This window comes from Balaenoptera physalus, assembly GCF_965194825.1.
Source record: "Balaenoptera physalus genome assembly, chromosome: 19".
Classification (NCBI taxonomy): domain Eukaryota; kingdom Metazoa; phylum Chordata; class Mammalia; order Artiodactyla; family Balaenopteridae; genus Balaenoptera; species Balaenoptera physalus.
Window position 1 is genome coordinate 67,221,915 of NC_138900.1, and position 112,244 is coordinate 67,334,158.

A 112,244-nucleotide genomic window follows, 5' to 3' on the forward strand; every position below is an offset into this window, starting at 1 on the left:
TCTAAGTTCACGGGGTCCAGTGGATCTCCCAGTGGAGAAGCACCTCACACGACATCAAACACAGACACAGCACTCCGTCCCGTCACCACCAATTTCGTCAGCAAAGTCCAACCCTGTGAAGCTGTCAAGCTGTGCAAAATTCTGATCTTCACGCGAGAGCCCGAGCTCTGTCACCAGCACAGGCTCTGAGCTGGTCTCCCGGGCGCACCCTGGAGGAGACTCGGCCCCGTGGTGCACCTCGGCTCACGGCCACACCTGCTCCTCCCGTTTCATTACCAGAACCATTAAGAAGACAAAACTCAAGCGCTGAGATTCAGTACGATTAGTATCTTGCTGCTGCCTCATCAAGGACAGCCTCAGCGTCAGCTGTGGGGACACACAGGCCGAGGCCCGCTCCAAGGCCATCAGAGCAGAGGTCACCTTGTGCCAAAGGCAAGTGGCGTCTGAGTGGCTTTGACGTCACAGACCTTGAGGGTTCCACGGACCACACTTTGAGAACTGCGAGACTAACCATTCACCACCCCTCCACCCGGCTCAGCTCCGTTTCCTGAAGAAGAAACTGGAGGCTCGGTGATGTCAGTGCGGGGCCCCTCCAGCCCTGCCACTTCCGTCTCTAGCAGGACAGGAATCTGTGCGTGGCCCCTGCTCCCACCCCACGCAGCCCAGCTCTCTGCCCCCCCCCCCAGCCTCTATTAAGGCCCCCTCCCCTTCGCTGGGGCCCTCAGATGGCCAAGCCCCCAGGCAACACCCCCTCCACCCGGCCCCCCCTGCAGCCCAGCGATGACCCAGGTGTCCGTCGAGCCCCCACAACAAGAACACTTCACCACCGACAAAACACAATTCACACTATTTCACCCTCAGGACCAGCGTGAGGATTGTTCCAAGTGGCCGGTGAGAGGCGGGGGCCTCGTCTCCTAGGCTCTGGGGCTGTTCCCACCAGAGCATGGCTCTCCTAACCCTCACGCCCCCTGCCCACCTGCCGGCTCCCCAACTTGTCCCCGGCCCTGCCGCCCAAGCTCAAAGTCAGCAGCCACCTCGGGGAGTCAGGAGAGAGCTGGGGGGCTCACGTGGGCCATGGACACCTCTCCCCGTGCCTGCTGGCCCCAGGCCCTCCTCTGCTGGGAGCAGCCCTCCACCCCAGGCTCCGCGGTCCCCAACCGGCACACTCCACCCCCGCTCAACCGCAGGGCAGGTTAGAGGTTGGGCAAGGCCCCAGGCCCGCCTCTGAGGACCACCCTGGCGGCGTCAGTCGCCCCTGCCAGTGCCAGGTGGCAGGTGCCACGCCTCCCGGACAATTCCTTCTCAGTCACCAAATCCCTTCTGAGCCAGGGTCCTGACACGGGCATTCTCACTTGGCTGGACTGAGCACCTGGAACCCCGGGCCCAGGCCACGCAGAGCAACCCTGCCCAGAGCCAACCACTCCCCCTGGCACCCTTCTTCCCACCGAGCCAGCAGGCGCCTGTGGTCTGGGCCGGGGTCCCCAGCTCCTCAGTCAGGCGGGGGTGGGAGAGCCTGAGAGGGCCCCTGGCCTCGCAAGGAGGAGGACAAGGGACATGCGGGCTTGGGGGACCCGAGCCTCCCGAAGATGCACGACCCTGAAGGACCAGAGGCAGCGCCAAGCGCCCTGGGCGGCAGCCCTGAAGCCTCCTGGGGTCGGAGGAAGACAAAGTGCCGTGCATCTGTGTGGTGCTGACACCAGGCACCTACTGCCTGAGAACATGCCAGAACCCAGCAGGGGAGTGGGCGTCCCATCGCCCCAGGCCAGCCCCGCCCCGCCTGCAGTTAAAGGAGCACAAAGGCACCTGCGTCCATACACATCTGCACGTCCTTACTCAGTCTCTCTGGTGAACCTTCTTCCCTGGTGTTTTTCTCTGCAATTTCTTTAATGCATGATTCTCAGTCCCCTCTTGATCCTCCAGAACCAGCTCAGACCATGAGCTCGGCCTGAGACACCAGAGCCCTGAGGGAGGGGCTCTCCGGGGTCACCCAGCCTTGCGCAGCGCGCGAGGCGAGGCCTGTCGCACCTGGATGGCCTGACCAGCCAGCCACTGGACTCATGCCACTAGCCCAGGAGCTCTGGAGACTAGAATTCAAAACCGCGTGCAATGCACTCACTACCCTCGGGGCCCATAAATCAACGCTGAGCACCTAGGGAAAAGTGTTAGGGTCTCGGGAGTTTTAAGGAGAGGAAGGAGTGGTGGGGAGGATGGGAGGGAGGAGTGGAGAGGGAGGGGGAGGGGAGGGAGGCGTGGGATGTGGGAGGGCTGGGGGTGCCACCAGCTGGGGGCTGCCCCAGGGCTTCCTGGAGGGGGAGGGTCCTGGTGAAGGTAGCAGCTAAAGAGACACTGCCCCAGGCACAAACCCCGACTGACTGGCTGTAATGACACGATGCCCCCAAACAGTGAACCGCCCGTTCGGGCTCCACATGAAGCCGAGCACAGCGTCTCAGCTACACGGTGGTCACTCTCCTGGGACGGCCAGTGCGGCTTCAAAAAGTGCAAAGAGCCCTTCGTGTCCACGCACAAAGCTCAAGAAACTGCAAACAAGCATCTTACCTCCACGATGGTGACTTCAGGCACCCCCTGGACCGTCCACTAAGTGCCGCTGGGTCCATCCAGCCCTGTGACAACCAAAAAACCGCCATGCAGGCCGATGAGGTGGGTGAGACCAGCGCCGGAGGAGACCAGCACCGGGCAAATCGAGGGAAAACAAGCTCTGGGCCCGGTGCCTGCTGGGATATCGGGATGAGGCAGCAAACACGTGAGCAATTGAGTGGATACTAACTCAGCCCACCTGTGCCCCCGCGGCGTGCGGCCTTCACAAGAAACACGTGGGCCGCCGTGGGGCCGCTCAGCCCGCAGTGACAGCCAAACCGCAGACCCAGAGCAAGGGGGAGGGCTCCCCGGGGCCGAAGACCAGATGTCCCGGCAGGTGGCCCTGCCCTGGGCTCCTGTGGGGGGGAGGAGAGGTGTGACGGGGGTGGCCTGCGGGTGACAGGGCGGTGGTCTCCAGCTGGGCTTGTTTGGCAATCAGGGGAATCTCGGTCAGCTGAACTGGAAATGGTTTTCTCTGTAGCTAGTTTCAGGGGAACAAGCGGCTCTAATCTCAGCTAATCAACCACGAGATGAAGATCGGGGAGCTGGAGGGTCAGGGTCTGGCCTAGTCGCAGGTAACCCAGGGGGCCCTGAGGAAGAGTGAATCAACTCCACTTCATTCGGGGAAGTCTCTGCAGTAAGCCGTCTCCCAGGGCGCTTCGAAAAACAAGGGGTTTCTGAGGCTTCTTACTTGCCCCTCTTTTCTGGGAGCACAGACTCAGAGGGGACCCCGCCCAGACACCCTGGCTGCTCCAGCATTTCCCAGGGGAGCCCACTGCCCCCAGGGCCCAGCGCTGAGCTAGGGAGTGTGGCGATGTCCCTGCACCCACGGCGGCCCCTGCTGGAGGTGGGGGAAGTGGGTGACCCACACAGGCTCCCGAGAGGGGGCAGCAGGATTCGCTGGCTCCGCCCGAGCTGGGCCAGCACCGGGCCCCACGCCCTCGGCAGCCCTTTGGCACTCACCCCGAGGGCCACACACACTCATCAGAGAGCAGAGCCTCGGGGGAGCTCCGAATGGCACCGACTAAGCCAGCACCAGACACGGTGTCCCGATGGCCCAAGGGCGCTGCACGGCACACCCCGCCCGGGGCCCTGGCACCGTCCCTTTTCCGAGCACTGTTTTCTGGGCCTGTTCCCAGGCAGCACCCACTCTAACCTCTAACTGCTGCATCTACTCCCACGTGGCGACGGTTCCTCTGCATCGTCCAGGGCAGGTTGAGTTCTGAGCCGCAGCAAGTCAGGCTTCACACACGTCCCCACGGGCCTCCCAGCCCAGCTGGGAGTGAACCACTGGCGTCCCCCTCCACACACCAAAGCTTCCTCGCCTTTAGCCCCTCGGGGTGGGAAATCCATCCAGAGCACAGTGCTGGTCTTGGTCCCCTTAAACTGGGGGCGCTGCCTGTCACAGGCGCTGTCACAGTTAAGGGCTGGGGCGCCCAGCTGGGGGGCTGGGGCTGTCCGCCTGTCCCGGCGCGTCCCTTAGCGTGGAGCGGGTTGTCGCGGATTTGTTTCCCACCCAGGGCAGTGCGCCCGCCGCGTAGCTCTGGCCCCTCTACTGCAGGCGCCCAGAACTCTGGGCCCAGGCCCAGCACTGGTATTTTTGAGGCTCCCCAGGGGGTGGGACGTGGGAACGGCTATTGTGAGAACCAGGAAATAGAAATCGGAGCGACTGAGCGAGGGGCTTCAGGGGGAAGGCCTGACGCACACCAGGTCTGGGGAGCCCTGGACCACCCAACAGGGTTCCTGGGAGCTGTGTGTAAAGCGAAGCCGGAGCACAGGCTCACTCCTGGGCATCAGGGCAGCAGTTTGGGGTCCTCTCCGACTTTCAGAAGTTCCCTTCTTTCATTTGCAGTGGAGTGGGGTGCCCAAATTAACTTATTTCCTGATTTGCATCTATGTCCTGGGTAAGGGACAATAAAGCAGTCAACCTCCCTGTCAATGACGTGTCCCTGTGCCGAACAAAAAGAGAAGAGGAGCAGTTCAGACAGCAGGACCGGCACAGAGGTGAGGCCAGAACTCCCGTGACAAGTACCCTCCCTCGGCCCGGTCTTAACTGGGGGCAGGGGCACCCGAGCCCAGGTGTGTGACGGGGTGACGGGAAGGGTATCAAGAAAGGCCAGGAGGAGACCCGAAGCCTCACAGCAGGGTCTCGGTTTGGTTGGAGAGGTAACCTCAGCGTCAGGAGACCGTCCAGAAGGTACCAGACACAAAGCTTGAAGCCAGGAACAGAGTAAGCAGGAAAAGCTGTCCCAGCTGTGCTGCGTCCGTCGGCGCCCACGCAGGAAGGCCTGCAGAGCTCGCCTCCATTTCACAGATGAAGGAAGAAGGGGCCACGGCTCAGGGCTCAGGACATTAAGTGACGCGGCCAGGGCTGGCGTCTTAACGCCAGTGCCCAGACCTGGGCCCCGCACACCCTCAGAGGCCACAGGAGATGCTCACGCCCGGGCAGCCTCCATCCCCTTGGCTCAGCCACAAGGTCAAGGTGAGGGCGCCCTCCCTCCAGCGAGGCCCCGTCTTCTCATCGTCCCCCATCTGTCCCTCGGCTCTCTCTGGGCACAGACCCCCACCACGGCCCCAGCTTTTCAGGACGCCCTTCCTCCCTGACCGAAGTACTTCCTCGTTCCCACCTCCTTCCATCCTGGAAGTCACATTTGGGCGACCTCTGGACACACAGACCTTCTTCCAAACAAGTGTCCACGGAAAATCTGCTTTAATGAGCATCACAGGGGCCCAAGAGGAAAATAATTTCGGAGAGAATGGGGATGGGGTCAGGGTCCCGTGCCTTTGGCCTAACGAGCTTTGCGGTCAGGAGTTCAGCAGCTCACCCACAGTGGACAGGTGACGGCCTGAAGGTCTCCCGGCCTCAGCTTCCTCATCAGTAAAACCGGGAGAACTGGAGGTCTCCCTTGACAGGGTCGTTGCTGGGTTAGAAGGGCTGCTTGTAGCGGGCTGGCCCGGAGCCCCTGACCATCAGTAAGGACCACCAGGAGGACGGTCTGGCGTGGACAGGCGGCGGGCAAAGGGCCAGCGGGGCCCACTGTCTGCGGCTGTCACGTGACCACGGCCACACCCACTCACACCCACGCTCACGATCAGCAGGATGGACAGCCGCGAGCACCAATGGAAGGCCGGGCATCAGTTCTCGCGCTTGGCCGACACCATACGGCACCTGTAAACAGGCCGCGTCCTGCCCTGGGGCCCGGACCGCTCAACACATAGCAGGCCGCCTGCCGGGCCCTTGACCTAGCTTTGGGGTCCCAGGTCCTGGCCGCCCGCATGTGGCCCTCGGCCCAGCCTCCGCTGGCGCTTGGAGTCACAGCAGAGGTGACAACGGCTGATCTGTGTCCCCGCCCGCGATTTTTTTTTTAATATTTATTTATTTATTTATTTATAGCTGTGTTGGGTCTTAGTTTCTGTGCGAGGGCTTTCTCTAGTTGCGGCGAGCGGGGACCACTCTTCATCGCGGTGCGCAGGCCTCTCACTGTCGCGGCCTCTCTTGTTGCGGAGCACAGGCTCCAGACGCGCAGGCTTAGTAATTGTGGCTCACGGGCCCAGCTGCTCCGCGGCATGTGGGATCTTCCCAGACCAGGGCTCGAACCCGTGTTCCCTGCATCGGCAGGCAGATTCTCAAGCACTGCGCCACCAGGGAAGCCCCCCCACCCGTGATTTTGAAAGCACTTTCCATACAGAGTCTCGCCTGGGAAGTGGCAAGAGGAAACTGAGGCCTGCGGTTCTGAGAGCTGGGCCAGGCAATGGTGCCACGCACCAGCTGGCCCAGAGACACATCTGGCTCCCCCACGGAGGGCTTCTTCTGCCACCTGACGCCTGAATTGTCAACGCCTTTGGCTGCAGTGTTCCACCCAGAAAAGAGATGGGGCCCGAGAGCAAGAAGCCTGGGGCCTGGCCGTCCCATGCCCCGACCTCCCCCTCCAGTGCTGGGTGTAGAGGGCAGTGGTCAGCAAAGCGGGCCCCACAAGAGCAGAGCTTGAACGCTTCGGGCGAGGGGCTCAGGAAGGCTTCCTGTTTCTGGCTGAGGGGCCCGAAGAGACACAGCGCTCTGCTCTGTTTATGAGCCGAGGCAGCACCCCTCAGGGCTTGTGGTCCAGGGACAGAGCTCAAAGGGGAGGAGGCCGGAGGCCGGGGTACCGGCCAGCCTCAGCACACGTGAGTGGCGAGTCTGCCAGCGGTGTCTCTGGGTGTCAGCGGTAGAGCTGGGTACCCTTTCTATGTGGCACCAGGTGGCACCGTCCCACTTGGAAAACATCGCACACGGGCTCTGCCCACAGCCAGACTGACACATGCGATCACCAGAGACTGGAAATGCATTCCTGTAATACCCATCAGGACTTTTCCCCTGGAAAACAGAGTGCTTAAACGAATGAATAATAACAGATGGAGGGTCCTAATTTTACACCAGTGAAGGCTGGGACCCTCCCAGCTTCCTCCTGCTCCTAACCTCCCCCCCTTCCAGAGGAGGGGAGAGCGCTACCCAAATGGAGTCCAACCACCGGGCCAGAACTAGGACACGTGACCAGTCCTCGTTCATGGGGAGGGAAGGCACCAGGGACCCAGAAGAGCCGTTGGCAAAGGGGCATCTCCCCTCTCCTGGCCCTGCCAGCCACCAGCGGACAGGACCCAGCACAGGAGCAAACCGAGGGAAGCGAGAGGGGCTGGGCAGGGGGACGGCAGCCCTCAGATGGTGCTGAAACCAGGCCCCTGCTGCTGGAGTGGGGGCCCAGCTGCCTGAGGGCCCGTGACCTCACTCCCGCCGGTCCGCGTCTTCTGGGGTCCACGCTGTAGCTGGTGGAGCTGAGGCCAGCCGTGCACGTCTGTGGCTCCTCCACCCCACCCCCGCACAGCCGCTGGAAGGCAGCCGGAACTTCGGGGACACGAGGCTGTAGATGATGGGGTTGATGGCGCTGTTGGTGTAGACACAGGTGCGGCAGAAGAGGAGCCCCCAGGGGTCCAGGAACGGCTGGGCCACAGAGGAGTTGAGCAGCACCGGTGTGCGGTAGGGCATCCGCAGGACGGCAGAGAGCAGCACGACTACCGCCAGCACCGTGGTGACCTGCAGGGCGGGAGGGCAGCGGCGGGAAGCCCCTGGCACCCGGCACACCTCGTGACCGAGTGACACGGCTCCTGCCTCAGGGCATGTTTGCTGAGTAAGTGATGAGGACGTGACTGCAATAATCACTTAAACTAGCACTGCGTATGGCTCTGCGCTAAACGTTTCCTGTGCAGGAGCCCACGGCCGGCATTCAGAGCTGTGCTGGTCGATGCGCTCATAAAATAGCCCCACTTCAGGTGGTAAATACTCACTGCCCTGAGCCCCCTGGCGCACCCTATCCCCCAGACCTCTCAGACGCCCAGCAAGTAAAGACCGGATACCTGGAGCGGGGCCTCGGGCCCGGGATAACACAGGAAGGCCCCAGGTGGATGCTGTGGCTGCTGGCGCTTAGGTTACGTCCCCTGCACCGGGCCCTCCCAGTGGTTCTGTTATCATCTCCACACGAAGGACGAGGAAGCAGGGAATTCCCTGGTGGTCCAGTGGTTAGGACTCGGCACTTTCACTGCCAGGACCCAGGTTCAATCCCTGGTCTGGGAACTAAGATCCCACAAGCCACGCAGACAAAAAAAAAAAAGAGGAGGAAGCAGAGGCTCAGAGTGAAGGACAACACAGCACACGCACCATGAACCGGCTTCTCCTGCAGCCCGCCTGTGCTTGCCAGTGTCCTGAGTGGCCCAGCCAGCCGTGGTCATATCCCCATTCTACGCCCCAATCTGTTCTTTCAGCCCAGGAGTGAATCGCCAGGCCCAGGAGACAGTCCTGTCAGGAGGGGGGCCGAGGACAGGGATACTCTGTGCTCTTCCACCTAACTTCCAGCTGCCAACCCAGGGTCCCGGCTTCTCTGCAAGGGAGGAGGGTCAATGGGAGGGGAAGGGGCACGTGTCCTGGCCACCTCCGAGGGCAGCCTCCACTGACCCATGCAAGGAGCTTCCTGTGGGCCCCAGAACTGAGGGGAGGTCTCGGGGGGCCTGCCATCTGCTCTAGTCTTGGGCCCTCCCTGCTGCCGCCTTCAGGATGCAGGGGCAGTGGGTGGGAGCATGGGTGCTGGAGCCGGCAGGCCTAAGCTATGTGACCACGTCCCAGCTCTGTGACCTTGGGCAGCCCACTTAACCTCTCTGAGCCTCCCTCTCCCACTTGTGGCATCAGGAGAATAGCAGTGTCCTTCATGAATTGGTCTGTGGAGGGGTAGTGGGGTGAGGAGTCCCCATGAAGCCATCACTCTTTTGCCCCAGGAAGTTTGACATCTCTGTGTCCATAGCTTTGTGCTGGGGCCATGCTACGCCCTGAGTGCCAGCAGGCCTTGGCCGCTCTGTGCTTCTGCCTCTCCCTCTGTCTCTCCATCTCTCTCTCTGCCTCTGTCTCTCCTTCTCTCTCCGTCTCTCTCTCTGTCTCTCTCCCTGTCTCTCTCCCTCTGTCTCTCCATCTCTCCCTCTCACTGCCTCTCTCTCTCTCTGTCTCTGTTTCTGTCTCTGTCTCTGTGTCTCCCTCTCTGTCTCTCCCCCTCCACTCACATCTCTGCTGCTCACCCACAGGGGCCCTCTCTGCTCAGCCTTCCCCCTGCCTCAGCCTCTCCAAGTGCCTGTCGTGGTTACATGTGGGACCTGTGCACACCTGTCTGGGGCTCCAAACGTATGGGGATCCCCCTGAAACTGGAGGGAGGTGCAGCCCCTCCGCTCAGAACCCCTGCTACCTCCAGTCAGAGCCAACTGCTTCCCGGGCCCCCGGGGCGCCCACCCCGCTCCCCCATCCTTGCTGACCCTCGGTGCGCCAGGCCCTCCCCCTGCCCCCCTCCCCCGCCGCCTGGACCACTTCCTGGGTGTCTGCTTGGTCACCTCAGATCTTTATTCAGTCATCACCTCAGCAAAGTCTTCCGAACTTTCGCCTAAACTCCCACTCCTCCGGGCTCCATTTCTTCCTCTGACAGGGTCCATGTTTACTTGTCCTGCCATGAGCCCCGGGGGCAGGATGTTTATCTTGTTCTGTTCTCCCCCGTGTCCCCGCACCTAGAAACTCGCCTGGCACACAGTCGGTGCCCAGGGGACACCTGCTGAGTGAGTGGGTGGACGAACGTGGAGCCGGCACCCCCTCTCTGTCCATTCACGCCTCTGCCGCATCTCCCTGCCTCTCTGCAAACCGACCCCGCCCACCCCTGCTCCCCACCGGCCACCCCCGCCCACCTGCTTCCTGGAAGAAGGGAAGCCTTTGGCCCGCGGGGCTGCCTCCCCTGGCTTCCGGGCTCTGGCCGGTCCTCACCACCCCCATGCTGGCCCCCAAGCTGGTCCCCGAGCTGTGGCAGGTGGGCCGGGGAGCTCTGGATCAAGACCCTCCCTATGAGACTGTAGAGGACAGTGGCCTCCAGCAGGGCGTAACAAAGAAGACGGTGAAGTCCAGCAGGCAGATGGACAGGTACAGGCTGCGGCCCCCGGTGCCCGCCAGCGTCCAAGTCCACCAGGAAGAACCAGAGCAGGCAGTAGACGGACGTGGTCCCCCAGACGCCGGCCACGATGCACTTGGCCCGCGCCGCGATGCACACGGCCTGTGCCCGCATTGCATGGCAGATGGCGAGGTACCTGCAAGCTACAGGGCAGTCACGTGACCCACCTGCTGATCCGTGGGATTGGGCCACGGAGGGTGGTCCACTCAGCTAATCAGATTCCCGGATGGGGAACCGAATGTGGGTGCAGTGGTGGCACTGGCCCTTTCATAGGGGACCTGGGAGGCCATGTTGAGGCAGCCTCGGGGGCTGGCAGAGCAAAGGTGCCAGTCTTGAGGGGAGGGCAGGGCCAAGTCGGAAGGTGCAGCCCCTCAAGGTCCGGCCAGGCCCACAAGGTTCAGAGTGCCCTTGCGAAGACCTTGACCTTTGTGCAAGTCCCAGGGTGGGTTTTCTACCGTCCACCGCCAAAGGTCACAGGCTGAGGGGTCAAGGACATTGCGACCCTAGATGGGCACAGCAGGGGAGAGCCAGGACCGGGCCAGCGTATGGATGTCAGAAGGCCTCGGTTATGTCCCCGTTCTGTGTAGCCCTGGACGAGACATCCTAATCCTCTGGACCAATGTGCTGAAGGCCGCGCAGCTGGGAAGAGGCAGAGCTGGGCTTGAACCCGGTCAGTGGGTTTCAGCGTCCACATGCTTAGAGGCTAGATGGCCTCTCAGGCATTAATTTCATAGCTGGAAGAGGCCCAAGAGACTGTCCAGCCCCAGTGCCCACGTTCCCGGTGGGGACGCCAAGCCCAGAGAAGTGCAGGGTTGCCCTGCCATCCCGCAGCAAGTCAGTAGCAGAGGTGAGATGAGAAGCCCGCTTCCCGGCGCCTGCCCCCGCCCTTGCCGGGTTCCTCCAGGGTCCCACACAGTGCCCCCTCCATAAATGGGGAGCAGACTCAGTTTACCAAGGATCGTGGCCAGGAAGTTCTGGCCTGCAACAGGGGTCGGGGTGTACCTCCCTCTCCACGGTGAACGCCAGGATGAAGCAAGAGGAGGCACGGATGCCCAGGTACTGCAAGTAGGTGATGCCCAGGCAGCTGGCGTGGCCACAGACCCACTGCCCAGCCAAGCTTTTGGAGACGTTGGGCAGCCTGGCCGCCACCAGCACAGTAAGGTCCGCCAGGGCCAGGCTGACCAGGTAGCGGTTGGTGGGCGTGTGCATGTTCCGTGTGTTCAGCACCACCAGGACCACCGTGGCGTTGCCCACGACGCCCACCACGCACACGAGGAGCACCGGGAGGACCGAGGCCATCTTGTCCTCAGGCTGGGGACGGCATCACCGGGAACCAGGGACACGGTGCTGGGGCTGCCCGGCCCGCTCCCGCTCTCCATGGTGGCGGCGCAGGCGCTGGCGGGGGAGGGCGCTCTGGGAGGCGTCCACACCAGCGGCCGGGCCTCACGCCGCTGGATGAACACCTGCCTCTCCGAGAGCCCGGCCCCAGGGACACGCAGGGACCCGGCGCTCGGGACGTGACTGCCTGGCCAGGCGAGGGACAGAACAGGGATGCTCCTTCTGGTCTGTGCCGTAAATACAGTCAGCGAGCCACTTGCTCTGCCAGCCTCAGTGCCCCGGTACGCAAATGCAGACGGCCGTCATCCCGAAGATGTGAGGCCGAGCGGAGGTTAAATCTGGGAGGATGCACGTCAAGCCCCAGCCCAGCACCTCCTGAGCTCTCAGCGGCCAGCTGCTCCGTCACTAGGAAGCCACACAGCGTGTCCAAGCCCCAGCCAGCTCGTCTGTGAAACTGGGGGAATCAAGACACCTGCTTCTCAGGGACACGGTGAGAGTCCCACAAAACGACGAGGCACGGAAATTTCTGGGCCCGGAGCCTGGCACCTGTCGCATGTCCGTTACTTATGTTAAAATTGAGGCTTTAATCACCCTGGGCCTCAGTCTCCCCATCCTTCAGGGGATCCTAGCTCAATCCTGGGTGGGCTGTGAGGAGTGGATGAGACGGGAGCGCCCAGGGCGTCCGCAGGGCCCCAGCCGCGGCTACACGGGCTCTGCTCCCTCTTGCTCTGGAAACGCCAGGGTCACCCAGCCCCCCTCCACCCGTCGAGGTTCATAGGCGCCCCTCTCTCCCTTCTCAGCTCCTGGAGTGATGGCAAAAGGATTTGTATCATGAGTTGATCGAGGAGTGAAGTCACAGCTGGGACTCGGGCAAACAGGTGAAGGCCCAGGGCGCACACAACACTGATGCCACGCGATACACAGCACACCTACACACGCACACCACGCGCCACCCACCTCCACCCTTTAACCCCGTAGGTGTCACCGGCCAGCAGTGCCGCCTGCCTGCTCCCGCAGAGCCCAGCCTCGCCCCTGGCAGCCCCGCCTCCCCGTTGGACAGGCGCCCCAGGACCAGAGCGGAGCCGGAGCTCTGCTGAGCAGCGGGAGCCAAGGCTGACGCCACCAGAGCTTCACAGGGCGGCCCCCGCTGTGGCCCACGGGGCAGGGACCAGGGTGCAGAGTTAGGGCAGGGCTGCGAGAGAGCTGGTGGCCCCAGGACGCCGACCACATGCCTGCGCACACACGCAGCACACACACAACACACAACATACCCACAGCACACCTGCACCGCACACACATGCAACACAGAGTCACATGGTGTTCACACACGTGCACACACATGCTGCCCACACACACAGCCCAACTCCCCCTGTGCGCGGCAACACGCAGAAATGCGGACACACAAGCACACAGACACACACATGAACCAAGCCCCCCTGCACAGCATACCCGCCACACACAACGACACACACACACACATGCACCCACCTCTGCAGGCACACACTTAACTCACCCCACGCACACCTGTACCCACAACACAGGGACCCAAAAGCACACACAAGTACACAAATGCACATCACAACCCAGGCATCTGTGCTGTAGCTAAAGACACACACCATCCACGCTTACACACCCAGGTGCACAAGCACGCAGAACACGCCACACACCTGTGCCCACAAGGCGTCTGCTGACGCGGATCCACACGGCCTGAGGCCCCTCGCTCCCCTGGAAAAGAGCCTCTCTCCCGTTTAGCTGGAGGAGACGATGGCCTCAGGGTCACGGCAGCCGCCGCGACCCCAAAGGCTCCACTTCCCTCCAGCCGGCGGCCCAGGGTCAGGACAGACCCAGAGCTCTCCCAGCAGCCGCCCACCCCCGTGTGCAAGGCCCCCCGCGGCCCGGCGCTCACCCGGCGGCCCCTGCCGCCTCGGTGTCTCGGGGGCCCCCCTCCTCCTCACCGCCATCTCCCCCTCCTGCCTGCACGCGAGCCTGTCTGAACAAAGCCTTCCGCCAGGCGGGCAGCCAGGACCACCGTCTCCCAGCTGAGAGCTTACCCAGCGAAGAGCCTCGGCACCTTCCTCCTCCCAGAGGGGGACAGGGGGAGGGGAGAGCCGATCCCACAGCAAGGCGTCTGGTTCTGCAGGCTGCAGTGCCGCCCACAGACGTGCTGGGTGTTCACACGCACGCGCCCCGCCACCTTCTCCCCGCCCCCACCGGCCACCCTGGCGGGGCTGAAGGCAGCGCATGCAGCTTCCCCCGCAGGGACACCGGTGAGAAGAAAGCCCAAGCCCCCTGCCTTCCCCAGGCCGCGGGTTCGCCAGGCTGCGAAGGACCCCGCTAGCCCGCTGAGCCCCTAGAGCCCGACAGGAAGAGGCGGAGACCCAGGGAGGAGGTGGGGAGGGCGTGGACTGGTCCCCTTACCCGGGGGGCTGGGATTACTGGGGCGGGGGGCGGGGGGCTCCGATGTCTGGAATCTGAAGGTGAGTCTGGTGCGGGGACCGCCCCCCGAGGGCCTTCCACTGTGATCTGGAGAGGAGGGGACCCTGAGCTGAGCCTGTGCTGGCTGGGAGACTGAGGCCCGGGCAGGGGTGTGAGTGGTCCAGGTGGAGGAGCGGGACTGGGGCCCTGGCCTGGGGGCTCCAGGGAGCAGGGGTGCCCCACCCTTCCTGCTGGGCTGGGACTGCCGCTGTGCACCCCACGGCTGGCACACCTTCTCTCGGCTAGCCTTTGGGAACAGAGCCCGAAGGGGCCCCTCAGCTGGCTCAGAAAGCAGGAATCCCAGCTGTCACCCCCAAGTGGCCAGCGGCCTGGCTCTTCCAAGGCATTTAAAGTGCAGATTCCAGTCCCAGGCCCGGAGGCCTCAGGCTGGAGGGACCTGGGTAGCGTGCAGATCCCTGGCCACCAAATCGAGCATCCAGGCGAAGTGCCCTTGAATACATGTCTTCCAGAAAGACCAACAACACCTAGCGTCTTCTCTTGTTTCTTTATGTTTTGATCTTGGAACATAATATACTCAGAGAAAGGTGCACGGAACATGAAACAACGGTTGAATGAATAAAGCGAGCACATGGGTGCCATTGCCCGCCCCCACCCCGGGGGTGCCCTATCGCTGTCTTCTGTTCTGCCCGCCTCGGAGCTTTCTATAACCAGAGCCACTGCAGCTGTGTCCTGCTTATTCCAGTGACACCGGCGGGTGGGGACTCACCTGGCTGTGTGTAACCAGCTCGTCCATTTCCCCTGCTGTGTGATTCTCCGCCGTAGGGCTGGGCTGCAATATGCCCACGCGTGATGGACTCTCAGTGGACTTCTGGGTTGTTTCCAGTTTGGGGGAATCAGGCGCCACTGTTGTGAACACTCGCGTACATGAATCCTGGCTGAGTGCATTTTCATCTGCTTGGTCCCTAAGATGTGATTCCCAGGACCTGGCCGGACACAGAGGTGAGTGGAGGTGGGGGAGGGCTGCTGAGGAGGAGAAAGGGCGGCAGAAGAGACAGCATGCCTGGCAGGCTGTGGTCCCACTGCCCCAAACATGGCAGCCCAGCCCCCCACTGGGGCTGCCTGGAACCCTGGGAGGGCCACACGGAGGGCTCCGCAGCACCCGGGGGGCAGGGGTCTCCCTGGCTCTCCCTGCCGCCCCTAACCCACCTCCTGCACCTCCCCCCTCTCCTCCAGGATGGCCCTCCCCTGGGAATTCCGCTCCCAGGGTGGTTCTGGTGCTGAAATCACCACGCTGGACTAGGATCTGTCTTCAGCCTCACGCTGGGCCCTCGCTCTACACCCCTCGCCTTGCTCTTGGGCGCGGGGCTCCTCCTTCTCTCTCTCGGACAGGAAAAAGGTGCCAGAGGGGCAGGGGCGTCGCCGCCCAGCACCTACGTACAGAATGCCTCACCCGCCCTGAGTTCTCACCCACTAGCTCACCTGTGCACAGACCACAGCCCGCAGACTTTCCCGCGTCTCCACCCTCCGGGTGCCCGTGGAGTCCTGCAGCCAGCAACACCCCGCCCAAGCAGCACAGGAACCCTCGGTGGCTTCTCCCAGGTATGATGCAGTTACGGAGCTCTTGTTCACAGTAAGACAACTCGCTGACAACTTAGATGTCCACTCAGAGTGGTAAGGACTTGATGCTATGTCCCCACAGCTGGATGTCTGGCAGTTAAAACAGATGTGGCTGAGAAAAACTGATTGGCATGCAATCCACTGAGTTAAAGGGCGGGCTGCAAACGGTAGGTGAGCGCTCTCACCTGTTTGCAAAATGTATTCGTGTCTAATAGCAGCCATCCGCCAGGAGCTTGGCATGTGCCAGGCATGGGGCCCGGCCCTGGGCATCTTGTGTGGCCATCACAACTATCCCCTCATGGTGGCAAATGTTATTGTCGCCGTTTTTCAGAAGAGAAAGCAGAGCCTCACAGATGCAAGTTGGTTAGCTCAAAGCCACAGAGCTAGTCAATGGTAAAGCTGGTATCTGAACCCAAATCTCTCCTTCTACAAAGTTGGTGTCCTCGGCCATAGGCTCCAGAAATGTCTGGAGAAAAGGGACACCCAGCGCCTGGGTCACCTTGTTTCTCTGTCTGCATCGATAAATGTGGGTTGATTCTGTAGTTAGGAAAAGAGACGAGGGACTTCCCTGATGGCGTAGTGGATAAGACTCTGAGCTACCAATGCGGGGGGCCTGGGTTCGATCCCTGGTCAGGGAACTAGATCCCACATGCATACCACAACTAAGAGTTCACATGCTGCAACTAAGGAGCCAGTGAGCTGCAACTAAGGAGCCAGCCTGCCGAAACTAAGACCAGGTGCAACCAAATAAATAAATAAATATTTTTAAAATATATTGTAGAAAGAAAGAAAGAAAAGGAGATGAAATACCCCACTGAAAGGCTGCCTGTCTCATGGGATCCTTCCTGTATTTGGTCCCAAGGCCCTCCACCCTGCCGCCCTGACACTCCCTGACACTCCCTAGACGTCTCCACAGCCCAGGATCCAAAGCGTAAATGTCTGGTCCTATGTCGGAGGCCCTTCTGGCTGGTTGGTGGCCACACTGTCTGGTTATGAATGAATATCTGAGCAGCACGCCTGGGTATTTGGCCATGGGTTCTGCTGGAATCTGGGCAGAGAGGAGTGATGAGGCCAGGCCAGGTGAGGAAGGGGTGGGGTGGGAGGTGCTCCTGGAGAGTGAGGTGATGTCTGTGTAAAAGAGGACGGAGGCAGAGACAGAAGATTGTAGGCGTAAAGAGACTCGGCAGGCTGGTGCTTGAAAGGGGAGAAGTCACACTCAGGCAGTGAGCTCACACAGGGACGGGGCACCTGTGGGTGGGGCGCCTGGTCCCCGCCATGGCAGTGCCCCTGCCGCTTTGGTCCTCTGGTGCCGGGTGACTGGCCACCCCCAGCGCAGGACTGACACTGCAGCCTCCTCGTTATCCTGCCTTTCTGTCGGCGGCTCTTCTGCACGTGATGACGGCTGGGACGGTGTCCGCTGCCTGGCTGGCGCCCACAGGGAGGATGGGCCGGCTGGACGGGGCCTCTGCCTCTCCCTGCGGCCAGACCAGCAGAGAACCGGGCTCCCTACACGGCAGCTCAGCACGCTGTCCCCTGCGTCGCCAAGGCCCAGCCTGATTGAGGGGCTGCTGGGGAGCTCCGTCCCCGCAGGCAGGCAGGCAGGCAGGACCCCTTGGGGCCGTCCTGGAGCCCGGCCACCACAGTCTACTTGTCTTCAGCATAGGAGGCTGCCGGCTGGACCACAGCATGGCCTGCGGGTTCACGTGGGCTCTGTTGGTGGCCAAAGTGGAGGAGGGCGTTGGGGTGTGAAACTGCTGCCCCCAGGTTGTCCACCATGGGAGGGAACCCAGGGTCCTCGATAAAGGCCGCGAGGTGGGAACTGAACTGACCTTCATCCCTTAGCTCAGTATTCGCTCATCAGGACCTCCCTGGCGGCCCAGCGGTTAAGATGCCGCGCTTTCACTGCTGAGAGCGTCAGTTCGACCCCTGGTGGGGGAACTAAGATCCCACAAGCCATGCGGCGAGGCCAAAAAAAAAAAAATCATTCATTCACCAGAACGAGCCTGCCCAGGCCCTGCCGTGCGAGGGGCCCTGGGGCCACATAAACAACACAGCTTCAGGCGAGGAGGTCCCAGGAGCCCTTTCCCCCAACCTCCCCGGGGCCTGTGAACCTCATGAGACAGGGGCAGGCAGCCACCTGTTGGCTGGGTTTCAGGGTCGCCCCTGGATGTCTCCAGGGAGGGAAGGAGGCCAGGTGGGGTCAGTGTCGGGAACCCCATGAGGCCAGGATGGAGCCTGGAGGGACCAGGGGCCACACGGGGGTCAGCACCCCTGACGGTGGAGCCCATCCTTTCCTGAGTGGAGCCCTCTCACTGCGTCTGCGTAGGGGCTGCGATGTGAGTGGGGTCTGGATGAAGATGGGGGAGTGTGCACGTGTGTGCGTGTCAGGACCCGCACGTGAGCCTGCGCCCACCTGGGCCCCTCACCACATGACCGTGAGCTAGTGCAGGGGAAGGACAGCATTTGAACGTCCAGGAGCCTGAGGCCCTCCCAGCATGGGACCCCAAATGCCCGGACTGGCGCGCCCTCTGGTGACAGCCCGAGGCAGCGCGGAGGCTGGCGAGAACTCCTGGTTCCCTCCTCCCGGTGGATCCGTCCAGCAGATTCATTTTCGCAAATGTGGCTTTCAGACAGAAGCCCTTGTGCGGGGCTCACCCTCGCCCCTGGACAAACTCATAAAGACACACACGCATACGTTGAGGCATTTGGGGCGGGGTCGAGGGGATGAGCCCTGAGCGAAGGCAGAGGGCAAAGTGAGCCTTGGGGAAAACTTCAGGAACCAGCAGAAAGCACCTGGGAGGGGAGGTCCGCTGCACGGAGCCAGCAGTGTGCGGCACTGGGAGAGACAGGCTGCAGATGCGGGAGGTGGGCGTAGAAAGCCCCCTCCCCGGGAGCACAGACCGGCCCTGCTGACGCCTAGAAGCAAATCTTAACAGGGCCCAGTGATCTGCTAAAACCACCTGCAGGGAAGAATAAAGCCTCGCCTTCTTTGGGAGTAGATAATTCATCCACAATGTCCCACAGCAAATTGAAAATACAAGTCGTGCGATGAAAAAGGGCCAGATCGCTGAAAACCAGAGGAAACGCGGCAGACCCCCGGGTGATCCAGATGCAAGAGCTGTCAGACGGGGGTTTTAAAATAATCACCTGCCGCGCCCTTCTTGTCACTGCCCTGCTCAGGAGCCTCCCATGGCCCCATGGCTCCTCAGCAGGGCACCCAGCGCCCCCTCCCACCTTGGAAGCAGCTTCGCTTCACCCCTGTATAGATTTATGTAGATTCGTACACAGAAGCTTGGGATCCATATGTTACAATGCTAAACAATTACAATCTTGTAAGTATTGTGCGATATTACAATCACCTGTAAACATTTGGGCCATTTCTCATTTTTGCCTTTGTTCTTTCGGTTATTACGAAGGGACCCATGAACATCCTTGCTGGGATGGGCAAGAGAGTCCCAGGCCAGTGGTTCTTACTCTTCCCCGGGGCCTGTTAACCTGCAGGCTGCTGGCCCACAGCCAGCGGTCCTCAAGCAGCAGGAGTGGGGCGGGGCCTGAGAATGTGCATTCCTAACAAATCCTCAGGTGCTGCTGCTGTTGGTAATCCAGGGACCCCGCTGTCTAGGGTGGAGCTGCTGATCCCAGGCACTGCTCTCACTAACACCACGCTGTTTCCCAAGGTGGTCGTGGCCCAATGCAGATTACCACACCGTTAAGTTCCCATCCAGCGTTCCACGATTACGGCCGTGCAGAGGTCTGTCACAGCCCATGGCCACAGCTATTTTATACGATAAGTAATGTTAATGCAGGCCCTCGACTGACCCAAAGGCCCTTGCCTGATGGAACCACACCTATTGTCCCACAGAACGTGGGGGGATGTGCCAGTTAATGTCACAGTGGCTGCCGGTGACAGTGACCCCAAATGACCAGGGCTGGATGAAACAGGTGTTTACGTTTCTCTTACGTAACAGCCACAGCCAGAGTACCTTAATCTGGAGACAGCCTCATTCGCTAGGCCACTTGGGTTTTTTGTTTTTTGTTTTTTTTAATTTTGATTTTAGAGTATTTTATATTTTTATTTATTTATTTATTTGGATGGACATAGTGGTTCTTTTTTATTTATTTATTTTTGGCTGTGTTGGGTCTTCGTTTCTGTGCGAGGGCTTTCTCTAGTTGTGGCAAGTGGGGGCCACTCTTCATCGCGGTGCGCGGGCCTCTCACTATCGCGGCCTCTCTTGTTGCAGAGCACAGGCTCCAGACGCGCAGGCTCAGGAGTTGTGGCTCACGGGCCTAGTTGCTCCGCGGCATGTGGGATCTTCCCAGACCAGGGCTCGAACCCGTGTCCCCTGTATTAGCAGGCAGATTCTCAATCACTGCGCCACCAGGGAAGCCCAGCCACTTGGGTTTTGTGGTCCGACTGCCTGGGGTGGAATCCCAGCTCTTAGATGTTACAGTTTCTATTTCCCTGACTATAAAACGGAGAGAATGGTGGGGCTGCCTCCCAGGATTCCACAAGATCGCTGGGCACCAGGCCTGCTGGGAGTCCATATAAGGACAGATGTTTGTGCCTGTCACCTCCTGTCTCTTCCTTCCCTCCTGAGAGGGAGGCAGCAGGGGTGAATAGCCCCACTTCGCAGAGCCGGAACACTGAGGCCTAGAGAACACTGCCTGCATCCTTACACCTGGGGACTCAGTGGCTCAAGGTCGAGGATTTAGATTCAGAGACCTGGGTTCTAATCCCACCTTGACCATTTTCTGTCTTTCTAAATGCACCTCCCCACCCCACCCCCCCATACACACACACACACACACACACTCCGGATGTTGAAAACACTGTGATTAGTAACGCCGGGCGGGAGGGGCGGAGGGGCCAGCAGCGGCCCGGGGGTACAGAGTGGGGGGCAGCGTGCTCAGGGGTGGGTTTTATCTGGGGGCAGAGGGAGCTGCTGGAAGGGTCTCAGGCCGGAGTGATGAGATTGGAACCAACCTGAGATTTAGACACGTGGCTCTGAGTGCCCGGAGAGGGTAGGGCTCGGGGCAGTGATGGAGCGGGAAACGGGGGGGAGGGGTTGGAGCTGTGGCCTTAATCCTGGCAGGTGGTGATGTGGCTGGATCCAGAGGCAAGGGGAGGGAGAAACGGGAGGACACTCAGAGATTCACCTATGAGGAGTCCCCTCCCCCAAGCCTCTCCCACCGCCTCTCAGCTCCCACCCTCCTCCTCTCCTCTACCATCTCCCTTCATTTCTTTCCTTTTATTTTTTAATTTTAATTTATTTATTGATTGATTTTTGGCTGCGTTGGGTCTTCATTGCTGCACGCAGGCTTTCTCTAGTTGCGGCGAGCAGGGGCTCCTCTTCGTTGCGGTGCGCAGGCTTCTCATTGCGGTGGCTTCTCTTGTTGCGGAGCACAGGCTCTAGTAGGGCAGGCTTCAGTAGTTGTAGTATGCGGGCTCGGTAGTTGTGGCTCGTGGGCTCTAGAGTGCAAGCTCAGTAGTTGTGGTGCACAAGCTTAGTTGCTCTTTTCTTTTTTCAAAAAAAAGAATAGCTTTATTGAAGTATAATTCATATGCCATAAAGTCTACCATTTTTTTAAATTAATTTTTATTGTAGTATAGTTGCTTTACAATGTTGTGTTAGTTTCTACTGTACAGCAAAATGAATCAGCTATACATATACATATATCCCCTCATTTTTGGATTTCCTTCCCATTTAGGTCACCACAGTGCATTAAGTAGAGTTCCCTGTGCTATACAGTATGTTCTCGATAGTTGTCTATTTTATACCTACTTGTCAATAGTGTATATGTGTCAAACCTAATCTCCCAATTCCCCCCACCCCCAAAAAACTACCCTTTTAAAGGGCACAGTTCAGTGGTTTTTAGTATATTCACAAAGTTGTACAACCATCACAACTGCCTGACTCTGGAACATTTTCATCACCCCTAAAAGAACTTTTGTCCCCATTAAGTGGTCATTCCCCATCCCACCTCCCCCAGCCCCTGGTAACCTCTCACCTACTTTCTGACTCTGTGGATTTGCCTCTTCTGGATATCTCACGTAAATAGAATGTATTTGTCAGCTCAGACGACCATAACAGATACCGCAGACTGGGGGGCTTCAACTACAGACATTTATTTCTCAGAGTTCTTGAACCTGGAAGTCCAGGATCCGGGCTCTGGCGAAAGCCCCCTTCCACCTTCTTGTGTCCTCTTACGGTTGGACCACGGCATCTCTTCTTAGACAGAGTTCAATCTTCTGTATGGCTGAGTAGTACTCTACCGTATGGATGGGCCACATTTTTTTTTGGCCGTGCCACACGGCTTGTAGGATCTTTGTTTCTGGACCAGGGATCGAACCTGGGTCTTTGTCAGTGAAAGGGCCAAGTCCTAACCACCGGACCCCCAGGGAATTCCCTGGACCACATTTTACTGAGCCATCATCAGTTGATGGACACCTAGGTTGTTTCCACTCTGGGGCTGTTGTGAATAACACTGCTGGAACATTCGTGTACAGGTTTTTGTGCGCACGTTTCATTTCTCTGGGAGTGACATCGCCGGGTCAAATGGTAGCTCCATGTCAATGCCCTCAATTTCTTCTCTTGCTCATTCATTCACACAGGGTCCACTGCAAAGTGAAAACGTGGGCCCCTTGTTCAAAAATGATTAAGAATCTTAAGGCAAGGACAGCAGAGCATTCAACCAAGCCTAGGGTCCCTCTAAGTGCAGGTTCCTATTGTAACATGGACCGTTTGATGTTCTGCAGGAGGCTCTGTGTGGCTCCACCCTGAGGGCTGTGAAGGCAGTTGGTAAGCTGTAAAAATACTCCCAATGCCACATGATGTCCTTCTGATCAAGGACGTTAAGCTGACTGCATTTAGTAAGATACACAGCTGTTTATCCACATGGAAAGAGTGTAAAATTTTAAGCTCTGATATTTAAACGCAGTATCTTTAAAAAATGATTAACTTTTGTGTTGAGCTGATTATTATTTGGTTTTTGTTTCTGTTTTTTTGAGCTGATTATTTTAAAGAAATCAGTGTTAAAAATTCAACTGAGTAATCTTGAAGATCTAATTAGCTTTATTCAACAATTTATGAATCAGGCTGCATCCCATGTAGCAAGAAGAAAGGCTTCTAAAAGCTGTACAAAATGGAGGTTGTTACAGGTACAGGAGGGTGAGACAAGGAAGTTAAAAGGGTGGGTTACTTCCAGCAAGGGCACCTTCCCTTAGGGGATGCAGGGGTCTTAGGCAGATCACCTCCCTAGTGCTGACTGATGGGTTTAAATTTCCACTCTAGGGAGAGGCTAAAACTTCAATTAAATTAGGTATTAAGTCTTGATAGGCTTAGCATAAGTGACTCCATTTTGGACCTGTTGCTACTTTTTAACAACATTGGCAACAGTTTTAAATGCTTAAGCTTTCAGTGGTCTATGTCCTTTTGCCAGCCGGGACTCCTATTTTTATTTCCTATGGGGAAAATCCCACCCTGGACCTCTCATTCTAAGACAGCACACACAAAAAATTTGCTTTTCAATTTAAAAGCTAATTAAGGTTGATTTTTTACTACTGAGAACTTTATGGTGCTTCCAGCAAATAGGTTACAAGCCACAGTGTGGCAAAATCCACCAGGACTCTATGAAATTTTCTTTTTAGTTGATCCTGTTTCTTAACCCAAAGATAACACCACAAAATGATGAAGCAAACTTTTCAACACTGGATTGCTTACAAAAAAAAAATAATAATAATAAAAATAATAATTAAATGTTTAAGCTTTGACATTTAAACTCAGTATCTCAAAAAAATGATTAAATTTTGTGTTGGACTGATTATACTTGATAAAGCAGGAGCTATTTAGTCGCACAGAAATAGTCTTTAAAAATGTTTAGGCTTCATTCTTTTAAAGATTTCCTAATTGAATCACCTGGATACATCATGCTTAAGATTCAGTCAGAAATACACCAGAGATGCTCTCTAAAATAATCGATGGGAGGTTGGATGAAACAAAATGATTAATCATCAATAGCATTACATACTTATTTGTGTCTCGACATCACATCAACTCTGTTAATTTTATTATGTCATCATTTCTTAGAATATTTGTTATACAAATAAAACTATTTTCTTTGTAAAAAAAATGTTTAGTCTTTGACATTAAAACTCAGTTTCTCGAAAATGATTAATTTTGCGTTGCACTGATTATATTTAACAGAGAGGGAGCTATTTAGTCCCCGGGAAGAAGTTTAAAATGTTTAAGATTTGCTATTTAAACTCATTTCCCGCAAAGGATTAACTTTGGCTGGGACCTCTCCAGCCGCATGGCAGCACGTAAGTTCCGAGCCCCGACGTCGCAGGACCCACCTCCGCGGGTCCGGTACCGCCCGCGGAGAGCACTGCCAGGCGCGAACCGGCGCTCGCGGGTCACGAGACCGCGCGGCGCGGGAAGCCCACCCTGCGGCTAGGCGGGCGGTGCGCCGGATCGGAGACCCGCCCCAGGGGCGGTGCCCCGGCCGCGCCTGCGCCGTGCTGGCTCGGGCGGGCGCGCGCCGCGGGGGCGGGGCCGCACGGAGGCGGCCGCGCGGAGGCCGGAAGGAAGCGGACGGAGGGCGTGGCGAGCGAGGGAAGCCCGCCGGCCCGCAGACAACCGTCGCGGGCTGATGACGTCGCACAATGGCCGGCCCCCGCGGGTAGTGGAGCCCGTTTGTTCCGCCCGCGTCGCGCCTCAAGCCGGAGCCTGTGAGGAGCGGAAGGGCTGAGGGACGTCTTCCCCGCGCCGCCCCGACTCCTGCGAAGCCGTGGCCCCCTCTCTGCCCTTGCGCTGAGGTAAGTGGTGGCGACGGCGGGAGGCCGGGCCGGCGGGAGGAGGAGGCCGAGGCGGCCGGGCGGGGAGCGTGGCGGCTGCGCGGAGCCGAGGCCCGGGAGCCCCGCCGCCTCCGCCTCCGCCTCCGCCTCCGGGGAGCGCTCCAGGCTGCCCCCCGCCGAAACGTGGCTCTCGGGCCCCGGGAAGGGGAAGCTGAGCTAGGCACGATCCCACGTTCCGTTCGGGCGAGCCGGCCTGGGGGTCCTGGACCCCCTCAGCTCGAGCGCCCGACAGCTGCTTCCGCTCCCTGCAGTGGCGTTGATCTCCCGAAGCTGTCATTTCTCTTCCGGGATATTCGCGTGGCACTGCTTTCCGCCCACAAAGATGGGGTGGGGGGCGGAAGGAGGCACACAGGTTCGCCCTCCGGATTGGGGATAGGCTCTTCGGGAGCTTTGAGCTCCCCGGAGCCTCCTGGGACTTGCTCCCTCGGCTTCCCGGAGGCACAGGTAGGACCTATTGGCTGTGTCCCAAGACGCGCGCCACTCTTTGGAATAAAATTCCTTGTGCCCCTTTGGTTAAGAGCCCAAAGGATGCCGGCTCATTTCTGGGAGAACCTAAGACTTAAAGACTTTCAGCCTTACTCTTGCTAAAACTTCAGTTTTACTGACTACTTCATGACAGCTGAGTTTGCCGGCTAGAGTGGTTGATCGTCTTAAATGAGCTGTTCAGTTCTGTATCTGTGAGAGCAGGTCAGTTCTTCAGATCAATTTGGGGAGAATGGACGAAGAGGGCATTTAGAGGCATAGCAGTGCTGTCATCTTTCCTCCTTTGATTCTCATCTCCTTCGTGTTGCCTGTGGAGTGGTCCTGTCCCAGAGCAGAGGTTGGGATTCTCGGGGTGAGCCTGGACCCAGGCTGATTCCCGCTTCCCAGGCAGGGGAGTCTTTGCCTGATGATTTTACAATCTGAGCACATGTGTGGAGCCCAGCCAGCTCTGGAAACCAATCACGTGTGTCCCAGAGGCTGGAACTTGTCTCCGGTTCTGGGTGGGAAACGATCAAACACTGAAGAGGTTTTTTCCTTTTTCACAGATCATCGCAAGGTGAGTGCTTCCTCCCTGAGGAGTCGTTTGATGTCAAGTTTAGTCACTTTGGGGATGGTGTCTATCACCAACCTTGACATCCTTCCTTTGGATGTTGTAAATCCATGAAGTTATGAGTCTGAATTTTAACCAGATGTAGCAGAACTTGGGCATTCAGATAGGGACTGCTCTGTTAAAAATTATTAACCTGGAAGGTTAGGCTTGTATTTCTTTGGTGTTCCTTTGCCAAAACCTCTTTGGAACTCCTGTTTTGGTAGTAAATATACAAGCCATAGTAAATATACAAGCCATAGGAGGAAAATCAATCTCATTCAATAGTCACACCCCACGTTTGACCAAAAACCATCTTACCTGGCTTGGGAACTCACCTCACTTACCAGACCAGGCCCTGAACAGCTTCCTGCGGTTTGTCAAAGTGACCCACCGTGAGAGAGGGAAGATTTGCTGCCACTGAGAGTGCCAGGGGAGTGTCCTGCAGGTTCTAAAGGTTGCTGGGAAAGAAAAGTTCCCACATGTTGTATACTGTAGCAGTGTCCTTGCAGTCAGGGCACAGCCTTCCAGAATGACCGCTGGGAAACGAGGCAGCACCCACTCTGTCTCTCAGTTCTAGAATAGTCTTCTAAAAAGTAGGCACTTACTTCAAGTTTCTTTCTGGCGTGCAACAGGTAGTTCATCAAGTAATGAGACCTTGTGATTTATTCAACGAGCGTCTCTCCGTCCCCGTCTGCCAGTGTAGTGTGCTGTGGAGACACAGTGATGGACACTGCTATTCTGTTCTCCAGGCAAGTTCACTGTCTTGTGGGTCCAAGGACTAAAGAGTTCTAAACTTTGCCAGGAACGCTCGATGACAGGGTGATGGTGTGAGAAGAACAGACTGAGTAAGAATAGTGAGCCTGGGGGTTGTGAAGACGTGACCAGAGGACCCTCCACTTCGTTGTGTGCATTTAATAGACCACATGGTTTTCTTGGCTCCTGACACAGAGCACGTACTCAGATATTTGCCGAATTGAACTAATCTCAAAACAGGACTCTGATGCCCAGAGAGCCAGTTAACTCGCCCAGAGTGGGGCCTGGAACACACACCGTCTTCTGACCCCCAGCGACACACCCCTTCTGTGCAGCAAGGTGTGACTCAGGTTGCTTCTGATAAGCAGGAAGATTCTTTGGCATGTTTTCCTCTGCAAGCTGTTCACCTGTGTGTAGCCTCAGATTGGAAAATCCCAGGAGGTTCCACAGGGAAAGAAGAGATGGGACCCCTTTGCTCAGGAGATTGTCAGGGCCTCCTAAGGGTGACTGTGTGTCCCAGTGTGCCTAGGACAGCCAGGCTTATGCCTGCTGTAATGGTTAACAGTGCCCCCTTTCAGTCTCAGACACGCCCCCAAGTTCAGACAATAAGTTATATGGTAGCTCTGCTACCAAGTGCCAGCCATTTGCTGCGCTCGGGGAACCCAGGTGATTCTGAGCCCTTCCACGCAGGCCCTTCTTGGGGCTGGGGCGGGGGGTCTCCCAACAGACTTTGCAAACAGATAGTTGCGGTACACGGTGTGGCGAGTTTGGGCATGTAGTAGAATAATGTACCGCATACTTAGGGCAGGAGTTCTCAGTGGGTGGACCTCAGGAGGTTTTGAACTCCGAAAGTGGGGGATAAATTGTGTATGTCCAGGTTTTTCTAGGGAGAGGAGCCATCCCCTTCCTCGGATTCTCGGAGCAATCCGTGCTGCCCAGAAGGCTGCCAGCGGCAGTCCTCCCCGATAGGAGCAGGTGCACACAGGGCCTTGCACTCTACCGCCTTCTGGTCAGCACTGAAAACTGCCCGTGAGAGGAGGGAAGTTAGCTTTGTGCTTGGCCGGCTGAAGTGAGTTCCATAATACAAACTTCGTGGGGCATGCAGGCTCTGCAAGTACTTCTTTTTTACACACAGTACAGCAGCCTCAGGATTTTAATTTGAGGCAGCATTTCCTGTGGTGTCGGTGTAGAAGTGTGCACCTTTGTGAGGGCTTCTTTTACGAGATTCACCTTTAGTGTAAGTGCCTAAGGTTCAAACTTTAGACACATTTAAAATAAAAAAATAAGTGACTGGTGTCGCAAGTTTGATTCCCATATGGTCATCACTGTTCTTTAATAGTCTCTGTGAAAATGTGTCTTTTTGGTTCTAGAAGGGCTAAGATAGCAACCTAGCTGGATCAGCACAAAACTTTAGAAGGGAGAAAAGAGCAACAGGCAAAATCTCCTGGTTCAGTCCAAGTCCCCGATTTATGTGACGGCTCTGTTCCAAACAAGCACGTGTGAAGTCAGTTAGAGCTCAGGTCCCACTTTCCTGTCGAAACAGTGGCGGTAAGTGGGGATTAGTCCCTGGGCAGGTAGCAGGAGCTCGCGTCATGCATCGGGCCGGCGCCGGCACTGGGCACCTGCTCCGGCAGCGGCTCGGAGATGCAAGCCCGGATTGCGCTCAGTGGCCACGTGGCCTTGGTTTCCTTCTCTGTGAGGGGAGCAGCGTTTGTTTGGAAGGTTGATGCGAGGAACTGGGTCGAGTGCCTGGCAGAGTGGTAGTCTCTCAGCAGGTGGGGGGACTTGATTTTATTGCACGCGTGGTCGTGCAGAGTTGATTCTCCAGCGTGTGTTGGATGGCTGCCTCCTGAGCACCCAGGAGGCTGACCGCAGTCTGGTGGGGAGAGGGCTGTGGGTGTTGGAAGCCGTCAGGCTGATCTCATCTAGGTGTCGCAACGACTTCTGCAGCGGATGCTGTTTCCCCGCATTTCAGATGAACAAACTGGGGTCTGGCAAGTTTACGTAATTTGCCCAAGACCCTGAAGCTGGGAAGCAGCAGCAGCGCTGGGATTCAGGTTCTGACTCAGAAGCCCACACTGTGTGCCCTGTTCCATGTGTCCCAGAAAGACATGGCCCACTTGCTTGAGTTCATATAGTCGAAGTTAGGCGTTCTTTCTCCCATTTCTTACCCTAGGATTTAAATCGAAGTTTGCCAGAATATAAAGAACAATTTGGTTGGACCTAATCATGACAATGAAACCTTTTGGCACCTGGGCCCCAAGAAGGGGCTGCTATCAAGTTACTAGTGAGGGAGCCTCTGTGCCATGAACAGGATAATAATATGTTGCAAAGCTAGAGTATCAGTTTTGTGGATTTTAAACTAGTTTAAGGGGACACTTAATTTTGATTACCAGTTGATTGATTTCAGAGGTGACTTGGTTCCCAAGGTTGCCATTAGACTTACGATGTGAGAATCAGAATTTGTCAGGTTTCCAGTAGGGATATGTCTGAGGCTCAGTGACCAGCTGCGCGTGACTGCCTGCCTACAGGGTCCCAGGTGCCAGCCTAAGCAGCTGGGGAATGAAAGTCCCTGCCCTTCTGTGGAGAGGTTTTGTTATATACAATGTAATAAAAACTGTACAAGGGTAGGCAGAGGACATCATACACAAAGGAAAGTCTCCTATGTTTTACTGCTGTCATTAGCTAAGGAGGGAGGCTGCCGGTTTGCCACCGTCCCCTGACTGGCTGCCCTAACGCCCCCACGCTGTCTGGAAGAGGTGCGGGTGCCGGGCCCTGTCCGCGGTAGGCTTCTTGCCTTGCTCGTTGCCCTGGGCTGCAGGGGTGATGTGTGTGGCGACAGGCTGTGCCCTGCACAGGGAAGCCAGGAAGCCACGGGGCAGCAAAATACTCCATTTTAGGGCTAACTTTTTAATAATTCTTTCCAGTAGTCCTACCTCTGGATAGTGTAGTTAGAAGACTGAAAAGTGAATCATTTTCAAAGCTGTCTATTTTTAAGTGACTTTGAATGGATTGGTTGGTTTGTAAATTTCTTTTACTGCTAACCATTTAGTTTATTTATAAAGTGATGAATTTTAAGTGACTTGTCCTCATGTTTGCTGAATTTTAATAATTTCCATTAACAGCAAAAACAAAACAAAACAAAACTGTTTTTAACTGCGGTTTCATATACCAACTCTTGGTATGTGCATCTTTAAACATAGGTTCTCCTTTTGAAGGTATAAAGTTAAAAGATACACTTTAAATTTTTAGTTATGTAAATGCATAAAGTAATTTTATATAGAGTATATAAATATACTTGTGCATTTCCAGATCTCACTGAGGTACCAAGTAGCATGACTGGGGCATACATTATTTTAAATAAAAAATTTTGAAGAATCAAGTGAACATTAAACCCTTCACTGTTCCTGCTATTTCACACCAGCTCAGTGGTTACTCGCTACCCGTTGCATGGTGGATGGTAAATGTTTGCTTGTAGGCTGTTTGGTGTTGATTTCATGCACACACCGTCTCAGCCCACCTTCTGCAACCTGCGTTTAGAACCAATGGAACAATGTCCTATCTTTGCACATTGGGGTGGGAAAACCAGAAAATAGTCACTTTATAATTAAATCTAGTGAGTAAAAATAGAAATGAAATCTTCTAAAATGACACTGTTGGTCTTTTTATATAAGAAACTACTTAAATATGTAAGATTTTCTGCCAGAGTTCTTTCCCATGACCTGCCTGTCCTGGAACAGTGGTTCTCGAGAATCACAGCGCACGAAGGCCTTCCGGGCGTCCCTTGGCTGCTCCAGTAGGGTCTGATGCGGCCATCACGACCGGACCTGGAGAGACATGTGCAGGAACGGGAGATGGCCCATGTCCTGGGGGCTCTCAAAGGCAGGCCGGCTTTCTGTTCCAGACCCTGCGGGGTGACTCCGGAAGAGGCCAGGCGCTGCCTTCAGTGTTGCCACCTCCTTCCGAATGCACGTTTTCCTGAATTTCACAAGTAATTACTTTACGAACCCAAAAAGCTGTCGCTTGCAATGCCCGTCTTCTTGCCCGCTGTCTGATAACCAGTCGGGGTGCCCTGTGTGGAGGTGGGCACGCCGGGTCTCTCGCTGCCCGGTGGCTCCAGATGTGAGGCTCCTGGCGCACAGCTCCACGCGCTCGGCCCGGCCCCGCGGAGGCCTGGGGTGCAGTGCCGGTGGTCTGCGGCCTGGGGTCTGGGGTGTGGAGGAGCCAGGCGGGGCGAGCCCTCCTGCAGGTCAGAGGCAAGCACGGGGCCCAGCAAACCAGCGCGAGATTGACCGGCCCTGGTGCTGGATGCTGTGAGTGTGTGTTCTCTTTGTTTTGCAGAACCGTGGGTACCGATGGATGTGGCCGAGAGCCCTGACCGGGACCCTCGCTCCCCGGAGGATGAGGAAGAGGAGCAGCAGGGGCTCTCGGACGATGACATCCTGAGGGAAAGTGGGTCTGAGCAGGACCTGGATGGAGCGGGGGGGAGGGCTTCTGACTTGGAGGCTGAGGAGAGCGCCGCCCCGGGACTGAGCCAGGAGGAAGAGGAGAGTCGCTCTGACGAGGAGGACCGGGACTCCGAGGCCCAGGAGCTGAGCGGGGGCCCGGCCAGCCCCCCGCGGGCCGAGGGGGGCCGGGGGGAGGGGGACCGCACCAACGACCTGAGGGACGAGGCCTCGTCGGTCACCAGGGACCTGGACGAGCACGAGTTAGACTACGACGAGGAGGTCCCCGAGGAGCCGGCCCCCGCCGCGCAGGAGGACGACACCGAGAAGGCCGGGCCCGAGGAGGACGAGGAGAGGGGAGAAGGGGCTCCCGGGGAGGACGGGAAGGCAGGCGTCCGCGGCGTGGAGGACAGGGAGCCCGTGGAGGCCGCCAAGGAGAAGAGGAAAGAGGACGACGACGGAGAGATCGACGACGGAGAGATCGACGTGAGTATGCCCAGCGGAGCCGGCAGCGCCCCCGGAGGAGGGGGACAGGAGGCGTGTGCTGGGAGCCGTCGCCGTGGTGATGAGGGAGCGCTGAAATCAGGGGACGTGGGCTAGAGTCAGAAGACTGTCTGCCAGTCGGTAGCTGGCAGAGGTCCCGTGGACCCTCACTCATCTGGTGCTGTTGGTTGGATTGCGGTAAAATTCTAGATTTTTTTTTTTTTTTTAACAAGCAGTAATTTTCTGCCTTTTTCTTTGCTGTCTTTAAGTAATATTTGAGTTAGTATTCAACTAGAACCATTGTGGATTTCAGTTCCTGTTAGGTTCTTTTTTTTTTTTTTTTAATATAAATTAACTTATTTATTTATCTTGGCTGCACTGGGTCTTCGTTGCTGCGCGTGGGCTTTCTCTAGTTGCGGCAAGCAGGGGCTACTCTTGTTGCGGTGCGTGGGCTTCTCATTGCCCTGGCTTCTCTTGTTGCGGAGCACGGGCTCTAGGCGTGCGGGCTCAGTAGTTGTGGCTCGCGGGCTCTAGAGCACAGGCTCAGTAGTTGTGGTGCACGGGCTTAGTTGCTCTGCGACATGTGGGATCTTCCCGGACCAGGGATCAAACCTGTGTCCCCTGCATTGGCAGGTGGATTCTTAACCACTGCGCCAACAGGGAGGTCCCGTTAGGTTCTTGAGACTGAAAAAACTTCCTTCCAGCTTTCTCTATTATTTTAGTCATTTTTATCTTTGCCCTTCGCTGCTGAGGGTCACAGCTAGGCCACGCTTCTCTGGGAGTGTCCCTAAAAAGACCCTCAGGACTGGATAAAATGAGGTTGTGTGTCAGAACGCTTTGGCTTCTGACCAAGGCATCACATTCTTATAACTTATTTAAATTAATCTGGCCTTCAGATTAAGGAGAAGGTACCCAGTAATGATCATCTTAGTTGTGCGCAGGTTGGGTTTTTATGACAGACGATTCTGTTGAAAGAATTTCCGTCACGATCTTTTAAGAAGTTGAGTCTTGGGGGAGAAGAGCCTGAAGTCCTGCTGAGAAATGCTTTTACTAAAAGGGGTTGAGAGAGGGACGGAGCAGATTGACAAGATCTGGGGCCTTTAATATCCCAGCAAGGAGATACTGCTCCCCGGAGAGTCCCCGTGGGGAGAGGTGTGAGGAGCACCTCAGAAGCGCTCTGGGTTGCCGAGAGAGGAGGGGCTGGTTAAGTACGTAACCCCGACTCGCCGGAAGTGCCAGGCTCCTGCGGCAGCCGGTGCGGACGCTGCGTCGCGGTGGCCGTGGCTGTGGCCTGGTTTTCAAAGACCGTGCTTTTCAAGCTTTGGTTCACGAGAGCAGAACTTTGTGGGGCGTTACAAGATTGCATATGTAGTTACAAGCTTAGAATTTTAGATCTTTTATCTTCTCACAACTAAGTGTAGGAGATGCTCTCCTAAATTAACAGCCGTTACTTATTAATACTGTACTCATTTAAAAGGGTATTGTCGGGACATTATCTATGAACACTCTTAGGTTTCGCCAGCTATGCTTCCCTTCCCATCTGGAAAGTTCACCTTGACCACAGGGTTACCAGAGGAAAAGGAAATGCCATGAGACTCCAGTTAATCAGTTTGGACGACATTTTGGGCAGAAGATGAAATCATTGGTTGAGGTTGCCTTGAGTTTGGTTTTTCAGTTTACAAAGAGAAAAGCCACGTCTGCATCCTGCCACCAAGGATTGAGGGGCTCCTGATGACTGGGGTGCTGTGGCCGGCGGTTCTGGGCAGTCTGTTTCCCACTGAGAAAGGACCAGTTGCAAGCTCTTCTTGCTTCAACGGTTGAATAAGCTGTACGGGAAAATTCATCTACTTTCCTGCCTTTCCATGATCATATGTGGACAGGTGTCTCCCTGCAGGTCCCGGGGGGCCTTGCCGTCATCGCACTCCCGGGCTTTCCTGCCACGCTTAGATGTGGTGGCGTGGGACATGGGTTGAACTGAGCTGGCCCGGGAAAGCACCCATCATCTGGAGGTTTGCTGGTTTCCCCCAGAAACAGCAGGTGAAATAGAAATCCAGTTTGACTTTCTTGCCCACTTGATCCTAAATGGTTGTTTGGTTTGGCTTGTGCCTGCCTGGCACCTCTCGCAAGGGCCTCACAGCCCTACTGGACCCGCAGGCTGCTGGGACCAGAGCACAGCTTCATTCAGCCACGGGGCGGCACTGCCCTTCCCACACACAGCCCCACGGACCCTGCAGTGTGTCAGGCTCATTGTAACACGCTGGGGGTGTAACTGGGAAGGGCAGAGCCCATCACCCCTCAGGGATAGGCAGGCCTAAACGGGAGTGGGCGCTATGAATGGAGACTTGGGCCCTCATGGGAGCACACCTGCCTTCCAGGAGCCCCTTGGTTCATTTGCCCTTGCCTGTGCCCGCCTGCGTTCCAGGCTTCTCCCCATCCTTTAACCATTGGCTTCCATGTCACCTCCTTTCTGCAGGCTCTGCCTCCTGCCCCTGACTCTGTTACCTCTGGCTCAGTGCCTTTGCTGGGCTTCCACAGTCTGAATTGATTGGGTCATTAGTGTGTTTGTTTCTGTTGCTCTTCCGTGCCCACACCTCCAAGAACACAGGTTCCCTAAGTCTGGGACCTGCATGGCTTTCCCCCTCTATTCCCAGGACCTGGCACTTTGGAGGCAGCCGGTAACTGCCCTCTAAGCAGATGGGCGAACTCCAGCTGCTTTGGGGCGTGTTGAAGTTGAGTGCCGTTGAGATGGGGGTGGCAGTGGGTGGAAGGTCTACACTGGAGAGCCGTTCGCATAAAGAGGCAGTTCAGGCACTGCGTGTGGGTGACCAGCACCAGCACTAGCCGCTGTTGGAAGAACCCAGTGTAGATACACATTAGCTCGTATTGAAAAACTACTGCTGGTTCGCTTCTCCTGCTCTCTCCATCCCAGTTCCCGTCCGTCCATCCTTGTCAGAATCTCGGCTAGAGAGTTTGCCCCACGGTCCCGTAAGCACACACTCCTGTATCTTTCTCTCCCAAGATGGAAAGGGAGCCAGAGGTGTGCACTTAGGTCCATGAGCAGCCTGCTTCTGACAGGCCTTTGGCCTGGTCCCCTTTAGTTTAAATCCCTGCCAAGTAGCCTCTGGTCCAAGTGGAAAGCATCCGTCCCAGGGGGCCTTTTCCCCATTGCTTTCAAGCACGTTTTTTGGTATCAGAAGTGGACCACCTGGATGTTTTATGCAGAAGAAAAGGGCCGTTTGGCTCACACCTCACAAGTGTGCGTTCACTGAGGCCCCTGAGCTTGTCCACGTCTGGCAGGGGTCTTGCAGCCCCGCTGACTCTTCAAAGAGGCTCACCGTTCCCAGGGCCCCTCGTGCACTTCGCTGCCTGTCTCCCCTCAGCATCCAGGCCTGGAATTGCTGGGAACGGCCAGCTGAGTGGAAGCGTCTAAGAGGCCCTGTGGTTTATCCTCCTGTTAACTGAGAAGCACTTTTCTCTCCTGTCGGGGTACACTGTCCCTCTTTTTTCCCTTGTAGATTTTGGGTCACTGGGACAGGTGAATTGATTTGGGGGGGAGTCACCCCCACCCTCCGCAGCTTTTCTGCTCTCTTAGTGGTTTCCTTGATAGTGGCATCAATTTGTACAATAAACCTTTGACATTCTTTTGTCTGAACCACATAGTTTATAACTCAGGCCTTGAATTACTTTTATATGTTTTGGTGTGCTACCTTCAGATACAAATGCCTTTCTGGAAGTGCCACTCCCTGCTGCGGTGGGGATGGGATTTTGCAAACAGGATTGTGGACCAACTATTTATAGCACCCGGCTTATTTGTGGACGGGGGCCGAGGGTCCCCGACAACCGACAGCTGAAGCGCGGGTGAGTTCGACTTCGTCAGCGGTCTCACCTGTGCACGAAGCCACACTTAGGACAGGCAGACGGAGCAAGCGGCCGTGTGAGGCCTGCCTGGCTCACTCTTGCACCCCTGCTGAGTTCCGCACACAGACCCCCTTCCTTCGTGGCTCTGTGATTCACCTTAACAGACTCGAGGCCTTCCATCTTTGGTCCATCCTTTGTCTCCTCCGCTTATGGACTTGGTTCTCTTTTTATATCTCGCTTGTCATCTGGTTGACAGAACTTCAGCCACCTGGAGTGTGCCACCCCCTTGGGAAAGCGTGGCGTAGTTTGTTCCCTTCCTCCTTTCGTCAGTGACTGTCTCACTGATAGGGTGCGCGCTCAGAGACAGGGCGGGGGGGCGCGCCCCGAGTGGATGGGCCACATGACTCCTTGGGCAGAAGTGGTAGCTCTGGGCCCAGCCACAGACAGATACACTTGGAGGCGTTTTCTTTGCAGGCGGTCTTTTGTCTTTTCTCCTGTTCACATTTACCTCCTCCTTTTGCATCTGGACACACAGTATCTTCTGCCAAAGGGCTTCCAGGCAGGTGAGGCCTCGGGCTTAGGGATCTGGGGACATCCACAGCACTGTCCCCTGGTGGGAGCCGGGGAAGCAACCGTGGTGGCCTGGCCGCAAGGGACTAAGTAAGGCCTGCCGCCCCCCTCGGGGCAGTTGGGGGGCCCGGGCCACTGTCCCTGCTCAGCTGAGCAGCCCAGAGTTCTGGGGTGGGAAAGCTCTCCTTCTGCCAGTGGCTGACCTGGCCAGAGCCCGTGGAGGCCGTTTGTGGTTCTGTGTTTACCCCCTGTGGGCTGGTCCCGGGTCCCCTCACAGGAGGATGACTGTCCGTCCCGGGCGCCGCTCCACCCACCCGATCACCTTTCTGAGGCCAGAACATCACCTCTGGCCCCAAAGGGTGTGAATGCGGGATTATAGACCCGAATTGCTACCCCACTTCACAGGTGCAGGATCGAGGGTTCAGGGAGCCCCTGGTTGGCCCGGTGGGTGCCTGGGCCTCTGCTCCAGGGCACGTGCCGCGTCTTGCTTCCTTATCTGCCGAGACTGCGGAGCTGATGGCTGGGAAATGACTTCTTTTTGTTATTTGAGGACATATACAGGCTTTGTGGTTTTGTTTTCGGTTTTTTTTTTTTTTTAAAAACTTTGGGTTTATTTATTTATTTATTTATTTATTTATTTATTTATTTATTTATTTATTTATTTATTGCTGTGTTGGGTCTTCGTTTCTGTGCGAGGGCTTCCTCTAGTTGCGGCAAGTGGGGGCCGCTCTTCATCGCGGTGCGTGGGCCTCTCATTATCGCGGCCTCTCTTGTTGCCGAGCACAGGCTCCAGACGCACAGGCTCAGTAGCTGTGGCTCACGGGCCTAGTTGCTCTGCGGCATGTGGCATCTTCCCAGACCAGGGCTCGAACCCATGTCCCCTGCATTGGCAGGGAGACTCTCAACCACTGTGCCACCAGGGAAGCCCTTGTTTTCGTTTTAAGGAAAATAAAAACCTGCACAAAGGAGAAAGTGGAAGTCACCCATGCTCCGCTCACTCACGTTTTTTGTTTTTTGTTTTATAAATTTTATTTATTTATGTATATATGTATGTATGTATTGGCTGCGTCGGGTCTTCCTTGCTGCGCACGGGCTTTCTCTAGTTGTGGTGAGCGGGGGCTACTCTTTGTTGTGGTGCGCAGGCTTCTCATTGCGGTGGCTTCTTTTGTTGCGGAGCACGCGCTCTAGGTGCACAGGCTTCAGTAGTTGTGGCGCGTGGGCTCAGTAGTTGTGGCTCGCGGGCTCTAGAGCGCAGGCTCAGTAGTTGCGGCACACGGGCTTAGTTGCTCCGCGGCATGTGGGATCTTCCCGGACTAGGGCTCGAACCCGTGTCTCCTGCATTGGCAGGCGGATTCTTAACCACTGTGCCGTCAGGGAAGCCCTCACTCACGTTTTGACGTGTTGCCTCTGAGGGGGTTTTTCTATCACGATGATACTCGCGCCCCGGGTGGGAGCCCTGGGTGCTCAGAAGGTCGGGCGGGGAGAGCACTGCTGGGGCGGAGGGCCGTGTCCATGGTCATGGTGGCAGGTGTGATCCAGGCTGCCCTGTGCCCCATGCCCTGTGCACACTCACCCCAAGGACACGCTGCCGTGGTTCTCCTAGATTTGTAAACTGTGGAGGGCCTGGCACTCACCCCCTGAGTTAGTTGTTGGTGCCGTTTTAGCTGTTTATAGACCCACCAGTTTGCTTCTTGCTGGACCTCTGCTCTCTGCTGGCTCCGGGATCAGGGGCTGCCCGTCAGAATTCCCACCTGACAGTTCCAGCCCTGACCTGACAGGACGGCTGTCCAGCAGCTGAGCGCTGGGAGTCTGGCTTCAGAGACCTCCTTCTTGAGTCGTATTTGCGTGAAACTCTTTATAAGATTTAAGAACTCCTTTGGTTTGTCCAGCACTTGAAAGGCCATTGTACTAAATGAACGGTTAGTTGACATTTGAGGGTATTCGACTGCTGAGTGATTTGTGGATGTTTTCGTCTGCCTGGCGTCTGAGCAGCCGCAGAGCGCCCCCTGGTGGCTCGTGGCTCAGGTGGCTGCTCCCCGCCTGAGCTAGGGAGCTGGCTTCTCGCTGCTCTTGTGACTATTGAGAGTAACATCTTTGCAGGAACACCTCTTTAACCCCATCTCGTGCACTGACTGAATCTTGATTTCTGAAAAGCAGTCACTCTGTACTCATCATTTCAACTCCTGTGCATTGACTTCCAAACGAAGCAGAGGATTTGAATGAGTTCTGACCTCTCAAAAGAGTTTTGTTTTTCTAATGAGAACAAACAGAATCTGCTCTCAACTTAGACGTGAGCTCCTGTGTAATAGATAATAGCACATTGAGGTTATGCCGGGAGGGAAGTAGTGAAAGGAAAACACGGCTGGGAGACCAGAAGGGCGGGGTCTTCTGTCATATAGCATAAAATCAGCACATTTTCCTCAAACTGAAATCATGTGGGGGGTCGGGAAAATGGGGAGATGTTGTTCACAGGGTACAAATTTTCAGTTATAAGATGAATAAATTCTCGGGACCTTTAAAAAAAAACCTTGAATAACTTATTTAATCTTTCTCTCTCAAAGAAATTCTGCTGACTCTCTCTTTTAAGGGATATAACTCTGAGGCATCTGTTGTTTTCTGTTATAAAATGCCTTTTAATAACTTGGTATTTTTAAGGTAAAAATTATACAACTATTTAAGCTTTAAAATAAGTCATCATAAATCTAGGGTTTGCCGTCAGTATTTCTTCATTCGGTAAATATCAGTACTTGCTGTTTACTCTGAGCCTGACGCTGTGCTTGGAGCGGTGACCCGTGGTGTGCAGAAGGCAGGGGCCGGCTGGGCAGCCACGACGGCTGGGACCCGTGCTCCAGGGGCAGGGGGCTGTGGGACCGGCTGTGAAGGGAGATGGGGGGCCCTGAGGAAGGGGACTCGAGCTGCGGTCTGGACATGAGATGAGTTCCACGCCGGGGAAGAGAGGCGAGAGTGTGGTCAGGCCAGACCTGCAAAGGTCACGGCACAGCGGGGAGCACGTGGAAGGGTTCAGGAGTGCGGACGCCCTTCAGGACGCAGTCCCCTGGCCAGGTGGGACTGGGCAGTAGTTTGGACGAGGGTGGTGCTGCGGGAGACGGGGAGACAAAGGTCCAGGTGACTCCCACACCGCTGCCCTGCTTGTGATCCCTTGCTTGGACCACATGAGCGCGCTCTGGAATGGGCTGGGAACCGGGGGGCCGGGGTGGGGGGCCGTGAGGAGCTCCATCTTGGACTTACCTACTTAGCTATGCTAGCAGGGCGCTAGATACCTGCCCAAGCTGGGGGCGGTCCCGGAGCGGGGTCTCAGGGGCACAGGCGGGGACTGAGGAGGGTGCAGAGCAGTGGTCCAAGTCAGGGCTGCTCTTTGGAGTCCCTGGGGGAGAGACCCCCCCCTCCCCGGGCTGTGGTCTTTAAACCCTCCTGCGTTATTCTAAAGCCAAGGTTAGGACCTCTGCACCAAGAAGCAGAAGAGAAGGGCCCAGGTCTAAGCGAAAGGTGGATACGCTTGCTGTCCTGAGTCGCCTAAATTCCCTCCTCCTTGCCCCCAGACTTTTCAATTAGAGAAAGTGTCTAATTTAAAGGACATAAAATATTTTGTCCTGTGAATTTTGTTTAAATGTAAAAAATGTTAAACACCTGAAGTGTAGCCATTTCCTGCCCAGAATTGCTAATTAAGAGAAACGTGATGACACCCTGCTTTTTATCATGCATCACGTACTTCACAGAACGTTGTTGGTCTTGTGTGATGCTGCACTTTTGTGGGTGAGCTTTGAGAGATCCCCATTGTGTGGATGAGGAGTCTAAGGTTTGGAAAATGTACGTGAACTTGGCCACATGAGTGGCCAAGACCTGAGTGTTGTGACAATACCCTTTCTGGTTTAGTGAAGGCCGTGCATGGTGGTAGATGCCCCTCCTGCCTCTTCAGCCCTCATGAAGACAAGTCTCTCTTCAAGTCACGTTGTCCTCTGTTTCAGGATGATGACCTGGAGGAGGGTGAAGTGAAGGACCCCAGTGACAGGAAGGTGAGGCCTCGTCCCACCTGCCGATTCTTCATGAAAGGTAATTGTCTGAGTGAGGGGCCTTTGCGCGGCCCGTTTGTGTGGCCTCGGCTTTTCCTGGGACTGCAGTGGTGGTTCAGCCCTGGGCCTGTGCAGGGCAGTTCTCAGGGCCGGCAGCGATGGTCTGTGGTGGCAGCGGCAGTGCATCGATGTCAGCTGTGGGCCTTTCGTGGTCGCTCTAATGCCTCTCTCGGAGGGGAGCCAGCCTGCTCGTTTCACCCTGGGATGCCAGGCCCACCTGCCTAGCACAGACCTGTATCTTCACTGTAGACAATGCTAACTCTTTTTCTAAGTGGTCCTTCTTATAAGGCCAAATGCCCCGGCCACCAATTGTGACATTTTCCCACCCCTGTGAGGGGAGTTGCTGCTTTCTGCAAGATGTCTCAGAGGCATATCTTTCATTTGGAATGGACTTCTAAATAGAGAGGGTCGGCCTCTGAAGGCGGCAAGTCCCCTCCCTCCTGAAAAGTGGACAGAGTGAGTCAAGTAGCTGTGACAGTGGCAGTGTGACAAGGCTGGTGAGCAGTGGGCACTCAAGCCCGGGGAGACGTGTCACGGCACCGTCTGGTGTGCGTCTGTGATTGAACGTTTCCCTTGCACGGCAGGAAGGTGTTCTTCTCCTGCCCTGCTCTGACCCTAGATGCCTCGCACAGTGACCCAGCCCACCCATGCGGCCTAACGTTCACAAGAGCTTCCTGTACTTCTTTTCCAGATGTTGTGACACCACTGTCCACTCCTCCTTCACCAATACCAAATTCCATACCATTCAGAGGCCAGGTTAAAGGTACAAAATATACGATATTCATCTCTTCAGTACCTCACAGTCCCCCTGCTCCGGAGGCCAGACTCCTTTCTCCTGGATCCAGAATGCTGCTGTGACGCCAGGGGAAGGGGAGGCCCTGAGGGCAGAGAGCGGCCATGACAAGGCTCACGGGAGCTGCGTGCTGCCTGCACGGGGGGCGGGGGCACGGGGGGCATGGGGGCGGTGGAGCCCCGTCCTACGAGTGGCCTCGAACAAGCCCGTCCCTTGTCCCGAGGTGACCCAGGGATGAGGGTGCACAGGAACGCTCGGGACCCCGGTCAGCGCGTGCCGGGGGCGTGTCCTCTCGGCCGTGCTGATTCTGCGCTGCTGGTTGCTGCCGAGTGGGGGAGTCCGGCTCGTCTGAGTTAGACGGCCGCGCGATGGCTCCGTGTGTGGCCGTGTGCGCTGTGCCCGTGGGACGGGAGCGTAGCCGCCCTCGGGATGCAGATACGTGTGCAGTACCTTGTAGAAAGTAAATTGTTACAGGTCTTCAACGGCTTTGGTATTTGAAGTGTCATTATTTCAGAAAATTTAAACTTAAGCCGAAGACTTCTTTTTCATAATGACGTCAGCCCATCTCTGGAATTTCTGGAATAAAATGATGGAGACAAACACGTATGCATACACATACATGTACTGCAGTCATTTCCAGTTAGCGCTGGCCACACACCGTGTGCTTCAGAAATGTGGCCATCGGCCAGGAGCAGCCGGAGGCCCCCGTGGCAGCGAGGGCAGGAGGCAGCGGCATCCACTGTGGAGGCCACGGAGGCTCTGGTCCAGGTGCTTGGGGCCCCACTGCGGAAGCACTTTCCAGCATTTAGCCCCAGGAGCACACACACCGTGAAGCGGAGTTGGTGGCGGCACTGCGGGTCGGCATCATCGGGAGGCGCCTGGCCAGACGAGGACAGGGTGCCCTCTCCAGGGACGTATGGGGGGGGTCACATCACAGGAGGAGGGGAGGTGCCTCCAGGTCACACTGAGCGCCCAGTTGGGGTTTCGGGGAGTGAGACCAGTGGGTCAGGCATTTCGCAGTGGAAAAATCTGAAGCTAGTGGTAAGTGGCCTTTTTTGCAGTTTAGTTGGGCCTGTTCAGTAACTTGTTTCAGGAATGTATTTTTTTAATATTTAGTCACCTTTCCCCCATACTGTTTGTTTATTCTACAGAATAATGCGAGTACAGAGTACAGAAGGAGATGGGTGTTCTGGAACATATCCTGCTTTTTCTTAGTTATGAGAAAGGTTTTGGATGTAAATGTTTTTGCTTACCTGCGGTTTGTAAGATTGGTGTTGAATTGAGATGAATGCGTTTCAGTTCTCTCCGGTAGCAGGAGAGTCACTTTAAAAATACAATGAAGTTTTTCGTGTTTGGAGAGGATGTGGGGAAGTGGAACCTCATACCCAGCCGGTGGGAACGTGAGCCGGTGTGGCTGCCCTGGGCGCGGCCTGCTGAGTGTGGCGGACGGAGCTGCTCTCTGAGCCGGCCACACCCCTCCTGGGTGTCTGTCCAAGAGAAATGAAGGCGTGAGCCACGCAGAGACTCGTGCTAGCAGCATAGACACAACAGCTGCGTGACTGTGTGGAAACAACCCCAGTGTCCATCAGCTCATGGACGGATAAACAAAACGTGGTCCATCCTGATACTACAACGCAGTTGAACCTTGAGGACACTGCCAAGTAAAAGAAACCAGTCACGCGAGGCCCCATATTGTACAGCTCCACTTACAGGAACTGTCCAGAGTGGGCAGCTCCATAGAGACTGAAAGTGGGTTAGTCATTGTCTAGGCCAGAGAGGGATGGGTAGTCATTGGGTGCAGGGTTTCCTTTAGGGGGATGGAATGTTCTAGAATTAGGTAGTGGCAGTGGTTGCACAGCTTTGTGGATGTACTAAAACCCACTGAATTGTGCACTTTAAATGGGGGTATTTTATGGTATGTAAATTATATCTTTGAAAATGCTTTTTAAAAAATGTTTGTTAGCTATATTTCTGTTGTTATTGTGATCTGCAGGTTTATTGTTAAATTGCCCAAATGGACACATTGATATTTGTGACCATTGACAACAAAATGTACTTAGGAATACAAATTGAAACATTTTAAAACACCAGTGCTTTGTTTATGGTGTATTTTTACCTGTCTTATATTTAGGTTGAGTCATCAAGACTTGAAGTTCTATCCACAAAGGCATAAATAGCATTTTCTTTAAACTGTGTTCTGCTTTGGGTCTCTGATTACCTAGCTGTCAGTAGCACCCAGCCCGTTCTGTGGGCCAGGCCTCCTGTGTCCTCTCCTTCCTGCTCTCTTTTTCTCTCCCTCCCTCTTGCTTTCCCTTTTTTAAATTGTGGTGAAATACACAATATAAAATTTACCATCTTAGCCGTTTTTAAGTGTACGTTTCATTGGCATTCAGTACATTCACATTGTGGCCATCACCACCATCCATCTTCAGAACTCCTTTCATCATGTAAAACTGAAACTGTCTCCATTAAACACTAGCTCCCCAGCCCTTGGCATCTGCCCTCCTCCTTTCTGTCTCTGTGAATTTGACTACGCCATGTGCCTGATAGAAGTACAGTCTTACAGGATTTGTCCATTTGTGACTGGCTGGTTTCACTCAGCACGGCGTCCTCAAGGTTAATCGGGCTGTAGCAGGTGCCAGGATTTACTTCCTTTTCAAGATTGAGTAATACTCCACTGTGTGGATGAACCACATTTTGCTTACCCATCATCCGTCAGTGGACACTTGGGTTACTTCCATTTTTTAGCTATTACGAATACTGCTGCTGTGAGCATGGGTGTGCAAACATCTCTCTGACACCCTGCTTTCAAATCTTTTGAGTGTACGCTCGGAAGTGGGATGGCTGGGTCAGGTGGTGGTTGTGTTTTTAACATTTTGAAGAACCACCCTGCTGTTGTCCACAATGGCTGCATCGCTTTGCATCCCGCCACTGAGCACAGTGTTCAGGTTCTTCTCGCCAACGCTTGTTTTCTGATTTTGTGATAGTATCATCGTGGGTGTGAGGTAGGGTTCTGATTTCCGTTTCACCATGATTAGTGATGTGGAGCATCTTTTCATGTGCTTTTTGGTCATTTGTGTATCTTCTTTTGAGAAATGTTTACTGCCCTTATTTTGTTGTTGTTTATTTTTGGCTGCGTTGGGTCTTCGTTGCTGGGCGCGGGCTTTCTCTAGTTGCGGCGAGCGGGGGCTACTCTTCGTTGTGGTGCACAGCCTTCTCACTGCGGTGGCTTCTCTTGTTGCGGGGCACGGGCTCTAGGCGCGCGGGCTTCAATAGTCGTGGCACGCGGGCTCAGTAGTTGTGACTCGCGGGCTCCACAGCGCAGACTCAGTAGTTGTAGCGCATGGGCTTAGTTACCCCGCGGGATGTGGGATCTTCCCAGACCAGGGCTCGAACCCGTGTCCCCTGCATTGGCAGGTGGATTCTTAACCACTGCAGCACCAGGGAAGTCCCTACTGCCCATTTTTTAATCCCTGCATCCTCTTGTGTTTAAAGCAGCAGGTCTCAAGGTGTGTTCTTGAGACCCAGGGGCGCCCTGAGGTCAGTGCTCTAATGACAGTAACACTGCGCCAGTCGGCAGGTGTCGCCCACTGTATGTGCACCGAGAAATGACATCCGGGATAGAGCAGGAAGATGCATAGTTAAACTTTATTTTTGGGTCTAGGTCTTTTTTTTTTTTTTAATAACTTTGTCGAAGTATAATTTAAATGGCATAAAATTCGCCTGTTTTAAATGTCCAATGATTTTTATTAGTTTACCAAGTTGTGCACCCAGCACCACAGTCCAGATGTAGAATATTTCCATCACCCCACCACAGCCCCTCAGTGTGTCTTTTCGCTCTTCCGTCTGACGAAATTACAAGTGCTCACGGAGCTCGTGTGCTGACACTGAGGCATGAGGGGCGCCTCCAGGGAGGGCATGCCAGGTGTGGCTGTGAGCCCAGACGGCCACGTCTCCTCCAGGACACCCAGGAGACCAAGACAGTGACTGTGCTAATGATAAGGTTCAGGCTCTCAAGTGAAAATCAGAATTTTGGAGAACTTGCCAGATTCGCAGGGTTTGATGACTTTTCCAGATGACCGTCATGTGGTGTCACAAAAGCATACCTGGGTAGAAAGCCATTCACAGTGCAAGGTGGACTGGTGGACCTCCGCCCAGGAGTCGGGGAGGTTCAGTGACAGGACTGCAGCTCGCTGTATCGGAGCCTCAGAGGACGCGCAGAGTCTGGAGAGGCTGTCATGGGTGTCCCCAGGCCGGCCGCACCTCCTTCTCTGAAGCCACCCAGCACAGCAGATGGGATGCAGGGCACAGATGTCTGTGAGAACCCAGCTGTCGTCATTCTAATGTCAAATTAAAGAGATTTGCAAAAAGGAAAATAATGCTGCTACTATCGCTAAGTATTCTTAAAACGTTTTCATAAAACTTTTATGTTAACAACTATTGCTAACATAAAATTACATACGTTATACTTTATGTCTTTAAATTTTCTGTTTTAATTTCCAATATAAATATATCAATTAATATAATCAATTATTGTATATCAATAAATATAATCATCACAAAGGCTCTTTGGGGGTCCTGAGACCAAAAAGTTACAGGAACCACTGGCCTATGTTGTTCACAGAGAAGCAGCGCAGAAATTATTTTAATTCTTTCAGCTACCATAATGACTGTATTCCTTAAGAAGTTAAAATATCTCAGAATACTGCTCAATATGACCGTAGTTGTCTGTCACAGTTCTCTGTGAAATAGGAAAGTACTTGAGTTTTTTGTGTTCTTTCATTAAAAGTTTGTATGCGACAGTTCATGGGATTTTATGCGTGTTAGAATAAGCGTTTGTAGATCTTGGGTTGGTCTTTAATATTTAATTATTAGATTTTTATATATTCTGCCTTCCTTTTAGGAAGTAATTTTTAAAAACCATGAAGCACTTTAAACTTCTTTATTTTACTTTGACAATCCCTATATTTGTTACTTATTCTGAGTTGTTTAGACTAACAGGAAATGGGACCAAGGAATATTTAAGTAAGACCACTATGTCTTATTTAGAAATAAAGTCTTTGTTTAAAATTCTAGTGTGAAGCAAGCATTTTGTATGGAAAGTAGAGAGAGATTGTAAAATTATCTCCGCTGTTGCAGTGGGACGCATTGCAAATGCGGTGACACGCGGCTTATAAATGCCATCTGGAGGTACCATGCTGACGCCAGTCAGACCAGCAGTCAGAATTTTAAGGTCTGTAGTGTTTCTGGACCCATCGGCAGCCACACTCACACATGTGCCCGCAGAAACAGGCACTTTCAGCTCCCCTCACACCATGAGTGAGATGGGCTCCTTGGGCTGCTGTGTGTGGTGTGTTTTCCTTTCCTGTTGTCTCTGTGTTCAGGTCCTCGGTTTCTGCTGAGACTCAGGTAGGCTTTCTCTGTGTATGTGTCTGTTTCACTGGTAGAGTTCGGGTTTGTTACTTTTGAGCTTGCAGGTTCCTTTTTTGTAGGTATATTTATTGTGTAGTGAAGAAAAGCAGGGCTCAACACAGAGTGTATCATACAACCAGGAAAAAAATGGGGATGGATATACTGATTGACTGATCGATCGATCCCCCACAAATGGGTCACTGCCTTTGGTGCAGGGCCCTGGAGATGGGGAAACAGCACTGAGTACCTTTCTGAGTACTTGGATACCTTGTTGACCTGCATTCCCGTGCCTCACCACGCCCTGCACCACACTGCCACGCTGCATCCTTTTTTTGTTGTTTGGTTTTTCAGCCGTGCCAAGAGGCTTGCAGGATCTTAGTTCCCGGACCAGGGATTGAACCCGAGCCCCGGCAGTGAGAGCGCCGCGTCCTTAACCACTGGACCGCCAGGGAGCTCCCAGATCCTTTCCCTCGTTCCCTTTGGGCTCATATCCCTGTGCACGCAGCGTCCTTACACAGTAGTAAGCCTGTTAGTCATCCAGGCACAATCGCAATCCACGTAAATTTTGTGTTCGTGAAGTTTCATTTAGAAGCAGAAGACTATACAATTTTTAAACCAGTAGATCTATTTTTGCTTCCATTTCCTGGAGAATTTTTTTTCCGAACAAATTGCTTTTTTAAATTATGAAAGTAATATGTGCTGACAGAGTCAAAACAATAACAGTTTGGGGTGTATCCTTCCAGACTTTTTTCTACACAATTAAACATTCACTTTCCAAAAGGCTGGTGGGATTACACTATTCTTGCTGCTCTTCCTGCCTGCAGGTGTGGGACATCTGTCCTTGCCCGTGTGTAGACTGCCCACACTTCCTCCTGGAGTAGTCTCCTCCTTCTCTTTGGAGGCCAGGCACATGCAGTGTGGACCTTAGCCCTCTGGGAGCGGGGACCCGGGGCGGGCGGCTCGGGGGCGATGCCCCTGCCCTTGCCTCTCACCCTCCTCTCAGCTCTGCTCACCGCCTGCTCCTCCGCCCTCCCCTGCCAACATGAGGGACGAAAGAGCTTTTTTGTCAGTGCGCTCAGGGGTGATGTTTTTGTTTTGTTTTGTTTTGAAAATTTTTTAAATACAAAAAGAACAGAGAATCACAAATACTCATTTATCTGCTACCCACATATTTATTTTAGATTTTAAAAAATTATAGAAATGCTGTGGTTTATATTGTTAATACTGTTCTGTGCTTGCAGTTTTCTACAGTGAGCTTTTGTGACTTTTTAACCCCATAAGCAGTGTGGACTCTGACACGAGTTTATAGGAGTCACGCACTGGAGAAGCGTGTGATGTTCTGGACTGCTTGATTTAGAGATATGACCGCAGAGTCTGGTTTCTTTGAAACTCTCTGAGTCTCTGGGATTTTGAAGCCCCTGTAGTGTATATGTCCCAGCCTCTGACTTATATGTGATCTCTCAGACACTTCTGGAAATTAAAAAGTTAATTGGTTATTTTTGCATTCTCAGAGAAGCAATTTTTTTAAGCATACTTTATTTCATATTTAATTTGGAGCATTATTAAGTTGATTTTAAATACAAGTTTAAATATTCATAATGTTTAAAAGGTAAAATTTAGTGTTTCTTTAAATACCAAATGATTATTTCTCTACAATTTACATGATACAAGAAAAAGCGTATTTTGTTGACAGAAACATTCAAATGGAATATCATGTTTAGAAGTGAATATACATTAAAAGATGGCTTACAATTTATATATGCTAACCAATTGAAAATGTTTTTTAAAACCACTTAGATATTGTATGCCATATTTATTTTTTAAGCCTATGTACATATTACCTATTCAAAAAATTAAATTTTAAAAAAGTGATTCACTCACTAATTAATTTTAAAATGTAGACTTCTTGCCTCCTGTGCTGAAAAGTCAAGTGGTTTTCTTGAATAATCTTGGTGTTCTGTTGCTGAATAATGCTAAAAGTTGACCTTCTTAATTGTAAAGTATAAACACCCAATCTGTCTATGTGTTTTCTCTCTAACGCATTTTTTTAAGTACCAGAAATAGCCTGAAGTGGTTTGGTAGGAGAAATGCAAATGTACAGAGCTGGTAAAGATCACCCTGGCATAAACGTGCAGAATTCTGATCATTTTTGTGCTTCTGGTTGCTTTCTGTTTCAGTACGGGCAGTCTTTTGAGTCAGAATAACGACCCTGTCCGTGCACCTGCACGCTCCCCAGGGCACGTGTGTCCTGAGCAGCAAACCCCAAGGCAGGGCCGTCCCGATCATCGGGGCGCTCTCGGTCTTCTCTGTTTCAGGGGAAATGAAGTGTTCCTACGGTGACCGTGGGACAGGGGCCCTGCGGGAGCCCTTTAGGAGGTGACGCTCGCAGGACGGTCCCAGACCTTCCAGGCCTGCCTGCTGTGGCCTCGTGGGGTGGCCGGGACCGCGCTCGGCCTGCTGCCTGGCTGCCTGGCCCGGCGCCGCGGGAGCAGGGGGAAGCTGACCTGTGCGCTTGGGCCGGGCGCCCCTTCTGACCTGGCTTTTATTTCCGTAGGGAACTGTACCTGGGGCATGAACTGCAGGTTTATACACCCTGGAGTCAACGACAAGGGCAACTACTCCCTCATCACCAAAGCCGAACCTTTCCCGCCCAACGGTGCCCCGCCTCTCGGACCTCACCCTCTGATGCCTGCCAACCCGTGGGTGCGTGAACACCTCTTTCATTGCTAGCAAATCACACCTAAGCTCTGTTTGTGACTCTCCGACTCAAAGCACGCTAATACGCCTTGTATGGCAGGCGTTTCCGCCTTCTAGCTGCTCTGGTGTCTCCAGGTAGAGGCCCCCCGGGCTCAGGGCAGCTGGGTGGGGCGGAGGCAGGCTTGGAGGAGAGAGCAGGTGGTAGCCGGCTGGTGTTCTCCTTGGTGTTCTGGCTCCCCCGTTTCTGTGTAGATTTTAAAGTTTGCTTGCTCTCTTAACTTTTCCCTTCTCGTTTTTTAATAGGGTGGGCCAGTAGTTGATGAAATTTTGCCTCCACCCCCTCCAGAGCCCCCTACAGAGAGTGCCTGGGAGCGAGGACTCCGGCACGCAAAGGAGGTAACGGAATCAGCAGAAAACCCGAGAGGAAAACTAGGGGCGGTCCTCGCGCACAGCTAGCCTTTCTGTCTCTCCGAGGCCTGCTGCGGCGTGACAGAGCCCAGGCGGCCAGGGAGGCCCCACCAGGAACGCGGCCCACGGGCTTCCTGGGGCTCGCAGTGCATCGGGCCGTGCCTGAGCCAGGGCTGCAGTCCCCCGCCCCGTGGAGGCACTCCCCAGAGCCTTAGCGCTCCCGCGCCCCCTGCGGCCTCTGCGTCTGGAGAAGCGGTGCTACGCCGGCCTCCCCTCTCCCCCAACACTCCAGGCCGCACCCGGCCCAGGGGCCCGGGCTTACGCTTCTTGGCTCTGGGCCTGCCTTCCCCTCAGGGAGATGGCAGACTGAGGCAAAGCTCTTCCTGCCCTCAGCACACGCTCCCCGCCCCCAGCCTGACCCGCTCCCGGTGCCTCTCCTGCCCGGAGCACACCTACCTGCCTCCCCTCTGAGGGCACGTCTGGAGCCCCCTGGTTCAGTGCCAGCACTGGGAACAGGGAGTCACCACTCCGTCCCCTCTTCCCAGACCTGGGTGTGTCCTGAGTGCAGGGTTCACTGTGTCTGCAGGGACGGGGCGCTCCCGTTCCCCAGAAGGGTGCGTGGGGTCCCGTGTCCACCCCCAGCACGGAGCTTAGGCATGTCCCCAGTGAGTGCTCAGTCGTGCTCTCCTGCCACTCCGGCCCAGGCTGCCGGGGTCAGTCGGGACAGGATCCCCTCTGTTTTCCTAACAGTAACTGGTGTTGGCTTCTCTCTTCTTAAAATGGTAGGTTTTAAAAAAAGCAACCATTCGAAAAGAACAAGAGCCTGACTTTGAAGAGAAAAGGTTTACGGTGACCATTGGTGAAGATGAACGGGAGTTTGACAAAGAAAACGAAGTTTTCCGAGACTGGAACTATCGGATCACGAGGGATGTCAGAGACGCAGCGTAAGGAACGGCTCTGCCTCTTCCTTCCCTGTTGAGAGAGGATTCAGCGTCCCCAGCTGCGTGGGGCTTGCACCCTGGAGAGCAGCAGCGCCGAGGCCACCCAGGGCGCGCGGGGGCCTGGCCACCCGCCGGCCTCAGGATGGCCTCCCCGAGAGCGTTTCAGGCAGTTTGCAGCTGACTTTCCTTGTTGTTTTGCTTCTGGGGAGGACACGTTTTAGCTCCGTGCCTGGGCCTTGTGACTGCAGGGCGCCTCACGCCCGTTTGGGTTCCTCCGAGAGCTCGGAGAGGTTTTACAGCTGCTCCTAAAGCCCCTGGGGCCCCGTGAGTGTCCTCCCCGCTTTTCCCCAAGTTCCCCAGGAACCAGGAAAAGCTGTGAAATTTGTCACTAAAATCCGGGAGTATGGCAAGTTTCTTCATTGTTTCTTCCAGACATTTTATCAGGGGTCTTTGAAAACAAATTGCAGAAGTACATGGGGTTGAAACACCTGTCAGCTCTTGAGGAGCTATGTAGCATCCCAAGTACAGCCCTCGGCTCGCAGCACGCCTGCTCCGGGGCAGGTGCCGCTTTCTTGCGCTCCCCTCTCAGGACCGAGCGGGCCAGGCCTCTCCTGAGCAGGCCGGCTCCAGCATCGTCTTATCTCACAGTGACACCGTGCGTGGAGGTTTGCTGCTGCAAAGCACAACCACTGATTTCTGCCTGAAATCACAGTCAGAGGCTGAGAAAAAGGACGTAGGGTTGGCTCTGCGTTTCCAAGATCACCAGTGCTTGCCTGTGCGGCGTGAGGGTTGGAGCGTTAGGAAGGCGTCTGGCTGTTGGGAATGAGAAACAGCTGTGTCACTTGGTAGAGCAGCCCAGGTCACCCCGCCAGCACCCCACAAGTGCTGGGGGAGAGATTTCCTAGAAAGCAGCCCCTGCAGGCCACACAGATGCAGCATGGCCTGGCGGGGGCCTCCGGCCTCTGCAAGCTCTGGGCGTCTCTGTTTCCCCTGCCAGTTTACCCAACGGGAAGGGTCAGTCTGGAGCCAAGAAGTCCCTGAAACAGCCTCCAGGGCCATCTGCTGCTGGTGTACACTTCCCTTCCCTGCACCCCACCCAGGGTTTGAGTCAGGGACCTGTGCAGGTCCTCTGGGTCTGTGTGTGTGGGAGCTGGGGCCGCCTCTTGCCTCTTCCCAGGGCTTAGTCAGCTGTCCTGTCCGTGTGATTGAAGGCCCACCTTTATCACCCACACAGGGGTCTGCTCCCGGACTTCCTGTTTTTTTCTTTGGGTCTGTTTCTTCACGGGCCGGGCCATCTGTGATGTTGTGAGGTCGTGGAGGGTGTGTCTTTTTTTTCTTTCTTTCCTTTTCTATTATTTGGCCGCGCCGTGCGGCATGCAAGATCTTAGTTCCCCGACCAGGGATCGAACCCGTGCCCCCTACAGTGGAAGCGCGGCGTCTAACAACTGTTCTGCCAGGGAAGTCCCTCGGAGGGTGTGTCTTGTCTTTCCCATGGTTTCTTGGCTGGTCTTACATGTTTTGGTGTCCATGTGAACCTGAGGATCAGTTGTCTAGCTGCATAAAGAATCTCATCAACATTTTTACAGGGATTGCCCTAAATTTGTAAATTAACAAAGGGCTTTGTAAATTAACTGACTTCTTGGTGATGTTCAATTGTCCTTTCCAAAGACAAGGGAGGTGGTCTCATTTATTCACACGTGCTTTTGTGTCTTTCAAGAGTGCTAAAGTTTTCTTCACAGGTTCTGCACGTTTCTGATTAAATGAATTTTGTTCCTAAATATGTTTCCTTCTTTCTTGCTAGTGTAAGAGGGGTTTTCTGTACCCTCTGTCTCCTGACTGGTTATTATCTATGCACATAAGGGTGTTGGTTTCTGTATGTTAAGTTCTCTGCATCTGCCTTACTGGGCTCCTCTGGCCACTTGAATCGGCTTCACTGTCGTGTCTTGGCTTTTCGTGTACAGCATCATTTAATGTGCAGATTGAGGTGGTTCTGGGGTCTCCTGTAGTCTGACCACGGCAGTGCCTGCAGCACACGGGTGGGCTGCCTGAGAGGCACTGGGCTTCCTCAGCCCGTCCAGATCTTAACGGGAATGCCTCCCTGTTCCCGATAAGTTAGGTGCTGGCTTTAGTTCTAAAGTGTATAAAAACATGTTATCACGTTAAGAAAGGATCACTTCCTATTTTCATTGAGAAAGGGGTATTGGATTTTTGTCACAAACGTTTTCATCATCTGTAGGTGTAATCCTGTGACTTTTCTCTGTAGGTCTGTGATTTTCTTTAGTATGTTCATTTTCTAATATTGACTCAGCCTTGCAATGGTGGTGTGTTATTTTTTTTAATGTGGTATCTGAATCTTTGCAAATATTTTATGTAATGTTTTTGCATTAATATTCCTAAGCGATAAGCTTGACTTTTACTTGCTCTTTTTCCAGACTTGAGCCTTACGCAGACCCTTATTACGACTATGAGATAGAGCGGTTCTGGCGTGGCGGGCAGTACGAGAATTTCCGGGTGCAGTACACAGAAGCGGAGCCGTACCATAACTACCGGGTATGTGGGGCTTATGTGTGTAGGTCAGAACTTCACTGATGGACCCATTAAAATCATCCCTTTTTTATTTATAGGACTTTATATGAGCTTAATTGTGTGGGCGTGGTGTACTAATTTCAAGCCCCGCTTGACTGTTCGTGGAGAACTAATTCGGGTCCATGGACTAACTTTGTGGTGATTTGAACAGATCCTTCCTTGGGTTGGTCTGTGCTCTTGCTCTGTTTCTCACCGGAGCTGCTGGTTGGGTGACTGATGCCAGTGGCACGGGGTGTGTCCCACCCTCTTGAGCACATCACTCTTTCAGGTTCCTTAGGACCACCCTTCACGGGTCGTGCCGCCTCATGTGCCGGCTGCCTGGGCCACTTACAGCCATTGCTGTTGGTGCTTCTCTGACATGTAGTCGATTTGTGAATACATGCACTTCAGTCGCTGAGTCCCTGACTCTATGCTTTTGGTGTGAAGCTGCCACTTGGAAGAGATCTGTTAAAAGCAGGTTAGCAGGGCTTCCCTGGTGGCACAGTGGTTGAGAATCCGCCTGCCAATGCAGGGGACACGGGTTCGAGCCCTGGTCCGGGAAGATCCCACATGCCGCAGAGCAGCTAAGCCCATGCACCACAACTACTGAGCCTACACGCCTAGAGCCTGTGCTCCACGACAAGAGAAGCCACCGCAATGAGAAGCCTATGCACCACAATGAAGAGTAGCCCCCGCTTGCCGCAACTAGAGAAAGCCCGCGCGCAGCAACAAAGACCCAGTGCAGCCAAAAATAAATAACTTTATTTAAAAAAAGAGAAAAAAAAGCAGGTTAGCAGTTTTTGTGCCACGACTTAAGTCGTATTCGTGAGTTTTTTGGAGCAAAGGGAGTGACTGTCCGGGAGCCCATCAGATGGTGAGCTTGTGGTGAGAAGGGGCCCCTGGCTGACCACGCTGTGCCCTCTCCCCGGCAGGCAAAGCAGACTCCTCGCTGGGGCCGGCCTGCGGTTCCAGGTGCCTCGCGACAGCCGGGGCAGCCTCGAAGGGAGCAGGACCTGCTGGGGTCCCTGCCACCACGTCCCCCGGTGCCCCAGGGCCAGGCTGCCTGTGCAGAGCTCAGTCATCTCCATCCCTCGACAAGAGCTAAGGCCAGAGAGGTCTGCCCAGCTTCCAGCGGCCTGGGTGCTGATGTTGGAAGGGCAGGCTCTGCAGGGCCCCCCCCCCCCCGCCACGTGGCCTCAAGTCCGTTTCTAGCGCTGAAACAAGACCCCGCCCCGGCGGTTCTGTCTCCTCCTCCTGCTCTCGTGTGTCCTCCCCGCGCCTCCCCTTCCGAGTGGCTAATCGTGGCATGTGCGTATGTCTGGCTTTTCCACGAAGGAAAGGGAGCGGGAACGAGAGCGAGAGAACAGACAGCGGGAGCGGGAGCGCGAACGGGAGCGGGACCGGGAGCGCGAGCGGCGGCAGCGGGAGCGCGAGCGGGAGCGGGAGCGCGAGCGGGACAAGGAGCGGCAGCGGCGGAAGGAGGAGTGGGAGCGCGAGCGCGCCAAGCGGGACGAGAAGGACAGACAGCACCGTGAGCGCGACAAGGAGCGCGACAAGGAGAAGGAGAAGCCCAAGGCCCGCTCCCCGCAGCCACCGAGGTGAGGCGCTCCCGGAGCTGGGGTGCTGGAGCTGGAGGCCCGGGTGGGGGGCCGGCCCTCCCTGCTGCCTCCGGGCTGTGCGCCGGCAGGAGGCCCTAGGCCCAGGGCCTGGGAGGGGGGCCCGGCTCGGGGGTTTCGGGCAGCCTTTTGGAAACAGAAGCGCAAGCACGTATGTGAGTACCAGCCCAGGACACGTGGTCCTCTCCAGAAGATCATAGCGCGGGCTGAAGTGTGTATGTCCTGTGTGTCTTACAACTTTGTTGAGATGTAAGTCACATAGCATGCCGTGCGCCCATTGAAGGTGTCCAATTTCAGTGGTTTCTACCGTAGTCACAGAGTCGTGGTGCCGTCACCACAATCTTAGAACGCTTTTGTCCCCCAGAAGGAAACCTCATACCCATTAGCTGTCATTCTCATTTTCTGGCCCCTGGCAGCCGCTCATCCACTTCTGTCTCTGTGGGTTTGTTTCATATAAATGGGGTCGTATAATGTGTGGTCTTTTGTGATTGGCTCCTTTCACTTAGCATAATGTTTTCCAAGGGTCCGCCACTTTGTGGCATTTATCAACACCTTGTTCCTCGTTATAGCCAAATACTATCCCATTATGTGGATGGACCACATTTTGTCTATCCATTCGTCCGTTGATGGACACTTGGACTGTCCCGATGTTCTGGCGACGGTGAATGTGGACATTTATGTACAGGTCTTTGTGTGGACATGGTTTTCATTTCTCTTAGGTATCTATATATCTAGGAGTAGAATTCCTGGGTCACGTGCTAAATATGCTTAACCTTTTGAGGAGCTGCCAAACTTCCACAGCAGCTGCACTATTTCACATTCCCACCAGATATATGTGAGGGTTTGGATTTCTTCCTCATCCTTGTCAACACTTACTATTACCCATTTTTTAGGTCCTAGCCATCCTAGAGGTTGTGGAACGGTATCTCATTGTGGTTTGATTTTCATTTCCCTGATGACTAACAACGTGGAGCATCTTTTCATGTGCTTGTTGCCTGTTTGTATATCTTCTTTGGAGAAATGTCTATTTAGATACTTTGCTTGGTTTTTAATTTGAGTTGTAAGAGTTCTTTATATTTTCTAGGGACAAGTTCTTTATCAGATGTCTACTTTACAGCTACATTCTCCCATTCTGTAGGTTGTCATTTCACTTTCTTGATGATGTCCCTTTTCTTCTTCTTCTTCTTCTTCTTTTTTTTTAAAGGAAGGCCTCTTATTTTTTCCAGCTTCATTGCGATGCAGCTGACAGATAGCATTGTGTGCGTTACAGGTGTGTGATGTGGTGATTTGATACACTTACACATTGCAGGACAGTTCCCACCGTGTGGCTTGTTATCACCAGCCTCACGTCATTGCCTTTTCTTTGTCACATATTAATTGACCGGATATGCAGGGCTTTGTTTCTGGGCTCTGTATTCCGCTCATTGGTCTCTGTATCTGCTTTTATGCCGATACCATACTGGTTTGATTACTACGGCTTTATAGTACAGCTTAAAATCAGGAAGTGCAATGCTTCCAGCTTTGTTCTTCTTTCTCAGGATTGCTTTGGCTATTTGGGGTCTTTTGTGGTTCCATACAAATTTTTTTTTTTTTTTTTTTTTTAATAGACTGACACCAAGCATTGTACATGGATGACCACAACAAAAGCAACAATGATTGCAATTACCCAACACGAAACACACTCATACTATGTCATAATATTGACATTCAGTCCAGTAATCCTCCACTGTAACAGCTCCTTTACTTTGCAGTGAAAATTGATTTGTATATTTTTTGCCTCTGAGTCCTTGTGGGATTTTTTTTTTTTATTCAAACAGAAAGTCACAAAAATTATAATCATCCTCATCAGTTCACTCAGTCCCATGTAATTAATTTTTTTTTTCATCTTGATCTTTTGTTAGCACTTTTACGAGTTCACATCAGTTTTCCATTAGAGTTCTGAAAATGTTTATTCATTCAATTCAGCAGTATAGTCAGTTACCAGAAACCTGTACTTGTCAGAGTCTTTTCCATGAATTCCTTGAAGATGAAACCCTTTTATAGGAACATATTTGCAAAAGCATCAGAGTACACCCAGAACTGTCTGTAAATGACAAAAGACTTAAAAATGGCCACGGTTAAAGATTTGATGAAAGTTCATAATAATGCAGCTGACAAGGAAATTTAGTTATTTCTGAGATATACATTTTAAAGTAATAACTAGAATAACTAAATCCTAAATTTTAGGGTTGTTTTTTCTATTTCTATGAAAAATGCCATTGGAATTTTGGTAAGGTTTGCATTGAATCTGTAAATTGGTTTGTGTGTTACAAACATTTTAACAATATTAATTCTTCCAATCCATGAGCGTGGAACATCTTTCAGTATTTTGTGTCTTCTTTGGTTTCTTTCATCAGTGTTATAATTTTCAGTGTACAGATCTTTCACCACATTCATTAGATTTATTCCTAGGTATTTTATTTTCGATTATCAATAGGATTATTTCTCTTTCAGATAGTTTGTTTAGTGTATAAAAACACAACTGATTTTTGTATGTTGATTTTGTATCCTGCAATTGTACTGAATACGTTTATTAGTTCTAACAGTTTTTTGGTGGATGAAACAAGGCTCTCATCCCTAATTCTTGTCCTTTCTTTTGGACAAACTTCCGTCCTGTGTGCAGTTCTGTTTCTGAAAGTAAATGTCAGGACTGTAATCTTTCATTTTAGTTTGTGGTCAGTGCCAGATCTGACTGTTTTCATCCTCTAGATTACAGTGAGCTGACCTCCTTGAATTTACTGTATTTTTTCCTAACATTGGGCAAAGTGAGGTTTTACAGAACACTCAGAGTGAATCATAGTTTAGACGCATTGAGAGAGTTCTTTCTTTCTTTTAATTAATTAATTTATTTTTGGCTGCGTTGGGTCTTCGTTGCTGCACACGGGCTTTCTCTAGTTGCGGTGTGCGGGAGCTACTCTTTGTTGCCGTGCGCGGGCTTCTCATTGCGGTGCCTTCTCTTGTTGCAGAGCATGGAATCTAGGCGCATGGGCTTCAGTAGTTGTGGCTCGCGGGCCCTAGAGTGCAGGCTCAGTAGTTGTGGTGCACGGGCTTAGTTGCTCCATGGCCTGTGGGATCTTCCCAGACCAGGGCTCGAACCCATGTCCCCTGCATTGGCAGGCGGATTCTTAACCACTGCGCCACCAGGGAAACCCAGAGAGAGTTCTTTCTTTAAAAGGCTACTTTGATGAATCTTTTTACATTACAGTAATCGCTCTTTAAGTTATCTGAAATTTATATATCCATTTGAGTGTTTGAAGAGCTTTATTTTGATCTTTCTCTTGTTGGTCCCTTTGACGCCCCTTTTTGGTAGAAGCCCTTTGCCCTTCTGTTCATACCCGCCAGCTGTTCCACCTCTGCACCGTTCACCGCGAGCGTTCCGCCCCAATCTTTGCTCTGCCATTGCCCCTGACTCCAGGGCTTTACCCACTGCTCAGGGGGTCACCCCACTCACTCCTGTCTTCTCACCCTGCTTCACTGTTCTCACAGCTCTTGTCACCCCCTGACCTCATATTACTCGCTTATTTATCTGTTGTCATCTGTGGCCCTCGTAGAATGGAACCCCCAGAGGGCATTGCAGTCTCAGGGCCTGGCACAGAGGGAGCGCTCATGAGCACTTGACAGATGCCGTCGTGAGTTTTGGGTTAATGTGACACACGAGAGCGTTCTGCTTTCCAGGTTCAAAAGATGGCTTTGTTTTCATGCATATCCAGATGCCTGGTCTTGGAAGCAGGGACCCAAGGAGGAAGGGCAGGTGATAGCTCGGGTGTCACTACGTGTAACTGTGGATTCCTGAATCACATTAGCAAGTCCACTCTTGTGGTTTCACGGTTTCTGAGCATACTTCCTCCGGCTATAGGCCGCCTTCCCCAGCCCTATTAGGATGTTCTGCTTGTTTCCAAGGAGCCAGCTGACTCTTCCCAGGTAGATGTCTATATTTCCAGCTCAGGGGCGTCTCTACACGAGTGTGGCTTTAGGGACCCTGGGGAAGGGCAGGCCAGCTGTGTCTGCGTGTGACCACAGATCCACCCAACTTACAAGGGGTCACGTCTCGATGGACCCGTTGTACGTTGAAAATGCATCTAACCTGCCAGACGTTGTAAAGTGTGGAAAAGCTCATGTAATTTATTGAACACCGTACTGAAGGTGAAAGCAGAATGGCTGTCTAGGTCCAGAAGGGTTGTTTGGTGTAGTGGTTGTCTGCCCTTGTGGTCACGTGGCTGATGGAGACGCTGTGGCTTGTTGCCCTGGAAGAGATCCAAATGCAAAATTCAAAGAACAGCTCCTACTGAAGGCGTGACACTTTCACACCATTGAAAGTCAAAAAATTGTAGTCAAGCCATCGTAAGTCAGGGACCATCTGTAGCTCATGGGGCAGACGCCTGTGTTCACATTCCAGGGCTGCCTGGCCTCTCCACAGGGAAGTATAAGCAGATCCAAAAGGAGGGTTTTTTTAAAGGCAGTAGCATGTCTTGGCCTGGCCCCCAAGCAGCAGAACACGGTGAGAACAGCCTCCAGATCTGACGTTTACACAACCACAGGGTCTCCCATGAGGAAGGGCTCAGTGAGAAAGTGGCTGAACTATCGGGTCAGGGTTCAGGAAACTTCGTGAATTCTTCCTAAAATCAGATGCAGCTTTTCTCATGGGCTGATCTGCTCTGCTGCCGGCCTCTGACCTGGTTTGCTTCCTTCTGTTGGGCTCAGTTCTGCTCCCATGGGTCTCCACCCCCAGCACCTACTACCCTCAGGGCGGTTGCGGGGGGCGCTCCATCACTCGGGTTAGGCTGGCTCACTGGTCTCTGGTGTCTTGAATTCCATCTTTGATCACCCTGGCTGGGGCCCCACCAGCCCTGCGACCAGTCTGGAGGGTGGGGTTTCACCAGAGCAGAAATTCCAGCGTGGCCTCCTGTGTCCTTTCCCTTGATCAGCCAGAGCTGGAGTGACCACTTCTTTAGGAGGTGGCCAAATTCCCTTCCGTGATTCCTTTATATGACCTCCCTTTTATAGAAGAGCTTGTTTATTTAGCCTTTGACAGGTTGGGAATTTTTCTTTTTTTTAATAGATTTATTTATTTTATTTATTTATTTTTGGCTGTGTTGGGTCTTTGTTGCTGCGCACAGGCTTCCTCTAGTTGCGGCGAACAGGGGCTACTCTTCGTTGCAGTGCACGGGCTTCTCATTGCAGTGGCTTCTCTCGTTGTGGAGCATGGGCTCTAGGCGCGTGGACTTCGGTAGTTGTGGCTCGCAGGCTCTAGAGCTCAGGCTCAGTAGTTGTAGCACATGGGCTTAGTTGCTCCGCGGCATGTGGGATCTTCCCGGACCAGGGATCGAACCCGTGTCCCCTGCACTGGCAGGTGGATTCTCAACCACTGCGCCACCAGGGAAGCCCCGGGAATTTTTCATCAACAGCTGAATAGAAAGAACTTTTCTCACCTGAGACAAGAGACTGACAAAGCTTCATCCAGAAAGACCACTTGGGAAGCTCTTGTCTCCAACCTGTGTGTGAGGGGCTCTGGACAGTGGGGCAGAGTCTGTGCCGGGATCTCACTTGTGGGTCCTGGGGATGTACGTAGGGAGAGGTGACAGAGTAAGCGTGGTGATGGGTCTTTGTTTCATCTGCAACAGCACAAGCTCCCGAAACCCACCTTGCGGCCGGGAGGGGGAGGGAGGCGGGCGCACAGCGGTGTGGGCACTGCCTCTGCCCGGCGCCGGCAGGACCCGGGGCTCCCTTCTTACACCACCTCCGACCCCTGCCCCTCACCTGCCCGAGCTGTCGCCCTGAGACAGGTGGTTGGTGAGCTGCCTACTTCCTTTTGGCTCTTCTCCAGACCCCCAGGCCGGACGCCGCAGTGTGGCTGTGTTTGGAGATGGCGCCACTCCTTTCATCCAGGTTTGCCTTTGTAATTAGGCCTTTGGAGACGTTTTGCCCACTGCTGTAGCTGGGCTGTTTCTAGACTAGAGCAGAGCCTGTCAGCCCGCTCTGCGGGGCGCATCTCTGTGATGGGGAGTCCCTTCTGTGTAGCGGCCTCTGCTCTTCACAGCCCGGCTGGGGGGTGCGCTCTGCCGGGGGTGGGGGGCGCCGGCCGTAATTAGGGTGTCCTCGGCCCAGGCAGAGGGGTTCCATTCCAGACAGAAGCAGTAACCAGGACCTTCCTGCCCAGACTGCCTGCTAGCTTTAAAGCTGTTTACTGAACGTTTGGGTGTAGTGTGAGGTTCGGTGCCTCTTGGTTGCAATGGCCCGCTTCTCATTTCCTAGGAGACCGGTAGTCCTCGTGAGGGAGCGCTGTCCCCGCTTCCTCACACTCTCTGGAGCCTGGCAGGCTGTCGCTTCAAAAGCAGGGAGGTGCCCTGCTCAAGCGTGCCCACCAGGGGGTCTGGGGGCAGGCGAGGAGCCACTCTTCTCGAAGGCCCTGGGGGCGGGAGGTTGCTGTGCGGTTGGCCGAGCGGCGGCTGGATCCCTGCCCGTGCGTCTCCGTTCGGCTCACGCTGGCCCGTGGGCCGAGGCTGCCCGGCCTGCTGCTGCCCCGGAGACAGGGGTTATGGTCGCTGAGGTCTGCTTTGACTGGTCCGTGGGACCCTGCTGTCTTTGCAAAGAAGTGCATGTTAGGTTTCCCTCTGCTTCTGGTGCTTTTTCCTCCCTGTTTCCTTGAGTGCTGCTGCCCCTCCTCCGGCCTCAGCTCCTGCCGCGGCGGCTCCGCCTTCAGTGCCATCCGTCTTCTATGTGGAACTCATGGGTTTCATGAATTTGAACACCACGAGTTGTGATCTATGTAGGCCCCCATGGTGGTGTCGCCTGCCTTTGCTAACCTCGAGGGTGTCAGACGCTCGCACTGGACACCTGCCGCGCTGTCCCTGGGCCACGGGCACCTCCCACTCCACTCTATCTCGGTCCTCGCGCTTAAGGAGTTAGATCCCCAGCACTGACCTTTCTGTTAGCAAGAAAGACACTCCCTGAGAGCTCAGGAAACCTTTCTTTATCTTTCTCATCTCATTCCAATCTATCCTGGTCACGGCTTACCTGCTGACCTGCTCTGAGAAAGTCACCGTGCCCGGGGTGTTTTCGAGGAAAGGTGTACCTGTGTTTTAACTTCTTGCCTAATGCACTGAACTACAGAGGCTGCCCGACTGAGAAGATGGAGAGACTCATGGTCTCTCACGTGTTCTGACCTAACTGCAGACGTGTGGGTTGCTGGGAACTGGGTAAATGCAGGTGAATATGAAAGCAGTCAGGCCGTGGCTGCGCTTCACAGTGGGAACGGCGTGGGGCCTGGGGTCCACACAGAACCGAAGGCAGCTTGGGAGTGGGCTTGGGAATGACAGGGCCTCGCCTTGGAAACAAAGTTTTCATGACCCCGCCCAGAAATTGAAGTCCAACCTCGCATTGAAGTTGAAATATGTTTTCAAAATCTGAGGATTAAAGCAACAGGTCTGTGGTCCCAGGTGCCACTCCCTGGGGACTGCCCTCACCTTCCCAGGCCCCCTGGGGAAAGTGAGTAGGAGTGAGGGGGCGGGGGCGTGAGTAACAGGGCCTGTTCCATCCCCTGCTCATCTGCGTGCGGGACCCTGGGTGCCGCCAGCCTGGCGGAGGCTGGAGGAGGGCTGCTCCCAGCCGGGCAGGTCATGCAGGCTGGTGGCCGTCCTGGCCGGGGCCCTGGGAGCCGGCTCCACATCCACCGGGCCCCGGGATGACCGAGGCCAGCAGCTTCGAGGGGAAGGGCTGAGAGAAGGCCCTCGGGAGGCGTGAGCGAGGCCAGCAGCTTCGAGGGGAAGGGCTGAGAGAAGGCCCTCGGGAGGCGTGAGCGAGTCCAGTCGGGAAAAAGCCACCCGGGTGCTGCCCGTTCCCTCTCCCTGTGTCTCTCCCTCTCTTTAACCCTTCCATCTTCGAAGAGAACCTTCCTCCTTTTTATCTTTTCTTATCTTTGACCCAAAACTGGGCTTGCTCCTCAGGCTGGAGTTTGCAGACGCCCTCGCTGTGGCCTGCCGTGCCTCTCACCTCCGCCCTGGCATCGCAAGGGGACTCGGGGGCCCTTTCTCGTGCCCTTTGCTCCTCAGAGTCCCTCTCTTGTGGCCTTGAACAAAGGATCAGGTGCCTGGAAGATAAGATTGTTTTGTGGCTGTGCTGGGGTGGGCTGCTCGGAGATCACTAGAGGGTGTTTCCCCCTCTCTGTTCAGAAGGGCTTATGCAAATTCCAGATCTGTTCTGTCAGCTTTCGATGCCAGCATGGCTGGCAGTCGTCCTCCTCCCAGCCGTCCCCACTCCCTCGGGTTTCCTCCCGTGTATCCCCAGCTTCCCGTCGTGGAGCGGCCCGTGCGCCAGCCTTCGGTGGGTGGCCTGTGGGGAGAGCCTGGTACGCCTGCTGTTTACTGCAGTCCAGAATAGTTGCTTGTCTGGCTGCCAGGCTTTCCAGGTCTCTTTAGGCTCTCCTCTGGTGTGTTGTCAGAAAGCAGAGGGACAGGCTGCGTGTCAGGGGTACCGACCTAGGCCCCATCCTCTGTCACGGCTCCCCCGATGCCTGAGTTGGGAGCAGACCTGCTTTGCCTCTTCCCCGCCCTTCCCCAGTAGTATAGGAACAGTTTCCCAAAAGAGAACTGTTAATGAACTCTGTTGACACTCCATACTGACATGGCTGCATCATGAATCACACCCTTGGTTTCCGTCTGTTCCTCCCTGTGTTAGAAGAGCCACAGGTTGACAGAGCTGGGCCATTCTGATGACTTATGAAAAACCTAGTGACCAAGGTGTTCCGTTTCCTGTTGCATTTTTAGAGTGAGAACAACACACGAAGTGTAAAGGTGAAAGCAGCTTGGGATGGCCCGGGCCAGGCCAGAGTCATCAGGCGGGTTTCACTCCCTTCCTGGACACTTCCAGGAGGACACGCTGAGGAGCTGATGGGGCAGTGGCTCTCAGCATTTGCGGCTGAGATTACAGGGATTTTATGCCTCAGTTTAGTGTGTCCTTGGGGCGATTTTAAACGTTGGGTGTTGTTCCTGATGTGGGACTCTTAGCAAATAGTAGGCATGGAACTTGCTCGTTGGTGGATTGATTGAAAAGTTCTGAAAATATCAACAGGTGTTGGTTGTTGTATGTTATGATGTAATGTAAGTAGATGCTGGTGATAGAAAACTTACGTAATTCTAAAATTCTAGTCCCAAAAGGCAGGACCATTTTTGAATAAAACTGTGATGTTTTGCTGACACCCATAGAAGGTGGGAATCAAAGGCAAGACACAGTTCCTAAGTCTGACAGCGCTCTAACCCAAAGCCCAGCAGGTTGGGGGCAGGGCTGACGGCACCGCTACCATTGTTCTCTAGGTCAACGGACAGGACACGCCCAGAACCCTCTGAAAATTGAGAGTATCCGGAATTGTGACAACACTGTGGTCCTGTGTGCAGATAAGATTCTAGAATAGGAGAAGTCAGATTAATGGGAGAGCACAGCCCCTCGGAGTAAGAATTTATATGCCCCAGAGATGGCATCGCCCACAAGCCATTCTGGAATGGAAGCGGGTCCACTGGCCTGCGGGATAGTGGGCAGGAACGTGCACCAGAGAGGGGGAGGGGGTTAAAATAGAAAGACAGCAGGTCTAGAGCAGCTAGAAGTGAGTGTGGCTTAGAACGGAGGAGGCTCTGTGAGCCTGGAAGAAGCTGTTACACTTGTAACAAGCGTTAGCACCGCCAGCGCAAGTGAAAGCCAGTGGCCTGGGAGAAATACAGGACGCAGAAGCGTTCCCAGAAAACTGGCCAAGAACAAGGCACCACCAGAGCTCAGGTGGCCTCCCTGCCGCCAGGTGCCGCTGCACAGGTGGGAGCCCATTTCTGTGCGTGGAGCTGCCAGGGCTCAGGTTTACTTCTGCGTGGGCTGCGCCGTGGCGCCCCCCACCGGTTACACAGGAGCCCAGAGTTGATGAGAGGGAGGGAAGACAGGCGCCCCCGCTGTGCTGAGTGCAAGCTGCTCAACTTGCAGGGAACGTGTGACTGTTTACCAAGAACCTGTTAAACGCTCACCTCCTTTGGCCCACTGATTCCCCATCTTAGGAATTCGCCCTTGGAAAAACATGATGTCCATGAAGACTTACATAAAGGGTGATTTTACTGTTCTTTGTGTTTTTTAAACACAGAAACAGCTCACCGTAGAGAAATGTCTAAATTACGTAATACCTGACAGTGAACTGCTGCACCTTCAGGGAGGCCAGCTCCGGGCGGAGCAGCCCCCAGGCGGGCTCAGCTGTGCTTCCAGGGTTCATCGTGGGGAGTGAAGTAAAGGCAGAGAGGAGATTCAGAGACGCTAAGCGGTGGCTGACCCCAGAGAGCGGGATACTGGGGTTTTTATTTCTCTGTTTTTACTTTCTGTGTGATTTTTTAATTAATAAGTATCACAAGGCCAGCAGATACCTTCATATTGAACTGCTGCCAGTTGTTCTGGGACCCTGTGCTTTGGCTCACTGTAAAGCAGGGGTGCTTTGGTGTGGGGTGCGGGGCACCCTGGCTTGGAGCTGAGCCTTGTCCCCCGTGCTGAGCTGCTGCCGGCCCCCAGCCCCCTGCTCACACCCTCAGGACCCCGTTGCTCCCACTCCCCTGCGTGGTTCGGCCTTGTTGCGTTCCCAGTTGGTGGTGACCACGTGGGTAGCCCGCTGTGGCGGCAGGCTGCTCTCACTAACCCGCTGGCCCTCGGATTTGATGCTCCTCGTCACAGCATTGACTTGTCCTGCTGTCGTCTCTCTCGCTGGGAGATGAAGTTCTTTCAGTGAATTAAACCTAAGAGAACAAAGGACATGTGTAAGGCTTGGGTTTAACTCATTTGCAGACAAGGAGTTCCTCGATCCCTTGAGCTTCCTAAGTGCCGGTGTGTGGCCACTGTGCGCCAGCTCTAGAGAGAACATGCCCCTTCCTCCCTGTGCTCCCGGAGCCCACGCAGCGGGGAAGGCGGGGGTTCTGGGGGAGGATGGCGCCAGATGGCCAGCTACCCTGCTGCCCTGGAAGGCACCGCTCGTGGAGAGAGCCCCGCGTGTCTGGTTCCAGGTGAGGTCTCCCGTAGACAGAGCACCTGCTGCCCTGTGTGTCCGGCGTTCCTGGAGTGAGCCATTAGGTCGCGGTCTCTCCTCTGACTCAGTTTCTTTCACCAAACGGCATTGCTGTCTGCTGGGAGGTGGCCCTAGACCTGCTAACCCCTCTGTGATTTCAGCCGTCAAGCTGAGCCACCAAAGAAGGAGACGGCCTCTGCCGGGCCCCAGGTGAAGAGAGCCGACGAGTGGAAGGACCCCTGGCGCCGGTCCAAGTCTCCCAAGAAGAAACTTGGGATATCGGTCTCCCCTAGCCGGGCACGACGGCGTCGGAAAACATCAGCCTCGTCGGCCTCTGCCTCTAATTCCTCCAGGTAAGGAGGCAGGGAGGTCAGCGGACTGAGCAGCGTCTGTCTGCTCAGCGGGGGTGTGGCGTAGCTGGGTTCTAGAGCATCGCTGGCTAACGGGACTGACACTTCACACCTTGGTGAGGCTTCACATACCCCCCGGAACAAGGTCAGCCGGGGTGCAGGCCACCCAGAGTGGAGCACAGCCCTGGGCAGGGGTCAGTGTGGGGAGAGACACCGCGTGGCGGAAGACCAGAAGAGCGGCCTGGCCCCCGTGCCCAGTCAGTCCCTCTGTTGCCTGCGAGTTTGGGTCAGCAGCTGTGCGATCTGTGTGTGCGCTAGGTCTGCACAGACCAGTGAGGCTGCTGTGGACGGTGAGAGCGGGGGCTCTCCCTGAAGAGGGCCCAGAGGGGCCTGCGGAGGTGGACGGGGGCGGGACGTGTCTGTGGACTCAGGGTTTCCACTGCCCGCACTGGTGGACACATAGATGCCCACGCGTGTGTCTGCCCGCGTCAGACACGCTCACCTACACACACGGGCACACGTATCCTGGCTCTGTCCCCCGAGGGCCTGGGAGCTGGGTCACCAGCGACAGCGAGCGCGCCCGGCACGCAGGTCTTGGTTTCTAAGCACCATTGCCACGAGCAGGGGGGCTGGACTGCAGCGCGTCCACGAGGCACCTGGAGGGCGGCGTGTCTGTGTGAGCGGGGGCGGGCGGAGGGGACGCAGCCTTTCTCTTCTCTCCTGGCGCTCCAGGTCCTCGTCGCGGTCGTCCTCCTACTCCGGCTCTGGCTCCTCCCGGTCCCGGTCCCGGTCCTCTTCCTACAGCTCCTACTCCAGCCGGTCTTCCAGACGCAGCTCGTTCTCAGGCAGCCGGTCCAGGTGCGTCCCTGAGGCCCAGCAGGTGTGGAGAGCGCCAGCTCGTCCGGGTTCCTGCGTGACGGCAGCTTTCTGTTTTGACGGGGGCCTTCCAGCTCCTCATTTGTTGAGGAATAGTCTCACTAGGTTAGGTGTCTGGTGAATTCTGAAGAATACACAGCGAGGGGCTGAGGAACCGACACAGGGGTGCACATCGGGGCTCGCAAGCCACACTGCTGTTGGCCTGATTGGGGGCTGTGCTCATATCATGAACAAGGCGGCCACAGGGTCAGCGCCAGCTCGGGTGACCTCCTGTGGACCTGCACTGACCACACGTGGGGGGTCACATTCCAGCACACTGGAATTTTGGAGTGTGCGCAACCCCTGTTTGGGGGCTTAGATACAGACTGTTTCCATCTTCGCAGAAGGTGCTACTGCCCTATTCCAGAAAGATGGGGAGTATTTCCCCACTGAAAATAGGCAGACTGCTTGGGATGTTAGAGAATTTCTGGTCATCGTCTGGGTGGGAGGAGTCACTGGTTCGCATGAGGAATAGGAAACGGCTGACACCGTTTTTGCCTCTTCAGCCTTTTCAACCAGGGCAGGCTGCTGCGTGCGCCTCCACCCCCAGTGCCACCTGCACACGGACCCAGAGTCACTCCCCCGCCCTCTCTGCCTCCTGCCAGCCTGAGACGCGCAGGTGGGGCCCCACCCAGGACAGGTCTGGGACCAGAGGGAGGCTGTGAGTGGCGGGGGCCGCCTGTGTGGTTCTGTCCCCGCAGTCGCAGACAGGCGCAGCTATCCCAGAGGGCCGCAGCGGGGCATGGACCCACCCCTACGCGCTCACACGCACACCACACACAGACCCACACAGACACACGTGCCCACCGCTTCCCTGGGGAGCACGTCACAAAGTGTTCTTGGGGTAAACTGATGGGTCCTCCTGCGGGGTCTGTGGCCCCCAGTGGCGCCCCTTCCTGGCAGGCTGTCTCACCCTAGGACAGTGTAGGGCGGTGGGAGCAGCACGAGGAGGTCGTTGAAGCTGTTGCGTCTGAAGGCCGCGTTCCTGGGTTTGTGGGGTTAGATGACCGCTGGGCCTGCTTCTCCTGAGTGTCATCTTGTGCTGAGTGACAGCTGTGAGAAAGGAAAGCCAGCCTTTGGCTAAGGGTATCCAGAGGGCCAGCTGTGGGCACTGGGGCCTCATGGCCTCCCTGCCAGAAGTGTAAGCAGTGCCTGGGTGTCCAGGGGAAGGCTGCTTGTAGGAGGCTGGGAGGGAGACAGCAAAGGTATCGATCATCAGTGGCAGGAGACGCCTTCTGTGGTTCCACGTGGGAAATAAGGCTGGTGAGCTGTGGGGAAGAAGCCTGGAACCAAGCTGATAAACTTGGGGGTTCTGGAAACCCCAGGGTGTGGGGGGCTTACCTGCAGTCTCCCCTCTGTGAGCACTGGGTGACACGGGGACAGACGGAAGAAGGCCCTGTGTGTGGTCTGTATACAGCTGAGCTCTTCTCACAAAGTCGGGGACGCTTTCTTCGCTACTTAACCTTCCCCTCGGGTTGTGTTTGCGAGCCCCACTGACTGTTCCAGGGCCTCCTGCCGGCTCCCGGCTGACGGCTCATGGGGTGCTGCCTGCCCCTTGGCACCTCTTTTCCCCTCTGACGTGCATTTCGGGAGATGACCGAGACCCGTCCGAGGCCGATCGGTAGCCCCTCCGGGGGTGCGGGCTGGGTGGAGCGCCTCCTCTCACCTTGGTTCACTCCCTAGGTCCCGGTCCTTCTCCTCGTCCCCGTCCCCATCCCCGACGCCTTCGCCGCACAGACCTGTCAGAACCAAGGGGGAGCCGGCTCCGCCTCCTGCAAAAGCAGGGTGAGTGCTGCGACGGGCCCCGGGAAGTGGGCAGGGGCGCGGGGCGCAGACCTGGCCTCGCGCTTCCCGGGTGTGGGCCTCAGGGCCACGGGCCATGTCCGTGCTCCAGCCTGCTCACTCTGGGGCTGGAGCCTCACCTGTCAGGAGCCAACGCGGCACGTGAGGGCCCCTTGCCCTGGGGACCTGCCGTGCTCCGCCCTGGCTCTGTCCGTGGCAGCCTCAGCCCTTCCGTCCTTCACCTTCTCTGCTGCTCCTGGAGCTGGTCACATCGATCCTTCTCAACAGATGTGACGACGGGAGGGGTTAGAAGCATCTAGAACGTAGCACACAAACCTCACAATACCTGGCGTGCAGGGTTGGGGTGCACGGTCCGCCGGGTGAGAGTGGGCTCCGCTCCTGCAGCTCTGCCGAGCGCGAGGCCCGTCCTGACGCTGGCCATCCCCACGTGCGTCTGGCCCAGCCCCTGTGGCAGGTTTTCCTCCTGAACGGGTCGGCTCCCGGGCCTCAGGCTTAGGGAGTCCTGGGCGGCTCACTGTTAGAAAGGGAACGGTGTTGGCACATGACTTAGGCCCCAGGCACCGCGTCCACCTGCACTGCACTGTTGGGTGGGGACCCCGAGCACAGTGCAGGCGCTCTGGGCCGCCAGGCTTCACGCAGACAGCGCCGCGCAGGGGTGAGCGCAGGTCGGCCTCCTGGTCGGCACGGGCTTGGGGTCAGCCCTGCTGCCGCGCTGAGCAGCTTCCTGTACCCAGACTCTGCTTCCTGCTGGCGTCGGCGTGGCTGGCAGCGTCTGCTCTGTGGCCCACCTGCGCCGTGCGTGTTCAGGGTGCTTATTAACAAACGGGCAGGGTACCTTCCCCACACAACAGTGGAGAACAGCTTGGGGGCCGTTTTCCCGACTGCGGTGGGGTCCCCAATCACTGAGGGAGCACAGCCCAGCTCTCGGCACTGCTCCGGGGCTCTTCAGACGGCCCCGTCTTCCTCCCGCTCCTTTCTTGGAGGGGGAGGCCGCGGCATGCTCAGTGTGGGGTGGGATCCGCGGGAAACAGCCCCTCACAGGGGGGTGTGTGCGTGCACTGCACGCGCCCCGAGGTCGGCCGGCAGGGCCGCCTCCGCCTGCCCAGCCGGGCCTGACCCTCCCTCTGTCCCACGTCACAGAGAGAAGCTGCTGAAGAAGCCAGCCCCACCTCCAGCCCCACCGCAGGCCCCCAAAACCACCGCTCCTGCCCCCGAGCCCGCCAAGCCCGGAGACCTTCGGGAAGCCAGGAGGAGGGAGCGGCAGGCCAGGAGCCCGCCCAGGAGGTGAGTGCACCGGCCTTCCAGGGCTGGCGGAGGGGTGCGCCCAGGCAGCGGAGGCCAGGGGCCGCGGCACGTCACCGAGCCTCAGTGTCCCCAGGAGCTCGATGGCTGCGAGGGGCCCGGCTGCTCCCTCGATGCCAAGTTCCCCCCTGCTGGAGGCACAGTGTAGGGGGAGCTGGCCAGGGCTGTGGTTGGTTCACTTTGAGGGCATCAGAGCCCCGCCCGCTGCCCGGTCGGTGGCGGGTCACTGGGGGCGCGTTGGTCTCCGGCCAGCGAGCCCTGGCTTGGAGGAGCACCTGCGTGTCAAGGCCACAGACACGTGAGCAGCCGGACTGTTGGTTGCGTTGCAGGCGGACCGTCAGCGGCAGCGGCAGCGGCAGCAGCTACAGCGGCTCTAGTTCCAGATCCAGGTCATTATCACGTCTCCCTGGCCCCAGTCCCGTCAGCATCTGCCTCTGTCCCCCAGGCAGGGTCCAGGGTGCCCCGGGAGAGGCCGCCTCAGGTGTGAGCATCCCCCTCCCTCGGGTCCGAGGGGCTGTTCCTGAGCCGCTCCGGCGAGGAGTGGGCACGGGCTGAGGCAGCTGGGGGACGGCCGATGGAAAAGATCTGAGGAAGGAATAAGCAGGAGAGAGTTCTGCTTTTCAGTTGTTGAGAAAGCAGACAGGATCGGATCAGTCCTTAGATTCCTTGAATCCAGTTTTCTCTTTCATTTGCAGGCAGCAGGTGGTGTATACATTTGCCCAAAGCTGTCTGAGTAGGTCTGGGGTGTGTTAAAGACCTAACCTTTCAAAAAGGCTGGGCTCTTCCCTTCCCTGTTGCAGCATCCACACACCTTAGGATGCGGTGCTGCCGGTTTTCTCAGAGGGCGGGAGTCCCTGTGGAGGCTGGGCTGTGAGGGGACCAGGGCCTAGGAGATCGGCCATGTGCAGAGCCTCCCGAGTGGGCCCGCTCGGGTGTCTGGCACAGCGTCTGCTCGCGCTGCGGCCCATGTCCGCCCTCTGTTATGCACCGTCGCCAGGGTGGGTGTCCCGCTCTTGGTCACGCTCAGCCGCGTGTCCCTGCCCAGCTAACAGCACGGTCACCTGTGAGCACGAGGGCCTGGCCACAGCCACGTGGGCGGCACCTATAGAGTGCCCAGAGCCCCCACAATCTCGGGCTGGGTGGGTTCCCCTTCCCTGGGAACAGGAATCGGGTCTCAGGCTGGGGCCGCGGTGCAGACGTGCTTGTGCGTGCAGGTCCCTGAGCGTGAGCAGCGTCTCCTCCGTGTCCAGCGGCACATCGAGCAGCAGCTCAGCGCACAGCGTGGACTCGGACGACATGTACGCAGACCTGGCGAGCCCCGTGTCCTCGGCTAGCTCGCGCTCCCCCACCCCGGCCCAGGCCAAGAAGGAGAAAGGTAGAGCCTGTGTGCGCGCAGCGGCACTGTGCCAGTGAGGGTGTGTCAGTGCCAGGGAGGCACGCCTCCCCCCGCCGGCTCGCGGGCGGCCGCCTCACCGCAGCGGAGGCTCTGATAGGCGTTTCTCACGGGCAGGAAAGTCTAAGAAGGAAGACGGTGTGAAAGCAGATAAGCGGAAGCGGGATCCGTCCACGCAGCCGCCCAAACCCTCAAGAACCCCCGCGGGCGGCAGGTCCTCCCAGCAGCCCACGACCCCCCAGCAGGCGCCGCCCGGCCAGCCCCCACCGGCCGCGTTCGTCGCCCACAAGGAGATCAAGTTGACTCTGCTGAACAAGGTGAGGCCGTGGGCGGTGCTGCTGGGGCTCCGGGGCCCAGGGCTGGGCCGGCAGGCGGCTCTCCACGTCACCCGGCTCGTCCTGCCCTCTTGGCCAGCCCCGTGGGCAGTGCCGCGTGGGCACAGGGTAGATGGGAGATGGGCCGGTTCCCACACGGCAGCCCTGGGACCTGGGGCAGGGAGCAAAGCCGACTTGGCCTCTGAGTTGACATCCGCGATGCCCTGAGAGACTGGAAGGCCGGAGTCCCACCCCTGGCGTGGAGGCCTCGAGACCGTGGGCCCTGCCCCCCTCGGGGCCACGTGGCGCAGGAGCCCCAGAGGAGTGCCTGCAGCGGCGGAGAGCAGGTGGCCGCCTGCCCCAGGGCCTGGTCCTCCTCACACACACCGCGTCGTTCCAGGCTGCTGATAAAGGGAGCAGGAAGCGCTACGAGCCCTCGGACAAGGACAGGCAGAGCCCACCTCCAGCCAAGCGGGCCAACCTCTCCCCGGACCGAGGTGAGCCACCCGCGTCTGGAGCCGGCGCCCTGTTCACCCTTAAAAAGTCTTGAGGGCCTCAAGGGACTTCTGATTGGGTGGGTCGTGTCTATCCACGTTTACGATTTTAGAAGTTAAAACTATATATAATACTTACTTTTAAATAACACAGGTAAGATTTTTATAGAAAATAACTGTATCTTCCAAAACAGACGTTAGTAGGAATGGCATTGGTCTTTTGTTTTTTAACAACCCTCTTACGGCTGGGATCCCATCTCTTCTGGTCACACGAATCACTCGGCCTCTCTGGAAAACCCCACCCGGGCTTGTGAGGCCGTGAGCGTGCGGGGGGCGCGCAGCATCTCGGTGTCGTGGGACGCGCCTGACTGCTGCCCCGGCGGTGCTCGGCCGCACCTAGAGAACCACTGGCCCAGGCAGGGCCCCTTCCTGACTGGCTCTAACTAGTAAAGCAAAAGCCTGAGTGTTTCCAAGCTGTCTTTCCCCCTTAAAATGGAGAGGTCCCACGAACCCCACCAGGAGCAGGAGGTGGACACCGCCCGCCCCGAAGCACCCCCCCCCCCGGGGCCGCCTGCACGCCTCTGCGGGGCGGGACCCCCTCCGTCTGCTCTCGCCCAGGGCCCCCGCGCTTGCACGACAGCAAGCACTCCTTGCCGTTCTTGGTTTTGCTTCTAGTTTTTAAGCCGCCGTGCCTTTTTGTTCCCCATTTGAAGACCCTCACCGTGAGTTTCTGCAAGGCACAGAAGGAGGGTTTTGTCTGCTTGGCGTTGGACGCTCAGAGCTCGGTGGCCTGTTTTGATGCTGGCTCAAGAAACCAGAACCGAAATTAGACCTCGGCTTCCGTGTTTTTCTGGGGCTTCATTTTCCAGTGTAATCAATCCTCTCCTTTTCCTTTTTCTCACTGGCTCTGCTCCTTACGTCTTTCTGTGAAAATGAGGAAGCCGAACTGAGCTGCCACCTCTCTGTGGCATGGGGTCACCAGTGGCCAGAGGGGCCACCCCATCCCTGTCTGAGCACACCAGCCCCTGCGCAGCTGGCCCCGTGTGGAACTGGGACCCTTGTCTTACCTTGTCCTCTGTCGCCCAGGTTCTCGGGACCGAAAGTCAGGTGGGAGACTCAGCTCCCCGAAGCCAGAGCGGCAGAGGGGCCAGAATTCCAAGGCACCTGCGGCCCCAACAGACAGGTGAGTGTCTCCCCCCCGCCCCCATGCCCTGGGCACAGCGCGCTGGCTCCTTTGCCACAGAGAGGGCTGGCGCAGCTTCCCTCCCCAGGTGGAGGCCAGCAGGACTAGCCAAGGGCAGGCTCAGAGGCAGCAGGGGTGTGGCACTTGGCTCAGATCCAGAGGCAAGAGGGCCATCCGGCCCGTGTCTTAACTCTGCCCCAGTGGGTCCTAGAATGAGGAACGGCCCAGAGCGCGCAGCTCCCGGCCAGGGGACCAGGACCAGATGGTGGCACCCCTTCCCCTCCCTCCCACGTCAGGCACAGGAAGTAGGGGCATGGATCCCCTTTTCCCAGGAAGTGGGCTGAGTCTCTGCACACCTGCACCCCTGGCTTTGGGTCGAGGGCCAGGTGGGAGGGGCCGCGGGGAGGGTGGGCACAGCCCCCAGCCCTCGGCCCACAGCACTGCTTGAAGCCGGGGTCCAGCAGCGTGGGGTTTCACGTCCGCACAGAGCGGGGCGCGTACGAGGACCAGAGTAGGAGGGCGGGGTAGCGTGGCTCCAGGCAAGCCCCGACGCTGTGCCCCTTCACCCGCGCAGTCTCTGCTCCACGATCGGGGGCGTGGGAGCGGCGTGGGGAGGCCACCTCGACTGTGGCCAGAACCCGGGCTGCAGGCAGGAGGCCGGGCCGGGCCCCGCACGCTTACCCATCGTGGGGGGCCTCGCCCACTGGGGAGGGGCGCCTTCCACCTGGCAGGTGCCGCTCCTGTGGTCCAGGCCCCCGGCAGGAGGCTCGCAGAGAGAGGCCCTCCGCCCCTCTGACTGCCTCCCCACCCCCACAGGAAGCGCCCGTTGTCCCCCCAGTCCAAGAGCTCCAGCAAGGTGACCAGTGTGCCCGGCAAGGCCTCGGACAGCAGTGCTGCCGCCGGCGCGTCCACAGGCACCAAGTCAGGGAAGGCCAGCACGCTGTCCCGGCGGGAGGAGCTGCTGAAGCAGCTGAAGGCCGTGGAGGACGCCATTGCCCGCAAGCGGGCCAAGATCCCCGGGAAGGTGTAGCCCGGCCTCTGCGCCCCGAGGCAGGGACTCACTTGTTTTTATAAATAGGGTAAGCGCAGCCATTTTGGATTTTGCAGTTAATGTCTTATTTTGGCTGTGATTCTTTTTAAAAACTAAAAAAAAAAAAAAAAAAAGTTTCTCAGCTGGAAAAGAAGCCACACACGTAACGAAGATGACGCGGAATCCCAGACGGAAGCAGCCCCTTCGCAGAGCAGAAGTGCGGCGAGCCGGCTGGGCGGGCGGCCGCGCCCTCGGCACCCGCCCTCCTCCCGTCGCCAGGAACACCAAGGCTGCCGAGCGTCCTCCCCGCCCCTGCCGCCCCCAGGATCAAAAAGTATATATATATTCTTGACTAAAGTCTGATTGGGAAATACTCCTGTCTTTTATTTTAAGCATCAAATTGTTTTAGTTGATTTAAAAAGGAAAAAAAAAAATACAGAAAAGACCAAAAAAAAAAAAAGGCCGAGGGTATTGTTGGGCATCTGTCAGATGTGGAGGGTCTTTTTTTGAGGGGTCTCCTAAAATAAAATATTTTGATAAACAGCTGTCTTGCCCTGGTGGTGATGTTTGCCTGTGCCTGGGCCCCCGCCTCGGCCCTCCGCTTGGCAATGCCCGCTGGGCTGCTGACTGAAGGAGGCCCGACCCTGTGGAGCGCTCACCTTGGTTTCCTCGCGGGGGCTGGCCTGGCAGGGCTTCCTGAACACCGAGATCTCCACCTGAGCGAGAGTCCACCTTCCCCAGCAGCGGGCCCTGAGCCAGAGAGGTGACCCCAGCCCGAAAGCCAGTTCTCCGCTCAGTGCCTCAACGCACGGTTGGACCCCACTCGGACATGCGGGTGTCTGAGCATGAAACGCCCCGGCCAGGACCACGGTGCCGTCTCACTCACTGCAGGCTGGGAAAGGCTGTCGTCGAGTCTGAGAGCCGCTGCCCGCAGTGCCCTCCTCAGCCCCTGCTCTCCTCCCAGCGGGACCAAGACCACTGGAGGGGGAGACCCTTCCTTGTGGGTTGAACTTGCAGAGTGGTGCCGGGGCCTGGGAGTGCCCCCGCCCGGTCCCCCGATCGGCACCTCTGCTCTTGGATGACTTTAAACCAAGTTCCGTGAGTCCTTGCAGACGACATGCCTCCCAGAGCCCTGCTCTGGGCCGTCAGGAGGCCACGGCCTGGGGCTCTGGTCTGGGGTTGTGACCCTGAGGCTACGTTCAGTTACCTCAGTTACCGGGTGCTCTGTCCCAAGGCTGCGTAGCCACTGACATGTGGGCCAGGAGAGCCGGCCGGGAGCCAGTGCCATGCCGTGGGGCCTCCTGCGTGGACTGTTTGCAGTGCAGTCCCCACCTGCCCCACAGCACAGCACACGCAATGCTTCTTGCGTCACCGGCCTCGATAGTGTGTCTGGGCAATTTCTCAAGACTTAATCTGATTTGCCCTCGGGTCAAAGCCAGGTGCAGAGGGAACTCCCATTCTCCGAAGGGCGGCCGTCAAGGACACAGAGCCAGAATCCAGGACACCTTGGGTGACAGCCTGTCCCTGCATTCTGCACCCCAGCCGCTGGGCCCCACAAGCCAGCCGAGCAGTGATGGCCTCTGAAGCCAGGAGCCCGCAGGTGAGCGAGTCCCCCACGCAGGTGTCTGCACGCCGCCCCCCCGGCCCTGCTGACCAGACAGCTCCTGTGCCAAAGGGCTAGGCTGACCTGGCTTCCAGCGCCTGGGTTGGACCTATGGCCCTGGGACCCCTGGACCGGAGCTGGGTTTAAACTAGCAGCTTGCCATTTGCTATCTGGGGGCAGGGGTGTGTCCTGGGAGGGGTGAGAGTCACACCCCGAGCCAACTCTCCCCCAGGTCTAGTGGAAAGAACATTCCAGGCCAGGCATGTGGGAAAAGGGAGGCTCTGTGGTATAATGGGTTCTCAGCGTCTTTGCCCCGCAGGGGAATTGAGGGCTGAGGCCCTGCCAGGCGGTTAACAGGCAAAATCACTGGGAGTGATTCCCAGTTCCTCAAGTTTCTTTTCTGCCTACTGACCCCTGCCCCTCCCTCCAGCCCTCCTCCTCCGCAGCTGCAGACCCCGACCGAGCCCCTCCCCTGCCTGTTTGCATTCCTCCTTCCCACCCCGGGCCTTTGCATGCACTGCTTCCTGTTCCTGGAACTGTGACCCAGCTGCACCTCACCCTTCCTCTCCCAGCTCAGGCCAGGCCTGCCCCGTCCCCTCAGGCCTTCCCCTGTCTGCTGCGCCAGTGCTGTCCTGGAGCTGGCCTCCTCAGGGGTAAACTTTGGTGTGCTTTCCCCGAGTGTAAAGCAGAGGCAGAAAGCCCAGCCTCGGCCCTTCTGAGTTTTCTCATACTAACCCTCCTCGTCTTGAGGGAAGGGGCCGGGGCTTAGCTCCACCGAAGGGGAGCCGCACCCCTCGGGCCGCCCTCCCCAGGCCAAGGCACTCGCCAGCTTCGAGCGTGCCCGTCTCTCCTCCTCTCGCTCTTGAACGGGTAAAAAAAAAAAGATTTCATTTTTTCAGTGTATAACTTTCCGAACTCAAGTGTGAAGTGTCACCTCCAACGTCATGAGTGAATACATGGAGCTAGCGGGGCAGCTCAGTTCAGTGCGGATTAAGTCCCTGTGGGTTTCTTACGCCTGCTGGTGATGCACAGCCGGTGCCAGTTCCTCCCCGCAGCGCCAGCCCTGTGCCCCCCGTTCCCTCAAGGCCTGGGCCTCCACCCTCCTCTCGCTCTCTGCCAACCGTCCAGCTCCCCCCGTGACGGTTCAGCCAGCGCCTCAGCCCCTGCGGGTCTGTCAGCCCCTGAGGACAGCAGTCAGCCTCCGTCGGCGGGAGGAGGCCCAGGCCCTGGGTGAGTGGGCAGCCAGCCCTTGAGGGGCCGTGGACAGGCATGAGGCGAAGAGGTCGTTCCTGACGGTGCCAAGTTGTGGGAGCACGAGAAAACTGGGCTGTGTCCTAGGTTGACTGTGGGCAGGGCTGCCTGGGGCCCGGTGGTCGAAAAGGCCACGCCACAGGAGGGAAGGGGGAGAGGGTATTGCCACCCCCACTTCACAGACGGGACTGAGGCCTGCCGCTGGGCTTCCCTCTAGGACGGGGGAGAACTTCGAGCCTGGAGCTGGCAGGGCCTGGAGCAAACCCCTCCTGCAGGCCGCGTCCCCAGCCCAGGCCCACTTGGGCTGCTCCTGTCCAGCCAAGGCTGCAAGGGCTCCGAGCCACAGGCAGGGCCACCCCAGAGGCACTCAGAGGGACTGGCCCTGTTGAGTGTCCCTGTGGCTCCTGTGTTTCTGCCTTCCTGCCCTGGCTCTGCCCTTTTCTCTCTGCCCTGCCTTCCATCTGTGGTCTCTGCATTTGTCCGAGTCTCCCTAGATCTCTGTGCCTGTCTCCATCCATCCCTCCTCCCCTACCTCCATTCCCCCCCTTCTCTGTGCCCCTCCATCCCCTTTCTACATCTCTCCAGGCAGGGGGACTTGGGAGCTTGGTTGGATGGGTGTGGTCTGGGGGCAGAGATGTGGTGGGTGTGGTTTGAGGGGCGGAGCCAACCAGGGCACCTCCTCCAGGACACTCTCCAGCCTTCCTGCTGCAGCTGCCTTTCCAGTATTGCCTAACCCTGTGCCGGCGTGCTTGCCTCAGCCGCCCGCAGGAATGAGGCACTGCTGGGCTCCGCCCTGTCCTTCCGTGGGTGCCTGGGACCCTGACCCCAGGCAGGCCACCAGCGCACACAGAACAGCTCGGGGTGGTAGTGAGGAAGGAGGCGTGAGCCCCGGCCCCGGGGTTTGTCCCCGACTTGCCCACCCAAAGACACAGAAAATGCTGAAGCTCAGCTCCTTGGCGTAGGGACCCCCGAGCCTTTCGCTTCCGAAGATCCTTTGCGGGGGACCCCAGCCCCACGAAGGCAATGCCGCTTCCCCTTGGATTCCCCCCCAGGGGCCAGTGCCAGGCATGGGTGTCCCCTCCCTCACTCTGCGAGGGCAGCTCCACGGCTGGGGACAGGGCAGGTCCACTGCACGGTGTCCCTGCCCTGGAGGGGCTCACACTACCTTTGGGGCTGAGGCAGGAGGGGACTGGGATTTCTGAGGCCCTGCGTGCCCTGCAATAAGGCCAGCCTCAGCTCAGCCTAAGGGGGGTCTTTCTCTGGACCTGAGCGTCTGTCCCGGTGGAAGGTGGAAGGGGCTCAATTGTGTCCCCCAAAACTATGTTGAGGGCCTAGCCCCAGTGCTTGGGAAGAATGTGCCTTTATCTGGGAAAAGGGTCTCTGCAGCTGTGCTTAAGGTCAGGCTCTTGATGAGATCACCCTGGGTAGGTGAATGTCTGTAGAAGGTACGGAGACGAGAGACACACATGGGGAGAGGCCATGTGGGAGTGAGGCAGAGGCTGCACTGGTGCATTTACAGCCCGGGGCCCCAAGGATTGCCAGGAGCCGCCAGAGGCTGGGAGAGGCAGCAAGGATTCCCTCTCAGAGACCCCAGAAGGAACCAGCCCTGCTGACACTTTGACTTGGGGCTTCCGGCCTCCAGACCGTGAGAGAATAAACTTCTGTTGTTTTAAGCCCCCCATTTTTGGGCACTTTGTTATGGCCGCCCCAGGAGGTGAATACAGGTGGTGAGCTCCCTGCCGCAGGAGGTGTGCAAGCAGAGAGTGGATGGCCACGGGCAGGGGTGGGGTAGGCAGGAGCAGCCCTGGGGCCTCCACGTGTCTATCCATCCAGCAGTCAGAAAGAAGCCGGAGAACAGCCATGACGCCATGCCCGCTGTGGGAACATTTCCTCCAGACCGAGGCTGGGAGGGCGGGTGGACTCGGGGCCCAGAGTCACACGCTGCCCACTGGAGGTCCTGGGCGGGCCCCGGCGTCCCACTGCCTTCTCCGTCCCCCTCTCAGCGGTCTTCCTGCCCACCGAGTCTGCACCTCCAGAGTCAGACTGGCCCCTTTGTGGTGTACATTCTGGCTCCTGCCAGCAGGTGAGGAAACCCAGAAGGCAGGTTGACTCCATCCTCCACGCCCCGGCCCTCCTCAGCGGGACATTTTATACTGATTCGAGAGGACCAGGGCAGATGGGCCCTCGCCAGCATGGCATCCAAACCTCAGCATTCAAAGCTTGGCAGGATCTGGCCCTAAACTGTCTCCCTTTTAGGATAACGAAGGCACCACCAGCACCCTCACCAGCAGCACGGAGTTGGGGCGGGTGGGCTCCGGGGGCCTCCTTAGGAAGCTTCCTAGGGCACCCTGCCCTTTAAAGGTTCCAGGGCACTGCCACCTCCTCCACCTCAGACTTGCACTTTTGTTGACTGAAACCACAGAAGCCCAGCAGAGGATCCTGAAGGGGTCGCTGGCCCCCAGCCGCCCCGGTCCCTTCCGGAACCTCCCCACGTGGCAGGAGGAGGGGACGGGAGAATCAACCCTGGTGGAGGACCGGGCAGCAGCGCAAAGTGAGCGAGCTCTCGCCTCAGGTCCCCAGGTCCAAACAGCAAAAACGTGCACGTGGTTAGGACTCGGCACTTAGAGAAGGTTCGAGAGTGCCTGTCACACAGGAGAGACCGTTCTGAGCCCCATTAGCAAGTGCTTGGCCTGGGGTGGGGTCCCTGGAGGTGGGGGAGAGGAGGGAAGAGTGGGTCCCCCCTGTCCTGGAGGGGAGGGGACAGTTGCAGGGAGGGGAGGAGGAAGCATCGCCAGGCCCTTCCCCAGGAGGGAGGGTGCCGGATGTTCCCCAGGTGTGGCCCGAGGTATAAAGGGCGCCGCAAGCCGGCTGCAGCCAGGGCAGCCACTGGGTCCGCCGGGACCGCCAGGTGCACCGCTGCGGAGCCCGGAACCCAGACCCCGCCGCGATGGTGAGCCGCTCCTCTCCCCACCCTCCCCCCTGGACGGTGCCGCCCGGCCTGCCGCCGACACCCAGGCTGAGGACGGTGCGGGAGGGTCCAGGAAGCCGCCCAGATCTGGGGGCAGAAGGGAGCCAGGACCCAGGAGCCCAGACCCCTCTGGGCCTCCGTTTCCCCAACTGTAGAGGGAGGCTACGTGCCCCCGCCCACTTTCCACAGGGAGCAGAGCCGGCGGGTGGCAGCGCGGGGCCCCTGCCCTGGGCACCGCTGACCACCCACCACCTGTTCCACCAGCTCTCCCCTGTCCTCCTGCTCCTGCTCTGGCTGCCCACCAGCCTGGCTCACCACAGCCCCCCACTCCGGGCGGGGCCCCGCACCCACACGGCCGGGACCCCGCGCTGCTACTCTGCGGAGGAGCTGCCCCTGGGCCACGCCCCTCCCCACCTGCTGGCGCGAGCAGCCAGGTGGGAGCAGGCGTTGCCCGTGGCGCTGGTGTCCAGCCTGGAGGCGGCGGGCCGCAGGAGCCGGCACGCGGGCCCCCCGGCCGGGAACCAGTGCCCTGTGCTGCAGCCTGAGGAGGTGCTGGAGGCTGACGTCCACCAGCGCTCCATCTCGCCCTGGAGATACCGGTGAGAGCGGGCCTCCCTGGGCACGGGCCCCTGGGCCCCCTGAGCCTCAGCGCTCTCACCTGATGGCCTCCGGCCGGCCGGCCCCACCACTGGGAGGTCAAGGCTCTCCCGCGAGCTGGTCCTCGTCCAGTGTCTCAGACCTCAGCCCAGACCTCAGACACCAGGGTCCCCCTGGGAAAATTGGGGGGCCCCCATTTGAGTCCTTGCAGGGGTGGGGCTGGGACTGGCAGGGAGAGAGGGGGGCTTCTGGGCTCTGGGAGGGCCGTGGGGCACACGCACAGTCTCACTTCCTGGGCACCAGCTGCATGCCAAGCCCTCCCAGCGCCCCACACCTCCCGCCCTGCGGCCCGGAGCCGCCCTGAGTGCGTGGGGCAGCCGTGGGGCCGCGGGCAGGGAAGGGGGCGCCCGCCCAGGCTCTCTGACACCCCGCCTGTTCCACAGCGTGGACACGGACGAGAGCCGCTACCCCCAGAAGCTGGCCTTCGCCGAGTGCCTGTGCAGGGGCTGCATCAGCGCCAAGACAGGCCGCGAGACGGCTGCGCTCAACTCGGTGCCGCTGGCCCAGAGCCTCCTGGTGCTGCGCCGTCGGCCCTGCTCCCGGGACGCGGCGGGGGCGCCCACGCCCGGGGCCTTTGCCTTCCACACCGAGTTCATCCGAGTGCCCGTGGGCTGCACCTGTGTCCTGCCCAGGTCGGCCCGGTGATCACCGGCTCGGCTCCTGGACTGGCCTCAGGGACGCCCCTCCTATTTATGTGTATTTATCAGTTATTTATGGGCCCCCCTGGGGCCGTGGGCAGGTACCGAGGCTCCAGGCCTCTGCTTTGAGACCTGGCCTGGGAAGGGCCCAGTCCCCGGTGCCTGGGGGATGACCCTGTGCTGGGCAGCCCCCAGCTCAAGATGCAGTTTATCCTTTGACAAAAACAGCTGGGCTAGAAGGAACATTCTCACTCTTCTACAACTTGCTAAAACAGCTACAGAAAAGGGAAAAGGTGTTCTGATGGCCACCTCCACTTCCTGGCCCCCTGGGCTCCCCTCACCCCAGCCCCCTGGGAGGAACAAGCACCCCTGTGTTTCTAAAACAGCTATTTATTTACATGTGAATACGCGTTGTCTCCCTGGTAAACAGTATCTCAGAGCACAGCACTGGCTGGCAGAGGGCAGTGGGTGAAGCCACTCTCTCACCCTCTCCCCTGCCTGGTCGTCAACACCCAGCTGGTCCCCCAGGGGCAGCCATTGGCCCAGATCATCGTGTGTCCTTCTAGGAAGGTCTATGCATGGAGCCGGGTGCACCCAGGGCGGGGTTATGTTTTAACAGAGTGGAGCCCAGGTGTGCCCCGCTGGCCATGCAGTAGCTCCCGGGTCTGGCGATGGGACTCGTTCCCAAAGCCCAGCCCCCTACCCACAGACGTGGGTGTGGCCCCTGGGGACTACCTCCCTACCCCATGGACAGGTGTCCTGGGGTGACTTCCCGGGGGGTCCGCTCAGGGGGACATGTCTTTGTAGGCTGGCTGAGTCATGCTCTCCCAACCCCAGCAGAGGCCCAGGCAGCTCTGGACACCCCCTTGGGCTTCTGTCCACCACGGGTGACCTGCCAGACAAGGGGCGGCCAAGCTAACGGGCACCTCCCAGCTCAGGCACCCAGCCAGCCACCTGAGAACCACCTGACCTATCACGACAGAAGGTCCTGGATCAGAGCAGTGAACAAAACGGATAGCTCCCCACCTGCCCCCCGGGTGACCGACAACCACGGCGCAGCAGCGAAGCCCTGGGCCGGCTGGTGGTGAAGGGATCAGGAAAGGGAGAGGGGCTGCAATGGAGGCCAGCTGAGAACCACCTGAGTGGCCATCCAGGGCCCGCTGCTCCAGGCAGAGGGGATGGCCTGTGCAGAGGCTGAGAAGGTGGCCTGCCTGTGCCCGGGGGTCAGTGTGGCTGGAGCCCAGTGGGCGGGGTGACAAGGGCCAGAGCAGATGGGGGCGGGGGCCGGAGACAGTGTCCGTCCTGGGCTATGGGAGCCTGCGGGCTCCGAGCCGGGCACCGGGCGGGACAGGGCAGCGCTGGGAGCGGCCTGGGAGTGGGCGCGGAGGAACGGTGGGCCGACTGGATTTATGCTGAAGACGAAGAGTGCTGGCTGACAGGCAGGGTGCCTTCCAGGCCAGAGGTCCCTAGAGACCCCCAGCCCTGAAAGTGTGAGAGGAGGAGGCGAGCGATGTAAGGGCTCTTCCAGACTTCGGGGGAGTGGGTGCCGGGCAAGGAAGGGGCTTCCGAGGCTGGGGTGTGAGCCGAAGCCAGGCAAAGCTTTGGGGGCCCCAGGGGCTCCTGGCCCCGCCATGGCTAGTGTGGTGTGTGTGCGGCATGTGCGAGGGGGGCATGTATGGTGTGTGGGTGTGTATGTGTTACCGAACCCACCTTGGGTTCACTCACCCACTGATTACTCCCCCACCCTCCCTCCCTCCCTCACTCTGTCTTTAAAAACCTTTCCCTGAAAGCCACCAGGGAGTTGGGGGGGGGGGTCTTTTGAGCACGAGCTGCCTGGACTCCTTGCTCAGTGCCTGCAATAAACCCTGCACCTGCCTTCACCACAGCGCGTGTCAGCAGACTGGCTTCACTGTGCGTGGGTGAGCGGACCCGAGTTTGGTCTGGTAACAATTTTGGCGACCTGGCTGGAGCGGAAGTCGCGAGTGGGCACCTTGCCCACGGCACATCGGCCCTAGGGTGGTCCGCGGGATGCTCCAGCAGGTGAGTCCTAGCGGGTCAGGGGGCCGGAGGGACACACACGCCCTCCCCCCAGACCTGAGACATTCTTTTCCAGGGTAGAAACACAAACACTTGGAATTCCAGATACGTGTTTCATGGAACAGGCGATGCACCAAGATCCCAGTGCCAGTGAGGAAGATGACAGCCGTGTTGCCAGTGAACCCGAAGGAGTCTGCAGAAAAGGGGGTGCCCCGGGCTGGGGGCCGCCCACCCCCACCCGTCTGCAGGAGGAGCCCTCGAAGCTTTGGCGGGACGGGAGTGGCTTGAGGCCCTGGTCACACGACCTCATCAGTCACCGGCATGGGGTTTTCATGGGGGCCACCCGCAGGGACCCCTGCCGCCTCCTCCTCACTCGGCTTCTTGCGGGCCTCGGCGGGGGGCCGGGGCGGGGGGTTGCTGGGTGGCTGCTTGATGGTGCCCCCCACCTGCGGCCGCTCCTTGGGCTTGGTCTCGATGGGGGTCCACTTCTCCCCGCGGATAGCCGCCTGCAGGACACGGAGGGGCTGGGCTGGGGATCCTCCCGGGCCACCCCCACCCCGCCATACCGCCTCCCCGCCCCTGTGCTCCCCCACCCCCGCCAGGAGCCAGGACACGACCGAATTCAGTGAGACCTGAGGGGACTGGAGCTCAGAGAGGTTATTTGATGGGCCTGAGGCCACACAGTCAGATCCCAGCTATTTCACCACAACACAAGGGGCCCCACAAGGGCGAGGGGTGCTGAACCCCGGGGCTCCTGAAAGATCCCCTGGAGGCAGCTTCCAGGTGCACAGCCTTCCTCCCAGGGACTAAGGGCCAGGAGCAGGACAGGAGCCCAGGCCCGAGTGGCCATGATGCTGAACTGAGGCCGGCAGCTCTGGGTGAGGGGGGTGGGGAGAGGCCCAGGAGGGTGGCCAGGGAGGCCAGGGGCCCAGGTGTGTTGAGGAGGAAGAGTGCACGGCCCAGGGAATTTGCTGAAACGCAGACTCCAGGGCCACAGGCCAAGTGGACCTAAGAACGTGTATCTTTCATTTTGTATCCCCTAATACATTAGTTGATAAAAAAAAAATGTGACAGCATATACTTTATGAAGCATAAGAATAAAGTGAATTTCTATAATCACACCTCCTAAGTTAAAAACTAGAACACTGGGACTTCCCTGGTGGCACAGTGGTTAAGAATCTGCCTGCCAGTGCAGGGGACACGGGTTCGAGCCCTGGTCCGGGAAGATCCCACATGCCGCGGAGCAACTAAGCCCATGCACCACAACTACTGAGCCTGAGTGCCACAACTACTGAGCCTGCATGCCTAGAGCCCATGCTCTGCAACAAGAGAAGCCACTGCAATGAGAAGCCCACGCACCACAACGAAGAGTAGCCCCCGCTTGGCGCAACTCCAGAAAGCCCGTGCACAGCAACGAAGACCCGACGCAGCCAAAAAATAAATTAATAAATTAAGAGGGAAAAAAAACCCAAACTAGAACACTGTATCCCAGAAGGTAAAACTAGAAAGTTGAAGGAAGAGAATGCAGGAAAATGTGGCATATGGGCAGGGAAAGCCATTTTTAAAAAGCATAGACCATAAAGCAAATAAATATATTAGACAGACAGACTTCTGCTCAGTGAAGAATTCATGGACAAAGTTAGATCCTTAATAAAGAGGGAGGAAGCATCCACAATGGCTAAAACTGACAAAGGATTCACAGTTAAAATACACATGACATTCCTGCAAACTAACAAGAAAAAAACAAAATCCCAGTAGAAAAATGGGCAAAAGATCTGAACAGGCAGCACAGAAGCACTCAGACAGCTGAAGCGAATGAGGAGGCGGCCAACTCGTAATCGGTGGAGCGATCAAGTCAAAATCATCAGGCCCTGTCGGCCTGACTGACGCTGGTGGCCGTGGCGGGGCTGGAACCACGGCTCGGCGGGTCGGGGGCACCACGCGCAGGAGAACGGCGAGCGTCCGGCAGCCTGCACCTGGTGGGGGCCCTGCCCCGTCCCCGCCGCCCCCTGCCCTGCTGTAAAGGTGGCCTCGTGCAGCCTTACTGACAAGGGGCGCTTTGAGTAACCTGGACTCCAGGCCAACCCAGCCCCGAGGGTTTTGCGCGTGGCATCTGCCCTGCTCACGAGCTCCCCGGGAAGTGCTCCTGACAGCATGCCGAACTGGATGAGAAAGCTTTGAGCAATGGACCCCAAGCCAGGCCGGGCCTGCCGGCCGTGCGACCTGGGCCAGCCACGTCCCCTCTCTGGGCTTCCGCCGCTTGTCTGTGAAGTGGGGGCCCCACCTCCCACCTCGCAGGGCTGCAGCGCAGGTTACAGAGGACGTAGGGGAACGGCTAGCACGTTAGATGGACCAAAATGGAGGCTACACTGTAACTGTCCCCACGACGTGAGCAAGGACACGGGCTCGGCCTGCAGGGCCAGCCATGGGGCCAAGGCTGTCAAGGACCAGCGGGGCCGAGCACGGAGGACGCCACTCACCAGCAGGTAGATGCTGCTTGCGATGGCCAAGCAGGCTGTGCCCAGGATGGTGGCGAGCAGGAAGCCGGCAGGCACCGACAGCCTGGGGAGGGGGTGGAGGACGGGAGACAGTCAGAAGCGGGGTCTGCAGCCCCAGGCCTTGGTCAGAGACCACAGGATCTCAGGACAAAGTCCCCAGGACCTTGAGCGGAGGGGATGCCCAGTGCTGCCCAGGCTGGGCTTCTAACTTTGGCCCCGGAGCTGTTTGCATAGGGCAAACCAGGCAGACACAGGGACAGGGCACTGGGCCCCCAGCCGCCACCCAGGTAGGAGGCCCAAGCAGCTGCAGAGGCGCTGGGCGTGGCGGTCTCCCCGGCAGCAGCCGCCAGACTCACTGTGGGACGGCTGAGCAGAACCGCCCAGCTGAGCCCAGTCAGCCCCAGAACACTGATTATTCCTGACTTACGCTACCAGGTCGGGGTGAATCGTTACCCTGTAAGTAATGACGGATACAGGTTTAGGGAACCTCTGGCAGAGCCCGGGAGGGGCCTGACTTGACCCCAGCAGTCCTCTGCCGGCGGCGCTGGTGATGCCAAGTGGGCAGAGACTCACCCAAGGTGCAGGAAGGCCCGGATGTAGTAATTGCTGGTGAGGGGCCCGAACACCTTCACCACTCTGGTCAGGTACTTCTGTCCGCTGGGCAGAGGGAGGGAGGGGAGACAGACCGCGTCCAGCTCAGCACACCCCACCGCCCACCCCGGCCCAGAGCACCCGCTCTTCCTCCCAGGGGTCCGGGGGCTCGGCGGCTGGGCAGACAGCGAGTGGGCTGGTGCTGGGGACAGGACCAGGCTCCTCCGTGGTTACAGCTCCCGGGGAGGCCCCCAGAGCAGGGTGGGGGAGACTCACCACCTCTCCATGGTGGAGCCCTTGCTTCTCTTCCCCCGGGGGTACTCTAGCAGGCAGATCAACACCCCTGCCGCACTGAAGCTGCGGTTAAGGAACAGCCCCGCTCAGCCTGAGGGGCCGCAGTGAGCCCCCTTTGCTGATGAGAAAAGAGAGAGGTGCGGCCGCTGCCTGAGGTCACGCAGCTGGGAAACAGCTGGATGGGATTCCCATAGCTCTGGCCACTTTGCTGCCTTCTTTGCTGTCCTGTGCCCTCCCTCCCCCCACGCGTGCCTTGGCCTCCAGAGAGCCTGTAACAGCCGGGCTGGCGGGGGGAAGGGGGGACCCGGTCCACTCGTGGATAGGCCCGGCTGGCTAGGGAGGGTGGCTGAGAGACGGGGGTGTGGAGGGGATCCCGAGCATTCCCGAGGCCTCAGTGCCACCCTCAGGGGGCACTGACACCTCCCACCCCGCCAGGGCCCGGCCCGGTGGGTCTGTCACCTCCCTGCTCTGAGCCCCTCCTGCCTTCCAGGGGCGGCGGCATCTCTACCCCCCCGCCCCGACCCGGGGTGTGCAGCGGGAGGATACATGGAGTATGCGCCCAGGTACCACTGGGCAAACTGGCCGGCCGTGGCCACAATGCCCCCGGTGATGAGGACTGTGGACAGAGGAGAAGCAGGTTAGTAGGTGCTCCACGCATCCCTGCAGGGGCTCCAGGCGCCTCCCTGTGCACCCCCCCCAGAGGGGCCACCAGTCCACCACAGAGCTGCCCTCTGTCCGTCACCGTGTTAGCCCAGGAAGGGGACCCAGATGGGTGCAGCCCCTGGCCGGTGATGGGGAATGGCTGTAGGCATGGGGGTCGGGACGCCTCCCCCTGGGAAGCAGCATTCGCGCCGGGGAGGGGGCTGAGGAGCTGCTGAGGGATGTGTGGGAGAGGCGAGGCCTGGGCTCCAGCCTGGACACACCCCCCAGGCCCGTGACCCTCAACACGCTGAGTGTTTGCTCGATGCGTTTAAAGACTGCGCCGTTGGTTGCCTATTTTGTACCGGCTGCGTGGACGTTCTCTCCCGGCTGGGGGTGTCCTGGTCGACCCCATTCGTGTGTTTTGTCTGATGCTGAAACTCCCACCAGTTCGGAGTGGACTTGGTCTCTCTGGCCCTTTACCTGCCGCTCTGTGTGCGCCTGCCGCGAGCGAGTGTATCTCTGTCTTTCCTCCCCCGTAATTCTTTTCTTCTACTGTGGTAAAATCAGTGAACAGCTCAATGGCGTGAAGCACATTCACATTGTGGTGGCACCGTCACCACCAACCATCCCTAGGATTTCCAGTCATTTATTGAGGTATAATTATTACATAAAGTGCACAGACTTTTTACATGTGTGACCCCCTACGTGATCTCCACCCGAATCAAGATTCCCGCCACCCCGGAAAGTTCTCTGAGGGCCCTTTTTTGCTGAACAGGTTTGTCCAGGCCCTTCCTGCGGTGGTTTGCATGGAGCTCCAGCTCACTCCTTGTCTTGTTGGGTAGTTTCCTACTGTGTGAATCCACCACGATTTATTTATCCATTCTCCTGCCTTTGGGACATGTCAGTTGCTTCTGGTCTTGGGCTATAATGAATAAGCTGATAGAGCTAAATTCTTTATAGTTTAAGCGATCTGATAGTGAATTTAACACCTTTTATTGACTATGATTGCAGATAACTTACTTTGTTATCTTATTTGTGTCTTCTCTTGAACTAGCTTTTTTTGTTGCTTCTCCTGCCTTTCACTGACTTGATCAAACTTTAATTTTAAAATTCCTCTTTCTGGGACTTTCCCTGGCAGTCCAGTGGTCAAGATTCTGTGTTTCCAATGCAGGGGGCATGGGTTCAATCCCTGGTTGGGGAACTAAGATCCCAATGCCACGTGGCGCAGCCAAAAAAAAAAAAAAAATTCCTCTTCCTGAACCACATGTGGACTTTAGAAGGTTTAACTTCAGTCTCACCCCAAATTACCCACGATTATCAATTATTTACAGTCAGTGTCTTCACGCTGGTGTTGCCGCCCTTCTCTCTGGATCCAGCTTTGCTCTCGCTGGAGCACATCCTTCAGTAGTCCTTTCCGGTGACCTGAACTTCCTGGTCACACTTCCTGTGGCACAGGGTGGGGGAGGGCAGCCCCTCCCTCCGTGCGCAGCACAGGCCTGAGTTTCCAGCGGTTTTGTCTTGTTCGAGACTTTCTTCGTCCAGGCTCCAGTGGCAGATGGCACAATTCCTTGGGGCGGGATGATCTTTTGGTCTGTTTCTTCCCGGCTCTGGCCTCAGAATCTCACCGGGTAAAAGCCCTGACTCCTGGCGCCCCTCCCTTCGGCCCCTGAACCGTCATCATCTTCCACTGGTGTCAGGCTCAGCTACGTTCACGTTCACGCTTGCTGTGCTGTCAGCACCTCCCCGAGCTGGAGGAGGGAAGGGACATTTCCCCTGCATTCAGGCAGCACCATGTCCACTCGACCTGGGGGTGTAATTTCCTTGGCCTGAGCCTCCATCATTAGCAAGAGCCTCAGCTCCCATGGGGCTGTGGTCTCACGATGGGGATGGAAACTTCAGCTAGTGGTGAACAAGGTGAACGTGGGCAGAGGTGCTGGCTATGTCAGGCTGTGTGCTCTGGAAAGACTTCTCTGAGCAGGTGGACGTGAGCTGAGAGGTGGGCTTCAAGAAGAAGCCGCTTCCGCAAAGGCCAGGGTGGGTGGGCCCCAGAGGACTGGCGGGCCAGGGGCGGAGCGGTCGGAATCGGAGGGGACATGGGCTGATTAGATGGGACTTTCTACAATAAAAAGGGCCCACGTGCTGCGATGCTTGTGGGGCCTGGCCTGGTCAGCCCAGGGGGGCTGTAGTTAGTACTGAATCAGGAGGAAAAGTCAGCAAAAGGAGGAATTCAGAGCCAGAAGGGGGACCTTCTGACAAACCGCCCCTTTTGATGGCGGAGGAAGCTGAGCCGGAGTCATTGCGGGGGGGACGGTGGGGGGAGAGGGCAGCTCTGGGCAGAAGCGAGGAGAGCCAGGTACCGACCCACTGAGTTCTCAGCCATTTAGACGCCAGAAGGGGGCCTGTCTGCCTGGACACAGATCTTGGGGCAGGTGCCCCAAAGCTGCCCACCTCCCAAAACGCGACCTTAAGGAGCTCCCCTCCCCACCCAGCCTCGCCGGCTCCTCCAGTCCCCGGGACGGGGGTGGGGGCCTCAGGGTGGGTCCCAGGTAAGCGGTGGTGGGCTGAGACCCTCCTCACCACCATATCCCCCAGTCCTCCCACCCGCCCACTCGGACTGGGTGCGGGGCCTTCCTGGGAGGGGCAGAGCCGTGAGCGGCTTCTTCTTGCTTCAGGCCCCCCGCCTCCTGAGAGGTTCCTGAGTCTGTGCAGCTCGGGCTTCCGCCCCTGTGAGCGCAGGGTGGCAGGTGACAGCGCCGTCCCTCCCCAGAAGCAGCCCCAGGGAGCCGGGTGGGAGGAGGTCACACGGGCTGTTTCCAGCCGCCTTGTGCGATGGCTTTCTGCGCAGACTCAGGGCTGGGCCCCAGAGACAGAGCGGTCGCCCCCCACGGGCCAAGTCCAAGGCCAGGAGGCAGGAGAAGCCCACCTCCACACCCCAGGACCCCCGGGGCAGGAGAGGCCAGTCCAGGCAGGGGTGGGTCAGGCCGGGTTTTCCCAACCCTGCTGGGCGGTGACTCTCCGGAAACCACCGGGGGCAAACGCTTCTTCCCCCGACTGCAACTTCCTCTTTTGGGGGGGGGTGGAGGAGTGAAGGGACAGAGGATGGGGTGTGGGTGTGCCCGGGTCTGCAGGGGCAGGAGGGCCCCGGATCCCCCTCCCCAGCCCCAGGGGCTGCTGCCTGCTCCCAACACAGGCCGCCAGACTCCTTCCCGCTGGAGTCTCCAGTCTCGGGGCCCCCACCCCCAGGCTGCAGTTCCCACTTCCTGGCCTGCAGCCCAGGGTCTCTGGCTCCTCAGGACCCTCTCCCGCCCCCTCTCCAGCCTGCTCCCTCCCCCTTTCCTCAGCCATAGCCTGGGGTCTCCAGGCCCCCACTTCCCCAGCCCGGGCTCCAGCCTGCACTGCCGCGGCACCCCTCACCGCAGGCGCAGCCGCGCTCTGCAGCCCCCGCCCCCGGTGCGGCGGCCCCCCACTCACTCAGGCCGGACGCCAGCGCCTGCTCGTTGGCCCACATGGCCCACTCGATCTGCCCCATGGCGGCGACCCGGCTCGGACACGGCTCAGGCCCTTCGCACCCCGCGTCCCCAGAGCTCCGCCTGCCTCCCGCCCCGAGTCCCCCCGGTTCCGGCGCCGCCCGGCCCCGCCCCACCGCTGGCCCCGCCCCAGCCCCGGTTCCCCAGGTGGCAGGCAGGCCTGGCGGCAGGTGGGGTGCCCGTGCTCCCAGGAGCCTCGTCCCCCACCCCCTCCATGAGAGCCTGGGCCCTGGAGCTCAGGAAGGGGCCCTGCCCAGCCCCAGCCAGGCCTTCCTCCGTGCAGACCCAGACAGCTCGGCTGCGGTGGATTCGAGTGGGGGCGGGGCTTCAAGCCAGGACCCCTGAGCCTCGTGGGGATCCCTCCCCGGAGGTCAGCGCAGGCCCAGCCTCCGCCTCATCTGGCCCTGGGCTAGTGCAGGTGTGGACAGGTGTGGCCTCTGCAGGCAACCCTTTGCTCAGAGACTAATTTGGGAGGGGTGGTGGTGAGAGTGTGGGAAGCTTCTGGGAAAACCCAGAATGCAGGGGTGCTGGGCCCTGTCCTCTGTCACCTCCCTCCTCTGACCCGTCCCCCCTTGCTTCAGGGTCAAGGTCAGAGAGCGAGAGCTCAGATGCCCTCCTCCTCCTACCCCCAGCTGGCTTAGGACAATGGGGAGGGATGCGAAAGGTGAGGTCGGTCAGGTCAGAAGAATGGAGAAGCTCACTTGGAGGGAGGGCTCTGGTCACAGACCCACAGCTTCGGGCTGAGTAGGGGCTCCTGCCCGCAAAGCAGCTTCCCACCTCCCTTCCTGGACGGAGCTTAGAGACAGGCCCAAACCGCGTCCCCAGCCTGTCAGCCTGAGTGACCATGTCCACCACGGTGGTGGCCATGGCCGTGGGGCAGGGTCAGCTGAGCACCTCATGTGTGGCTGGGCAACAAAGGGCGAGCTGGGGGCAGAAGTCGAGTCCCCAGCCCCATCTCCCGCCGTGCCCTCCCAGCCCCCTCGGTGAGCTCTGCCTGGACCAAGAGAAAGCACGCCAGGCAGAGTCCTTGAACTGCCTTTACTGCGGCCTTGGCGCTGCTCCCCGTCCCCTCAGACACAACACTGGTCTCTTTGTGAAGACACCCTGTACCCACTCGGGGGCCTGGGCTCAGGGTCAGGCGGAGCACTTCACGGGGGTGTCCTGAGGGTGTACCCTGTGCGGTGGCCCGTGCTCCAGCTCCGAGGGGGGACCCCTGACACGCCTTCATCTCCAGTGGTCAAGCTGCTGTTAGGGGCAGTGGGAGTGACCCCCGAGTTCAGGGCCAGAGCCCTTTATTGGCGATGCACCGGCAGCTCCCCACTGGCTGGCTTGGTCCCCCAGTGCTTGGATCTGGGAGCAAGCTCCCATCTCAGCAAGGTGCTGGGTGCAGGTCGGGGAAAGGTGAGGCACCTGGGGGGCCCCCGCTCCTGACCGCCTGGGCACCTGCAGGCATCATTCCACTGTCCAACTCGGCCATAGCACACTGTCCGGCCCGGAGCCAGGCGGCCACCCACAAATCCCAACAAGCACGGCCGGGCAGCCGCCACACCCGGTTCCCAGTCCCAGCAAAGCGGCCCCTTCTCCCAGCGGCGGCCAGGGCTCCGTCGAGGCGGTCAGGCGGCTGGCTTCGGCAGACCATCGGGACCCAGGAGGTGAGCGCCAGGGTCATCCAGGACCTGAGGCCCGGGTCCCACCTGGGGGTTGAGGAATCAATGTCAGGGCAGGTGACAGGGAGCGACTTCCTTCCAGGAAGTGCCGGTCAGATGACACCCTCTTGGTGACGCCGGGCCCAGGGCCCAATCCTCCAGCAGAGCCTCAGTCCCTCCGGGCAGACCTGGGTTGGACAGCAAGTCCTGGGGTGGACGGTAGAGGCCAAGGCCTGGGTGCACAGGTCACGGGTCTGGGAATTGGATGGATGTGGCGGAAATCCCGGCCCTGCCACTCTTGAGTGGGGACCCTGGTCTGTTCTGGGGGTCCGCACATTCCAGCCCCACCCTCCCCTCCCCTCCCCTCCCCTCCCCTCAGCCTGGGAGCACCGCCCCGCACACCGCCTGCATCCTTAAACATCCACTGTGAGTGAGCGAGGGAAACGCCAGGTGCTTTGAAACCAAGGAGCAGGTTCACGGCTACTCTACTGTCCCTCCCGCCGGGACACACTGGGGGTGGATGGTCTGGGACTGAGCCCACAGGGCACGTGCAGTGTGCGGCCGGGACGCACCTGCGTGGCAATGATGTATTTGACGCCGCCGGGGGTGGGGTCCGCACCCAGCGCAGCCTTAAGCTCATCCGAGAGCGGGACCGGCTCCACGGGCAGCCCCTTCAGAAACCTAGGAGACAAGGCAGGACTGGACGGTGAGTGCAGGGATGGGGCGTGTGCAGAACGGGCAGATCCAGGACGGAACACGACGCGGCTGCCGGGGGCCGGGGGGTCGTGACTACCAACAGAGTCGGGGCCTCTGGGGCTGACGGACAAGGGTGCCCAGCATGTTCTTAACGCCCCGGGCTGTGCACCTCAAAGCGGTTGAATGGTGGGTTTACGTTACGAGCGTTCACCAGGCACACAGACGCTGAGCGGGAATGCCGAGGGCCTGGCGCCGTCACTGAGGGGAGGGTTTCGGGAAACCTCCACAAGGCTTTGGTGCCGCCTCTCACCCTGGCCCACGGCTGCTGCTGCGCCCGTTGGGGGACACAGCTTAGGAAGAAAAGGCCTCAGCTGACACTCGGGTTGGTGCTTAAACCTACAAACTACCCCCAGGGTGACCAGCGCGATGAGTCCTCGGACGTGGGGCCGGTCCCACGTGGTGTGGAAGGTAGCATCCGGCTCTTCCCACTCGAAGTGGCACCGCCCCCTCTGGGTGACAGAGCAAAGGGCCCCACCCACGCTTCCCGCGCCCCTAGCAGGCAGGCATCCCCTCCCTGAGAACTGGGTCCCTCAAACAGCAGCGAGGAAGAAATCCAGACGCCCTGCCGTCACAGGAGCTGCGGGCGGCACGCGTGTGGCCCCGGGGCTGGGCCGAGTGGAGAAGCGTCCGCGGTCACACAGAGGCACACGTGGGACACACTGCCTGCGGTCCCACGGGTCCCCGCCTGCCGTGGCCTCCCGGCTTGGGGCCCACAACTCACTTGTCTCCGTTCAGCTCGGGGGGGAAGCTGTGCCTCACGGCAGCCACAAACTCAGCCACAGTGTCGTCCAGAGTGAAGATCACAGCGTTGGCACCCGCGTCAAACGTGTATGCCACCTGGAACCACGAGGTGGTTCAGACCGGCTCAGACCAGCTCCCAGTGCCCGCAGGCCGCCCGCTCAGGACGAGGGTGGGGGGCCGCGCAACCAAAATGCGAGCAAGAGGGAGCTGCAGCCCCCAGAGAAGCGGGCTCCGGGAAGCCCCGGCACAACCGGCTCCCGGCCCGGGGCGCCCCGGCCCCGCACCTGCCTTGGTCCGGCCGTGGTGCGCGTTGAAGCAGTGCACCAGGCGGATGACCTGCCGGGACGTGTCGCTGAGGTAGGAGATGGGCGGGAAGGTGTCCAGGCAGGTGGCGTGGAACTGGTTGCTGTCTTTCATGGTCAACTGGCCGAAGGCCTGGAAGTCGCGCTCCCTGATGCAGCGGCTCATCTCGGCCATGCGTGCCGGCACCAGCGCCTCGGCCCGGAACTGCAAGGCAGGCGGCCGCTCCGTGAGCCCAGCAGAGCCACGGGGCCCGGCTTCCGAGCGCCCCGGGAGCCGCCCGCCCAGCCGGCCGCGGCCTCACCCTGAGCAGCGCGCTGGTCTCCACGCTGGTCTGCATGCCCGCCGTGCTGCCCGTCGGCTTCCTGTCGGTGCTCACCTGCGGCGAGGGAGGGAGGTCTGCGCCACGCCCGCGGCCCCGGGAGATGGGGAGGCCCTCCCGCCCCCCGCTTGGCCCTCCCGCTCACCACGAGGATGAGGACACGGAGCTCCGGCCAGTGTGACTCGGGGGCCACCTGACGGGCGACGCTGTCCTTCCCGTCGGCCCGCTGCCCCATCTGCCACTCCACGAAGCCGCCGTACAGGCTGCGGCAGGCGCTGCCCGAGCCCCTGCGGGCCACTTCCGACAGGTCGCTCTCCACGCCATAGACCCGGGCCAGGGTGTAGGCTGCAGGCAGTGATGGGGGCGGGGAGGCTCAGACAGGCTGGAGGGGCCCTGGCCTGTGCTCAGTGCCACGGGAGGGGGGCACCCGGGGGACGGAGGCTCGGCCCCCAGCTCCACGGCTGGCATCCAGCACCCACGTGCTCATGCGTTCGGCCTCCGCAGGGGGCTCTGGCAGGAGGGCAAGCCCCCCTGGGGACTGGGAGATCTGTGTGCCGAGGGGCCAGAAAAAGCTTCTCTGAGAAGCTCTGAGGGGCGCTGTTTGGGGCAGGGCCCAAGGCACAGAGGGCAAAAAGTGTGCACGCCCGGGGCTGCTGGCAGCGCTGGGCACAGGGCCAGAACTGGTCAAGGGTCTGATGCCAGGATGCGGACCTGGGGGTCCACGAGGCAGGCCGTCTGCCCCCGATGCAGCCTGGCTTACTGGTCTCAGGCAACATGGAGGACGTGACTCAGCTGCCCACCTCTGTGGTAAGTGCCCCAGCTCGGGGGTGGGGGTCCCTGCTGGAGGGTGAGCCAACAGAGAGGAGGGCAGAGCAGAGATTCAGAGGGAGAGATGGGTCCCCAGTAGGCCGTCCGAGAGCCTGGAGCTGGCCACAGCCCTTGGGATTCTGCTACGTAAGCCAAGAACTCGTCCCCACTTAGTTTAAGCCAGTTTGAGGGGCGTTCTGTCATGCACAGGGTCCTATACACGGAGCTCAGCGTTCAGACATGTGACACGGCCGAGGCCACTGCCCCATGCCCGGGGCACAGCACTGGGACCCACCTCGGGCACCCACCTAGGCAGGCATAGCCAGCCGCTGAGGAGGCCAGGCCCGCGGCCGTGGGGAAGTTGTTCACCGAGGCCACGTGCACCTTGTAGCTGAGGCGGAGGGGCAGCGGGCCCTCGTGGCCGTCGCTCCTCCGCTTGCGGGCCAGGCGACGGACTGCGGGGACAGGAGACAGCGCCGTGGGTCAGCACGGAGGGGACCGGCCTCTGTCCGAGCTCCGCATGCAGACCTTCTCGGGAGACCCCAGGCCCCAGGCCCAGACCCCGCTGTGCTGACGGGCGTCCGCGGCCCCTGGGGCGTGGGAGGTACGGCGGCGGGGTGGGGTGGGAGGTGACGGCGGCAGCGCCTTCTGTGCACTCGGACCCGCCCAGCGCGAGGACGGGGCACAGGGGAAGGAGCGGGCCTGGCCTGACCCCAGCATCCCCGGGGCCCCCACTCACTCTCCCTCAGGCAGGCCTGGAGGCGCGGCTGCCCCACGTCCTCCTCCCGGCCGTTCAGCCAAATCCGGTCCTCTGTGAAGTCCCTGCTGATGGCGGCCGTTGTGGTGGTTTTTAACTGGGAAAGAAAGTGCAGGGCCACCTGAGTGGCGGGCATCGGCCAAGCACCCCTCTCTGCGGGGGCCTTTCCGGCCCTGGTCCCTCCTGGGCGCCCACTCAGAGCAGTGGCCTTGCCGGAGGTGGAGGCCAAGGCGGGCCGGGCTCGGGCGGTGGGAACACCGCATGGGCGTCCACTACCCAAGGCGCGGCCCGTGCTCCCATCTCCTGGCAGGGAATGCAGGGCAGGGACCTCCGGGGGGGAGCCGGGCGTGTGAATGCGTGTGCGCTGAGCACTCCTCAGAGCGGGCGATGGGACGCACAGCACTCGCTGGCTGGGGCTTGACTGCCACCGTCTGTAAACAAGGGTTTTGTAAGTGTTTCTTCGGTGTGTGTCGCCAGCCCAGGCTCACCTGATCCTGGTGCAACGTGACGCTCAGAGAGGAGTTGATGGGCAGGATCAGCTCCTCGTCTCGCTTTCCCCCTGGAAGACATGGCCCACGGCAACGCCAGTCAGTGTCCCAGCCCAGCAGACTGGCGCACTGTTGCCCCTGCCCACCAACGCCCCACCCCTCCCCACCCCCACTGCCACCCCACAGCTCCCCCCCAGCTGCCTGAACCCTGCTCTCTCACTGCACAATCTAATACAGGAAAGTCCAGAAGGATCCCCCATAAACACGCCCAACTGGTTTCTGACAGAAGTGCAAAAGCAGTTCCTTGGAGGAGGCACAGCCTCTTCCGAAAACACTTCTGGGTCACTGGACATCCACCACTGAGCAGAGCTGAGCCCCACATCTCAGACCTTGGACAAAAAAAATCACTCAGAATGAATCACAGACTTAGATTTAAAACGTAAAACCCTAAAACTTTTAGCAAAAAGCATAAACACTCTTCAGGACGTAGGACTAGGAAAGACGTCTCTGACTTGGTACCAAGGATGGAGAAGACGACCCACTGGGCCCTTTTAACAACTTCAGTCCTTTGAAAGACCCTGTTAGGAGGATGGAGAGAGAAGCTACACGGTGGGAGAAAATATCTGCAAACCACACATCCAGCAAGAATTAGTATCTAAAATACAAAGCGAACTTTCAAAACTCAACGGTAAAAAGCAGATAATTCAGTTAGAATGTGGACAAAAGTCCTAAAGAGACATTTCACATAAGACTCTCAGAGGACAAATGAGCACTGGGAAAGCTGTTCAACATCACTGAGCGGCAGGAGAACACAAACTAAAGCCACAGTGAGATGTCACCACACACCCATCAGAATGGCTAAAATAACAGCTGGTGACAACACGGCATGCAGAAAAGCTGGATCACACCTACATTATATGTTGTTGGTAGGGATGAAAAATGGTACAGCCACGCAGGAAAAGTTTGTTTCTTTAAAAAACCAGACATGCAACCACCCTATGGCCCAGCAACTGTACTCCGGGCCATTTATCCAGAAGAATGAAAACATGTTCACACAAAAACCCGTACAGGAAAGTTTACGGCAGCTTTATTCATAATTGACCCAAACTGGAAACAGCCCAGCTGCCTTGAAAGGGCATATGGCCAAGCAAACTGCGGCCCCTCTACGCTGGGAACAGAACAGGAGAGAAGTACTGACTCCAAGACTCACCGGGGCGACTCTCCAGAAACTAGTGAGCAAGAAGAGCTAATCCCAGGAGCATTCCTGAGACCAGAACAAGACAGACACGGAGAGCAGGTGGAGATGGCAGAGTGGGCGTGACCATGGGAGCCAAGCCCCCGCGGGGACGGGCGTCCTGTACGGACTGTGTCTCCCGGTGTCTAGCTCCGCGGGGACGGACGTCCCGTAAGGACAGTGCCCCCAGGTGTCCCGGCTGCAGGGGGTGCCCAGCTCCGCGATCGCCCTGCCCTGCCGGGTGGAGGGCGCGGCGGGTCCTCACACCTGCACGCGGACACACAATCTCATCCAGACGAGGGCCCAGCCCACCTGCCGCGGGCGGAGGACCCGGTCCACCGCCCAAACCGGCCCCTCCGAGCCTCAGTTTCCCCGTCCGCAGGGCCCCCACATCCCGCGCCCCGAGGCCCGCCACTCACAGTACTTGATGACCGCGATGTTGACCGGCGCGGTGCAGGTCACCACCTCGACCGGCTCCTCCGAGGCCATGGCCAAAAAACAACGCGACCCCAGCTCACGGCAGCAGGCCTTTCCAACCCGCGCCGCAGCCAGCCCCGCGATTGGTCCGCGTCGCCCCACCTGCTCGCGTGCCGCCCATTCAGCGGCGGGCTCGGTCCACGCTCCACCTCCCAGCCAATGAGCGGGATCGGACGATGGACTGCCGACGCTGAGCCCGCCCCCGCTGGCCAGCGGCCGCGCTCCGACTCTGCGCAGGCGCGGGGATCTGTCCCAAAGCGGTGTCCGCGCAGGCGCCGGCTCTGCGCAGGCGTGGGGTGTGCGCAGGCGCGTGGCGGCGGCCTTCCCGGTAGCGCGCGGCTGTTGCGGTCGAAGACTCGGGGTGGAAGCTGCTCTCAGCTCGACAGGACGGGGGCCCCGCCGCCCGGGGTTCCTCGCGCCTCGCCGCACGGAGTCCCCCTCGCCCCGCTGCCCGGGGTTCCCACAGACTCCCCACCCCCTGGGCGACCAGTTCCTGGGTGGCGGGCTGCTAAGGGAGGAGCTCCTTCGGAGATAGGTGCTTTCAAACCCCGCTCCCGTTTTTTTAAGCTCCAAATAAGCAAGGATTCTTTTTTCCCGGTTGAAATGGGTTGCCACATTTATATTGACTCTTTTATTGCTGTAAAATGTACCATTTTAACCACTTTTAAGCGTGTAGGTCTGTGGCATTAAGTACCTTTATATCGCTGGGCAACCATCCCCACCCTCCCTCTCCGGAACGTTTTCATTTTCTTAAACTGGAACTCTATTCCTTACAGAGTAACTCCCAATTTCCCCCTTCCCTTTGTAAAAATTTATTTTTAGCTTTAAAATGATTCAGGTGTCAGTGAAGATAGGAGTATGTGATATAAATTCTCCCACTCTGGGTGCTGCCTCCCCAGTTCTGTTCCTGGAAGTATCAGCAAATAGCTTTCTTCCTCTTAGGTGTTTCTTAGAGATCATCTCCGATGATCTAGACTTGCCATAACTTGTCCACCGCGTCCCCTGTTGGTTGACAGTTGGGTTGTTACCAATTTTTGGACACAAGCTGCTTTTTTGTGCAAGTGTGAGTTCTTCTGTAGGAGAAATCTCTGGAATTGGCATTGCTGGGCCCAGCAGGATGTGCCTAAAGTAATGTTGATAGCTCTTGGCAAGTTCCATTGATCATTGAAGCCCAGCCACCAAAGTAAGGGAGCCCGAACCTTCCCCAGCACGGCGGCTCCCCCTCCGCCTGACACATGAAAAATGGTATCTCACTGCCGTTTACAGCTGTGTTTCTGATGGTTGTTATTTTAAGTTTTTCTTGGAATCACTTTTCGGTTTCATGCAAAGCCACTGAAACTTCTTTGAAGAGTTGCTGGTGGATTGCTCTGGGCAGCGGTGGCGGTGTGTTCTCTGAGCCACAGGAGAAAGGTCACCCGTGAATCTCAGTGATGTATGCTGTGCCGTGGTAGTGACGTGAGGGACAGCGCAGACGTTCATGACACATCTGTTTTGCGTCAGGTACTGTGCTAGGTGCTCCACCCTACATCGCCTGGGTAACTTCAGTTTTATGGTTTATAATTTAAGTATTTACTATAGAGTGAATGTGTCACCCCAGATTCGTATGTTGAAACCGAACCCCCAGTGTGATGGCGTTAGGAGGGGGGCCTCGGGGGGTGATGAGGTCATGGGGGTGGAGCCCTCATAAAAGAGACCCCACAGAGCTCCTCACCCCTTCTTCCAGCAGGAAGACACCAGCCGTGAACCTGGAAGGGGCTCTCACCAGACACTGAATCTGCCAGCACCTTGATCGCGGACTTCCAGCCTCCAGAACTGTGAGAGCTCAGTGGTATTTGTTTAAGCCGCCAGCCTGTGGTGGTGTTTGGCATAGCATCCTGAACAGACTAAGACAGTACTACATGTACGTGATTTAGAGAGTGAATTACCAGATCCCCTTCTATACCCGCCACCCAGGTTTCAGCTCACCAAAGGCAGCCACTTTTAAATCTCTTATTTTTCTCCGTGTTTCTAAATAATCTGCTTATTTTCCCTCTTTTTTTCTCTTTTTCCTTTATTTTCGTTTTCGATGGTGTCTGTTGATTACCACCAAGTCGGAATGAGGAATTCTCTTCCAACCCCACCACGGTCCTTCCTCCCCCGTACAGTTACATGTTCTCAGTGTTATGCTCGTGTAAACCATGTTCACGGTTGAACATGTAGGCATAAATGCCTGACTGTGTGCATGTGGGCAAAGGCTCCCTTATGTAGTGGGGAACCTTGAACAAACAAGCCCCCTGAAAGAGGGCTGGACGTAGACCCGCAGGCTGACACGGTGAGCCCCAGCTCTCCTGAATGGTCAATCAACATGCATGTATAAGATAAACTCATCACAGGGCCTCTATTTTCTGTTTTTTTTTGTTTGTTTGTTTGTTTTGTCAAAGAGGTGTGGGTTAATGCCTGTGGGTCATGGTGAGGGTGATAAACCAGACGGAGAAACTTTAAGACACATGTCCACACGTTCTGATTTGCTCCATTAAAACGTGTTTCACAGGCATGGTGGTAGGTGCAGGGAAAACGGAGTCAGCTTGAAGTCTCAAGGTCGAGGGGCAACAACGAAGCCTGCAGCATCTCCCACAGTCCTCCTCAGATTTCCTGTCTTGTTTCAAAGCATTTTTTTTTTTAATGTGGTAAAATATACGTAACGTAAAATTTACCATCTTAACCATTTTCAAGTGTGCGGTTCAGTGGCAGTAGGGGCACTCACATTGTTATGCAGCCATCACCACTCTCGTCTCCAGAACTCTCTGATCTTCCCAAACTGAGACTCTGTCCTCACTAAATACTGACTGCCCACCCCTCCTCCAGCCCCTGGCAGCCACCCTTCTACTGTCTGTGTCTGAACTTGTCTACCCCAGGGACCTCATATCAGTGGAATCCTATAGGATTTGTCCCTATGTGTGTGGCTCATTTCACTGAGCATAATGTCCTCAGGGTTCATCCATGTGGTAGCAGGTGCCAGAATCTCCTTCCTGTTTAAGGCCGAGTGATAATATTCCGTTGTATGGACGGACCACGTTTTGCTTATCCATTTATCCGTCAGTGAATATTTGTGGTGCTTCTGCCTCTTGGCTGTTGTGAGTAATGCTGCTGTGAACGTGGGTGTCAAACATCCCTTAAAGTTCCTGCTTTCAGTTCTTTTGAGTGGAATTGCCCAGTGGTAGAATTGCTGGCTCATATGGTAGTTCTGTGTTTAATTTTTTGAGGAACCTCCAGACTGTTTTCCACGCACCTGCACCATTTTACATCCCCACCAATAGTCACAAGCTTCCCGTTTCTCTATGTCCCCACTGACACTTGTTCTTTTCTTTTCTTCTTTTTTTGTGGTAGCCATCCTAAAGGCTGTGAAGTGTGAACTGGTGTCTCATTGTGGTTTGATGTGCATTCCCAGATTTCCTTTTATTTGTGGTGATTTCTCAGTGTTGATGAGAGAGCATGTGGGATGGCGTTTCTCAAACGTTGGCATGCGTACCAGTCACCCAGGGAGTGTGCTGAAATGCAGGTTCTGAGTCAGGAGGTCTGGAAATCTGCCTGTGTAGCCAGCGCCCCAGGTGTCGACGGCAGAAGCTGCTGGGTGAGGGCCACACCGTGAGCAGCAAAGATGGATAACACAGTGCACAGGGGCCCTGCAGTCAGGCCAGCCCAGCGTGTGGGTAACTTTCTTAGCCACAGAGAGCATGTTTCCTACAGCAGAGCAGTGTTCCCTGAAGGGACTTAATGGACAGGAGGTGACTTGAAAAGGTGATATGTGTCTGTACGTAGATTTTTTTTATTGCCCTTTCGTTTCAATTCAGTCCACTCTGGAGATCCTCAGCAGCGAGGTTATTCTGGAACCTGGGGCATGCGAAACACCAGGGAGTGAGGCAGTGGGAGATGGAAAGGGAGGGAGTCTCCTCTCCCGGGAGATTACCTTGGTGGGGGAGGATTCGCTACTTACAGGAAAGGTGACCTTGCAGAGGTGATGAGGTGCAGGTAGACTGCACCGCGAGGTAGTACACATGGGTGGTGCAGACGCTGTGGTCCAGGGCAAGTGTACGGAAGAGGAGTCGGGGGCGGGAGCTGGGGTGGTGGGGGCACCGAGGAGTGATGCTGGTGGGCGGGGACTTTCTGGCGGTGGAGGCGGTGGGAGCGACTGCACAGGAGCACGTCATCCCTCCAGGAGGAAGTTCCTCTCTCCTCCAGGCCAACCCAGCAGCCAGGCGGCAGCCAGACCCTCGTGTGTGCTGGCGGGGGCAGCCATTCAGAGCGAGAAGGGCCCGGTGCCCCAGATTTCACTCCCCGCCTCGTTTCTCACTGTCCTCTTCGTCATCTTCTGAAGTCCCATGGGACTTATCATCTTGGCCCTGGAAATAAAGGGCTTGAACTCGGCGACCTCTAAAGGCCCGGGGCTCTGACCGTGTGCCCGCACAGCGATCCCGTCTCCGTGGGTCCCGGCACTGGCTTGAGGCTTTTCTGCAAAGGACTGGGTGGCAGACGCCGTTGGCTTCCTGCCTCTTCCAGCTCGGCTGCCACGACCTGCCTTTGCTGTGGCAGATCCAGAGCAGCCCTAGAAAACGAGCAACTGACACGGACACGGAGGTGTGAATCTCATAGAATTTTCAGGCCACAAAATCTTCTTTTGATTTTTCTGGTTTTTTTTTTTACAGTGGTAAAATATGCATAACACAAAATTTCCATTTTAACCGTGTTTAAGTATTTAGTTTTAAGAGCATTCACATTGTGGTGCAGCCATCACCACCCTCCGCCTCCAGAACTTTCTCACCGTCTTAAACTGAGACTCTGTCCCCATTAAACACTGACTCCCCGGTCCTCACAGCCACCATCTACTTTCTGTCACTCTGTCTTTGACTCCTTTAGGTCCCCGTGTCAGTGGAATCATATAGGACATGCCTTTTTGTGTCTAGTTTATTTCACCGTGCATCGTGTCCTCAGGCTTCACCTGTGTGGCGAGTGTCACAGTTTCCTTCCTTTTTATTGCTGAGCAACGTTCCATTGTACAGACGGACCACACTTTATTCATCCATCAGTGGACACTGGGCTGTTTCTACCTTTTGACCGTTGTGAATAATGCTATGTCTTTTTTTTTTTTAATATTTATTTATTGATTTGGCTGCGCCGGGTCTCAGTTGCGGCATGTGGACTCCTTAGTTGCAGCATGCGGACTCTTAGTTGCGGCATGCATGCAGGATCTAGTTCCCTGACCAGGAATCGAAACCGGGCCCCCTGCATTGGGAGCACGGAGTCTTAGCCACTGGACCACCAGGGAAGTCACTGCTATGTCTTTTGCTTTTCTTTGATATAACCATCCTCAGCTCTTGGGCTGTCCAAAACAGGTCGGGAGGGCTCGGTTTGGCCCCTGGCCATGGCTCACTGACCCTGCTCTCAAACAAAACGGTCCCAAATCACATTCTGTGCTCCGCTTTGCGTTGCCTTGTAAGTATCCAGGAACTGCCCAGGCTCACCAGCCATCCCCATCTAGAGAAAACGGATCTGGGTGGAGTGGCCCAGGGCTGAGGGCTGTCTGGGTCTGCAGGGAGGACAGTCCAGCCCCTGCGTCGGCTGGACCATGTCCCGGTAATCACTGCAGGGGGCACCGCCCTCCCCTTTTCTTCTTGATAACTTTTTTCCCCCCAGAGCCATTGTTTCTGGCTAAAAGTTTTCCTGTTTATTAAGGAATGTTTGATGCACATAAAAGAATACAGGTCATGTGGTCATATAAAGCGTCAAAAAACGAAGCCCCAGCCTCTGCCACTTACTTGGAGAACTCCGACCAGTTTCCGCAAGTACCTGGTGCCTCTCCCGTCCTGGTCCACTCGCAGGTGCAAGGAGGTGGGCGGCCCTGCTTTCTGTGAGGTCTTCTCCCCGCACAGCACTTCCCGTGTCTGAGCCCAGCTCTTCTCATAGTTATGTCTGTAAGGACCCCTGACTCTTCCTTATAGGATGAATTCAGTGTCAAGAGGACCCAGCTGCAGAGGACCTGCTGGCATCCTGGGAAGGTGAGGATGACAGAGTAGTGGGGTTGGTACCAGAAACGGAGAAACAGAGCTCAGTTCACGCCCCACGCGAAGACTCGTGGGAGGTCACCCCGGCCTTCATACTTTCAGGCTTTCAAAATTACCTTCCGTTGTCTCCCTCTTCAGGGAAGAGCTGTGTGACTTTCTAATAATCACAGAACGGAAGGTTCTGAAGCCTTCGCAGTCCTTCTAAACTTTGCTAAGTTGTGTGTGCTCCTCTGGCCATTCACACACTTTCGTTGGGGTCCTCCTCCAGCAGGTGCTGTATCGGGTGAGGGGGGAGGCTGGCAATCTCCTCGTGGAGGTGAGACAGCTTCTAAAAATTGAACAAAGGGGACTTCCCTGGTGGTTCAGCGGTTAAGACTCCGCACTCCCAACGCAGGGGGCCCAGGTTCGATCCCTAGTCAGGGAGCTAGATCCCACGTGCCACAACTAAGGCTTGGCGCAGTCAAACAAAAACACAGCAGAGAGAGTGGCACGGGAGACCACAGGTGACAGCGGTGCGTCGCTGGGAGATGCAAATATATGCTTTGGTCCCACAGGCGTGGCGACAGCCTGGAGAATGATGTGATTGTAACTGTGTCTTGAGAGCAAAGCCAGTCGGTGACATGTTGGATGCATTGGAGCGAGGACTGTCTGTGGCCAGGGAGACCTCTAAAAGGTCACCGCGGTGGTCTGTGACACTGTCCTCTTCTGTGACGTAGGCTAAGGAGATGAACTGTCATAGACAGTGACAGTCTGGAATGGAAGGTCTGGACCAGCAGGGGAGTGGCAGCGAACAGACTCTGAGGCCTGGAGGAGTGAGATGGGAAGAAAGCGCAGGGTGCGTCGAGGGCCCAGGGCTGGAGACAGAGGGAGGGCAATCGTGGCAAATTCCACCCATGAAAATTCTAGAAAGTGCCAGCTAATCTGTAGTGACAGAAAGCAGATCAGTGGTTCCTGACGTGGCACTGAGGGGGTGGGGTGGATGGATTAGGAAGGGGCAGGAGAAAGCTTCCTGGGGGTAGATGTGTCTCTTCCGTCGATGGGAGCGATGGTGTCACAGGTGCTCATCAAACGTGGACGCCAACGTATGTGCAAGTGACCATATACCAGCTCCATCTCAGTGAAGCAGGTTTGATTGTGCAGGATTTTCTGTGAGGCCCAGGTGGATGATTTTGAACTGAAGGGCTCAGAGAGGGTGAGAGAGGGTTCTCGCTGTCGTCTGAGGATAACACGCTCATGGTGTCAGAGGCGTTGTCTTTGCCCAGCTGCTCATCTAAAAGTACTTGCCTTCGGTCTTGGAACCGAGAGGGCAGCACGGGGAGAAGTTCCACAAGTGGGGAATGAAGCTGAATCTGGAGGAGGGCGGGGCGTGGGTGGTGAGCCCCCTCCCCTAAGCCTGCTCGCGTCTTTTTTTTTTTTAATGTATGGATTTTAAATTTATTTATTTATTTATTTGGCTGCGTCCGGTCTTAGTGGCAGCACACGGGATCTTTGTTGCGGCACGCGGGATCTTTCATTGCAGTGCATGGGCCCATCTTTGCAACACGCGGGCTTCTCTCTAGTTTTGGTGTGCGGGCTCCAGAGCACGCAGCCTCAGTAGTTGTGGCGCGCAGACTCTGTAGGCTCTCTAGTTGTGGTGCGTGGGCTCTAGAGCGTGCCGGTTTAGTTACCCCACGGCATGTGGGATCCTAGTTCCCCGACCAGGGATCAAACCCACGTCCCCTGCGTTGGAAGGCAGATTCTTAACCACTGGACCGCCAGCTAAGTTCCTCGCGTCTGATGTTTGCGTCTCCGTCCTCGAGTATAGGCCCAGTGCACGTGTGCACATGTTCAAGAAGCATGCGTTTCAGGAGCGTCGCCTGAGTGCAGGGCCTCCTGCAGGGCCTGATGCCATCGTGAAGAGACTCAGAGGCACTGTTTCCGCCACGGCCTGAGCCCTAACCTCGTCCGTCTGCGTGGCCTCTGCTACCCCCCTATTGAAATGACTGACGTTTCCCCAGGAGCAGCTCACTCTACCCTGGATCCCATTCCCAGCTGCCGTGTCTGACCCGAGTTTGGATCTCTGCTCTGCCGTTGGCCAGTGGGCCTCTCACAGTCCCAGCCTCTGTGCGCTCCCATTCCCTACAGAATCCTTTCTCTTGGAGCCTGTTGGGAGGTGACACAGCTGGCAGGGAGCCAGCATCACCCTGGAGGCCCCGTGTTTGGACATGGGATCTTTACAGAGGGGATTAAACTAAAATGAAGCCAGTAGGTAACCCTGATGACTGGGGAGATAAGAAAATAGGACCCAGACACATAGGGGGACGACCACGTGAGGAACTGGGGAGAAGCCGGCCTCGGGAGGAACCACCCTGCCGACCCCTGGGTCTGGGGCGTCCGGTCTCCAGGACGGTGAGACAGGAAATGTCTGTGTTAAGCCGCCGGGCGTGTGGTACTTTGTCATGGGTGATATCACACCAGTTCCCCAGATCTTAGGAACAAAGGCACAGCAGGCTGCTCTGCGTATGTAACTGTAGCCGTTAACAGGGACCCTCTGCGGGCTCTTCAGCGGCCCCGGGGTTATCCCCGCTCTTGCAGGTGTTTGGCGAATCTTGAGAGGTGCCTTCCGGCCGCATCTGCCAGCGTCTTGTTGCTGAGCTTCCTATGAGAGGTTTACGGTTCCAACAGAAACGCTTAAGGTCTCACTGAGACGCAGGGCGCTGGGCTCCCGGGGGCGGAGTGCGGAGGGCTGGTCACCAGGGGCTGCGGGCTGCCTACCTGCCTTTAGCCCCCAAGCCCGGCTCGCAGCAGCCCGTGTCAGCCCTCCTGTGGACCTGTCGCTCCAACCTCCCTTTCGGGTTTCTCCTCAGCTTTTCTCTCTCGTTTCCCAAAGCCCGGTCAGCTCTGAGATGGTGAGTGTCTCCTGCTGTTCTCCTTCCTTCCAGCCCATCCCCCTCTGCCTGCCCTCCTCCTCCCCCCACCAGGCGTGGGAGGGGACCCGCTTCCCGTGTGGGTTCCAGAGCTCCCGTCCTGCACGCCCGGCCGCCCTCTGACCACCTCACCCCACGCCCTGGCCCTGGGTTGAAAACCTATCTGCTATCCTGATCTGGCGCCTTATTTCTGATTTCCAAGTGAAAGGAAAGCTCAGAATTGCTTACTGAGCAGCAATGTGGTTTAGGAGCCAAGACTACAGACTCTGGAGCCAGAAATCCCAGCCCTGCCGTGGACCCGCCGTGTGACTTTGGACAAGCTGCTTGGGCCCTCTGTGCCAGCGTCCTCACTCACGGGGGATAAAGCCATGAGAGGGCTCGTGTCAGCGCCATGCCATGTCCATCCGCAGTAACTGTTGATTATTTTTGGTCCCCAAAGAAGCTCTCAGGTGAGTGCAGTCACCCTTCAGAAGAAACTGTTCATTAAATCAGGAGTAAATAACGCAGCCTCTATAGCTTCCGGTTTTCTGAAACGAGGGCTCCAAACACGGCGTCGTTTACTGTATGCACGAGGCTGGGAAGCCTCGCCAGCTGGGGCGGGCAGCTGCCACCCCGCCCACACTCCTTGGCCTCCCTATTCGAGCCAACCACTGCGGAAAGTATTTCCCTCATCAGGGGGCACGTGCACCCAGCTTACCTGCTTTCAAACACCCGCACACGTGGTCCTGCACCCCAGCTGCCCCTGTAAATAGATCTGGGGCTTGATTCATGCAGCCTGGATAAGCCCAGGAGGCTGCTTGCCGGGCCTCCTGGGGCTGGTGATGGTTATTACGTTTGTGCTAAGCAGAGCAGACCCGTATCCAAGGGCGGGAAGAAGCCGTGATTGTGAGATAAGCCCCAGAGCTGGATCGAAGGGGGAAGAAAGTCTGGTTTAGACCAAGGCTTGCCCTGTTCCCTCTTTATTCCCCCATTCCCTTGGCGTTTGTCCAGGGTCTGTCCGGATCAGATGGAGGTTAGGCACGTGGGATACAGAGGCTGCCACCATATGGGGGGTTCGTGGGAGAAAGTGGCCTCGTGTGCGATGCTAAGGATGACAGGCTTGAACTTGAGACCGTGGGGCGGACAGCCTGTCTGAGGCTGGGATGGCGCGGGCTGAGCAGGTTGGAGCCGCCCTTGGGGTGCAGGATGGAGGCTGAATGGGAGATGGCAGTGGGGTCGGGAGGACTCTTCCACTGTAACCTGGGAGATGGCGAGAATGTGGACTGTGGTGAAGGCCATGAAGGTCGAGGTGAAGACGCTGGTCTGAGGAGGCCTGAGTGGTGGAACTGGCGGACTGTGGGGTGGGGAAGGTGAGTACAGGGCCTGTCTCTCGTGATGCACGTGTGGGGAGACCACGTGGCCTCGGAGAGTCATTTCCGGAGTCAGTGGATAAAGCAGGAAACACATCAGGGCAGAGCTACCCCAAGTGACCGGTGGATGGCTCCCTGGAGCGGCGGCCCCACCTCCCAGCTCCTCCCCGGCGGCCCACCTGCCGCTCTGGCCCCGAGGGCTCACGTTCACACTCGAGGGTCCCGTGTAGGGTTGGGGGTTCCCACGCCGTGCGTCTCAGGGGCCCTGCGCCCGCCCAGACGATTAAGGGCCCCAAAGAACTAGTTTGTGTGGAGGCTTCCATCTGTTTTTACCCATTTCGGAAGTTAAATTTGCCGAATTCGTTTACTAAGTTCATTTAAAATTATCAGTAATAAACCCATCACGTGGTAACGTTTTGTGAACAATAGCTATCTTGTGAAGCAAAGTTGTAGTGCGGAGAGTGGTGGTGTTTTGCGTCTTTGCGAGTGTCCACGTGCGGCCCCGTGGACGTGTGTGGCCAGGCTGTCCTCTCAGCCTCCTCCTCGTGACGCTTTGGCTGACGTGTGGGAAGGAAGCCTAGCCGTGCGGCGGGCACGCGCTGGAAGCGCTTTCGGACGATGTGGCTCTTGTTTGAAAGCACCAGAACTCTGCCAGGTGTGCTGTGATCCTGGCGCCCGGCAGCGAGCTTCCCGCACTCTGCTCCGCTGGCTTCCCTGCTCTGTCTGGTGCTTTGCGTCTTTGGTCCAGGCGGGGCTTTGTGACGTCCGCGTCGGTCATTTGGAAAATATTGCTTCACTGACTACACAGAGCTTCCAAATGCTGACGTTTCTTTTCTTTTCTTTTCTTTTTTTTTTTATAAATTTATTTATTTATTTTTGGCTGCATTGGATCTTTGTTGCTGCGCACGGGCTTTCTCTAGTTGTGGCGAGCGGGGGCTACTCTTCATTGTGGTGCCCGGGCTTCTCATTGCAGTGGCTTCTCTTGTTGCGGAGCACGGGTTCTAGGCACGTGGGCTTCAGTAGTTGTGGCACGCGGGCTCAGTAGTTGTGGCTCGCGGGCTCTAGAGCGCAGGCTCAGTAGTTGTGGTGCACGGGCTTAGTTGCTCCGCGGCATGTGGGATCTTCCCGGACCAGGGCTCGAACCCGTGTCCCCTGCACTGGCAGGCGGATTCTTAACCACTGCGCCACCAGGGAAGTCCCTGACATGTTTCATTTTATAGTATGAAAAACTCACCTCCTCATCAGAAAAGTCTTTAACGTTGGGAAATTGCCAAGCTTTCATGGAAGACAGACATTCCCAAAATTGCCATTTTCTCTTGAAAGCGCAAGTGCTATCATTGGCAGTAAATACTGTCCGTCCTCCCTGAAGTGGCAGGCTCACTGGTCCTTTTCTGAGAAGCCGTCTGCGAGGACTGTGGTCGAGGCGACCCTGCACACCTCACCCGGCAGGTCCCCCTCCAGTGGCAGTGGAGGGCCCCGCACACTCCCCGCCTCCCCACTCAGAACATCACAGGGACCAGGATGCAGGATGCCGGGCGTCCTGGAGCCGCACTGCTTCGCGTGAGTGTGTGGTGGTGAACTTTGGTGCCTCGGTCTGTGCGGGGCTGCCAGCGGTGCAGCCTCCTGCTTTTGCACCATCGAGGCTGTGAGGGACGTAACGAGTCTCCCTTAGCGTGGCCCCCTGGACGGGTCTGCAGGCCACCTGTGAGAACTACTCTGCTGGAGGAGGAGGGAGACGACCCCTGGGGTGACCGGAGCCACTGCGACGGCGGGCCACGCCTCCCCGATGCCCAGCAGGGTCACCCCGACTGTCCTCAGTCTCTTTCTGGCCCGTTCAGACCAGCTGCATGTCAGAGGTCACGCTGCAGCATTCACAGAGAGCCCCTGTGACTCCATACCTGCCTTCCCTACAGAAGTACAGGCGTCACTGTGTCCTGGGCCCCAGGCCTGTTCCCGGGGGAAGGAAAGGGGGCAGGTGTTTGAGCTGGGAGCGAGACCGAGGTGATTCCGCCTCTTCCTGAGGACCAGTTACAGGCGATCCTTATAGGGGACAAAAGCAGCCCTGAGGGGCAGAGCTGGCTGTGAAACCCTGGGCGGTGGGGAGCACTGACTGACGCCTGGGAGGACGGTCTCTATTCCACATGACACCCAAGGATGGCCCGCGCTCACCCAGCAGGACGGACCCTGGTGGGAGCCCCGCCCTCACACCTTCTGCCCTCCTGTCCTTCAGCTCTCCCCAGCGCTCTGCTGGCACCTGAAGACACCCTGGGCAGCTGCCAGACCATCCCTTGGGCAGCTCGGCTCGGGCTGGGGGTGGGCAGCTGGGAGGAGAGGTTTCCTGGAGCCAGAACTTGGTGGTCAAGAAATGGACGTCGAGGGCTTCCCTGGTGGCGCAGTGGTTGAGAATCTGCCTGCTAATGCAGGGGACACGGGTTCGAGCCCTGGTCTGGGAAGATCCCACATGCCGCGGAGCAACTAGGCCCGTGAGCCACAACTACTGAGCCCGTGCGTCTGGAGCCTGTGCTCCGCGAGAAGAAAGGCCGCGATAGTGAGAGGCCCACGCACCGCGATGAAGAGTGGCCCCCACTTGCCACAACTAGAGAAAGCCCTCGCACAGAAACGAAGACCCAACACAGTCAAAAAAAAAAAAAAAAAAACTAAAATAAATTAATTAATTAAAAAATAAAGGGAAATAATTAAAAAAAAAAAAAAAAAAAAAAAAAGAAATGGACGTCGAGTCTAGGAGGGGTTAAAGGTCGAGGGTCTCCCTAGAGTTAGCGATCATAGTTTATTTTTGGTGCGCTAAGTGTCTTCTTTTGCTGCTGTGTCTCCCGGGCCCCTCCTGAATTGTGGAACAGAGGGTAGCCCGCTTCCCTTCGCTCAGAAGCAGAAACCAAGGCTTCACAGTGGAATCAAGCCACCGTAAAGACTGGAGCCAGAGCGCCTCACTGCTGCATCTGGTGGAGGCTCTGTGTTTGCGGCAGACTCCCACAGACCCCGGCTTGGGGAGCGGGTGCCTCCACGCCCCACATCAGTTCCAGCCTCTCCCTACGCCTCTGAGTCTTGGCAGCCGGGGCGCTCTCCCTGGAACCCTCCGCCGTCCGCAAGGTGATGGCGGCTGGAAACTTCTGTTCCACTGAACTTTGCCAGGGAGCTATACTTAGCCACCAGGGGGAGGCCAGGAGCGGGCTCGCTGAGTATAGATAGTAGCCAGCGGACTGATTTAGAACTCCCAGAGAACCCCCAACACGGTATTTATAGAAGCCTCTGGGCTTCTGGAAGGGAAGCCATAACCTTAGCGCGCCTGGGGCTTCAGGAGAGAGGTCTCTCCGCGGGGAGCGGGGCGGGGAGCTGGGCCCCCGAGAGGCTGGGTGTCCCTCTCACACCTGTTCCGGGACCTGAGCCACGGGGCCAGGCGCTCGCGTCCCAGTCGGAAGGCAGCGCCCGGTGGTTTTCTGTCCGCCGCCCGTCACGCGCCTCCTGGGAGCGATTTTCATGTGGTGCAGATGCCGCCCCTCCCTCGGCTCGTTCCAAGATTGTCCTCTTGTCCAGAATCCTGGTGATTTCTTAGGCTCCTGCTTTTGCCCAGACTTAGCCGGGCTTCCTCTGAAACAGCTGCCTCCAACTCCTCAGGTCCTGGGGCTCCTGTCCCCCCGGCCTGGGCTCCTTCCCTGGAGAGAGGTACCAACAACGTGCCTGAAGCTGTGTGGCCAAAAGGGCTTCTTTAGGGAGAAAAGTGGAAATGTGATGCGTAAAATTTGGGTAGAGAAAGCCTGTAGTTCGGGGGGGACCCAGGTAGCAGTCCTGCGAGGAAACAGGTGTCTGTGCACT

At 57.1% G+C, this 112,244-nt stretch overlaps 5 protein-coding genes, 3 long non-coding RNA genes and 1 pseudogene across 25 annotated transcripts; 3 read left to right on the top strand and 6 right to left on the bottom strand.

Moving 5' to 3' along the window:
* Nucleotides 1-6,012: 6,012 nt before the first annotated feature.
* On the bottom strand, nucleotides 6,013-15,138 carry LOC309648520 (uncharacterized protein). Of its 2 annotated transcripts, none has more exons than XM_082437155.1 (2): nucleotides 13,487-15,138; nucleotides 6,013-7,663 (listed from the first exon to the last, which is right to left on the bottom strand). In XM_082437155.1, the coding sequence occupies exons 1-2, from the start codon at nucleotides 13,676-13,678 to the stop codon at nucleotides 7,355-7,357; spliced, it is 501 nt and encodes a 166-aa protein (XP_082293281.1). In that variant the 5' UTR covers nucleotides 13,679-15,138; the 3' UTR covers nucleotides 6,013-7,354. The 2 variants fall into 2 exon arrangements, 1 of the variants encoding a protein (XP_082293281.1); XR_014256692.1 differs by lacking the exon at nucleotides 6,013-7,663 and adding an exon at nucleotides 12,123-12,238.
* Nucleotides 9,856-13,287, bottom strand: LOC309648521 (thyrotropin-releasing hormone receptor pseudogene; annotated as a pseudogene). Its single transcript has one exon. The product of its transcript is annotated as a thyrotropin-releasing hormone receptor pseudogene (transcript).
* An 8,973-nt stretch (nucleotides 15,139-24,111) lies between the features above and the next one.
* ZC3H18 (zinc finger CCCH-type containing 18) lies at nucleotides 24,112-74,539 on the top strand. 10 transcript variants are annotated; one of them, XM_082437137.1, is made up of 20 exons: nucleotides 24,114-24,303; nucleotides 30,509-31,098; nucleotides 39,510-39,594; nucleotides 40,306-40,377; nucleotides 48,374-48,522; nucleotides 48,820-48,912; nucleotides 49,711-49,868; nucleotides 52,298-52,415; nucleotides 53,766-54,028; nucleotides 65,264-65,455; nucleotides 66,185-66,310; nucleotides 68,051-68,152; nucleotides 69,311-69,454; nucleotides 69,802-69,861; nucleotides 70,669-70,847; nucleotides 70,983-71,182; nucleotides 71,580-71,676; nucleotides 72,760-72,856; nucleotides 73,673-73,935; nucleotides 74,431-74,539. In XM_082437137.1, exons 2-19 carry the CDS (start codon nucleotides 30,523-30,525, stop codon nucleotides 73,884-73,886), a joined length of 2,925 nt encoding a protein of 974 aa, XP_082293263.1. In that variant the 5' UTR covers nucleotides 24,114-24,303; nucleotides 30,509-30,522; the 3' UTR covers nucleotides 73,887-73,935; nucleotides 74,431-74,539. The 10 variants fall into 10 exon arrangements, with proteins under 10 accessions (XP_082293259.1, XP_082293264.1, XP_082293268.1 ...); XM_082437136.1 differs by lacking the exon at nucleotides 74,431-74,539 and adding an exon at nucleotides 74,022-74,098; XM_082437133.1 differs by lacking the exons at nucleotides 73,673-73,935; nucleotides 74,431-74,539 and adding an exon at nucleotides 74,022-74,429 and having other exon boundaries at nucleotides 24,112-24,303.
* On the bottom strand, nucleotides 64,154-72,871 carry LOC309648524. Of its 4 annotated transcripts, none has more exons than XR_014256695.1 (7): nucleotides 72,741-72,871; nucleotides 72,395-72,597; nucleotides 71,813-71,959; nucleotides 70,946-70,988; nucleotides 68,496-68,684; nucleotides 67,281-67,420; nucleotides 64,154-64,836 (listed from the first exon to the last, which is right to left on the bottom strand). It is a non-coding gene; the product is annotated as an uncharacterized lncRNA (long non-coding RNA). The 4 variants fall into 4 exon arrangements; XR_014256696.1 differs by having other exon boundaries at nucleotides 68,486-68,684; XR_014256697.1 differs by lacking the exons at nucleotides 68,496-68,684; nucleotides 70,946-70,988; nucleotides 71,813-71,959; nucleotides 72,395-72,597; nucleotides 72,741-72,871 and having other exon boundaries at nucleotides 67,281-68,043.
* LOC309648526 lies at nucleotides 74,232-74,626 on the bottom strand. Its single transcript, XR_014256700.1, has 2 exons — nucleotides 74,546-74,626; nucleotides 74,232-74,404 (listed from the first exon to the last, which is right to left on the bottom strand). It is a non-coding gene; the product is annotated as an uncharacterized lncRNA (long non-coding RNA).
* Nucleotides 74,627-79,600: 4,974 nt separating this feature from the next.
* Nucleotides 79,601-83,281, top strand: IL17C (interleukin 17C). 2 transcript variants are annotated; one of them, XM_082437154.1, is made up of 5 exons: nucleotides 79,601-79,690; nucleotides 79,973-80,307; nucleotides 80,749-82,506; nucleotides 82,794-83,043; nucleotides 83,146-83,218. In XM_082437154.1, exons 1-3 carry the CDS (start codon nucleotides 79,688-79,690, stop codon nucleotides 81,008-81,010), a joined length of 600 nt encoding a protein of 199 aa, XP_082293280.1. In that variant the 5' UTR covers nucleotides 79,601-79,687; the 3' UTR covers nucleotides 81,011-82,506; nucleotides 82,794-83,043; nucleotides 83,146-83,218. The 2 variants fall into 2 exon arrangements, with proteins under 2 accessions (XP_082293280.1, XP_082293279.1); XM_082437153.1 differs by lacking the exon at nucleotides 82,794-83,043 and having other exon boundaries at nucleotides 83,146-83,281.
* Nucleotides 83,134-90,690, bottom strand: CYBA (cytochrome b-245 alpha chain). 2 transcript variants are annotated; one of them, XM_082437151.1, is made up of 7 exons: nucleotides 90,537-90,671; nucleotides 87,546-87,614; nucleotides 86,970-87,039; nucleotides 86,406-86,480; nucleotides 86,112-86,195; nucleotides 85,521-85,602; nucleotides 83,134-83,546 (listed from the first exon to the last, which is right to left on the bottom strand). In XM_082437151.1, the coding sequence occupies exons 1-7, from the start codon at nucleotides 90,592-90,594 to the stop codon at nucleotides 83,337-83,339; spliced, it is 648 nt and encodes a 215-aa protein (XP_082293277.1). In that variant the 5' UTR covers nucleotides 90,595-90,671; the 3' UTR covers nucleotides 83,134-83,336. The 2 variants fall into 2 exon arrangements, with proteins under 2 accessions (XP_082293277.1, XP_082293278.1); XM_082437152.1 differs by lacking the exon at nucleotides 87,546-87,614 and having other exon boundaries at nucleotides 90,537-90,690.
* Nucleotides 90,691-91,615: 925 nt separating this feature from the next.
* Nucleotides 91,616-98,207, bottom strand: MVD (mevalonate diphosphate decarboxylase). Its single transcript, XM_082437147.1, has 10 exons — nucleotides 98,063-98,207; nucleotides 96,410-96,480; nucleotides 95,904-96,018; nucleotides 95,473-95,619; nucleotides 94,503-94,702; nucleotides 94,340-94,414; nucleotides 94,024-94,242; nucleotides 93,716-93,831; nucleotides 92,811-92,919; nucleotides 91,616-92,286 (listed from the first exon to the last, which is right to left on the bottom strand). Exons 1-10 carry the CDS (start codon nucleotides 98,130-98,132, stop codon nucleotides 92,206-92,208), a joined length of 1,203 nt encoding a protein of 400 aa, XP_082293273.1. The 5' UTR covers nucleotides 98,133-98,207; the 3' UTR covers nucleotides 91,616-92,205.
* A 107-nt stretch (nucleotides 98,208-98,314) lies between these two features.
* LOC309648523 lies at nucleotides 98,315-104,085 on the top strand. Of its 2 annotated transcripts, XR_014256694.1 has the most exons (3): nucleotides 98,397-99,632; nucleotides 99,844-100,020; nucleotides 100,651-104,085. It is a non-coding gene; the product is annotated as an uncharacterized lncRNA (long non-coding RNA). The 2 variants fall into 2 exon arrangements; XR_014256693.1 differs by lacking the exon at nucleotides 100,651-104,085 and having other exon boundaries at nucleotides 98,315-99,632; nucleotides 99,844-100,486.
* The last annotated feature ends 8,159 nt before the right edge of the window (nucleotides 104,086-112,244 follow it).

Bases quoted from the DNA above. Each gene is read 5' to 3' on its own strand.
- LOC309648520 (XM_082437155.1), bottom strand. From the start codon at position 13,678: ATGCGCTGCCTTCAGCCCCGCCAGGGTGGCCGGTGGGGGCGGGGAGAA. The intron at 7,664-13,486 runs GTAAGCTCTCAG...CCCGCCCTGCAG, and splicing joins GTGCCGAGGCTCTTCGCTGG to GTCACCACGGTGCTGGCGGT.
- ZC3H18 (XM_082437133.1), top strand. From the start codon at position 30,523: ATGGATGTGGCCGAGAGCCCTGACCGGGACCCTCGCTCCCCGGAGGAT. The intron at 31,099-39,509 runs GTGAGTATGCCC...CCTCTGTTTCAG, and splicing joins TCGACGACGGAGAGATCGAC to GATGATGACCTGGAGGAGGG. The intron at 69,455-69,801 runs GTGAGTGCACCG...GTTGCGTTGCAG, and splicing joins GCCAGGAGCCCGCCCAGGAG to GCGGACCGTCAGCGGCAGCG.
- IL17C (XM_082437153.1), top strand. The intron at 80,308-80,748 runs GTGAGAGCGGGC...CCTGTTCCACAG, and splicing joins ATCTCGCCCTGGAGATACCG to CGTGGACACGGACGAGAGCC.
- CYBA (XM_082437151.1), bottom strand. From the start codon at position 90,594: ATGGGGCAGATCGAGTGGGCCATGTGGGCCAACGAGCAGGCGCTGGCG. The intron at 87,040-87,545 runs GTAAAGGGCCAG...CTCTGTCCACAG, and splicing joins AGGCGCACACAGAGCGGCAG to TCCTCATCACCGGGGGCATT. The intron at 86,196-86,405 runs GTGAGTCTCCCC...CCCTCTGCCCAG, and splicing joins GGCTCCACCATGGAGAGGTG to CGGACAGAAGTACCTGACCA.
- MVD (XM_082437147.1), bottom strand. From the start codon at position 98,132: ATGGCCTCGGAGGAGCCGGTCGAGGTGGTGACCTGCACCGCGCCGGTC. The intron at 93,832-94,023 runs GCAGGTGCGGGG...TCGTGGTTCCAG, and splicing joins CGCACCACGGCCGGACCAAG to GTGGCATACACGTTTGACGC. The intron at 92,920-93,715 runs GTGAGTTGTGGG...CTTGTCTCCTAG, and splicing joins CCCGAGCTGAACGGAGACAA to GTTTCTGAAGGGGCTGCCCG.